Genomic DNA, 141,373 nt, shown 5'->3' on the forward strand with positions numbered 1-141,373 from the left:
TTCTAATATCTTTCAATCACAAAATTCACAACACCATGTTTCAATATTATTATGGTGGAAGTCCTAGTCAAAATAAAGGATGACTCTTAACATAGCACGGTGGAATATCAAGCATGTTGAAAACATCTCAGTGCTTACTTTGGTCACTTCTCTTCCAGAGTGGCTTGATAAAAATCTGCCATAGTATGGAGTGCAAAACATGCATATGCCCAATGCTTAATTCCATCTCACATGTAGAAAGCATTCCCATGATTTTTGGGCACCACTTATATGGTCTTTTCATTTGCCATTATTCTACTTCTTGTGGTTATCATTTAGCCATTTCAAAATTGGCTTTATGATACAACCCATACAAGATGGTAAGTTCTTCCAACATATGTCTCTTTTGGAGGTGCATAATGCAACTATACTCCACTAGATGAACTCTTCCGGAGTCATCGATCAATCAGATCTACAAGACCTGAGATTATTGTTATTACTAGAGCTTTAAAAACCATGAACACGATCACATTATGTTGTTGACACAACGTTTTCATAAATGAAATGTGTCAGGATTTAGAACTTCAGGTTCTTGTACAATCTCATGTTGAAAAACAACTTACTCGAAACTTTAGGTTCGAGGGTGACACATACTAGAACTTTTTCATTCTTGATCCACTCAAAACTTCAGGTTCGAGTCTACACAATTAGAACCTTCAGGTTCTAAGAGTGGAGTGAACTTCAGGTTCACATGTAATTATAAGAAGAGAGACTGTACGCCCATTTTCATGTAATGCCAAGTTGAGGAACTTCTAGTCCTGTTATAATCGGGAAACATTAAGTTTCCATCATATATTTACTCGTAACTTCTGGTTCGAGTTTTACTAATTAGAACTGCATGTTCTAAAATATGGTATTTACATGTGACCATCTTGTAGTAGCATCAATCATGACTATAACTTATAAATGAGAGATTTTATATGGTCATGTAGTGAATATGATCATTGAGGAACTTCAGGTCCTCATGTAATTAAGGATCAAGGAACTGCAGGTCTCACTACAGGTTCTGATCTCTTTTAATTACAAAAATTCACGATCACAAATTTGGGGTATACTCATACTTATTCGTCATAAACCAACGGTTAAATATCTGCTTACTTTTAAATTGGTGTCAAAATAATCCCCTCAAACCTTCAGGTTTGAGGTTGACCCATATTAAAACTTTATGATAAATTGTTTATATATTCACTCAAGACTTATGGCTCGAGTCTGCACAATTAGAACTTCAAGTTCTAAGGTTGAATGCTTTAAGCAGGCATAAAAGAAGAATATATCAATCGACATATGAAAATTTACTTGAAATTTCTAGTTCGAGTTGACATAAAGTCAGATAAACTATGACTGAATTATATGTGTAATCGAAGCTTTAGGTTCGAATATTTTTCTATGAACTGCAAGTTCTAAAATTTCATAATTTGAACTTCGGGTTCAAATAAATTTGGTGCTCGAAACTTCAGGCTCGAGGTGACTAAAGTGGATCTTCAAGTTCACTTTGAACTAATTTATATTTTATACTCAAAGCTTCGAGTTTGAGCTTTACTGTTAGAGCTTCAGGTTCTATTATGAAATTTTGAACTTCTGGTGCAAAAATATTACATTCGAAATTCATATGTTCGAGACATAGGGCTGCTAGCGCATATAAATAACAAAAAAAATATGTACTTTAATGAAGATATACAATAAAATAGAAATATTGCGGTGAAGAAGAAATAAATAAATATTTTAACGATGGAAACTTATGGTTCCATAAATGAATAATACACAGAACTTCTGGTCTGGTTAACTTTACAAAATACGATAATTTTGTATCTCATCTCACAAACGACAATACGAGAACCAAGTTCTCTGATATAAATGCTAGTCAGAAGCTTCTGGCTTCGAATGATTGTCCAACTTTGAACTGCAGGTTCTAAAGGTGGTTTGAATTCCAAATTCAAAAATAGTCATAAGGAGAAAAGAACCCTAACATCAAAAGATAATTGGAGGAACTTCAGGCCCTCTTATAATTAGGGATTAAGAAACATTTGACTTCATATACTTGATTGCATAGTTTTGAGGATCTTCTGGCCCTCGTAATTGTATAAACTCTAAAAACTGCATATCGCAATTTTTAATTATAACAATGAAGAACATACCTTTATCTTGAAAATTCACGCGTTTAGCCGACCAAAATTAAAATAAGACTATAAAATTGGCTTTTGATATATTGGGTATAATCAATATAGATGAGTGTAACATGCAGGATACTAGAGACAGAAAACAAATTTCTTTGTTAAACTGATAACGATTTTAATCTGGCAAAAACCAATATATCAAACCTAAAAAAAAAACATCACAAGGTATAAAACATGGTACAATGGTCCAGGTACAAAGAAAGAAGAATATCATACATTTGGAATCATTTGGAATTGTGGAGGAATTATCACGACTTATAATAGCCCTTTGACCCTTTCATCTCTATCAGTAGATCATTGTGGTCATTGAAAGCTTCAAGATAAGCTTGAGAGAAAACCAGAGAAAAGAGAATAAATGGAAACTAGGCTTGTATATTATGAAGTTAGTAGTTATAGAGAGGTTAGGTTTTGTATTTATAGTAAGCTAGCTGACCAACTTAATTAGCACGCTTACCATGCTAATTGACAAATCTATCTAACTAATCCATGTAACCATCAGCTATATGGCACGTGTCAGAATAACACACGTGAGGGAAAATACACTTGAAGAGCGTGAAGTAACAGAATTGATAAACCGATATATATGTTAACACCCCTCCTCAGCTTGATGGGAGGGACCGAGCATCAAGCTGGAACACAGATAGTTGTGTTGTGGAGAGCAGAGGCCCTTGGTAAAGAGATCAGCAAGCTGGTCATGAGAGCAAACGAACCGAAGGTGGATGGAGCCATCACGAACCTTGTCCCATGTAAAATGGACGTCAACTTCAATATGTTTGAGCTTGGAGTTATGGACAGGGTTTTTGGCAAGCGCCAAAGCGGAGATGTTGTCACAGTGAAGCGTTGGAGGAGAGGCACAAGGGAGATGCAAGTCAGCAAGGAGAAGTTTGAGCCACTGCAACTCAGATGTGGTGTCCGCCATGCTACGATACTCGGCCTCAGTGGAAGACCAGGAAACAGCGGTTTGCTTCTTGTTGCACCATGAAACTAGAGAGCCATTGAGTAAGATAACAAAGCCAGTGGTGGATTTGCGATCGTTAGGATCCCTAGCCCAATTGGCATCACTATAGGCTTAGAGGGAGAAATTGTGATCAGAAAAGACATGAAGGGAGAGATTGGTAAGAGAGGAACCCCCCCTGAAGGTGATGCCATAATCGGAGGTGCCTTTGACATATTTGAGGATACGTAGAGCAGCCTGAAAATGATGATCAGTTGGGCAATGTAGAAATTGGCAAACAGAGTTCACACTATAGGCAATGTCTGGCCTGGTGAAGGTAAGATACTGCAAACATCCGACAAGACTCCAGAATTGAGCTGCGTCACTGGGAGAGAGAGACGTGCCACTATCCCTTAGAAGTTTGAGACCAGATTGGCATAGAGTAATGTGGGAATGACAAGTATCCAAACCGGCCTTGTGAATAAGATCTGTCGCATACTTGTGTTGGGATACAAAAAGACCATGGGATAGATATTTGATTTCCAATCCCAGAAAATAATGAAGTGGACCTAAGTCCTTCATGTCGAACTCATGCTGTAACGACGTTTTAATTTCAGCCAAGAGATGCTCACAATTGCCAATAAGGATGATGTCGTCAACGTAGAGGAGTTGATAAGCTTTGGAAGAACCAGATACAAGGGTAAAGAGTGATGGATCTGCATGTGAAGATTTAAAACCAAGAGAGGGTAGAAAAGAGGTAAACCGTTCATTCCATGCCCGAGGGGCCTGCTTGAGACCATAGAGAGATTTGTGGAGTTTACAAAGATGAGTGGGAAGCTGTGAGTCTTCAAATCCAGGGGGCTGGGCCATATACACCTCTTCATGAAGTATACCATGCAAGAATGCATTCTTGACATCAAGTTGATGTAACTTCCAACCATAAAAGGCCGCAATACTCAAAATCAAACGAACAGTAGTGTGGCGAACCACAGGTGAGTAAGTTTCGTCATAATCAATACCATATTTCTTAGTTGAAACAGCGAGCAACAAGCCGAGCTTTATGACGAGCAATAGAACCATCTGCATTTTTCTTCAGTTTAAAAATCCACTTACAGGATACTAGATTCTTATCGGGAGGAAGGGGAACCAATGTCCATGTATTTTGATTAAGTAAGGCATCATATTCTTCTTGCATGGCGGACTTCCAGGCTGGGATTTTGAGAGCAGTTTTGTGAGAATGGGGTTCAGAGAGTGTAGGGTTCGAACAAGCAGAAGAGAGAGAAGATAAAAAGGCCTTTTTCTTAATAAGCCCTCGTTTGCTTTTGGTAAGCATGTGATGGTTATTCATAGTAGAATCAGTCAACCCCTCCACAGGATGTAGAACATTGGAACTAGATATTTGACTAGTAGGTCGGATGAGAGCACATGCTAATTCAATAGAGAAACCAATTCCAGGTTGGGAACGGATGTTAACAGAGCCGTCAGTTTCATCAAAGTGTATAACCGTGTGTGTATCTGATGCACTAGATGGAGAGTTAATTGCGGGAGTGGACATGAGAGCAGGAGGTGCATGTGCAGGAATAGTAGAGGAAGAGTGCATTGTGGAAGCAGTCATGACATCAATAGCTGCATGTGTAGGCAAAGTAGCATTAGTACATATAGTAGAGGAGGTAGGAGGCTGACCTGACACAGGAACAGTAGGAACATGGGTAGTAAAGTGGAGAACAGGTGCTGGGATAGTAGACTGAGTGAGGGACTGAGTAAATGAAGAGCAGGGTTGTACACTAGGTTGTTGCAGCGGTGGCCCATGAGATAGCCGAGAGCCAGCATAAGGAAAAGACGTTTCATCGAAAAAGACATGTCTTGATATAATACACTTTCTTGTGATCCAATTGTAGCAAATGTAACCCTTGTACCCTGTTGCAAAACCAATGAACACACATTTTGTGGTTTTGGGTTGGAGCTTGTCAGTCCTATAGGGTGTCATGAGAGGATAGCACGCACATCCAAATACCAACAATTCAACTGAGGGAATCCTATTGTACAACTTTTCAAATGGAGAAAGCATCCCTAGGACAGTGGTAGGCATCCTGTTAATAAGATATGTAACAAGAGCACATGCGTGATACCAGAAAGGAGAAGGAAGAGAGGCAGTTTGCAAGAGAGTTACAGTTGTTTCCCGAATATGCCTATTCTTTCTTTCTGATATACCATTCTGCTCGGGTGTATAAGGACATGAGACTTGATGAAGTATCCCATTGGCATTCAGAAAGGCTTTAAACACTGAGCTAGTGTATTCACCTCCGCCATCACTGTGCAATGTTTTAATGGTTTTGGAGAATTTAGTTTGAACAAAGGCACAGAGAGACTTAAAATGAGGGAATACTTCAGTTTTATTTTTCATTGGAAACATCCAAGTATATCTAGTACAATCATTGATGAAAATTACAAAATACTTAAAGCCATCTAAGGACAAATGAGGAGCAGGGCCTCAAACATCTGAATGTACTAAATCAAAAGGTGCTTCACTTCTGGTTTGAGACGCTGGAAACGGTAGCTTGTGAAGTTTACCAAGGAAGCAGGCTTCATAGAGTGTATGGTCACCAGTAGAATCATCAGAAAGCTTACACTTATTCAACATACTTTTGACTATGTCACTAGTAGGGTGGCCTAACCTTTGATGCCAGAGAAAATGTTTAATATTTTTTATTGTTTTCCTAACATATGCAGCCTTGGAAGAAGAACTAGGAACAGTAGAAGATGATATAGAACTCAGCTTGAGAGGCAGATCAAATGGTATGGGGTACAGCCCTTGGTTACTCAGTCCCTGATAAAGAATTTTTCCCAGCACCTTGTCCTGTATCACACACATAAACTTATCAAACCAAACTGAACAGTTGTTCTGTTTGCACAGTTGATAGATGGATAATAAATGGGCAGCCAATTCAGGTATAATAAGAACATTATCCAGCTTGAGTAAACCAAGAATAGTATTACCAATATGAGTAATATTTAGTTGTTCAAGTATTACCAATATGAGTAATATTGAGTTGTTTACCATTACCAACTTGAATTGTATCAGAGGCATTGTAAGGTGCAACATTCTTAAGCAATTGAACTTCACTAGTCATGTGATTGGTAGCCCGGAGTCAGCAAGCCAGAATTGAGGTGTGGTTGAAGAGGATGCAAACATGGCAGATGGATGAAGTGGAGGTGGTTGTTATTGGTGACTTGGAAATCCAATAATATGATAGCACCTATCAACAGTATGATTCTTCTTCTTGCAATACTGACATTCCACACCTGCAACGGAGTTGGTAACAAATGGAGGCTGCACAAAAGGTTGATACTGAGACAAATCCGACAAGTCCTGGCACTATGACCAGGTTTGCCACATAGTTGACAAGAAAAGGTGTTTCCAGACTGTGAAGCAAAGGTAGAAGCATCTGTAAAACCAGTCGGATTGTAGTTGCCACCTGCAAAGCCCCTACTAGCGGTAGGAAAACCTCGGCCAGACCCACCAAGTCTCCCCTCCCTCTACCAGCAAAGAAACCGGTCATGCCAAGATTGGGATCAAGTATAGGGAATGGAGTGAAGGGGGAGTATCCATAGGGCACAGTTGGAATGGGAACATAAGAGGGCTGTGACACCGAGGAAAGAGTAATGCTAGTAGTATGTGAAGGAAAAGGACTAAATCCAGAAGGAACGAGAGGGGACACAGTGGGTGTGGAGACAGGAGCAGATGGGACCGGAGGAGTGGTGGGTGTAGAAGACTGTGAGAAGGAAGGAGAACCCTGTGCAACCTTTGCAGTGAGAGAGACAGTCTGAGTCTCATTCTCAATGTCAACCTCAGCAGCCTTGAGTAAAGTTTTTAGCTCCCCCATAGAGCAACTAACAAATTGAGCCCGGATGACAGTTTTAATGGCAGCAAATTCAGACGGTAAGCCTCACAAGATAGTAACCACAATATCTTCATCATCAAGAAAGACTCCAACAGTTTCAAGGGCATCTCTAGCCGCCTTGATCTTGTCCAGATAAGCCTCAATATTGTCAGACCCTTTCTTAAGACCTTGAAGAGTAGACTTAAGCTGCAAAATGTTCTGCCTATTTAGGGCAGCAAACTTGAGACGAAGATTGGACCACATCTCATAAGCAGATCGACTACCCACAACACAAGACATAGAAATTGGACTCAAAGTTTGGCCTAGCATATTAACGATGCTCTGATCCTGTGTTTTCCACGCAACATACTCATTGGTCACAGACTTAGTACCATAAGATGCAATAGCATACTGTGGTGGACATGGTGCGGATCCATCAACGAAACCAAAGAGGTTCTGACCTCTCAAGAACGATTCAAGATGAAAAAGCCATGTAGGATAATTCGATTCATCTAACAAAATGTTAGGGAGAAACACAGTGGTTTGAGTAATAGCCATAGGGAAATAATGTGTGATATCAACTAGCAAATCACAGAGAGTAGATGAAATGCCCAAAAACTGGGGTTCCAAGCTCACAAAAGTAGCAATAACTAGATCTGAATAGTATTGATGATATAAACTGAAAGAAGAACTAGAATCACAGCTTCAATTATGAAGAACAGGCTCTAATCCCAAAGATCTAGGGTTTCAACTTTGAACAAGTAACAATAACCAGATCTGAACCACTATGATAAGAAAAAGCAGAAGTCTAACCAAAACCAAAGCTTCGATGATGAAGAACAACCACTAAATCAACAATCGAACGCGGAGATTGAAACGAAACCAGTAGGAAGAACAAACTTAATTAGCTGAAATTGACGAAGGAAGAAACACCGGAACGACGATTGGACGCCGGAACTACGATCGGAAAAGCGACGAGGCTCCACAGTGATCGGCCATGGCTCTTGATACCATGAAAGCTTCAAGATAAGCTTGAGAGAAAACCAGAGAAAAGAGAATAAATGGAAACTAGGCTTGTATATTATGAAGTTAGTAGTTACAGAGAGGTTAGGTTTTGTATTTATAGTAAGCTAGCTGACCAACTTAATTAGCACGCTTACCATGCTAATTGACAAATCTATCTAACTAATCCATGTAACCATCATATATATGGCACGTGTCAGAATAACACACGTGAGGGAAAATACACTTGAAGAGCGTGAAGTAACAGAATTGATAAACCGGTATATATGTTAACAGTCATGATCTAAGATCATGATATGTATGAATCAAACCAATTAAGGAAATCAAATATGGAACGATAAACTTATGGAACCATGTGTGCGGCGGTTTAATTATGAAGTTTTGATGGAAAAAAAATGGATGCAAGCCGTCATGAAAGAATTGAAAGGTGCACACCGATATGAAAATATATTCAATTAGGAATCGATGCAAATGGTATGTGCAATAGAAATTATGCTATCATGTCAAGAACAAGATTGGGAGATCAACTTCCACATCGCACAATGATAGAAAATATTATAGAATCTTTTGAATCTTCAATTGTGCATATCATCGTGGGTTTCGAATAATCAAAACGAAAGAAAATTTAAACTCATAGATCAAAGTTAAGGTCAAGCAATAACATTACACCAAAAACTCTTAGATCATCGTGGAGTTTGTAAAAAAAAATATCTTATAAAGCAATCGTGCTGATAACGTGTTATAAAGTAGGGAGAATAAGAAGAGAGAATAGTTGGGAGGAAGAAAAATTGTGCTCATTCAATCTCATTAGCCTCCTTTATATAGAGGTAGGGTTTACATCAAAGAACATAATTAATGAGTATTTACATGGACATCCACATAGATAATAATATTTACAACAAAATGTAAAATTTCTTTACAACTCCAAACTATAAATATATATATATATATATATATATATATATTATCATCTTATGTGTTCGTTAAGACTACTGAAACTTAATGAGATGTATGGTACTCCACCGAATAGTTCCTTAGAGTTGGGTGAAGATTTACCAAATGAATTTACAATGATAGAATCATCTAAAGCCTTTTGCAATACCCACTGAATAATACATTTTTGTTTAGTAGATTTCTACTGAACAGTGTCATAATATTTGATAAAGTATTATAAACAAAGTGCCAAGTTAAGATTTCAGAATCACAAACAATGAAATTTAATGGTTAGTGCTAAATTAAGATGTTAGGTTTAAAAATAAATGATGAGATTGATAATGATTTTTTTTTTTTGAGAGAAATAGTCAACCATTTTATTAATAAAAATAAGAACGATTACAACTTATAGATGTAGAAACTACATCAAAATAAAGGATAACAAAAGCAATACTGGATGCCACAAGGCATCGGAAATAAAACCTAACAAGGATATTAAGGGATGCAATAAAGCATTTGATGAAGCACCAGGAAGACCCCAGGCTCTGTAAAACAGTACCAATAGTATGGTCAACCATACTTCCACGTAAAGAAATACGTTGAACAGAGGGTAACCTTCTATCAAGGTAACTGGCAGTAATGTGACCGTCCTTGCCTACTCCACGTAAAATAATACGTCGAATAGAGAGCAATCTTCTACCTAAGTAGCTGATAATCCAAATCCAAAATGTAGTTGAAGATGGAGTCCATGAAAAGTCCCCTGAATCCCAGATGCGAATCCAAATAGAAAATAAAGCCCTAGCAAAAACCTATCTTGAGCAGTCCAAACAAAAAATGGCCCAGGTCCACAATTGGGCACCCAAAAACTATCTGGGCACCCAGCCGTCCCATGACCTTGACCCCAGCCAGAGCTCTGCCTTCCCTCACCGGAAATAACAATCCCGGTTCCGTCCACTCCACTCCAAATGCCACCACCCACGCCACCAGTCATATAGCCCCATCCGAGATCAAACCAACCTCGGAGCCCCACGTCGGCACCTGACTACATCACTACCGTCCCAAACCTGCGCTGGACTGTCGCATCGCCATCACCTACGGACTGCTGTGCCACCGTCGCTCGAATCTCCTGCCGCGAATTCCCACATATCATATCTGGGAAGTAGAAACCAAGACCTACAGACTGCTGCCCTGCCATCGATCGAAGCTCCTGCCGCGAACTCCCACAGATCCGATCTAGGAAGTAGAAACCAAGAGGAAAGCTCGACCCCCACCACCGCTCCAACAACTGCATCAACTTCAGTCACGCCCGAATTGGACGAAGTCGCCCTACTCTCGGTGCCATTCCGATCCAGGACGATAGTGCAACATCTTCTTCTCCGATCCCCATTGGACAGAGAAGCCACGATCAGAAAGAATCGAAACAACCGGGGTTGCCACAGGCCACGGTGCTAACCACGACTTGATACAAGGCACGAGATGAGTCATGCGCGATAGATTCAACACCGAAAACGGTGCCAGAATAGTACTCCATCGATGATGAAGAAAAGTACAGAGAGGCCAGAGGCGGCGCTCTCCCAACCCTAGCAGAGCAAGCCCACTGGGAATTTTCATATTTTCTGATAATGAAAAACTTGATATGAGTGTAAATGTTTCATAGAATGTAATAAGTAAGATATAAAGTAGTTATTAATAAAATATTTTCCATAATTGTAATTTTATAGTACGTTGTATTGATCTTTAAATAAATGAAGCAAATGTAAGGTGAACATAGTATTTGATAGGGTGGGAATAGTAGCATCTTTTTATTTTTCATTTTTTTATTTTTTATGTGAGAATGTGGAGTATTGTTGAAATTAGGAATAAACATTTGGAAACAGTGTTTATAGTACCTGGATCATATTACATGATATCATCTTAGTTATTAGTAGACCTATAAATGGACCGGACTTCGAGCGGATCAATCTTAATATGAATTCGTCAAGTAATAAGAAATGTCAAGCCGACCGATTCAATAATTAGGAGGATCGTTGATAGGTGAATCCAAATCTGTATTTGGCGAATTAACGAATACTATATCCGCTAATACGATCCGTTTATAATAATGAATATTTTAAATTTTGAGTAGTATTATTATGTTTTTATCATGATACTTCATATTTATAAAATAGTAATAAAGTGCATTGCCAAAAGTTAAATTTCATAACCAAAATATTTTTAGAATGATAAACTTAGATAATCAAAATATTAAATTTTCAAAGCAATATTTCATTGAAATTTTTGGGTAAGAGAACAAAAAGAACATAGACATCAATAAGCTTCAAGTTCATATTCCGAATATGTTATTATCCAATCAAGAAAAAGAAAGTATAATTAAGACATGCTTGCCAAAACTTAGTTTTCTCTGAAAACCTAGGGTAGAGGTCGGCGGTGTAAGACCTCATTGAACTAGACATCAGCATTTTCACTTAAGCTAACATTGTGAGGAGTCTTAGAGTTCAGTTTGTAACATTAGAGTATTAAATAAAACTTGTAATCAAAAATAGTTTTATTAATGCAATCTGTTTTGAATTTGAATTCAAATAGTATGGTTATTTAGAATAATCTATCAGATAAAGACAAGGAAGTTATAAGACCGTTCCTTGATGGAAGGAACTGCCTTAACTACTTTTCTGATATAAAGTGGATCGGATCCGCCTTCATTGATCCCTGCTAGAGCACCTACCTCAATCAAATTATCCCATTAACTATATGAGATCAAGGGTGAATCTAGGAGAAGAACATAGATTGAGGCAATCGATTTTGTCAGTTTCATACACCCCTTTTAATCTGGTTTCAGACTCAATCACATTATTTCACTGCAATATATATATATATATATATATATATATATATATCAAGCAATATGAATTGAAATCAAAGATAAAGGGATTGTAGAGATACTAACTAGATCCATTTATATGTATATGTGTGTGTGTGTGTGTGTGTGTGTATCACAGCAAGCAATATGAATTGAAATCAAAGATAAAGGGATTGTAGAGATACTAACTAGATCCATTTATATATATATATATATATATATGTATATATATATATATGTATATATATATATATGTATATATATATATATGTGTGTGTGTGTGTGTGTGTACTCGCTGTGTTATAAGATTGCAACGTCATATGCATCCTAACTTAGGATCAAAATAACATATCAATCCTATATTTGTCATAGTTAATCTTCTGTTCATGTAAAACTACATATATTATGATAGATAAACTATTGCAATCCTAAATTAGGATGCGACTACTACAACACTCCTAATATGTAAATTACAGTATATGTGTTTACATGTGCTTATTCTGAGATAGTTTATAGTACTCATTTTGTGTAAACTCTAACAGGCGGCTAGGGTTTCGTCGATTTGAGGTAAACGACATAAAAGAATGAAGGTTCTTGCAGATCGGAGGTGTGATGGCAGAGGCTATGGAGGATCGACAGGCGGCAGCACTTGTGTTGACAGATGAAGCGGTGGTTAAGTACTTTAGGGAAGCTGGAGCAGCGGCTGTTGATGTGTCGGGTTATTATTTGGTTGACCGCATGATGGCGTCTGGGGCGGAGGATGATGCTGGATTGCCCAAGGCGATGGAGGCGGTGTGGGACTTGCGTGATCGTCTTTCGATCACTAAGGTTGATGATGACAGGTTCCAAGTCCGTTTTGCAGTGAAGGAGGAAGGACAGAGAGTCCTACACGGCGGCCCGTGGCACTTCAAGAGCCGAATGCTTAAGTTGGAGGAGTATGAAAGGCTTGGTGCGCTACAGATGGTTCCATTGAATTCCTTGAGGTGTGGGTTACTGTGTAGTGTCTGCCACCATGTCTGAGGACTGAAGAATCATTGATGCTGATTGGATCGTCAATGGGACGATTTTTGCAGGCAAACAAGTTTGCTGTGCAACGGGGATCACCAGAACAATTTTTCCAAGTCCTCCTAAACGTCCGCCGGTGGCTGTGGGTGCAGCGGACCTTTAGCTTTACAGAAATGGCCAAGGCGGAGGTGGAATTGCACTATGAAAAGGTGAAATGGTGGTGCAAGAAGTGTGGACTTTTCGATCATGGTGGTCATATGTGTGATCAGTTTCTGCTTAAGAAATCTGGTGTTGGGGTGATGGCAAGAATCCCGGGGATGGTGATGGAGGGTCCAGTAGCTCAGGGGGAGGTCAGGAAGGAGCTGGGGAAGGTGGTTCTGCCAGAGACCCCTAGAGGTAGTTCTGGTGCTGCTGCGACACTAACACCACCAGTGATAGGGCTGACATCAGCTGACGGTATGAAAAACTTAATTGATATTGTTGGCCCAGTCTTTGGAGATGTTGAAGGGTATACCAAGCTGGAATGCTCCTTCTCCCATTTAATTTGGAGTTCCACTGGATCTGCTGGTGGCACCTATGGCTATACAAGTGGCACAGGTCAGTGGGGCCAAGCGTTCACCATCTGTTGTGCAAGCTCGTCTAGGTAAGCAGGCAAAACTGCTTAATGATTCTTCTGCCTTAATGTGCTTGGATGTCAAGAGGGGTTTGGGTTGCCTAATGATAATGGGATAGTGAAAATATCCCCTTTGAAGACTAAGAGGGGTATGCCTAAAGGGTCCCAGAATAAGTTGGGACCAAAAGTTCGCAGTAAGAGAGTGTCCCGGAAGATGATCACCATTAATGCTAAGCCTACTGATGAACATGTGGAGAATGAGTTGCCTGTGATGGAAGAAGAAACTCCTTTGAGAGATGAGGTGGAGTCTGAGGAGGTAAGTGTGAGTCCTCTCCTATTGGAGATGGCTCCGGTTCTGGCTCAAGAATGAGTTTTGTCGCCAAAAATATCCAAGATGTCTTGGCCTTTTGATTCTCTAGGATGTTCTAGGATAGATTTTGGCAGGGCTTCATGATCTTTAAAAATGTTGAATTAGTTAGGTAATGACTCTTTTGACAGCCTCACAGAGGTTGGTCATTATGTGTAGTTTCACTGATCAATGCAATGAGTTGATAATTCTCTCAAAAAAAAAAAAATCATATTCCCATACCATTCTGATATTCACATTACCGTTAATTATCTCATATCTCCAATATTGAAAGCTTAATTAAGAAGACTAGCTATGTCATTTAGGTTTTTGTAAAAGTTTTGTTATAATACATGTAAATTTATTATTTTATATTTAAAACTAATAAGTATTCTTAATATTTTATATTAAATTTTAGAATAATATTTACTGGTACAAATATAATATTTAATTACTATAAAGTCCGACTGGATCATTAACGGATCAGATCAACTTAAATCCATCTTTGATCCGTTAATAAACAGATTAAAGGATCCGGACCATTAACGGATTAACAAATTAAATTCTCAATCCAAACTTGTTCAATAACGGATCAAAAGCCAATCCATTTACAAGTCTAGTTATTAGTGAGATTTTTTAATTAGTAATTTATAATACTAAATAGTACTAGTACAAAAATGTCTCTTTATTTTGGAAGTAAAAAAGAAAAATTAAAAAATTAAAATTACAATTTACTACTAGATACTAATACAACATTGTTTCTTTATTTTGAAGGTAAAAAAGAAAAATGAAAAAGTTAAAATTACAGTTCATGTTCCAACTCAGTGTACTCACTAACTTTATATAAAAAAGACATTCTCGAGGATCGCGATCTCTACTTAAAATGGTGTATAGCACACAATTTTTTATTAAAAATTTGTATTTTCTTATTTCCTCACTAAACTAATTTTTATCCTCAAATAATGATTTGAAAAACTACTCGAATTGATGGAACTCAGAAGTTTTGATAAATTTTTTTTTTTCAATTTTCAAATAAAAAAAAAGATAAAAAATTAATTTGATATTTGGATGTTTTGAAATATTTCCTACAGCGAATATGCTCCACAATACGTACATGCGCATGCATAATTCATTTCCTAATTTGCTTGCCATAGATCGCAACACTGAAGGTTGTCATCGATAAGGTTGGTACTAATCTGCGAGTACGACTAAGACTATCAACGAAGAACGATTGAACTGCTTCGAGGAGATCTCAATTGAACGAAGAGAAGTTGATGCAGGTGGCATTCTAATCATGCAATTAGGAATACTGGTTTTGTTTTTGGCAAGAACTTTACATATATAGAACAAAGAAACAGAAGCAACGAGAAAACCCCTGCAACCTAGGTACCTTACCAAAAAGGATTAGGGAGGGTACTTATTTGCTTCTCTATCCTCCCCAGCAATTAAACTGGCTTACTTTAAGTGAAACTACAGAAATAAGCATACCTTAAATATTCAATATGATTAAACCCCATCTAATTCATAATATGCGTAGTAACTACCTCATAGAGAAACCTTCTAGAAGGGGTTAAACAAGTTGTGGCAACCAATAATTAATCAGCATGCATGAATAAAGTCTGAAAGGAAATCCATATTCAGTGAAAGAACTTCTCCTTGCAAAAATATAGCCAACCGAATGATCAAGCAGCAGAATCAATAAAAGGGCACATATAAAAGCAATAACACCGTCAACAGAAATATCCCAACAACGCATGCAATAGTCTAGCTAGCACATTTCCGATATGCTAATAACAATGCTAGCTGCCATGATGGAAAGATTACAATCCCTCTAGAACCACAAATAAGAAGTTAAATTCCTATGCAAGCAAGTGTAAATCCAGAGGCAATCAAGGAAAATGACAGTCACCACGCCATGAGCTAGTGGAATTTCTAAATGACTAGTGCAAATGGAGTAGTACATACACTCGGTCAATTAATCGTCGCGTTACAATGCTTCATTTGTTCGTTTGATTCAGTTGTTCACCGAAGCTGATGCCTTGGCCGCTGCAACCAACGCCTCCTCACCAACCATGAGTCTCAGTTGTCGAATCAGCTCATGTCGGCCCATGTTGTTTCCCTTATACTTCCAAAACAACTCGACAGCAATGGTCATTTGTAGAGGAGTGACAAAACTTGCGAGCCGGTCCAACACAGCAAACAAATTAATGGGTAGTTCTTGTGGTCTAGGCCCCCTTGAAGAAGCACCAACAAAACCACCACTCGCCTGAGTAGCATATGTTGCATAATCCCATAAGCAAGAAGGAGCCCTAAAGCTTATAACAAAATCAGCACAAATGCGAGAGTTGGCTGAACCGGCAGGCACATAAAGCGTCCTAGCATCGGTAAAACTGTCACAACCGGTATCGAAATCGGGACCAACATGGTTCGAGCCATCAGGGACGAATTGCACCCTCCCCATTATGACGCGGCACACCAGTACGTGCCTTAGCTCAGCTTCATCAACTTCACAGAACAATGCAGCATCCAAAGAATGCGCAGCAGGAACCAATTGAACACAACCATGGGCGCCACCATTAGCATTGGCAGCACTAAACCCATGAACCAAAATCTGAGCAATCTCGTCCCTAGAGCCGCCGTACAGCGCAGTCTTGAGATGGGCATTTTGGACAATTCCACCATATTTATGAACCGTCTCCGCCAAGAAACCCCGAAAAGCCTGGAACCGGGCCCGATGGGTCAGATTAGAAGCCGGATACTTGTGCACGGCCACCACTGTGGTTTCTCCGGCGGCCAAGGCCATACCGGAAAGGAAGTTCCTCTTGACTATTATTAGATCCGCACTGGCTCCCCTTACTCTCAACATCGTTCCGTCCTGGGTGAAAACCCTAAACGGGTCTGGATCAGAGGAACCGGATCCGGAAGGACCCGACCCGGATTCGTTAGCGTTCTTGTCAGCCTTGGGATCAGCTTCGGCGGCACCGGCACCGGAAACGGAATCTTGATGCTTCTCGACCTCCGTTATATCCACATTGGAACCGGAAGCTTCATTTTCAACAATCTGGGTCTGGTCCATAATGTGATTCACAGAAGCGAGAGAGGGAGAGAAAGTGACAGAGAGAGAGAGGAGAAGAAGAAGTAGCTAGAAAAAATGTAATGGTCAAGAATCGAATGCAAAGAAGATAGAGAGAGGAATCGAAGTCTGAAAATCTGTTAGAGAAAGCAATGCAAAGAGGAAGAACTGTTCTTGCTGGCTAAACATTCTCTTTCTTGCTGGACTAGAATCGATTTCAAAGAAGAGAGAGAGAGAGAGAGAGGAAGAAGTGTTCTTGCTGGGTACACCGTACACATTCTCTTTTCCTCAAGAAATGGATTTGATCTTCAAAATGTTATGAGATGAGACCTAGGTGATCGAGTTTTAAGACTCGGACGCAGCAACTAAAATTGTTACGGGTATTATAGGAATTCCCACCAAATAGCGCTTAACAAGCTTTTTCTTGCACAATTTTCAACTTATCCACGTATGAACATGAACCGACGTCGTTTAGGGATTTGGATCGAGAAATTGGACTTGAAGACTGTACGTTGGGGATGTAAGGTTTAAGGGGGTAAACGCGTGGTTTGTGGAGGGCTTTAGATGAGATTATGGAATTGTTCATCTAGTAAGTTGATTCATTACTCAGTTGCGCTCGACTGTTATCCGTGAAAATCAAATGGTGAAAAATAGTATCGCAGTTTGCTTTCTTATTTTACTACATCGAAGGAAAACAACATTGCACAAGGTTGTGGTTTGAATCAAAGTTATGAGGGGAAGAAGATGACCCCTTTCCTTTCTACTTAAAAAAAATTCAGACGATAAAGACTAGGCCTGGGCATTTTAGCCCGAAAATCAGGACCTTCAGGTCCGGCCGGGCTTTGAGGAAAAAAATACAGAAAAAATAAAGCCCCAACCATTTGCATTTGAACGGGCCGGTCCCGGGCCCTAATATTCATAAACCCCAAAGCTCGAACAAATATAACCCCACGTCCCCCTTAAGTATACTGCCTTGAGCCCTTGACTAAGACTTCAGTCAACATTCAAACTCATCACAACCTTCTTCTGCAAATGACTCTGACCCTTTCCCAACATTCAAACTCGCAGCCTTCTTCTGCAAATTGACCCGACCCATTTGAAAAGCCAGCCTCCAGCCATTCTTCAGTTCTTCTTTAGCTCAAACCACACAAACAAATCAACCAAATCTCAAATCTTAGACCCTGACCCAATTTACCTCCTATCACAGCGAATCACACGAACCCAGAACCGGAGAGAGAGCTCGGAGCCAGACCAGAATCGAAAAGGCAGAGAGGGCTTTGTGGGACCTAGAGGTTTTGGTTATTCGTCAGGTGAGAGAGCTTGGAGCCGGAGCAGAATCGAGAGGGCGGTGAGGGCTTTGTGGTTATCCATCAGGGTTTCAAAAACCCAAGCCTTCTTCGATCACTTTGGGTATTTGGCAATGGAACTTGAAGCATTGTTATCTATGCTTGCTTGCTTTCTTTGGGTGCAATTTCCGGTTTATTACAGTGCTTGTTGTCCTCTCACTTTTTTTTTTTTGGCAAATTCTTGGGATCAAATAAAACATTGTTGGGCCATTGCAGGAACCACATTGCTTTACTTTGCTTTAAACATTGCTTGTTGTGCTTGCTTGCTGTTTATAAATGTGATCTGTGCAGCCTTTGATTCTTTGCATCAGCTTGTGGCCATATCAAATATGGATTATTCTCTTTAGTTCTTCATTTCAACTATGGATTTGAACACGTACATGCTATGGTTTGATAACACTTGATGCATGAGTTTTTACTCCTCTTAAGAAACCTTATCGTCTTACTTTCAATTCATGTAAACAATGTTCAAATTCGAAGCCTAGCCTGCAGCGTTGTATTGTTCTTATAACTTCAAGTAACCTGTGACTGCCATATATAAGCATAGCCACTGACTTTGGATTGGATTGGACTATCAATGTGGTCGATGGGACAAAACCAGTGGTATTAGCTTGCTAGTTTCTCTGTTGTATTGAAGTTTGGATGTTATTCTCTTCATTTTGTAGCTTAATTTGTGATTTGTATGATTTTATATTCTTCTTCTAAACCTAGAAAATCATAAACATGATGAAACTGTGGAGAAAATCTGAAAATGAAGGTAAGCAAAATTGGACTTCTGGGCTCGAAAACCCAAACTAAAGACAGTAATTAAAAGATTATTTTAATTTAACTGAATTAATGTTATTTACATCTTTTATTCTATAAAAAGTATACTAAAAGGGGAGTAACCCAAGTATTACGAATAATAGAAGTCAAAAAAGAGAACCCTAGACTAGGGCTTCATGCAAAACATCAGCGGTGTCCGATCATGTCCGGCGCTGGTTTAGGCCAGGTGAGATTTGTCTGGGTTTTTGTTCTCAGTGTGTGGAGCACAGTTGCGGCAACAACATTTATTTTGATTTGGGCTTTTGAAGGCGTGATAGAGCTAGCAGGTAGCAAATAGGCAGAAGCACTCGACTTTTGGTGTTTTCGGTAGTCTTGATCTTACCAGTGATCGACATTTACTGCAGCCAGTTTGGAAGTCAATGGGGTCTATCTAAATGAAGGCAATTGGTCGCTGAGATAGGCTGGGTATGAGATTAGATGAGGGATGGATTTGATGAACTAGGTATGGGATTTAGGGTTCATCGGGTTTAGGCTGAGAAAGGGGTGCATATTGAAGGAAGGTGGGATCTTTATTTATTTTTTTGTGATGTTTGATTCTGAAATGAGGCTTGGGGCTTAGGATAGGATTGAGAAATTAGATTTTCGATGAAGACATGAAGGGGATTGAAGGCTGGGTTCGACGAAGGATATTGAAATCTGAAAATTTAGGAATTAGGGTTCTAACTTCTAAGGTTTTTCGAAACTAGAGTAGAAGGGATTGAGGGAAAAAGTGGGAAAAAATGAAAGGTATGGGGATAAAACTGAAAGAGCATATAGGTATAAAATTGAATGGGCTTTTCGGGCTTTGAGGTTTATGGATTCTAGGGCCCGGAACCGGCCCATTAAAACTCAAATGGTCTGGGCCTTATTTTTTTTGTGTTTCTTTTTCCTCAAAGCCCTGCCCGGACCCAACTGTCCGGATCAGTCCAATCCGAGCTTTCGGGCTAAAATGCTCAGGCCTAGTTAAAGGCCTAGCATGGAACTCTCATGTTTAGCATTTGAGTTCCAACTCCCCCCAGTTTGTGGCTAGCATGTTTGAGGGATTTTCTGGTTTGTGTACTTGCGGCAGGAGATTAGTCTGGTTTTGTTGGGATACCATCATGCACCTCAATCTAAAGATTATTTTCATAGAAAGTTAATTAAGAAACCAACAATTCATCATAGAGAGCTTCTATTTATATCTCCAAAATTGGCATTTGGACCTCTTTCTTTTTTCAAGTGATAATTGACTTTGTCAACTCATATCAAATTACCAATAAAGACACAAAAGAGAAAGAAAAAATAATTAAAAAAGTTTTTTCCCTTTTAGAGGTATGAAATCAACAAATGGCCATCCTTATGCCATTTTTTACCTTTTGTTTTTGTTATGGTCTTCATCCTTACCAAGCAGCGGAGAAATCAACAGACCAGTTTCTTACCTTGCAATTCCTCATGTCAATTTCGGATATGCAATATTCTCTAACCAAAACACCAACAGACCACTTTCTCTTAAAATCATACGCATCCATTGGAGCGTACTGTTCGGGCAAATATATGAAACGAGAGAATCTTAGGAAGTTGAAGAAATGAACTGCTCTTGGTCTCTAAAGATGCATATGCCTACAAAATACAACAATAAGCAAGGGAGGAGGAAGGGGGAGAGAGCTATCAATTGAATTATTATTATTATTATTATTTTTCAGCTTAGTTATATCAAGAGTAAAATAATATTGTGAAATGTTAAAAAATTGATGGAGGTCAAACTACTGATTTTGGAGGTATGTGAATAGAACACTCTAAAAGAAAGTTTTTATTGATATTATTGGATGATGGATATTATGGGAAAATTAAGGAGGTATCTACGTAAGTAAGTTTGAGGTCTATTAAGTGGGGAGGTCTAAATACTAATTCTGGAGGTATGAATAGAAGCTCTCTTCATCATAATAATCTTTTGTTGTAAAAAACATAGCTCGATACAAATGAGTAACTACACAATTTTCGATTTAACTTATTTTTTGCTGACATAATCTTCAATTGGTAATGGTGAATTAAGAACCTAATAATACACAATCACCTTCAATAAGTTGTATCCTAGTATCAAACTCAATAATCCAGTTATCCAGATCAGCTGAAGCTGACTTCAGTTACAGTTACTTGGTGAAAAGTGCCACTTCCATATAAACCAATAAAACTAGGTCTCACAAAAATTCTAAATTCTTCCAATTAACAACCATGGTTAGAAGTAGAAGAAACAAAATTGAAGGGTTATTTGATGAACAAGGGAAATTATGCTCGGATGCTGAGACTATGAGAAACATTGCTGCAAAATACTTTGAAGACCTATTTGCTTATCATAGAAGTGATGACTCCAGATTTGTTATTCCTTATTTATTCCCTCAGCTTTCTAGAAGTGAGACCAGCAGGATGCAGACAGATGTTACTAATGTTGAAGTTAAAACTGCCATGTTTGGTATTGGAAGCCTCAAGGCACCGGAGCTGATGGTTACCCTTCAATTTTTCACCAAAAACACTGGGGTCTCTGTGCAAATGAAGTGTGTAGTTTTATTCAGTCGATCTTCTCATCAGGTATGATTCCTCAAGGTCTAAACCATACATTTATTACTCTTGTTCCCAAAGTTGCTAGTCCTCGAGATATGGCTTTATTTAGACCCATAAGTCTGTGTAATACATTATATAAAGTTGTCTCAAAAATTTTGGTGTCCAGAATATGACCCATGCTAAAAAAGCTCATCAGTCCTAACCAGGTTAGTTTCGTGCCTGGAAGGCATATTGCTGACAATATTGTAATAGCTCAAGAAGTGCTGCATAAATTCAAGAACTCGAAAGGTAGGAAGGGCTTCTTTGCATGGAAAATTGACTTATCCAAGGCCTATGATAGATTGAACTGGAATTTTATTGAGCATGTTTTATATGAGGCTAACTTTCCAGATAGTATGGTGAAAATCATTATGGAATTTGTTACATCCACAAGCTTCCAAGTTTGCGTAAATGAAGAACTGTCGACTACCTTTAGAGCAGGAAGAGGTCTACGACAAGGTGATCCGTTATACCCTTATTTGTTTGTCCTTTGTATGGAAAAGCTTTCACACCTAATTAATTCTGCCATTGAAGTTGGGGAATGGAAACCTGTTAGAGCCTCTAGTTCTGGACCCCATATATCACATCTCTTCTTTGCAGATGGTCTAATTCTCTTTGCTGAAGCTAATACTCATCAAGCAAGTATTCCGAAACAGTGCTTAGAAGTATTATGCGTTCTATCTGGACAAACAATTAATTTTGACAAGTCCCTGATTTTTTGTTCTCCTAATGTTGGCAATGATTTGGCTGGCGATATCAGTAGACTTTGTGGTTCAGTCTTAACAAAGAATATGGGGAAGTATTTAGGCATGCCCCTGATACATTCAAGAATTACTACACACACTTATGCTAGCATTGTTGATAAAGTGCAGGGAAGGCTAGCTGGGTGGAAATGTAATACTCTGAGCATTGTGGGAAGACTTACGCTGATTTAATATGTCACCTCATCCATAGCTATCTATGCCATGCAAACTGCCAAGTTGAAATCGTGATTTTTTATGGGGTGATTGCAATGGAAAGAAAAAAGTGCATCTAATTCGATGGGATATGATCTGCAAACCCAAGGAGTTTGGTGGATTAGGCATTAAATCTACTACTCACATGAACCAAGCAATGTTAGCTAAGGCTATAGTTGGAGGCTTATTCAAGGTGAAAATGGTTTATGGAGTAGAGTATTGCAGAAAAAGTATTTGAAGCATGGAAACCTTTTGACAAATGGGTACAAGAAACCTCATCGATGTTCTAGCACATGGAGAAGCATACTTTTTGGAGCTGAACTTGTTAAAAAAGGAGTTAGATGGAGAATTGGTCATGGTAATTCTATTAAGTTTTGGACTGATCGTTGGTTGAAGAATGGTCCCCTGATTAACCTCGCTAGAACTACTGAGAACATTGATTTTAATATCTCTGTTAGGGATAGTTGGACCAATGGAGGATGGAATATTAACTTCCTGGAACAATTTTTTGAAGATATTATCAATAAAATTTTGAGTATGCCTGTGGGTTTTGCTGGTGGTGATGATAAGATTATCTGGAGTGGAACATCTAACGGCCATTTTTCAATAAAATCTGCTTACTTATCCCTCTTTGATGAGGAGAACGCTGACTTTTGTTGGAAGTTCTTGTGGAGATTGTGTATGCCCCCTAAGCTAAAAATTTTCTTCTGGTTGATTGTTCAGGGTAAGCTCCTCACTAATGCTGAAAGGATGAAAAGAAGGTTTACAAGAGATGAGTTCTGCCCTATTTGTCATGTCCATACTGAATCTCTACTTCATATGCTATGAGATTGTCCTAGAGTTACTAAAATTTGGCAGAAGCTTAACTGTTCTAATAGTATCAAGAGGGCTATGCAGCTTGATTGGGTAGACTGGTTAGCTGCCAATGGTCACTGCTCTATGAAGTGTTATGGGGGTATGAACTGGAATGTTCTCTTTACTTTTACATGTTGGCATATCTGGAAATGGAGGAACACAAATGTCTTTGAAGAAGGATTCCAGTTTCCTATTAATCCAACTAAAATAATCATTGAAAGTGCTACTGATTGGTTTCTTTCCCAAGAGAAGAAGAACGTAGTGAATGAACAAGCTTCTGTGGCTCTGAAATGGCTGAAACCTGCTAATGGATGGGTCAAACTGAATGTGGATGGTGCTAGATCCAATCTTCATGGAAATATTGGAGCTGGAGGGGTTATTAGAGATCAGTTTGGAAATTGGATAAATGGTTTTGAGGCTCATTTTGGGCATGGTGAAGTTTTGGAAGCTGAGACATGGGGTATGCTTCTTGGATTAAAACTGGCGGCTGATATTGGCATGGACAAAGTGGTTGTGGAATGTGATTCTAAAGTCTTGGTTAACTTGGCGAATAATGGGGTGGATGAGCTGCACCCTTTGAAGACTGTGATTGATTATTGTCTTCACCTTCAGGTTGGTTTTTCAGAGTGTATTATCAGCCATGTGTTTCGGGAAGTTAATACGGTTGCTGATGCACTATCAAGATGCAATTTATATGCTGAGATCGGTGCCATCTACTTTGAGCAACCTCCTCCACAGATCACTAGTTTGTTGTTAGATGATTTGTGTGGAGTCCTTAGATACAGGAAAGTTGTAACAGACATTGGCTGAGGTTGGGTTGTGTTTTTTTTTTTTTTGGTTTCTTTTTGGGTCCTTTGAACCCCACTTATCCAAGAAAAATAAAAAATAAAACTAGGTCTCAATATTGAAGCTTTTGTTGTTTTCTCAGCACTTGGCGGCAACTTAAACTAATGGCTACCTGTTTTGTCTTCAACCTTTTAACTTCTCCAAAACCCCCTACTCCACTCCCTCCTAAACCCACTTAAACCCCAACAACACGAACCCGATACCCGAACCCAAATCCAAACCCCTTAACCAAAGCTCATCATCACCGGCCCTTCCAAGCTCTCCGGCCATGTACCCATCAGTGGCTCCAAGAACTCAGCCTTGCCCATTCTCGCAGCTACCCTTTGCTGCGCAGGCACTTCAGTCATTCACAATGTGCCCAATTTGTCAGATACTCGCACAATGACTTCTGTCTTAGCCTCTCTGGGTGCTAAAGTTTTTTATCAGCGAAATCATGGTTGACACTGTGGGATTACATCTGTTGAGCCTAATTCGGAAGATCCGAGGTGGGTTTTTCGTTCTTGGGCCGTTGGTAGCCCGGTTCGGTGAGGCTGTGGTTGCATTACCCGGTGGCTGTGACAATGGGGCTAGACCGGTGGACCTTTACATTCGGGGTCTTCAAGCTCTTGGTGCTGTTGTGGAGATGAAGTAAGTTTCTTTCTCTTTGCTTTAGCCGATTTCGGAAATGTACTTGGCTTTGATGCATCTACTAGTTCCATAGAAATGCTCACAGAATTTTGAATAAGATTTGCATGAGATTAAGCATATATAGTGGAGATTGTAGCAGAGATTGTATGGTCACTTTATGATGAATTAGTTGACTTGAATTTGATTGTGTTGCAAAAATTTGTGCTACTGTTAGGAGTGGTACTAGATGGACTATTTTGAAGAATTGGGGTAAGAGTAGTAATGTAGTATGATATGCAAGGCGACACTGGTGTGTGATTTTCTAACTACATTGTGTAGAAGTATAGCACATTTAGAACTGACTTACTCAATACTGTTATGGATGGTTATGCTGTTGTTCAAGCTATTTCCATTTTAGGTATTTTTCATTGTCAGATCCAGCAGTACCTTGCTTATAATATGATGAGTCAGTAAAGGAAACAAACTGGAGGGGTGATTTCTTTTTCTATTTTTCTTTCTTTTTATCTCCCAAGTCCCATGTAAGGAATGAAACCATGTGTTACTGTGGTAGATAGGTCACAAATTTCATCTCTTGAAAGTGTTTCCCTCGAAGCAAAGCATATTTTCTTTATTAGTCAGCAGATTGGGACATAATGTGTTATGAATCTTATGATGATTACATACCCTCTCATGATTTTTCTTTCTGATAACCATCCTACGGAGCATATCTTTTTCTGTTAACCATCTCAAAAAGCATATCTCACTGTGAACCATTTCAATTTCATATAGTGACTGTCCACCATCTTCAATAATTTTCAACTTTTTGTCAGGAACTGCTTTTGTAGTGCTCGGAGTTCACTGTTCTAAATGTTCTTATTAGTGTTTAGATACTGGATGATGCAACAACTAGATGCTTTGATATTCATTATACCATTGATCAAAACATTTGGAGTTAAAAGCTCTCTCTCTCTTTTTTTTTGTTTCTCCAAAGCTCATTACATTTAAGTCGTGAATCGATATGGCTATTAGACTCCTTTTTTTCCTGTGCAGGAGTAAAATTTCTCCTTCACAGGAGTTCAGGAGGTCCATGGGGAGTTGCTGCACTAAATTTAACATAATTTATGTATTCTCCCTTCTGTGTTTTTAATTGATAAAGTGCCTTCTTTTAACCACCAAGGTTTTAATTTCATATATCTTTGATGTCTTACACCGTTACACTATACTTGCTACGTATTACATGGCCCATGGGGTGCTACTAGTGCATTCTTAAAAGAGAGACCACTTGCTAAATGTTCATGTGAATTAAACTCTCTGGTTTATGTGGCGTGTGAGATGATTAATTATAGTTACACTTGTATATAGTTTTTGTCTAGAAAAGAGACTAAGATGCCATCTAAGGTTGAAGGTATAACGTAAGCACATTTATGTTGTTAAATTACCGCAAACCAGTTACAAGTACAAAATTAAATTGCTAATCTCAGCTATGGTAGCTTTGGCAAATTTTTATGTTAGTGACTGTTATTCTACATGACTTGCCTGTTTCCTTAGTCAGTAACACTTGTTTTTATGATTAACCCATAGTAAAGTTTAGCCAATTGCATTGGTATTCAACTAGTTACATGGTCTATCATCTATGAATGGTGAGATGAGTTGATCAAGTAAATTTCTGTGATACATAGGGATGGCAAAGTTCAGGCATATGCATTAAATGGAAGAGGATTGGTCGGGGGAAGTTTCCAACTTGATTACCCTAGCGTTGGGGCAACAGAAACCCTTCTGATGGCTGCATGTATGGCTGATGGAACAACTATACTGTCCAGTGTTGCCAGAGTATGATTAGTGAATCTCTCTGAAGTTTTGATTTCTGATTGTGATGATAATGGAAAATGTTCAAGTGTTTTTGTTTGCTGTCTAATGGATTTTATTAAGTGACCTGTTTTCGGACTTTTTGCTAACATTAACCACAGGAACCAGTGGTTGATCTTGCTAGATTTCTGACTAAAAGTGGGGCCTGTGTGGAAGGAGCAGGAAGCAACAAAGCTTGTCATCAAGGGAAAATCTCATTTTCATGGTTGTAAATGTACTATTGCACCTGATCGTATTGAAGCAGGCACGTTTTTGCTTGCTGCAGCTATTGCTCGCTCATTCATTTCAATTTCACCTATCATTCCTTCCCAAGTTTCCTGTCTGATGCAAAAACTCTTGGCCACTGGTTGCAAAATAAGGCAATGCTCTCATGATACCTTGGAAGTATGTTAAATTGTTTTATAAATAGCTTTGGTCCCATTTTGTTTGCTCTGCTTATCTGCCTCTTGTGGTAATTTAATTTCATGCTGTGGTATATTTCTTTATTACTTCAGTTTCAGCAGTGTCTCAATGTGGTGAGAATTTGCGAGGTTTTGAGGTTAAGACAGGGCCAATTCCCGGGTTTCCTACAGATCTCCAACCGCAAACAATGGCCCTGCTAACCACGTGCAATAGTTTAAGTCCTGTAGAAGAGTCTGTATTTGAAAAGCGCATGGCAAATGGTATGTGGTATATACTATGTGCATTCGCATTTGTATTATATATGCAGATTCTCAATTAATGAAGGTGTGGATCATTGAGGGTTCATGATCTTATTAGCCACATAGTATGCACGTGTCCATGCATGTTTGTGTCTGTGTACATGCATACATACATAATAAACACACATAATGGGGCATTAAGGTGTGTACATCTATGTTGTCGAGTCTTGTTCTAAACCCTTACACTGTCTCCAGTTTTTCTTTTATAATTGGTTTTTGATAGTTTTAAAAAAGAGTACAAGGAGGAAATACTTAATTCTTATCCCCTGTATTCTTTTATAGACATTCCTTCTTTGTTTTTCTGTCTGGAAAGATGATAATATTTGTTACAAATGACGCTACTTGCATTGACCTATTGACCTATTGTCATACATGTTCCCTGCTTTATACTAGTAAACGAACTGCGGAAGCTTGGAGCAAAAATTCAAGTCTGTGCAAGCTCTGCTCTGGTTTTCGGGAAAGATAATAGAAGGTATGCAAAATCCTTTAAAATATTTCTCTTAATTTTATTTATTTTCTTACTGTTTTCTCTTCTTTTTCAATTGCAAACTAAATGGCGCTAATGGTTTCTATTCTGCTGGCAGTGGTTTGTCTGGTTCCTGCCTTGCTGCAACTGACCTCAGAGGTGGGATATCATTGGTATTAGCTGCATTGGCTGCAGAAGGTACTACTGAGATCAGCAGTGTTGCTCATATTGACCGTGGTTATGAGAATGTAGATACACAACTTCATATGCTGGGAGCCGATATCAAAAGATTAACGGCCCCTGCTTCTTCCTAGTGGAACAAGTACATAATTCTTCCCATTATAATTTCTTATCTTTCTGGACAATTGGACCCATTGTGACTGACGAGGATTTTGACAAAACTACTCTTTCGCTTGCTAAATATCGTGTTTCAAAGCCAGGCTAAGAATGGGTTGTGCGACAGGTGACAGGGCTATACATACACATCAGAGTGAAGAAGATTCTAAGATGGTTATAGTAGTGTCACAGGTTAAAGGTCCTTAGGTTCTTTATAGCTGTACAGTGGAAACCCCCAAACCTACATCATTCAAGGCTTCATCACCCTTCTCCATATAAGCCCATTCACAAATTCGATCTCAAGTTCAGCTATTGACAAAGCTGTATTTTTGGGAGATAGAGGTGCCTGCACATCCTTGATCTATTTTCTTTGTTGCTTTTCAAACATTTCATCAACTTTGTTTCTCTTCTCGTGTTCATGCTCTTATAATTTTTTTTCAGTTTCGGCCTAATGTTTGTTGAATTATTCTCCTGTCCAGGAGGAATTTGGTTAGGCTTTAGAGTGAAATTGCTCTCCTACAAATTCTTCTGGCTGACTTCAACCTCCCATAGAAGACTCTTCATTTGAGGATTTGGTGATGGCAAATCCCATACAGTAAATGGCCAGCTATTTGAATATAGAAATGGTTCAATATTGCTAGATCATTATTGGAATTGATGTTTTTGTTAGATCCAACTTGTTGATATCAATATTGTTGATTGATTTGACTTTAAGACTTAAAGTGAACAACTATAAGTTATAACTATTGCTACTTACAGTGTAACGTCATGGACCTAAATTTTACCGTTTACTAGTCATTTGGAAGGGAAACGACAATTTCTTTCACTTTTTACTTGTTTAGATACTTTTAGTGGCCCTAAAAGTTGACTTTTCGTTCGGGTCAAAATTTGAGGAAACTTCCTTCATGAAAATTGTAGAGGACGTTAAACTGAGCGCGTGCATATGTGGTACGTAAATATTGGAGTTCGTATGTGAAAGTTATAAGCGAAAGATTAAAGTTACTGTTTACGGTTACTGTTCATGGTAAGTTTCTATAAATAGCCGAGTTACTGTGGTAATTTTCCATTTTTGGAAACCTACCCGGCTCTTTCTCTCTCCTCTCCCCCGACCCTTTCTTCCCTTCTGTCCGGTTTCTTCTTCCTCCGATATCTCCCTTCTCCGGCCGACCCACGACGGAATCTGGGCACCGGCAAGCTCGTCTCCTCCTCCTTGTCATGCCTGTGGTGGTGTTTTGCGGCGGCTCGACCGGAGGAGCTCGGAATTGAGCCGCGAAGATTACGGTAGCCGAACGGAGGTTTCATCGATTTCCGGCGATTCCGGCCATATCCGGCCACCAAACTGGCGTCGAAGGATCGGTTTTTGCCAAGGATCATTTCGCCCCTATCCTCAAGTCAAGATTTTCAGTGTGGAGGTCGAATCGAAGAGTTCAAATCCTAGGGTTTTTGGGATTTTCTGGAAAAATTTCACCGGCCGGTTTCAACTGTTTAAAGGTAAAATTGGGATGTGTTGTAGTTGAGAAAATTGATCAGTGTGTTGAGTAGGTGCTACTATCAAAATATGGTGGCCATCAGAGGTAGTGGCCGCCGGCGCGTGGGGTCCACGCTCTGCCACTGTTGGCGGTGCGTGGAGGCGTGTGTGGGCAGTGTTTTAATTTCAGTTTTTAGCCCTTTAAATTGTATAAATGTTGTGGAGCTTGTATGTGAAGTTTGGTGAATTTTGGAAGAGTTTGGATATGTTTGTGAATTCCCGAAGTTTGGAAGTTTTGGTTGTCGAATTGTGGGAATCCGATCTTCGGGTTTCCTTTGTTCCGATATGGAATACTTTAATCGACGGAGATAGATTAATGGTGAAGTTTGGATTGAATCCGGAAAGAAATGGAGATGTGGGATTTCGTAGGGTTTTGGGATTCAGTATAGAATCGTACTTGTTTATCGAATTATTGTTTACGAAATATAATTGTGTACAGGACGAGGTACCGACCCATCGCTTGACGAGGATCCTTACGCTTGGGTACCACGTTAGCCGCATACTGTGAGTGGACTTTTATTCTTCAAAGAATAATGCATGCATTTAATTAATTGGTTCCGAGGTTATAATTTGATTATCGTATTACCTTCCGAGCATATGGTTATTTTTTCAGAAATGGTTTTGGTTATTTGATTATTTGAAGATTTTATGGCGTGTGGGGTCACGTCATTGGATTATGCTTATCTTCTCTTATTTATTTATTTCCGATGTGATTTCCGGATTTATACTATTTATATTATATTTATATTCGGCGATTTGAGATTTTTATGAGATTTTCGAAATGAGATTTCGATGGAGTTAGTCTTTATATTTATTTATCTCCTATTTATTTTTGAACTTGAGATTATCTTGGCGTGTGGGACACGTCGTTGGAAATTCATTTACGAGAGTTGGGGAAGTTTTATGGATTTATGTGGTTTTCGGATTTTCTTTTGCCATACTTTGGGTGACTTATCATTGCTAGCTTTGATCTTCCGCCTTTCTGGCGAGGTGATGGGATCACCGAAGCCCTCCGCCTTTGTGGAGCTGGTTACTGTCTCTGTGACAGTAATTCTGAAGCCCAGTATCCTATCGCTACACATAGTGGCGTAAGGGTATATTACGGGAGTAATGGGAGTACTTTAGCCTGGGAGGCTATCACCCGAGCCTGGGAGGCTCACTCGTATGACTATCGTCTTCCCCTACTCATTATACTATTTTCGACTAGCGGGGCTAGTCCGATTTATTTTAGCCAGCGGGGCTGGTTTTATTTCCTTGAGTATCAGAGTTTTAACCTTTTCTTTTAATCGTTTGTGACTAGCGGGGCTAGTCGGTTTTTATGAGCGGAACTCCTCTTGTTTTATTTTCGTTAATCATTGCATGCATCGGGAACTTTTTAAAGAAATAAATGTGGGAAAGTATAAAATCCCTTTTGTTTGAAATTGTTTATTTTTGTCCACTCACGCTAACGTTCTTTTATGTACTTTCCCCTGGGCCCTTCGGTTTCAAATGCCCAGTTTGCAGTGTAGCTGTTCGGCTTTAGGAGTTGAGTAGCACCACCGCTGTCATCTATCCCTCGTAGGTTACTTGCTAACCTACTATGTGTATCGTTGTTCTTTTGGTTCTAGACTGCTCTGATAACCTTGAGATTGTTTTTTGTATTAATATTGTAACCTATGACTTGGTTGTAATTTGAGTTAATTGGATAATTTGATACTCTAAATTGTGGAGTTGTGCGGTTTTGGGAGCAGGGTGGCTCCAGGAGTTTTGGGAGGGTTGTTTAGAAGTGAAATTGAAATTCTACAGGTTTTGGGTTGCCCATTTTTAAGGGAGGTTATGCCGAAATTTTTGGTAAACCTTCTTTAAAGGTGGGTCCAGCGGGGCCACTTCGGATTCCAGGGTGGAATCCGGGGCGGACCCTATCATACAGAGAGATAAGTAATCTCGATCAGATAACAAATGACATTAATTGTTATGGTTAACCATAAGATGAAACTTTTTAAACTTAGGGCTGGAAGACGGAGTCTAGCTGGGGCGGTGAGGCCCTCAAACTCATATTATTAGTTGAAGAAGAAGATACAACAAGGGGGGGCGTAAAGCCAAAATCCCGTCAACAATTACATATATTAATTCTGGTAGAGATCGACCGCAAAAGAGAAAAAAATATGAACTAAAATGCTAAGTACTCAAAATCTGAACAAGAAAATCATTCCATTCACCCTCTTCCATGGTATATGGCTGGTCATCCTTCACTAGCTCCCCTATAAAAGAGTCGGGCCAGTTTGCACCAACCATAACATCACTCAAGTGGCCTCCATACAGATCGACTTCCCCTGGTGTCAAGATACCCTCTTCAGCTGGCATTTGCTGCAACTGATTTTTATCTTGGTCACTCATTATTTCATTAGCTGAAAATAATGTTGGTATCTGACATTGTTGGCCCAAATTTTCTTCGCTTGGTTGAGGTTCAGCTGGCAGCAAGAATTGTTGTTGATCATATCATTTTTCTAGATGAGGGAAATCCAATAATGATGGTGCTGGCACATTATCATCCTTGACATAATCTTCGAGCATCTCCTGATTCTCTTCTTCTTGCCTTAATTTTCTCTTCTTCTTTTCCGGTAGTATGTCGTTCTTCCTGAGTAAACAAAGAGAGTATGCATTCTTATTTACTTGTTTCTGCTTGTGCAGGAGTTGCGACTCAGCAAGTTCAAACTCGTACATGATCCAGCGACCATGATGCACAGAGCTCGTATTCTTGTAGGTGTAGGTTTTCTTGAAACCAAGAAGAGTAGTTGTTGGCTGCTGATTCTAATCAAGAAGATAAATCTCCTTGGCTGCGTCCAGGCCTTTCCATGTACCACTCCCAACTTTTCTCCTTATACGCGAGGCTTTTGCACTCACCTTCTTCTTTTTGGTAAAGAAGTAGAGATCTTTGTTCCTTCTCAAGTCGTTTGCCCTTCTTGCTTCATATCTTTCCCATATATTCCAAGGTTCTTGCTCACCATAAAGATCCAACTCGCAAATAAGGGCTTCTTTTCCGGGTACCTCCTCTCCATTCACCTTGGGTTTAAGGTAGTACATGAGAAGTTCATCTTCCATGGGGCAAAACCTTTGGCCCGGAAGAAGCATATAGCCACCCTCCATTAATGGAAGTTGGTTGTTTCGATCTGCTGGGTCTTTTAATTTTAAAGAACCTGAGACTGAAAATTCAACTTGAGAAAACCTAAGGAGATCGAGAGTGTAAGATCGAATAACTGGGACTCGCTGCTAAAAAAGATTGGTGCCCTAATTAGCGTGAAGACTGCGGATGAAATTTAGAAACTAAGGACTTGTGGAAACCACTATGAATCAGGGTGAATTTATAGAAACTCAAAACTTGATCGACAAGAACCGACTTTGCAGGGGTTTATACGTATGTGGACCAATCAGATTCCAATAAATGGCTTCTTTTTTTTTAAATGGAGAGAGGATAGAGGAAAGGGAGTGGCAATGTCGTCTGGAAAAGGGATCCTCCAAACGATGCCGTTTAGAAATAGTAAATAATATTTATTTGTAAATTAGAGGGGTTTATTGATTATATATGAGGGGTTTATTGATTATTTTTTAAACCGACCTTGGGTTTAAGGTAGTACATGAGGGGTTTATTGATTATTTTTTCTTTCTTATTGATTTTTTTGAATTATTGTAAATAATTTTTATTTGTAAATTTTATTGATATATATATATATATATATATGTTGTGATCAATGAATTTTTATTGATCTTCACCTACAGTGGCGGATCCAGGATCCGAGACTTGTCTAGGCTAATTAGAAGTACACTAATATTTTTTTTTATTTTTTTTTATTGAGGTTTGGAACCCACATGAAAACAAAATTACCAAAAGCAAATCCTAAACATGATCGCAGGTCTAAAATTTGAACTGATGCACTGGAATATAGAGCAAAGCATGTTAAAACCACACACATCCTAAACAAGATCGCAGGTTTAAAATTTGAACTAATGCGCTAGAATACTTCATAGGAACACACTAAAGGAGTTAACTTGCTGGTGTTTTACACAGTTTATATAAAGATTAAGGTACCTCAAATAGTGCGAGAGTGAAGAGAGAGAGAGAGAGAGAGAGAGAGAGAGAGAGAGAGAGAGAGAGAGAGAGGAAAGGGAGTGGCAATGTTGTAGTTTAATAATTAGGTTTAGGGCAAAATGGTCATTTGATGTGAAATTTTGTAGGTGAGATTAAAAATCTATTGCTAGGGTAAATGGAATAACTTTGTCTCATTTTGGTGCCTTTTTTTTTTTTTTGGGATATATGGGGGCCAAAAGGCCTAACAAAAGCAAAGAACAAATTACATCTAAGAATTTATAATCCTAATTCTAGGACTTTCACACAAGTCATCAAGCAAGCTAGAAATAACTTGTGGAGGGGGTTGCTCCATGAATTGAGCTCCAATCTCTGCATCCAAACCAGTTTTGGAGAGAATGTCGGCAACCTGATTTAATTCATGATAGACATGCTTAAGATCATAGTTGTGCAATTGTCTTTGGAGAGCCTGGCAACAATCAATAATAGTTTTTAAGGGGTGCTAATCATCCACACCTTGCTGAACTAGGGAAACTAACACATGAGAATCACTTTCCACTAGAAGATGACGACAATGATGGGAGAGAGCCATTTGTGGTCCCAAAAGTAATCCCCAAGCTTCCTTTTGAAGGACAGAACCGCAACCAAGGTTAGCATAAAACCCAGAAATCCAAGCACCAGTGAAATCTCTCAAGACACCACCAGCACCAATTTTCCCATTAAGATTTCTAGCACCATCAACATTTAATTTAAAGTAATGCTCAAGAGGTTTCTTCCACAACAAACTAACACAAGTTTTACTGGACTGTTGAGGCTTGAAAGTATTAGCAGATTTCCATTCCCTGGCAGAATCAATAACAACTTGGGTGACTTTTGTGAATGACAGTGTAATACTTGAGTGACCAAAATGATATATTTGAAACTTGAGTGACCAAGTGTCGAATGAGTCATAGTTGAGTGACCATTTGTGAAATTCTCCCTTATTAAATTTCAATTGTAATTTTATTCTTTCTGCTTACAAAAAGTGATTTTACAAATCCTCCTTGGAACACTGACCTAAGGCGTTGACTTGCTTAAGAATTTAAAAAAAAAAAAAAAAAAAAAAAGTGAAAGTTTATAAATTCGACATGCAAAAGTACTTCTTTACCGATCAATCAATCGTTGAACTGTGAAATGTATCTAAATAGTAGGAAAAAACCTAGTTTGAGCCGTCAACTCTCTCTCTAAAAACCTAGGGTTAGGGTTTCAGTTCAGTGCTTCTCCTTGTCAATAAGATGTCTTCTGTTGATGCAATGGCTGCTAGACTAGCCTCCTCTCTTGCTATCACTGAAGGCAAGAGGCCGATTGATTTGCGACCTACGCAGGGTAAGGGTTTGCGACAGGCAAACATATTCTTGGTGGGCAAGCTCCTCACTGCTCGGGATTTCAAGGTCAAGTCTTTCATGGGGATGTTTTGCAACGCCAGGAGGGTTAATGGGTCGTTGCAGGTGGAGGAAGCTAAAGGGAAGAGGGTGTTATTCACACTGTCGGATCCGTCTGATCGAGTTCGGATATGGTGGGGTGCCCCATGGGGGTATAATCACGCGCCGGTGGCTCTAGCTTTGTATGATGGTATCATGCCGGTGGAGAAAGTGCCCCTAGCCATGGCATCATATTGGATAACTCTTCAGGGAATACCACCAGCGTTTCGGTATGAACGTGTCATGACCATGATCAGCTACACGCTGGGGGATTTTCAAGAAATTGAAAAGAATGCTAAGAAGACTGGGAAACTCCAGATTAGGGTTGAGATACCTTTGAATAAACCATTGCCTTTCAAGCGGTGGTACTTGGTGGAAGATGCAGTCGAGTTTCGCTGTCAATTCCGTTATGACAAGCTTTTCGGAAGATGCTCTGTATGTGGATTAGTCACACATGTGGGTTTGCCATGCTCCGGACCGGCGCTGGATGAAGACGATGATGAAGCCGAGAGAATTGTTTTGGGGTCCCAGAACACGGTGTCAGAGATGAACGGTGGGGGCTCGCCGGGAGTTTGGACGGGGTCAACATAGGGGCATGCTAGTGGTAGTGGGCTCACTATTAGTGTAAGAGCTAGGGTTACCACCGTGTCCACCGTTGGTATTGCGGACTCCAGATCCTGGTCCGAGTGGGGAACCATGTTTGAATGCTTTTTTTCCAAAGCAGAAGCGACATGTTGTGGTGCGTGAACTTCAGGGGACAGCGGAAACTCCAGAACGCATCACTGGCAAGTGTCGAGACAGAGAAGACAGCCTGACTATCTCCCCTAAGAAACTGAAATTGAGTTTGGAGGTAGGTAAGAGAAATCTCATTCTTGATTCTGAAAATCTTGGCCTGGACCTTATACAGGAGGAGACTCATTCTGGGAGTATGAAGCGGAAGCGAGGACGACCTTCTGGCAGTAGAAATAAGTCGTCGTCTAGTGGCAAGCAGCAGACCTCAAAGCATAGTGAGGGTAAGGAGAAGAATAAGTCTCCAACGATGAAGCAGTCTGTGGGGAAACACTCCAACCCGAAAGGGAAGGAGTTGGCTCTTTTTTAGTTTCTGTTACTTGGGGTAAAGCTTGTGTGAGAGTGTATGGACTTCTATGAGTCTTCTATGACGTTTCTAGTTTCTTACTTGTACCACAATTGCGTGATTGGCAAGGAAGGGCTAGTTGAATGATTTCATTTCCGTAGAGGGCAAGGTTTATACATTCTTAGATAGGCTTGCTTAAAAGCGAGCATTCCAGAGATTTTAATGATCTACTCTAGCTTAGATAGTTTAGTTCGGATTTTCTTGCCGAGTTTTGCTTTTGTAAGTTATGGTAGACTCTAGCCTATTGGCTGTTGATCTAATGAATTCAACTTCTATTTCACAAAAAAAAAAAAAAATAAATAAATAAATAGATAAATAAAATCGTTGAACTGTGAAACGTTGTTCAAATTCAATGATATTTTAGGACATGTATCGTGACACACATATTCTTTTAGTGTTGACATTTCTCAATTTCCACATAGCTAGAACTGCTAACACCAAAAGCCTTACCCAGATTCAAACTTGACCTTTGAAGCCGAGCCGGTCTGTTTCTTTCCTCTCACGTCACAGCCCTTTTGTGGGTCTAGTGTGGAAGAAGACTGAAGGTTGGGAGGAAGGAATGTAAGCCCGTAAGAGACATGTGCCCAAAAGAGTAAAAATGGCCTTGATTTATCTTCTCCCATCTCTCTGTTTGTCACCTGTAGCATCTCTCTGTTTGTCACCTGTAGGCTCTCACTAGCTAAGAAACTCGGTGAACAATTTCTTACTTATCCTTATCCTTCAAAAAGGAAGTCTCTCTGACTCTGCAAGTTCCTAATGTTGATCTGAGTGAGACTGACAAATTTGGCGATCAACTGTCGTCAGCTAAATCCTTTTGCCAACAAATTTTTGTCGGCAAAGCCTCCTAAACAAAACTTTGCCGACCAAGTTGGCAAAGCGGCATCCGAGGGTATATGTCCAGTCTCTCCCAGGACTACTTGCTATTTGTGTGCAAGTACTTCTTCAGGTCTCACTCGATGCAGAAATAAATATATAAACAAACCACATATAGTCCAAGCAAATTTTATACAGAGGTGATGTACATGCATGTCCATTTGCAAGCATAATTAGCTATAATGAGCCACGCTCATGGTACCACCAGGGGTACCAACGCCCACCATATGGGTGACTGGCGTAAAGACAGTTAGCCGGGTTACCGCCTGAGTCCCGGATCAACCCCAAAGCACCGCCGACGCGCCGCCACGCGCCGTGTCAAGATGGCATCAGAAGCTACTGAAACTGGGAACTGAAGCACCATCAGTCCCACATCGAAAACAAGGAGAAGATCATCCTCTTCCTCACCTATAAAAGGTCCTTTCCTCTCTCCTCATTTATTACGCATTCAATACTTACCTACTGTTACTTTGTCAACATAAATACATTGACTAACTTAGGCATCGGAGAGTTGAAGACCGCCCGGCGCGGTCTCCCTCTGACGCCCATTGTATTTTATTTGACAGGTAACGGGAACCACTCACAACAAAGGTATCGATCCGCCTGCCGGATCAGCGGTAACTAGGGTCCAGCTACCGCTAGACTTTTAGACATCAACATTGGCGCCGTCTGTGGGAATCCTTGAACAGAAGGTCATCCCATCACAGTTACCATGACTAACGGTAGCGGGGGAAATATCGGGGAGCAGGCAGACCAGTCCGCCGTTCCCCAACCCGCCCGCCCAGCGGTAAGCATCAACCGCGCACTATTCAACACCCCGGTCAACCCAGGCGGTGAAACAAATCCAAGCAGCAGCCGTCCCCCAGGTCAGGACCTCACCGCCTTGTATGAACTGGCGCTGGCGGACCTCCACAAAGCAAACAGAGAGCGCGAGCAGGAACGCAAGGAGAAGGCGGAGGCCCAAAACCAAGTGGCCACGCTGATGACACGTTTCGACGAGCTAAGGCGAACGCTGGACGCAAACGCCAACCCTGCACGAAGTGAGCAGTCACACAGCACCAGACACAGCCGGCCTACCGCTGGTATAGGACCCATCGTGCAAATGCAGGTACCGCTAAGCCCACCTGAGCTGGCAGGAATGGGACCACCCCCTATCCCACACCTGCCGGAGCAGGAGGCGGAGTCATCGCTGCGCACCCACCACTCGAGGACTAGAACAAGGACTGAGGGTAATCTACCCATTCCCGGGCGGGGGTTCGCTCCGCGGAACGCCCGAGCGGGCCCCGCTGGCGACGCAACCACCCAAATTTTGGAGAGGATGCAGCAGTTAGAACGGAGATTAATCCTGGCGGAGGCAGGCACCCCGGCGCCAGCCCCAAACCCACTCTTCGCGTCCAGGCCAGGCCCATTCACCGCCACAATTTTGCAAGCCGTCAGACCAGCGTTTGCAAAGACCCCAAAAATGTCACATTATAGCGGTAAGACCGATCCCTTCGTCCACATGGACACGTTCAAGAAGGTCACCAACAACAAGGGATTTGATGACGCCACCCTGTGCCACTTGTTCAGCGAAACGCTGGATAGTGAGGCAATGAGTTGGTTTTTCGAGTGTCCGCCAGGGTCCATCGACTCATTCCACGCATTATCTCATGCTTTCCTCTCTCGATTCATCTTGTTGTCCGCCGGTCATCACAACACGAGCCAGTTGTTTGGCGTCAGACAGGGAGGGGACGAATCATTGAAGGCATTCGTCACAAGATGGCGAGCGGCAGCATCTCAGTGCCGCGATCTCGATAAAACAATGGCTTCGGCGGCTTTCAAGCAGGGACTCCTCAAGGGACCATTCCTATATCACCTCAACTACAATCATCCAAATGCGGCGTATGATCACCTTATGAGTGAGGCGGTCATTCATGCCCAGGCAGAGTTTATCACATATGGAGAAACCCCACCGCCACCAGCAACACCAACAAAGTCATCTCAACCCTCCTCCAGCCATCAAGAGACCGCCAGCAAAGCCCCCACTGCACCGCCAGCTGACAAGAAGAGGGAATGGCAGCAGGGCGGTTACCAAAGCAAGAGGCAGAAAGACAACCACTACAAGGGCAACCGCCAATCCCAGGGGGACAATCGCAACAAGCAGACGGAATCCTCTCAGCGGTATGCAGTGTTCACCGTCCTCACAGCCTCGTACGAGGAGATTTACAATCAGTGCAAGGATCAGATACCACCGCCACCCTCGCCGAGATTCCCCAAAAAGGGTAAGCCAAGAAACACCGGCATGTGGTGCAAGTACCACGAGGACAGCGGTCACAATACCAACAGTTGCAACGCTCTCAAAACAACCATTGAGACCCTATACCGGGACGGCAAGATGGATCAATTCAAGGTGCGCCAACCGCCACCTGTGATTGCCAACATTGAGCCACTGGGCCGCATCAACACCATCGACGGCGGGGCTCCAATCACCAACATGTCTCACAGGGCAAGAAAGCGTTACGCACGCGCCAATCACCCAAAGGAAGTCTGTAACATCCGCTACGAGAGATCCACCAAACTCCCAAAGTCTGGTTGGGAGCCCATCACCTTCTCAGAGGAGGAGGAGCGAGGAGTGCATCTACCCCATGACGACCCATTCCTGATCGATGCCATTCTCGACAGATGGTCAGTAGGAAGAATCTTGGTGGATAGCGGATCTGCTGTCAATGTCATATTCAGCGGTTGTTACAACAACCTTAAGCGGAACAAGAAACTACTACAAGACCATGAGCCGTTGCTTAGCTTCTCCGGCGATATCACTCAGCCGCTGGGCTCTGACTACATGCGGTTAACCATCGGCTCCAGTCCATGTATGGCGGAGGTACATACCGAATTTATAATTGTGGACTGTTTCAGTTCGTATAACGCCATCATAGGACGGCCGGCACTCAACAAGCTCAAATGCATCATCGCCGGATACATGCTTCTCATGAAGTTCCCCACACCCAACGGCACAGGCTGTGTCAGGGGAAGTCAGCAACTGGCACGAGAATGCTACTCTACCACCATTGCGCGGTCAACCCGCCGCCACGAAATCCTAACGGTAGGAAATCAGGCACCGCCACCAGATATCTTCGAGGATCCTAGGGATGAGGAGGAGAAATACGTAAGGAAGGAACCGGTCAATCCTGAAACATCGTTGAAGGTCATCAGCATCTCTGACGAGCACCCAGAGCGGACAGTCCGCATAGGAGCTCAGCTAGACCCAGAAGTAGCCGCAGAACTCACTCAATTCCTGCGGGACAACGCCGCCGTTTTCGCATGGTCATATGCGGACATGCCAGGTATCTCTCCCGAAATCATCACACACAAACTAACCATTAAGCCATCCTTCCATCCCATCAAGCAGAGGCGAAGGGCCTTCGACGAGGAGAAATACCGCGCCATAGGAGAAGAGGTCGCCAAACTCCAGGGCATTGGATTCATCCGCCAGGTAATCTATCCCCAATGGATCTCCAACCTGGTCATGGTCAAGAAGCCTAGCGGCAAGTGGCGGATGTGTGTCGACTTCAAAAATCTCAACAAGGCGTGCCCAAAGGACAGTTTCCCTCTCCCACGCATTGATCAGCTGGTTGACGCAACCGCCGGGCATGAACTCCTCAGCATGATGGACGCTTTCTCCGGCTACAATCAGATCAAGATGCATCCCAGCGATCAGGAGTGTACCACCTTCACCACCGACAAGGGCCTCTACTGCTACAATGTTATGCCTTTCGGTCTGAAGAACGCCGGAGCAACTTATCAGCGGCTGATGAATGCTATGTTCGCTGAACATTTGGGCAAGATAATCGAGGTCTACGTGGACGACATGTTGGTCAAGAGTGTAAAGGCCAGCGGACACGTGGCAAACCTCAAGATCATAGTTACCATCCTCCTGGCCTACGGCATGCGCCTCAACCCAGAAAAATGCTTCTTTGGCGTCACCGCCAGCAAATTTCTGGGTTATATCGTCAGTGAACGAGGCATCGAGGCTAACCCGGACAAGGTGCAGGCCATACTCGACCTGGCAGACCCTGAGTATAAGGTACACGTCCAATGCCTCCAAGGCAAGTTAACCGCCCTCTCTCGATTCATCTCCAGGCTCACTGACAGGTGTGCCCCATTCTTCAAACTCCTCAAAACAACTCACAAGAAAGTCATCAACTGGAACCCAGAATGTCAGGCGGCGTTTCGGGGCTTGAAGGATTATCTGGCGGCAGTCCCACTACTCTCTATCCCTGTGCAAGGAGAGACACTGTTCATATACCTAGCGGTATCGGTATCAGCGGTGAGTTGCGCCATTGTCCGGCGGGAGGGACAGGACGAGCTCCCAGTTTTCTACGCCGGCAGGGGCATGAACGGGGCAGAAACAAGGTATCCACCCTTAGAGCAGCTAGCTCTTGCACTCATCGTTGCCGCCAGGCGCCTCCGCCAGTATTTTCAAGCGCACACAATCCACGTGCTGACCAATCAACCACTGAGACAGGTAATGCAGAACCCTGAACATTCAGGGCGCCTCAGCAAGTGGGCCATCGAGCTCAGTGAATTTGACATAGACTACAAGCCAAGAACCGCCATGAAGGGTCAGGCGGTAGCGGACTTCATCGCCGAGCTCACTGAGCGCCAGCCCAGTCCCAGCACGGAGAATGAGCCCGGGACGGAAATGATCACCGCTAAGGAGCCAGCTCCCCTACAATCAGATTGGAACCTGCATGTGGACGCTCCGCCAGCGCCAAGGCCAGCGGCGCAGGAGTCATCCTCACAGGCCCTGGGGGGCTGAATGTGGAATACGCACTAAAATTCAACTTCAAAGCCTCCAACAACATGGCGGAATACGAAGCACTCATTGCCGGCCTACTCCTCGCCATCGATTCAGGGGCTGACAGCATCAACATCTTTAGTGATTCCCAGTTGGTCGTTAATCAGGTCAATGACAGCTTCCAGGCCAAGGACCAACAGTTAGCGGCATACTTGGGGTACGTTAAGACACTCCTCAAAAAATTCAAATTTCATAACATCACACAAATCCCCAGGGAAAAGAACGCCAAGGCTGATTCACTGGCAAGGCTAGCAACCGCCCAGCCACATCAGAGTCCAGCGGACACAAGAGTGGAATGTCTTGACAAGCCAAGTATCACAAAAACCCTGGCGGAGATCTTCAACATTGAGGTCAATACCAGCTGGATGGACGAAGTCATTGAGTACAAGCGCAACGGCACATTGCCGGACGACAAAGTTAAGGCGCGACAACTCCAGCGGAGGGCAACCCGCTACAACATCCAGAACGGCAAGCTGTACCGCCAGGGATTCACCCATCCCAACCTCCGCTGCCTAACCCCAGAGGAGGGAAAGGTCGTTCTGGCAGCAATTCATAGCGGAGAATGCGGAAACCATTCAGGCGCCAGATCCTTAGCCAATCGCACAATGCGACAAGGCTATTTTTGGCCTACTCTCGGCGACGATGCCCGCCAGGTAGCAAGATCATGCCACAAGTGCCAACAATTTGCTGACATCCCGCATGCACCGGCGGAACCACTATCGGTCATCGTCGCCCCATGGATCCACTCAACTTGGGGCCTGGATCTGATGGGAAAATTTCAAACCGCCAAGGGCCAGTTCAAGTACATTATAGTGGCTATCGACTACGACAGCAAGTGGATAGAGGCGGAACCACTAACAGCAATAACTACCGCCAAGGTAATTCACTTCCTCTGGAAGAACATCTACTGCCGTTACGGTGTCCCACACACGATAATCACCGACAATGGCACACAATTCAACAACAAGGAGCTCATCTCTTTCACCGCCAACTTGGGTACTAAGATGAGTTTTGCATCTGTCGCCCACCCCCAGACCAACGGTCAGGTCGAAGCAGCAAACAAGATAATCAAAAGGCTGCTGAAGAAAAAACTCGACAAAGCAAAGGGTCTATGGGCGGAGAAACTCCCGGAAGTTCTATGGGCCATCAGAACAACCCCAACTTCCGCAACAGGTGAAACTCCCTTCTGCATGATGTTCGGAACGGAGGCTGTCCTGCCCATTGAGGTCTCTCAACCTACCGCCAGAGTCGAGGGCTACAGCCCAGAGACCAACACTGACGGCATCAACCTGGACAAGGACCTCCTGGAGGAAAAGCGACACAGGGCCCACCTATGCAACCTGCAAAACAAGCAGCGGGTATCGCGTTTCTACAACGCCAGAGTCAAGGCCCGAAACCTCCAACTGGGGGACTGGGTAATGAAGGAAGTCATTCCACCGCCAACAAAGCTTCGCCCAACTTGGGAAGGTCCATACAAAATTGTGGAAGTCGTTAGCCCAGGCACCTTCTACTTAATGGACAAGGACGGCGTCACAACGACCCACCCTTGGAATATCGAACACCTTCGGTATTATTACAAATAGTCATGCCGCTACCCAAGAGCATCTTGACTTAGCTAAATTTTTGTTCAATATTTAGCTAAGGGAGGCTACCCAACGGGTACTACCCCTCTTTTGTAAACGCTGATCAGTCGGCTATCAATGAAACGAGGAATTATTCAAACCATTGTTACCAAGTCTAGCACTGAGGGCAACTGGCAACGCCAGGAATCGTCAGCGGACCACGTCCGCTACGTGGTGCACTTGGACCAATTTTAATTCCTTTAATGTTTCATTGCTTGGCAAAAGAAAAATCTCTACGTCAAAACTCTAGCGGTACAAACACATCATGACAAACGTCAAACTCTGAAATTTCATTTCAGGGCTGGGACTCCCCACCCAAAATAGTTCATTATTACAGTAAAAAAAAAAAAAACCTATGGAAGTCTCAGCTGGCTTCAGCGGTTGTCTTCGGCTTCTCCGGTTTCAACTGGCGGCGGCACGACCGATCGGCTCGCCTGATCGGACCCTCGAGCTGTCGGGCTGGGAGTCTCCATTGTACCATCCGCCCGGGTGTGTGCCTCCAGAAATCCGGCACGTGACACCTCCGACGGGGTCTGCTGGGGAGTCTGCCGGGACCTTTCCGGCGGATGGGAGCCACTTTCCCCGCTGCCCGAATGGGTACCTGCCGCAGTGGGAGGCACGACTTCTGTCTCCGGCGGGACACCCTCGACCACCGGCACGTCGGGCTGTGACGCCTTTACAAAGTCAATGGCGCCCTTCCGCGTCAACATGTCTATATTTGCCCGGGCCCCAGACTTCGCCGCTTCGGTCAATGTCTTTTTATACTCCGCCGACATCTTGAACGCTTCAACGGCGGCGGCTGCAGAAGAACTCTGTTCATTTTTCAGGCGGTTGACCTCCCCGTCCAGCCGCTGCATCTCACCCAGTCTGGCGGCAGACTCCCGCTGCACAATAATGAGCTTCTTATCTTTAGCGGCTATCCGCTCCTGCAGCAATGCGATCTCCTGCTCCAACTGGGAGACGCGTTCATTCCTCTCCAGGTCCCGCCTTATGGCCGCATTAAGCTTGCCGCGGGCGTCCGCATAGTCACACTCCGCCTTGGCCAGCCCCTGCTCGGCCTCCGCCAATCTCTCCTTGGCCTCCGCCAGCTCCCTCTGGAGACCTCCGATCTCCCCCCTGAGCTCTTCCTCAATCCGGGGCTGCTTAGACGCCGCCTCGAACATATCATGTAACCCCGCAGATATTTGACCAAACGCCGAGCTGAAGGGCGATTGGTCAATTGTCGTCGGGCGCGATATGCCCGCCAGACCCCCGAACCCCAGCCGCTCGCACAAATGGAAAAGGAACGCCCGCTCCCCTTCTGTCATGAATGGCGCATACTCGGCAAAGGAGTCCAGATCACTGACGGCTGCTGCCTCCCCCTCCGCCACTGCACCCTTCGACGCAGCTTGTCGAGCCTTCTTTTGTTGGCGGACTCCGATCACCACCTCTTCTTCCTCTTCCTCGACGGGGGAGTCAGGCTGCCGGCGTTTTTTCTCCAACGCCCGTTGTGTCCCAGCAGCGGTCCTCGTCACCCGCACCGGCGGCTCACCCCGGGACTCGGTGGCAGTCCCCGTCGGCTGCACCGTCTTCTTTTGAGGACCGCGCCGGGTGGTAGGCATCCGCTCCCGCGGCCTTGTACCAACATTCCCCCTCTCCCCGCCACCCACTTGGGTGTCCGCCTGCACTACCGGCAGGCCATCCTCACCCAGATGGGAGTGGTGCGGCATCGGCAGCTCCACCGCAACCTCAGACTGGCTCAGCACCAGCGTCTCCGGGTTCACCACCGTCTGCTGGGCCGCCAGCCCCTCGGCATACATAGCCTCCAGAAAATTTTCTATCTCGGCACGATCCATTGCTTTTTCGAAAGCGTCGCGACTAGATTTGTTACCGGGCGGGGTTTCTGAAAAGAAAAACACAAACACCCGTCAGTCCGGATCAAAAAAAAAAAAAAAAAAAAAAAAAAAAATGATGAGGTGTGGCGGGGTGGCTCTCACCAATAGAGCGAGTTAGCCCCAGGTCGACCAGCAATTCCCAACCGGTCAGAAGACGGAAGTCAAGCAAATTGCGGTTCCGCCAGCAGCCGCGGATCCTCGCCACGCGACACTCCTCTTCGCGCGTCAGAATATACCTTAGTCCCGCTGCACAAACACAATAATCATTAGCAAAAACCGCAGGTTTGCAAAAGTTTGAAACCGCCAGTTAGTTTTAGCGGAAACCAGTTGCCAACCTCGGATGGGCTGGAATTCCGACTTAGTCTTAAACGTCGGCCCCTCCACATTCGACCTAGTATGGTACTCCCAGCCATCTGTGGCGACGCAGAAGGTCCCCCGCCAGTAGGACATTGAGTCCCTTAGATTCTCAATCAACTTGGGCGCTCCCTGGCGGCGGCTTAGGTTCACGCACCCTCTGCAACCTCGGCGCTTCACATACACTAGCTCGTAGAAGTGAAGCACTTCCGCCACGGTAGGCCCCTCGCACCCCGACAAGCGCCACAGGGAGTTCATCGCCAACAGCAACCGCCACATGTTGGGACAGATCTGCCCAAAGGCAAGACCAAACTCGCACACAAGAATTTGGAGATTGGGCACTAGCGGGAATGTCACTCCTTGGCGGAATATGGCCTCGTGCACGGCAGCACATCCCGCTGGGAGCATCGAGGCCTTCTCATCCGCTGTCGGGGGGCGCAGCTTCACCGAGCCCGGCAACCGGAACGTCCGCTTCATCCGGTTTACAGCGGCGGCATCCATCCGCCCACCTGCCTCGTCGACGGCGGTGCCATCTGAGAGGTACCACGCCGACTCGACATTTTGGCCCGGCGCTTCCCCTTCGCCAGCGGAGCCGCTAGCAGCACTATTGCTCGCCAAGCGCTCGTCGCGCCTAGCGTCCAGAGAGCGTGCTAGACGCCAGATAATCCTTCTGCCGCCAGATAATCCTTCAAGCGTCCATCAAGCAATGGATCGTGCCGGTGGTCGAGGGGCTAACTAGGGTCCAACTCACCCGCCCTAGAGCTCTCTGGACGCGAGCCACGATCCATAGCTATTTCCCAGGGGATGGTCCGAAGTGGCTCAACTTCAAGCGGTTCTGGCAGTGAGGTTCCTGCATGGGCAGACGGACGCAACGAGTCAATAAAGGTCATATCCGCCACGCTGAACGACACGTCAGACCCGGAATCCTCACTGCTCGAAATATCTATGACGTTGGCCATCCCAAACCCTAAAACCCACATCAGTTAGCACAAATACAGATCTAACCTACTCTCACATCAGATATAGCCAAAGATGCCAAGAACAACTACCCACAAAAATACCAAAACAAAAACAACCGCACGCTCAACCCAGATTAGACCGTCTAGCAAAACCCAAAACCCCAACTTTCTGTCAAACACCGTAACCTCCCTCAAATCTCTCCCTACACCCTCCGAAAACAGCACAGAGGCAATATCATACCATTAACAGAAATACCAAAACCCAGAAACCACCATTGCAGATTCAATGAAACAGGAAGAGGATCCGAAATACCAACCTCACGTCGAAGACCTTGGAGTGCAGTTCGTCTTCACTAACAGATTTCGTCCTCTCCAGTCCGACTACTCCACGCAAACCCGGGGATCTCCTTCGCAATTCGCAGGCGAACAAGGCTCGAAGCAGGCAACTCAGATTTGAAGATTTTCCAGAAATGTCGAAACTCGCTCAGTTCCCCCCTTTTTATGTCAACATCAAATAATCCTGAGCCGTCCGCTACAAAACTACATCACGTACCAACCGTACACGTGTCCCACGTCTTCATTAACTCCCTGGATTAACCGAGGCGTCGCCTCGGTTACGAGATCCATCATTACTCGCATTAATGACGAGAAGACGGCTAGGCTTAGGAGGCAAGCCTCCAGACGCTAACCCTCTCAGAGTTAGCCACGTGTCCACCGTCATCATTCTTTGGCTTCCAAGGGAAGTCACCACCTGACAAGCAAACCCCCCAACCATGGCAAGTCTCCGCTGAGCGGAAACCCCGCCAGCGGATCCTCACTTGTCATCTCCCTAGTGACGGAGTCTCCGCTGAGCGGAAACCCCGCCAGCGGATCCTCACTTGTCATCTCCCTAGTGACGGAGTCTCCGCTGAGCGAAACCCCGCCAGCGGATCCTCACTTGTCATCTCCCAAGTGACGGAGTCTCCGCTGAGCGAAACCCCGCCAGCGGATCCTCACTTACATCTCCCAAGTGACGGAGTCTCCGCTGAGCGAAACCCCGCCAGCGGATCCTCACTTGTCATCTTCCAAGTGACGGAGTCTCCGCTGAGCGAAACCCCGCCAGCGGATCCTCACTTGCATCTCCCAAGTGACGGAGTCTCCGCTGAGCGAAACCCCGCCAGCGGATCCTCACTTGTCATCTTCCAAGTGACGGAGTCTCCGCTGAGCGAAACCCCGCCAGCGGATCCTCACTTGCATCTCCCAAGTGACGGAGTCTCCGCTGAGCGAAACCCCGCCAGCGGATCCTCACTTGTCATCTTCCAAGTGACGGAGTCTCCGCTGAGCGAAACCCCGCCAGCGGATCCTCACTTGCATCTCCCAAGTGACGGAGTCTCCGCTGAGCGAAACCCCGCCAGCGGATCCTCACTTGTCATCTTCCAAGTGACGGAGTCTCCGCTGAGCGAAACCCCGCCGGCGGAGCTTCTCTCCTCATTTGGTAAACGGGGCGTCCTCCGCTACACAGCGCACCGCTGGCTGACCCCATTTCTCATCTGACAAGCTGCGTACTTTATTCAGCGCAGCACCGCTCAATAAAATACCAAGCACGTCTACTTGACGCTGCTTCCTGCTACATCTAGCGGGGGGACTTCCGCCAGCGGCGGATCCCGAGGCCACGCCTCTCTGACAACGCCGCCACGCGGAGTTACGGTCAGAATGTCCCTACGGGACACGGGGACTAGTCAACAGTCTACGACAGCCCTGATCAGGTACGTTGACCCCCGTCACCTGGGTGCTAAGATTGGGCTCGCAACCCAACACCCTCTGCTCCGTGCAGCGCTGCTCCGTGCAGCTCCCCCTCAACAAACAATAACAACGACCATCCGGAGGTCCATCTTAGCCGGGGAGTGGGGGACTCCCTGGGGGCCTAGCAGGGGCCCACCCGAAAGGGCACAAAGCGTTTGCTCAGTAAATCCATGGTTGACAACGCACTGACGCTAATTATGCTTCTGCAAAGTCTAGCGGGAGAAACGCTTCAAACCGCCGATCAACTCCCCAACCAAGATTGCCCTCCTTGACTGGGGATTTGGGGGACTTGTACATGCATGTCCATTTGCAAGCATAATTAGCTATAATGAGCCACGCTCATGGTACCACCAGGGGTACCAACGCCCACCATATGGGTGACTGGCGTAAAGACAGTTAGCCGGGTTACCGCCTGAGTCCCGGATCAACCCCAAAGCACCGCCGACGCGCCGCCACGCGCCGTGTCAAGATGGCATCAGAAGCTACTGAAACTGGGAACTGAAGCACCATCAGTCCCACATCGAAAACAAGGAGAAGATCATCCTCTTCCTCACCTATAAAAGGTCCTCTCCTCTCTCCTCATTTATTACGCATTCAATACTTACCTACTGTTACTTTGTCAACATAAATACATTGACTAACTTAGGCATCGGAGAGTTGAAGACCGCCCGGCGCGGTCTCCCTCTGACGCCCATTGTATTTTATTTGACAGGTAACGGGAACCACTCACAACAAAGGTATCGATCCGCCTGCCGGATCAGCGGTAACTAGGGTCCAGCTACCGCTAGACTTTTAGACATCAACAGGTGAAATGACTACAAACATGGAAGCCGCAAATGAACAATACTCATATTTATTCACAGGTGAAATGACTACCAAAGTTGACGCCGCAAATGAACAACACTGATATTCCCACTTGACAGTAGTAGCATTACAACTCCAAGCATGTCAAGCAACATGCTGCCTGTGCTTAATGCTTATTATTACAAGATCAGGGGATATAAGTGCACAAAGGAAAGATTGTCTTCACAATTCGATAATGCGGAAATGATGAACCATTCTGTGTCTACACCATAACTATGTCTCAACCAAATCTAAAAGGGCTGCTGCTGAACAAAAGCGTTACAATTAGCACGTACCATCACACATGTTGCTGGCTGCTTCTGTAAGATTTGACTGCTGCAACCAACAACTCATTACCAACTATGAGTTTCGCTCTTTGAAGCAGCTGAGGTCTGGTTATCTTCTTGGCCTTCAAATCATTGAGGCTTTTGGTAAGCAAGGCCATCTTTTGAGGAGATAGGGACCTTTCGAACACGGGCATCAGAGCAGGGAAATATATTGAAGAATTTGGCACCTTCAAAAGATCTCTAATATCACTAGCAGTGTTACTCCTCTGCTGAGTACTTGGTGTCACCAATTTGAGAGCTGAAGCCAACACCTTGTCATCAACTATGAGCTTAAATTTTCGATCCAACTCATCTCCACTAATCTTCTTTGCCCTGAAATCCATGATCAATCTACCAAGTATTTTCATCTGTGAAGGAGGCAAGAACCTTGCCAGCGCAGCCATCACAAGAGGTCCGCGGTGTAAACCAGAACTTGTCTGAGCAGGTTTCATCAATTTCATGGCTGAAGCCATAACCTTTTTATCAACTATGGGTCTCACTTGTCGACTCACCTCAGCCAGGCTAATCTTCTTTGCCAAGAAATCGTCGCGCGATTTGGCAACTATAGCCATTTCCGAAGCAGGTAACAACAACGGCAGCACTTTCATCAAATGTGGCAAATTAACAGTTCCAGGAGCAGGAAAAGCACCAGAATTCCCCTGTCTAGGTGTCACCAATCTCATCGCAGAAGCCAGAACCTTCCCATCAACTTCTCGCTTCAACTTCCCATGCAGCTCAGCTAAAGTAATCTTCTTGTCCCAGTAATCATCACGCAATTGGCACAGCACAGCCATTTTCGAAGGAGGCAAGAACCTAGCGAGCACAGGCAACAGATCAAGGAAGCTAATAGTCTTCTGAGGAGGAGCTGCATACTTCTCTAAGCAACCAGGAGCCTTGAAGCTGACAACATAAGCAGGACAGATATGCGAGTTCATCAAATTACTCCACACAATATACTTCCTAGGGGTCACCAGACTATCCACACCAGAATCAAACTCACTCGAACGGGGCCGAATTTGATCCGACCCATTAGGCATCAACTCACTCTTCCCCAGTATAACCCGGCACATCAGCACATGCCTCATCCCATCTTCATCAACACCAGAACCCACCGCAGCATCCAAAGCGAATTTCACCGGAACCAATTGTATTCTACCACCAACCTTTTCATTCTTAGCACTAAATCCATGAACCAAAATCTCAGCAATCTCATCCTTCGATCCGCCGTACCAACCATACTTGATATTCGGATTCCCGCCGCATTTCCGAGCCACCGCCTCCGTGAAAACCCGAAACGAATCGAACCTCGCCCGCCGTGTCAGACCAGAACTCGAATTCTTATGCACAGCCACCACTCTGGTTTCTCCGCCGGCGGGTCCCATACCGGAGACGAAGCTCTTCGTAATAGTCTCACGCTCCAGGCCCTCCACTCGAACAGTAATTTCGTTTTCAGTGAAAGCCCCAAACGGATCGGAAACCGGCGACTCAGATTCGCAATCGGACTGGGAATCCTGATCGATTTCGATTTCTTCAGAAGAAGAGGAATTCGATTCGGAGCGGACGGTATCGCAATCGGAACAGGAATCTTGAGTTTCGGTGTTCTGGAGAGTCATCGGGACCTCATCGGCGTCGATCTGGATGTGGTCCATGTGTAATCGACGAGGATCGATTATGGGAAACACTGGAGGATTTGGGAATCGACGAGAATCGATTTTCAAACAGAGAGGGAAAAAAAGATTGGAGATTTGGGTAATCGACGAGAATCGATTTTTAAACAGAGAGGGAAAAAAAAAAGATTGGGAGATCTGGGTAAATCGACGAGAATCGATTTTTAAACAGAGAGGGAAAAAAAGATTAGGAGATTTGGATAAGAGCCGTTGTGGGACGCGGTTTTTATAGGAAGCGCAGGCGGTGGAGCGAAGGAACAGAAAGCGTGTTGACTGTTGATGGAGGCGGTGGGTTTTTTTTTCCTAGAGGGATTCGGATTGTGAGTTGGTGGTTGAATTACGAAACGGCCCCGGGATGTGTCAGTTGTTGGAAAGTTGGAGGGGTATTGTAGGGATTTTAAAATTCGCTGAGGGTCCCACATTTTGTTTTTTTTTGTTATCCCTACTTGGACAAGGAAGAAAAGCAGGGCAAGATTGGGATTTACGCTATGGTGGGTGTGTTTTTTTTCCTAGAGGGATTCGGATTGTGAGTTGGTGGTGGAATTACGAAACGGCCCCGGGATGTGTCCGTTGTTGGAAAGTTGGAGGGGTATTGTAGGGATTTTAAAATTCGCTGAGGGTCCCACATTTTGTTTTTGTTTTCCCTACTTGGACAAGGAAGAAAAGCAGGGCAAGATTGGGATTTACGCTGTGTTATAGTCCTTGAATAAAACTTTTTCTTTTCTACCTTTTCAAGTTGCAACTAGGTTTCCTTTTTGCTTTTGTTTTTTTTGTAGTCCTTGAAGAAAACCTTTTCTTTTGCACCTTTTCAAGTTGCAACTAGGTTTCCTTTTTTTCTGTTTTTTTTCTTTTTCTTTTTTATTATTTTTGTAAATATGGTTTTCCTTCCCTTATTTCGACAGTTCAACAAATCGGAGGAAACCCTTGAACGAAAACTCATGCCAAAGTGTTTTTGTTCAGTCATGTCAAATTGTGTAAAGATTTCAACGAGTATTGAATTTTATATTGTGTTAAGCAGTTGTAATCAACCGTCAGTTTCAACAAGCATGTTTGAATAGCTGGGCTGCTTAAGAAGAGTGTTTTACTACCAACTCTTTTGTACTTCCATGTGGGCTCCTATTTTGGTTTCTCTCAATTGCAAAACTATACTGTTTGAATTTAGATTTAGGACATGAGTGTTAGATTTAGTGACTTCTTTAAGCATAATACAATTGAATACGGGCTTACGCGACCAAAGATGTTCCTACGAGTAGATGGATGTTAATTTGTAGAGCTTGTCTTCTGGATTCTAACAAGCTGACATTGATTCGTTGGGACTGAAAGAATTGCCTCCATATACCATGTGTGTGTCTGTTTTAGCAGAAAGATACTGAGTTGTTCATTAAGGACAATTTTCTCTCAAATACTTGAATTTCCAATACGATTCTTATGAGAGATCAGAATTTAGTCTCAATTTCGAAGCATGAAGAAAGATCTCTAAAAAGTTATGATATTAAAATTGTTTAGTGATCATTCGAAAGAACCATATACATTATAAGCACCCGATGGCATAATCTTATACAAAAGCACCATTTACATTATAAGCAACCCAATAGTATCCATTGAATTCTCTTATGTAGAGTGGAGCACATTAGTGGAGATATCCAATCGCACCAGCTTGTTAAATAAAAGTAACATAAACAGAATGAACAAAATTATCTCACTCACACGCCAGTTTCGTGCCAAAGCTAGTAAGGCAGATAGCAAAAGCCTGAAAAGCTGACAAGGGGTGCCTAAAATCCATGGTAAATGTATCATCACCCACTTTGCCAAACTGGAGAACCGTTTCGTCATCTCCTTTCGGATCCAATGCTACAACCAACTGAAAGTTCTTCACTGATGCTACTGTGACCCGACCATGGAAATTCAAACACCAGCACTGTAACTGATCATGCCATCTTGGAGCTTTATTCCTCAAGACTGTGTTATGACCACTGCCATAATCTGGTTTCTTCATCTCAGAGTTTCCACTTCCACCTGAGGCTGGGCAATTTAGTGGGCAAATCATCCTCCTTGGACCTCTAGATTTTAGAAGGTTGAATCTGTAAGACACCTGTCCAACTTCAAAGTTGCCTGCTGGAACTTGGGGACTTATTTGCTTGCTTGCAAAACGGCGGCTGGACCTTCTGCTTGCAGGCTTTGCACCACTATGTGGTGGCTGACTATCATAAATTGTAAAATTCGTACCCAGAAAATCCGAGCTGCAAAAGTCAAATAAAATTGCAGATAAGAAAATAATTGAAAACTCACACCATTCTTGTAATGCAATGGATTTTTTTTTTTTTCGGTCTGTGTAATGCAATGGATCTTAACACAACAGTAATTGGCTGTAGGGACAAAAAAAACTTTCAGGAATTAGTTTTCAATGTGAAGTAAAATGGTATTTCACAAACTAGCTCTCTGAATAAAACAAACAAGAATCGTTCTTTGTGAAGCTACCTCGGCACAGAACTCAAACCTATAACTTGTAACCAAAAAACATATGGTCGTCCTCAACATATGAAGATAAGCTGAATCAAAAGACACTTTCATGTTTTATCATCAAATAAAAACTAGATCTGATATGCAGCGCACAAACAACTTTATCAAACCAGAGAAACTACATTGCATGGAACCTCCACCTTAACTCTCTTCACTAGAATCCCTTACCTTAATTTTCCCACATAGGCATTGCTTCCTTGAGAGATGTCTTCAGCATCAAGTGATATTATGTACTCAGTGTGTGACCCACGCCTGTATCTCCGTGCTGCTAACAGAAACTTTCCCTTATCCGTGAATGCTGCGAATAGGAGAAAAAGAAAAAAAAAATCAACAATTAGGATCCGAGCTGTCAACAATTAGAACCCTTGTGTATGGTCCCTAATGTCTACATAACAAAACTAGTACCATAGCAATAACTTCAAAAACATAGTAAAAAGATAGTTCAACATTGCAGACGATTTACCAAACTATGTATCTTTAAGCATCCACTGATTTCCCTTCAAAAATTTCGCTTCTCCAGTCAAATGACAATATTTGACATATTCTTCTTTCTAACCACCCAAGCGACCGAAAATCAAAAGAGAGAAGATACTTTAATATCCCTGTCGTTGGAAGCGTACTTAAAAAGAAGGGTAGAATGGAGATCCCCAAGTCCAAACCAAAATTAGTTGCTACATGCAATGAATGAGAAACTGAAACCTATTCATCACACCACAGATCAATTAAATGTAAAATTTGTGTTCCAATCCACTATGATTTTCTACTATACCTACAAACTTCAGCTGCAATAATATGATAATAGTCCAAGTTACAATTACTAGCAATGACAGAACTTCTGCAGTCAACCATCACTTCCATATATGGCAATACTCAGTGCCAAGGCAAAGGGTCTGAGACTGCTAGGGAGCATAAAACCTGTGGAGCAACACATCACCATCCAGGGATTTTCCTACTCAGCAAAGTATGTTTGCTAAACCACTCTTTTCCATTATATCAACAATCGCAGCATAGCCAGAGAGGCACAAATCCAAGGCCTTGGCACCGAATATGCTTCTTGATGGAAATGGATTCAATCTTGTGTGGGAGAAAGAAACAGAGAGGTTGAAGCCGCTTGCATATAATTCCAACCAAGACACACACTACCACCTCTACAGGTAGGAGAAGGAATTCATTACATCTAAAGGGATGAAAATTTTCAACATCTACGACGCAATCATCACATATCACTGTTCACTCAGTCAGTACATGACAGAGTGCTTGGAAAGTTGTAATTTAGGCATTATGCTAAGAAGGTAAAAGTTCTTAATAATTGTCTGAATGCATTTGATTGATTCCATAAAGCTGTCTTGCAGGGCACACAAAGACACCAGCATACATCTCCACTCAAGTCATTTATTCACCAGGAGCAATTAACCGTGGAGGGTACTTGCTAGCACTTTAGGGATATCTAAAGATAAGAGAGATGCCAATTGAGTCCAAAACTATTTAAGACCAAGAAACTAAATAGTGCCTTTATGACAATTATGGAATTTCCCAGATCCTGCGAGTCAAGTCAACTGAGAATTCAAACACCAGTAACAAGTCTTTCTTTCCATCCTCTTATAAAAGTCAACTTAAAAGGTCTGACAAAGAAAAAGTCCCCCTTTTGACTTTTGTTTCTGTGACCAATATTAAAACAGCTTCTGAAGACTACGAGAAGTCATTACTGTAAAAAAAAAAAAACAGGAAAAAATAAATACTCACATGGGGTAAGAGCAAGATAAAGGTAAAACGTTGAGGTCTTCTTGTTTCGTTTTATTAGACATTGATGCGGGAAATCAGATGGTCCTGGCTGCAAGACTCACAACACAGTTCAACGATCAATTCATTACTAACCAATAAATTGAATGAATCAGTGAACGCAAAAAACCAGCAATCAGAAGCAACTTAATTTTTGGAACCTCGCTCTTCATACTTTTCTTCCGTAGAAGTAAGTTGATCATGCTTCATTCATTTTATACAGCAATAATAACAATAACCCAGCATCCAACAGCAATTAGATTTAATTTACAACACCGGAGAAGGTAATTTGTGTATGGGGAATTCCATATAATAACTGCTAGCCAAGACAAAAGATTCAAACAACTGAATGATATGTTTAACAACTTCCTAGATTTTTATGGCAAGCACATGTATTGCTTTAAAATTCCACAGTTCATTTACCAGAGCCAGATATGATCTCCAAATCACCAAATTAGCAAAACAGCAGCAAAATGGGTGAAACGGTTGAGCTGATCTCACAAAATAACATTATAGAGTATTTTATACTTTTCAGAAATACACATACTTCAAAAGTTAGTCCGCTAACACACTCTGATTACAGATCAACTCCATTTTGAGCTCTCGACATACTTCAAGTTTCAAAATTTTGAAACATTTTCCCTATTCCCGGAATCCCTGATCATATAATTACCCTACCATGACAAATTGATAAAGTATCATAACAGAAAAAAAGTACCACAAATTACAAATCTGGCAACAAAAATAACAAATTCTTCATACAAGCACAATAGATCTCCTAAAACTAATCCAAATCCTTGTGTAACCTAAAATTGTAAACAGTAGATCAACAAATCCTAAAGTGATGAATTCACCTGCTTAAGGCAAGAAGGGAAGGTAATTCTGCCATTGGCGGAAGGCGTTCTCACGATCTCCTTGGTAATATCCCTCCACCGCTTGCAGACACAGGCGCAGGCGACGACGTTTTGGCGGTGAGGCCACTTGTCCTCGCTGTCCTCCACTCGCTGTATGATCTCGCCCAGGAGCTCCGGCAGCAAAGTCGACCACGACGACGCCGTCGACTCCACACTATCCGAGACCCGGTCCAACTCGGCCGAGTCGTGCACGACTCGCCGGTCGCCGCCGCCGCCGCGGGCCTGGCTGCCGTTGAATTCTCGGAAGGATTTGGAGAATTTCCGAGAGAGAAAAGATTTCCTCAGAGACATGGCTTTTGGATTTTGGGGCTCCGATTTTTGGGATTTTAGGGTTTCGACGATCTCATTGCTTGTGCTTTTGTATTGGAGAGAGAGAGAGGTGTGAGGTTGATGATGAAAATATTTGAGAAAATCACATAAATAATTAGTGATAAAGGGACCGCGCTGTGACGGGTGATGGTCCAGATACGGAATGGTTACTTGACGCGTGGACGTATTGAAAGGTTGGTGTGTTGGACCGGCGTGTGAGGTTAGTGAATCTATGAAGCTGCTTTGGTATTTCCTTTAGTACGACTCAGTCTTCGAATTCGAAGATCTTGGGAGGAAGGAAGGACTGTAACGAAGTAACGGCCTGGTATTTACAGTGTCTACTTTTTACCTCTACTGAGCCCAGACTTTACTACGAGTTAACTTTTTTGTTTTTGTTTTTATACTTGAAGAAAAGAAAAAATTTGTTTTAGCAGACGAGGTAGATCTACAACTATGCTACCCAAGATATAAATTGATTGATACTTACATATTGTAAAGTTCACTTGGAATAAGTACAAGAATGGAGCAATTATTCTTATGCATTTACTACAGAATATAGGTATTGGATTAAGTGTTGGTTCCAAGACTCAATTCCTGTAGAACTCGGAATTTAGGATGGATTCTACTAGAAGAAAAAACGACAATTCCTGTATCTCGGAATTTAGGATGGATTCCACTAGAAGGAATAACGACTTGATTATTTTTGAATTTTTAAAAACTGAGTAACTCAATAAAAATTCGAGTTGTATCGAGGCGATTGACAATTTTCGGTTGGTTTGGGTGAACTCCTCAATCATAATACAAGTTCTGAAACCTGTTTGACCCAAAAAAAAAAACAAAAACAAAAATTTGAAAATCTAGGTAACCAAAGAGGACTTATTAGTGATGTTAAAAATGGCAAAATCAATCGGAAAAAGTCTTTCATGTTGACAAATTGGTACACAATAGTTTTGGTCTCACGTATGCAAAAGCCGGTATTTAGGTACAACTATTTGGTCTCTCTCACTCGTGCAGTTTAGACGACATATACCAAAGCTAATAAAGCAATTTCCAAAATGTTTATAGACAACGTAGACCGATACCAAGCTGAAATAGATAAATACGCCTCTTAACATTAAGTGATATACTCCGTACTATCTGAAAATGACGCGCAAACTAATCAATAAATCTATACGAATGAATTTTCATTCTTTAGAAGTGACCCATATTAGGTATCTCTATTTTCCACTTCATTATTATTTCATGTGTCCCTAAACCTAAACCCTATCAATTTCCTTTCATAATTTTATCAGGCTGGTAATTAACTGAGACAATAAATAGCAAAAGAATGCCTATACACCATTTAAAACCTCTTTCATTAAGACCCATATAAAGCCTCTACAATCACATAAGCGATTTATGCTGTCATAAGTCGTCGCCATCTAAAGGAAAACAGAAGTGTCAATGATAGCAGAGTTGTTATGACCTTGGAGTTATCTCGCGCTTGTCCTGCAAAGTTCCGTTGAAGCCGTGTCATAGCACTCAGATATAACATTGAAGCAAAATACACAAACATGGAATAGAAACCTGAAACTTGCATGACTTGGCTAAGAATTGATTAATTAGGTGAATTGGAACTCACCACAAATTGAGGGAACATTGATGATATTTGAACATTGAAGGTATGTGAATCTGACCACTGTTACAGGGGTTCTAAATTCTCCAAAAAGACATTTAAATCATCATTGGGACCATCCACATTTTTCTCAGGTTCAGCCTTCAATGATTTGATTATAATCATGTGTTATGACACTCGAATGTAAATAATAATTTATGATTTCACCTAACTTTGTTGAGGAGTCAACAACTGAGTTAAAACATACCTGCAACTCACATGCCATTGGTGTTCCATCACCTAAGGCTACCTCAAGTTCCACCTTTGACCCTATTTCACCAGTATATCCACTGATAGTATCCAATGTTTCTTTGGAAACAACTGAATCATGCTTGTAATCATCACCATTTTCCGGAACTTCAACCTGTAAAGGTTCAAAGACCAATAATAGAATTCAGGAATTACTACAAACTATGTAAATAAAATCTGATAACAGAATCATCTCACCACTTTATCCACTCCATCTTCTTTGTTTGCTTCGACTTCTGATATTCCCTTGTTGAGGGCTTCTGTGTTTTCTGTTGTACCATCATCTTTCAACAAGTTCTGAAACAATACAACCTGAATTATATGAAGCTTCTGTATTGTTATATCTCTGATCCTCGTGTGCGATTAAAAAAAAAAAAAAAAAGTTCTGGTGAAAGTATCTAACCTGACAAATCATTTTATTTTCACTGTTAATCTGATGATCATCGAATACCTCTTTTACACCCAATTCAGCATTGGCATCATTTTCGGCTGCCACATTGTCTTTAACAACACAAAAAACACCCTCACAAGAACCAGCACGTACCTCAGGCTCACCCTGCAATATTACAACTCAACCCAATGAACCCATGAAACGAAAAAGAAGAAAAATAATAACGAAAGAGGGGACTTGAGATTTATAAACTTGAAGAATCTAAAACTGTATATGGCATTAGTAAATTCTTCTTCACAACAATCATCTCACCAATGCATCCTTTGCTTCTTCTCCAATTGCTTCCTTTATTAATACTGTCTTTCCCTCATCAAGGCTTTCTCTGCTTTTCTCTGTACCATCATCTTTCAAAGAGCTCTGAAACAGGACAACCAGCACTAAATTATAAAAAAAATTGATCGGCTGAAGTTTGATATATAACCCAAGTGTTGCACTCTTTTATGGGTTTAGTTCTCTTTCTTATGCCCTTGCCTTTTAGGGCTTTAACCAAACTTTGAGGTCTGGGCACTATCAATGGTTATATTCTTAAAATGAAATAAAGGCTTCGAAGTCTTTACAATTCATGTACAATTCAAAGGCGTTGCTTACAGATTTTCCCTTTCCACAATGCAAAACATCTGAAAGACTGAAACTTGTGTACAGTTTAAAAACAAAAGCCTAGTTACAGTGATGACTAACCTGACAGATGATTGGTTCTTTACCATTGCACTGATGATCATCAAATGCCTCCTTTTCACTAGATTCAGCAGGAGCATCAGTTTCAGCTGCCACATTGTCTTTCAGTGCACTATCCAACTGGTCAACATTTAACTCAGGCTCACTCTGCAATATGCACAACTCGACCCAATTAATATAAACCTCAGCAACTACAAACCAAGAGGGAATTAAAATCTTTAAATGTAATGAACTTATTTCGGACCCAACATGCCCCCTAAGAAGAAACATAAAAGAAAAGATATGGCGTAACAGTTATGATTTTAGAACAATCATCTCACCCGCGTATTCATTGCCTCTTCTTTCTCTTCTTTGATTTCTGATATCCCCTTATTAAGGGTTTCTTTGCATTGATTTGCATCATCATCTTTCAAAGATTTCTGCAACAGCACGACCAATATCAACTTATAGTAAAACAAGGCCGGAGCTCACTTATAGTTCAAGACCCCAAATACTAACTCAAAGTGATAGACATAAATAACCTGACAAATAATTAGGTCTCCATTAGATGCTTCCTTTTCACCTGACTCTGCATTACCATCCCTTTCATCTCCCACATTGTCTTTAACAGCACCCGAAACAGCCTCACTAGCACCAGCATTTACCTCAATCTCACCCTGCACCATCACAGCACAACCAAATTCAATAAAACCGCAACAATGACTGCATTCAAATATCAAACATTACCCGAAAAACAGTCTCTAATCACCCGTTCATCGCCCGGTTTCGCCAAATAAAAACTGAGCCTTTCGCCTTTGAGCACAACAATGGGCAGCCGGTCAAAATCCCACCCTAAAACCCTACACACAACCTGAGCAAAAGCCCTATGAGCTCTCTTCTTCTTCGTCTTGCTTATCGAAACCGCGTGGTGAACAAGCCCGACACAACCCTTGATCTTTTTCGTCTTCCCCAACCCACCACACACCAAGCAATGGAACTCACCACTATCCCAATTCCCCTCGTAATAACTCCTCAACCCACTCTCCTCCACAAACAAATTCAACAAAAACTTGTACTCCTCATTCTCCTCATCTCCAACCTTGCAATCCTCTTCTTCCTCCTCACTCTCGGACCCACTACCCGACCCGGCATTGCCCTTAAAGAATCCGCCGCAGGCCTCCAAGGCCCGGTTGTGTAACCGAAGTGCGTGGTGCCTCAACTGCTCTTCCGCCGACGCCGGAGCCAAATTGAGCTTGGCTGAAGTCACTGGCCACCCAGATGATGGCCACTCAGAGGTTGAGTCATCGTTCGAGGCCGGACCCGGGCATTCCCAACGCGGGTCGGGTTGCGAGGGCTTCTTGTTGCTGCTGGGCAATTCAATTTCGGTTCTTGCCTTCCTCTTGGTGGTGGGGCCTTCTTGGGCGGCGATCGGGTACGGCAATTGGGGTTTTCTGCCAATTGGGGTGGCTCGGATTGTGGAATTGGGAATGGGAATGGGGTTTCGGCGATTAGGGGGACCTTGGTGCCAGAGAGAGTGGAGGTAAATGACTTCGTCTCTGAGTCTTTGTTCATAATAGGGATCCATTGCTGCAATTTGAACAAGAAGAAGAAGACGAAGTAGTTGGAAAGAAAGAGTGGAGGGGTCGATAGATTCGTATCACATAGGATTTATGGGATGCTGCCACGTTTTGCTAAACCCCTCAAGGTTAGAAGTGCTTTTTACTGCATTGGTAAATAGTAATGTGATTTTCAGTTGATGATAGGATAAAAGTGATTTTTATTATTAGTTTCGGACCTCCTTATTTTAATGTGAGATAAGAGTTGAGCCAAGCATCATATTAAAAAAAAAAAAAAAAATTAACTTGATAAGAAATCGATATGATAATTAGAACTCACTCATCTAATAAGAAACACAAACCAGAAAAGACCTATGAAAACTTCATACCAACCTTGATTCAAGTTTGTTGTTTATTTTCTTTTCAAAACGTAATTCTAGAACTATAGACTTTTCAGTTTTCAGTTATGTTGTCGATAAATCAAATAGTCGTGTTATACTTGGTTCTCAACATTAAATGAATACTTTTCTCATGGTCCTTTTTTCTTTTTCTTTTTTGATTGAATAGTAATCTTTCTTTAGACATGTACAACCAAAGAATGTAGACTTGCAAAAATTCTTGTGTGGTATCACTATCATCCAACAAGAATATGAAAAGAAATACCACTTCTCCAAACTACATTCCAAATTTCCAATCAACAAGAGATGATGAAGCTTGATTCATTACTAAAATCTAATGAACAAGGGATTTTGAGTTCAATTTTCTCTGGTTTGCTTTGCCTCCTTGCCAATTTAGATTGGCTTTCGAATTCCGGTGATTAGGAGTGTAGGACATGAGATTGATCTTATTATTTAAAGTGTCTCATAGTTAATGAAAATAAAAGAGAGGAGACACCCTTCAACAACCCCATTTTACTCATTATCCTCGGAGTTTCTAAAACATGTGTGAAATTCCTTGACACACAACAAAGATAACTATCCTACGGGCAAAAGCTTCAAAATATCGTAGGATCACAAATTGCCTTGCTAGCAGTGCTTAATTCATTGCAATAGAGATGAAGGTACAAGATACCAACAGCGAGATTAGAAGATCCGAAATGTTCAACCACATTTGACCCAAAAAAAAAAATGTTCAACCACGTGATATACAACGCACAAGGACTTGAACGGTTGAACCCATTAATGGGATATACTTGACCCCTTCAGACCAATAATAATAATAATAATACTTGAACCCATTAATGAAAAATTCAATATAAGCTCTAAGTAACAAGAGGCGTTTAATATCACAAGTGTGACTGTATATTTTAAATTTTCAAAAGTGACCTATCTAGCATAATGTATATGACACCAATGTGAGATGACCTAGACCTGAAGTTTTTATTTTTGGGCTCTTAACCATTTACTTAATTTTGGGCCCAACAAATACTTACTTACTCCACTAAAAGATTTATGTGCCCATTTACCCAATTTAAATGTAAAAAGACAAGATTGTCCTTTAAATAATTAAAAAGTCATTGGAGACTTCGCCAGAATCCCGTCATCAACCTCGGAAATCCGGTGACTTCCTCCGGAATCTTATCACTGGTCGCTAGAGGTTTCCAAAGAGGATGCTGGAGACTTTTATTACCCCCAATAAATTTTTATAAAGTTTATTGGGGCAATAAAATATTTATTGGGTATTATTGGGGGGCAATAAAAAGTTTATTGGGGGACAATAAAACAGGACGCGGGACTTCGATCACCGATCCGGAGGTTGCATAAAGTTGGCAAAGAGGTCATCGGAGACTTTTATTATCCCCTAATAAATTTTTATTGGGGGGCAATAAAAAATTTATTAAGGGACAACAAAGTTTATTGGGGGGCAATGAAAAGTTTATTGGGTATTATTGGGGGGTAATAAAAAGTTTATTGTGGGGCACTAAAACTAGACATCGGTCGCCAGATTTCGGCCTCTGGTGACCGGATTCATGCAACCGATGATGGGAATTAGATGGGCGGTCACCGGATTCTAGCGGTTAGCAACCGGAGTCCCGTTAAGTCTCTCTCTCTAAGTGACAAAGGGAGAAAGGACAAAATTATCTCAAAAATTAATAAAAAATAACTTAATTGGGTATTAAGGCAAAACAATATGTAATTTGTTGGTTAAGTGAGCAATCTTATAAGATGTTTGGGTAAATGATGTTAGTGTAACTCAAATTTAGGTAAATGGACATTTTTCCTTTATTTTATTTTTATTATTTGTCAAACAAAAAATTTCATTAATTTAAAAGGCAATTACAAAGAGGCCTAAAAGAACGCCCAATAGCCTATTACAAACAACACACAACATAGGCCAAAAAAAAAAAAAAAGGTAACAGTGTAGCCCAAGAATGAGCTATGCCACGGCCACGACCAGCGACCACACCGTCGTGAAAGACAGAGCCTCCATTCCATAATGAAGCAAACAACGGTAATAGCTTTCCATTGCAATGGATCGAGCAAGACCTATGCCAAATTCGATAAAACCAGCCTTCAAACCTCCAGAAATCACCGTAATCATCACATGCAACAAGAATCTATTCTGACGAAAGAACCAGAGACACAGCAACAGAATGAAATGAGTTTGGAAGGTGAGATCCTGGGTAGGACCGAAAAGACAGGCACCCGAAGGTACACAGTCCCTTGTTGCATCACCTCGTGCGATAGTGAAAAAACCAAAGCTCTGAAGAGCCAATGAACCAAACAAAGCAAAACAATGGGAGATGAAGAGGATGGAAACAAATGAATCTAAGAAAATTGAAATCGAAAACAAAGAGACTTAAGCAAGGTCAGAACGGAGATGAACTTTGAGCAAAACCGCCGAATATGGCAGGCATGGAAAAAACCAAAAGGGAATACAGAACTAGCAAAAACAGAAGAGAAATCTAGATCGATGATCCCCCTCTCAAGCCACAGATCACAATCAAAACAATTGATCGAGATCTGGCGAGAGAGGGGGGAGAAGTAGGTGGAAGAACTCGTCGGTTTGCTTTTTTCACAGAGAGAGAAAGAGAGATAGAGAGGGGGGATTTCCTTTCGATCTAGCTAGACCTAGAGTTAAACAAACAAACCCACTCTAAGAGGGAGTCATCATACCTTCGCTTTCTTTAACTCCCTTTCCCCTACTTCATTTTCATCTTCATCTTCATCTTCATATTCATCTTCATCTTCCTCTTCATCTTCATCTTCATCTTCCTCTTCATCTTCCTCTTCATCTTCATCTTCCTCTTCATCTACTTCACGAACCTAAATTGGGAAAACCAAGAAATCAACACCGGTATCTCCTTTAACAAATCATTAGTAATCAAATAAGAACACAGTATTTTTACCTTTCGTTTTTGAGAACTTCTCTTACCATTTGAATTCTGCAAGAATCAATTTCATATCCATCAATAGGCAAAGAAAGGTACGGTAAAATTCATTCTTCCCTTAAAACATGAAGTGCAGACAAGAATTTAAAAAAAAATGTACCTCTTTAGATTTCTCAAATTCATTTACCAAATTCTTCAAAGATTCCTGATCACTACTCTGAATACGCAAACAAGTTAAACAACAATCAATATATAGGGAAATGCATCCATTTTCTTTGGTAATCCAAAAACAGAACCTTTATCTTTCCAATTACTCCAAAAGAGAAAAACAAATTGCAATACCTCCAGAGACTGAAATCCTTTGATCTTGTCAACCGAAGCAACCGGGTCGGACACAAAACTGAAGCAACCCAAGTGGTGCCACTTGGTATAACCACGCGCGTCTTTGGTGCCCAGCCTCAGAGCTTTCTTCTCGATAGGTTTCGAGCACTTCTTGCACGAGGACTTGCTGGACTTGGCGTACTCGGCTTCGACATGGGACGAAGAAGAATCCTTCAGACCAAAAGAAAAAAAAATACTTGAACCCATTAATGGCAAGTTCAATATGAGCTCTAAGTAACTACAGATGCAATAATATTTCTGCAAGAGGCGTTTAATATCTCAAGTGTGACTGTAAATTCCAATTTCCAATTGTATCCCATCTAGCATCATGTAAATGACACCAGTAAGAAACGATCCCGACCTAGAGTTAAACAAACATACCCAAAAAGCGAGTCATCATACCTTTGATTTCTTCAACTTCCTTTCCCCTTCATTTTCATCTTCAGCTTCATGATCTACTTCACGAACCTATTTTGGGAAAAGCAAGAAATCACCACAAGTATCTCCAATAATCTAGCAATCACATAAGAGCATAGTATACTTACCTTTCGATTTTTAGAACTTTTCTTTCCATTTGAATCCTGCAATCATCAATCTCATAGCCATCAATAAGCAAAGAAAGGAACTACTCTGAAGTGCACAAAAGAAATTAAAAAAATGTACCTCCTCTTTAGATTTCTCAAATTCATCCTTCAAAGCTTCCTGATCACTACTCTGAATACACAAATAAGTAAAACAACAATCAATACATAGGGAAATGAAGTTGAATCTTCGCACTTCTAAACTTCACCACATCCAGTTTATTGCTTAATCCAAATACACAGCCTTTATATTTCCAGTTACCGGGAAAGAAAAAAAAAAACCCAAATTGCAGTACCTTGAGAGAATGAAACCCTTTAATCTTGTCAACCGAAGCAACCGGGTCGGACCCAAAACTGAAGCAACACAAGTGGTGCCACTTGGTATAACCACGCGCGTCTTTGGTGCCCAGCCTCAGAGCTTTCTTCTCGATCGGTTCCGAGCACTTCTTGCACGAGGACTTGCCGGACTTGGCGTACTCGGCTTCGACATTGGCGGCCACTTGAGTCGAAGAAGAAGAAGACGACATGTGGGAGCGAATACAGGCAAAACGTTTGGGAGAGAGACTCGAAAGATAAAATGATCATTCTCAGCTGAAGTGCGCTATCTATCAATAAAGTAGGGAAATGCACTTTGTCAATAAAGTAGGAGCGGGCAGAGTGAAAGCATTCCAAGCTTTAGACAAAGGTGAAAGGTGGTATAGAGATATTTATGGTATGTCGACGTACACATTCAGACGTTTGGCCCCCTGCCGACCTAGGGGTTTTGGTGAGGCGGGGATGATTAGGAAAGACAAACGGTTGCGTGGGAACTAGAGATGGTTAAGATACGTAGCATTTGAGAGGAAAGAGGGGCGTAGGGTTATATGGGTTTAAGGACTTCCCGCCATTTTTAGTGGAGGCTATCCTAGCCCTCAACTGCTTGCCTTTTGCTCTAACAGTCCTGTAATTGACTTTTTTTTTTCCTTTGTTTTTTGGGAATAGATTTTTTTTTCTTCAAATAACTAGAATTACATAATTGGTGGTGGACATGAACTCTTCACTCTCTTCCCTAGAAACCGAACTAGTTACGGGTCCGTAATTTTAAAACCCTCAAAGCTTAGAAATGCTTTTTACTGCATTGATAAATAGTAAAATGTAATTTTCAGTTGAGGATAGAATTTTTATACTATGATTATTATTATTATTTTTGGGTGCTTCTTTCTACATGATTTTACTTGGCGGACCTTCCTATTTTAATGTGAGATAAGAGTCTGAGTCAAGCATCATATTAACTTGATAAGATAAGATCAATGAAAATTTCTTACAGTATTCTGAATCAAGTCCATTGTTTATTTTCTTTTCAAAATGTCATTCTAGAACTCCGGACTTTTCACTTATGTTGTCGATAGATCAAATAGTCTTGTTATACTTGGTTCTCAATATTTTTTTTTTTTTTGATCGGGTAGTTAGTTGTTAGTAACTCACACACCCATGCAGTGGTATCCCAGCCCCAGGACACCTGCACCCACATTGCGGCGAAAGCCAGACTAATAGATCCACTACACCGCAGACGCACGAACCCAAAGGGTCCCTCAAATCTGCTGGCCACGGGATAGAGCTGAGATTCGAACGCTGGACCTAGGGGTTTCAGACTAAGCCGTTTGACCAACACACCACACCATGTGGTTTTGGTTCTCAATATTAAACGACTACTTTTCTCATAATCTTTTTTTCTTGTTTTTTTTTTTTTTTTGAGTGCTTCTATTTATACCTCTACATTTGGTATATGGACCTCTCTAAATTTTTTTGCCCCATTTTGTCCTTGCAAAGAACAGAAGATAAAAAATAAAAAATAAAAAAAAAGGAAAAAACCTGGAACCAAGCCCGTAGTGTTCCTTCTTCTTCCTCGCTCTTTCTCTTTTTGGTTGATGGGTTATTTTGCTAGTTAATTTTGGTGGGTGTGGAGATTTCAAGGATAGGATTTTGGTCTTAGGTCTGGGAATATAGGATTTCAAGTTCTACGGTACGCGTAAAGGTTGATTTGTAACCTTGCTTCATTTAACTTGTGTTTTGATTTGATATGTCTATCGTCCTCTATGGCACGTTTACTTACTTGGAATGGAAATAATTATGAATCGGAGACAACTGGAATGAGAAAAGAAAGGAATCGGTATTGATTCCGGAGGAGTTGATTCCTAAACCCATCTCCCCCCTTCGGAATCAAATTCTTGAGTATTCAGGAATCAATTCCTTATAAAGAGGTGGGACCTACACCCATTCCGATTTCTTCATGTGTTAGTAAACGCAAGAATACTTTTACCCGGAATCATTCAAATTCCTTTATGTGTTAGTAAACACAGGAATAAATTTACCCGTAATCATTCCCTCCCATTCCAAGTAAAGAGGGTGTATTCAATCTAGATTTTAAATGATTTTGTCTGACTTTTTATAATCTGTGGATTCTCATAGATTCTGCAGAATCCATGGATTGTTTTAATTCCATATGGATTTGAACAGAGTTTAATGTATTGTATTAGTAAGATTTGTTTGGATTTTAATAAGTTCATGGATTATCCTAATAACAATAATAGAAAAAAGACCCATGAAGTTTGTTTGCTTGGACATAACCAGGAAGTTTATGCATAGCTGATAATTCATTATCCAACTAACTGTATGCATGTGTTTGATTATAGCATGCAACAAATATTGACATTTCAGGGAAGATCGAATTCATCAGAAAGAGAATAACAATATACGATACATTGATCAGAAGAAAACATAAGACAACTTCTGTCATATATTTGTAGTTCAACTTCAAGCTTCTGAATGACATAGACAATTAACTTTTCAACTGTTACATAGTAGTCTAAGACTATCTGGCATGACATTAATGTCCTCTTGTAAACAAACAGAAATGAGATTAACGCCCAGAATAAGAAAAAAGAAAGAACAAAACAACAATCTTGCCAGCAAAACTTAAAAGAAATGATCTTTCAGCACCTCCCTCAGCTAAAACTTACGTAATATTGACAAGTAAACGGTACCAGAGTCAATTCTATAGGATCCTTCCGAAGACGCGATGGCCTAAGCAGTTAGGGATGACAGTAGCAAAATCTTCTGGAGTCAACTTATCCCTTCCCTTTCAGAGCAGCCAAAACTTTTGCAACCCTTTTAGTCATTGTCTCCTCTCAGTCTGTCGACATTCAACTTTGAACAAACTTGGGAGATTTCCAGCATGAGATCCTAGCCAATCTCTAGTCTGTACAGATGAAAAGACCACTTCTAGCTGAGGTAATTTGTTCCTGAAGCTTATCTTGCTTAGCTTCGTAAGAAACCTGAAAATCTTTTGGGTTTTTGTCAAACCGAGCTCTCTCCTCGACAATCATCACTACCAGTTCTGCATCCCTCACAGTCCCAACTTGAGTATGCATACCAAAATGGTCAAGCAACTATGGCCTGAGCTCCCTTTCTTCTGGATATATTGCCAGAGCCAATCATATATTGCCAGAGCCAATCAAACGGTGAAGGACCTAACAATTGTGCATTTCCCAGTACCCCTATCACCCTTGATCATGACACCCCCAATCTTGAGGTTAATCACATTTAGCAGAAGACATAGTTTCATCTGATCACACACCGGCCTCTAGCTTTCCTTTGCAACAGGCGTTTGTGCCTAAATATGTGACCAGTGTGACAAGAATTAACAATAGATAAACTCAAAAACCTAATCTTTATATAGCATTTCTATAACTAATTCTTGAAACTTTCATCAAAAACAATGTTTTCCAATGTGAACGAATACAACCCATCAAAATAAATAGAATTTTCATCTCAAATCAGACTAAGTAAACCTAATTACAATTACATAAAAGAAAATTCACACCTATTCAGAAGGTTGACTTCAGTGGCAATATTGGCAACATGGAATTGAGACCTGCTCTTTCTTAACCCTCCATAAAACTAATTCGTCCCACAAAATTGCCTGCAATTCAAGAATCAAAATCCATAAAAGAACTGAAACCCACATATTTTATCTCCTTTAGAAACACAAAGAAGCACAGAGATGAACTAAAATTAGAGGGAAATCGTACCTTCGCTCAAGATTTGATTATCGTGTCAGGCAAATGTGAGTACCCAAAAGACCAATTCCCAGTTTCAATCAATTGGAGACATGAGAAAAATGAAGACTCCCCAAACAAAATGGCTGTAGTTCGTCGTCAATTCGTATTCTACTGTTGGACATCTTTTCATCTTCAGAATGAGAGAGAAAAACAAGTATGTCAAAATCTCACGTCCAGAGTATGGATTTCTGATAGGGTTTGGTATTTATACCAAACACCCTACAATCCTCCACAATCCATCATTTAATAAAATCCATCAAAATCATTGGGTTTTTGAATACCATCAGATTTAAATGGACTTTTTAAAATCTTAATTGAATACCCATAGATTTTTGAAATCCAAAACAATCTAATAGACTCCTAATTGAATACACCCCCCTAAGTAAACATGCCCCTAGTTTATTAGCATGGTAGTATGTTGTTTAATTGAGGAGTGAAATTTGCACTCTTCAAATTGAAAACCACACTCCCTTTCATTTTTATAATATATTTATAATCAATGGAAATTCCAATATTCTAGAAATACCCTTGTTGATCTCTTTTTCTCTCTTCTGGTTTGAGTTTCTCCACTGTCAATCAATTTCTTCTCTTCCAAAGAAAGCTAATTTCTTCTTTCGATTAGAAGTGAAAAATTTCTCAACCCAACATACCTAGGATGCTAATCAGACCAACTAAATCAATCACCTACAGCACAGTCTCATGGGCACCTTTGAGATGGATATGAGAAAATCGAAATTCATGATGAAAGTGGAGATTGAATTAGAAAAAAGAATGGATTCTATTTTTTTTTTCTTTTGTTGAGTAAAGGTTTCTTTGATGGAAGAAAGGCTATCAAGTTTGTTGGTGGTGTTCGTCAATTTGGAAGTGGCGGATTTGGGTTCGAATCGGGTGAGTTACTGGAGGTAGTGAATCAAATGGTGGTTTGAACAATCAATACCAGATGTTAATCATAAAAAAAAAAAAACAATCAATACCAGATTTAAATCAACCTATTCTCTATGAGAGAGAGAGAGAGGGTACATCTGCAATCTACATAATGGACAGAATAATACCAAACTCCTCTAAGATTCCAAATAGAAAGTTCATCGTTGCCAACTGGGTTTGATGGAATTAAAGGAATGAAGAAGGAATCAAGAGCAATGAGACAATCATATGTGTGTCTGTGTGGTGCATACTCATCCAAGGCGCCGCACCGCCCTCCTTATCCAACCGCCAGACTCCGTCATCGGCGCCGGCAACGGCGGCATGGCCATCGCCCAGACCATCCTCACCCAAGACCTCATCGAAGAGCTTGTCCTTATCGACACCATCCCCGACAAGCTCCGCGACACTCAGAGAGAGAGAGAGAGAGAGAGACGAGGGCAATTTTGAGAACAGAAAACACATCATCAATTAAAATTATTATAAAAGTAGGGGGGGTGTGGTTTGCAATTTAGGGAGTGCAAATTTCACTCCCCCTTAAATAATTGCAATACTATACATCATTCAAGTCTGCAAATCTTGGAAACACTTGCCATTGTTAATTAACTACTACCTTCCCAAGTTCCCATCAATCACAATAGAGACAGAATGAGAGAGAAGAAACAAAGAGATAGAGAAAAAGTAAGGAGATCGAAACAATGAGAGACAGAGAGAGAGAGAGAGAGAGAGAGAGAGGGAGAAGAAGATAGAGTTGTGTAAGTTGTGGTGCTTTTTATATTTCAGTTTTATACAAGGGCAAAATGGAATATAAATTTATACAAAAATTTAGAGAGGTCTATGTACCAAATGTGGAGGTATGAATAGAATCACTTTTTTTTTTTTTCTCTCTCTCTCTCATGGAATAGTAATCTTTCTTTAAACACCAGCAACCGAAACGCTACACTCGGTAAATTCTTGTGGTATCACTATCATCCAACAAGAAGAGGAAAAAAACCACTTCTCAACATCCCAAATTTCCAATCAACAAGGGATAATGTAGCTTGATTCATTAATGCAATCTAATCAGCAAGGGATCTTGGGTTCAATTTTCACCGGTTTGCTTTGCCTGCTTGCCAATTCAGATTAGCTTTTGAATTCCGTTGATTAGGAGTGTACTGTGTAGGGCATGAAATTGATCTTACTATTAACAGTGTCTCATATTTGATGAAGAGAAGAAGGAAAACCCTTCAACAGCCCGATTTTATTCATTTTACTCGGAGACTCGGAGTTATGTATTCAAAAACATATGTGAAATTCCTAGACACACTGCAAAGATAACTGCTAACCTCCTGGCAAGAACTTGAAAATATCCTACTATCACAAATTGCTTTGCAAGCAGTGCTTAATTCATTGCAACAGAGATGAAGGTACGAGGTAACGACATTAATCTTAGGAGATCCGAAAAAGTTCAACTACTTGACAACTACAATGCACTAGGACTGAAGTCACCGGGTGCTTCTGTGCTAGTTGATGGCTTAATAGCCAATACACAATTTCCTTTACAAAGGGGGCTGAGAGTCAACATGATTTCTATATCAAAATCACCTGCTAGAAAAGAACTATGTTGAATACCAACGTGACACTGAATTTCCTAGTAGGATTTGATGACCGTAAAGTTCCTCAAGCTTCAAAGAAATCCTCTGGGACATAAAACTTTAAACCATTGGCCTGCAAAAGAAAAAACTGTAAGCATAGAAGCTTCTTAAATTTATAAGCGGGGGAGAATAATAAAGTAATTCCCAAGCAGCACATAAGATGAGAACGCACTTGAAGCATTTTTCAATTAAATTCTGACAGGTGATCAGTTAGTCCAAAACTCTGACAACAGAACTGTGGCAAAATTCAAGAAATTGGCAATTTATAAGGTCCAAAAGGGTAGTAAAACTGCACGGCTTAGCACAACTTTTAAATTTGGCTTAGCCTTGATAGATTGGCATAAGGAATGCTACTATGCTCAAAGGATAATGGATCAAAGGAAATAGATATTAAGTATGCAACAATGAATACAATTGGAGCATAAAATATAATATATAACACTTTAATTTGTACCTCTGCAAACTTAAGATCAGCATCACTGTGATCATTGCTTCTTCCAGCAGCATCACCAACATAAAAAGATCTACATTACAAACAGAAAGAGCTTTTATTTATAATGATGTCTGCTCCATTAAATAACAAATGCAATAGAGAAAAAAGAAAAAAGAAGAAGAAGACAAACAAACTAAACTAAGGTAGCATTTCTAATGAATCTATGTGAAAAGTAGTGATGTGTAATCCCAGGAAAAAAAGAAAAAAAAAATAGGAGTTCAATAACTGATTCATATCAATGGAAATGCCAGAGTTGAAGTGTTGTTCCAACATATGCCACAACCCCGGTTTGGGTTTGCGAAAGGGGTCTTCTCCTTGACTCGTCCCACAAGCTATGAAAACCTGGATACAGATAACTGAAATTCATCTCCTTGCATATATAACTCTAAGGAAAAAAAATGCAGTGCATATCTTCTAAATAATGGTCTCATCACAAGGTACTCTTTTACTAAGTTATATATAATGTCTGAAATATAGCTGAAACCTGAAGCGCTCAAATCTTATATTCATGCCAGAAACTAATGTTATCATTTTTAAAGAAATGCTACTAAATTACTATTCATTGTTGCAGGGTAAGAAATCAACAAATGATTAAGGATAAATGGCATTCCTAAGTAAAATAGATTTATTCTTTCATCAGAAAGGAACATAATAAGTTACCTGAATTGGGACCTTCACTTCCTTAATAAAGTCGTTGAGACGTCCAATTTTTGAGTCCACAGCTACTTGTCTCTTATTTTTCCAGCGCTCAATGTTGGCTTCATTCGTGAAGATTACCTGATGATGGAAAAGAGTCAGTGTCATCAAACTTCCAAACAATTAAAAACCATGCAACTAAACATATAAGAATGTCACAATGCCCAAAATCACAAGACTCCTGTATAAAACTTCAATAGCTAAAATGGGCAACAAACATTACACACCAGCTTGTAGCCATCCTCATACAAGCTCCGTAGTTTATCAGGTATTGAAGGATACATTAGGGACCAAGCATCAGCACCGACTCTGACATTAGAGCAACATATTGGTTGTCAATCGAAGAGTTTGATCACAGTTCTGTGAAAAATAAGAAATCTCTTCCTTTGTACAAATGGAAGTTGCTTCATAGCTCATATACTGCTGGAACCTATTGAAAAGAGATATAACTGAACGACTTTGACCAATGGCCTTAACAGTAGAAGTTGTAGAACAATTTTTCTTGAAATTATAAGTTATCAAGCTTGCTGAAGCCAATTAACATTTAGTATAATTCTTAAATGGCCCATGACATATATGAACAGTGAGTTCAGCTACATTCTCAAAAGTCTCTTAGCCTATAAATTATATTCCATAATTTGTCATAAAGACATGGTTGGATTATAAAATATAGTCCCATGTCTGCATAGTATGGACCTACAGACTAGATTCTTTACTGTACATCAAAAGGCATCAATAATACATAAGATAAATGTTAAAAATGCTTTCTGCATGATTGATTATTGACTTTCAAAAATTTAAAGTATATGTACACATTTCATCACATTCTACTAAACATAATATTCAGAGATAAGTTTATTCCACCAACGGAATGAGAAGTAGAATAACCCACAAAAGAAACTAAAGTGCACGAAACATCATATTGGTCATACCTCCTAACATCAGTATTTGCAAGACATCCATCAAAATCAAAAGCAGCAATTTTACTTGACTCATGCAGACCATCATCCTGTAGGCAGAATGAACATTAAATAACATTAAACTGTTGATGCTCAAAGATATCATATTATGTCAGGCCACTAAAGTACTATTGCATTTGTATAAATGAGACTTAAAGATCATAAAATCTGTGACCAATAATTAAATACACACAGAATCATATGTCTGCTATGTAGAGCGAGAAAAGCGATAAAACAAAAACATACATACAAAAGGACGCATAATACTTGGTAAATGAAGTAAGCCACTATAATATTCTTAAATATACAAACACACACAAATGAATGAAGTTGAGCTTTCTACCTATCTGAATTATCAAAGTAGATCCAATAAGTTTTCCTTTATGAATAAAAATGAAATATCTTACCCTTTCAAGAAATATGATAGTCTGAAATGCCTTCCATTTAGGTGGAAGAGTTGCTTCCTGAATCAGTCAATATTTCCAACATAAGAAAAACAAAGGTAAAGGGTACAGCTACAGAAGCAAAGAAAGATTTCTTTAATACCACAAAATTCACAGATGTACATTGAAGGTATATTCACAATATACTTGGGCCAAAACCAAATACATGGAAGGATATTCTGCAGTGTGAAAGAAAACAGAGGAAATGGATCAGACCTTGTACTTGTCCTTCACATCAGACACTGAAAAGGATATTTCCAGGTTAGATACCTGCAAATAAAAAACAGAATGATCAAGTTGATGATAAGAACTAAAAGAATTCATACTACAAAGCAGACATGAGAAATGAATTCCTGAGCCCTATAAGTCACACTTGCACCTAGATGTTGATCTGGAAGTTAATAACCCTTCAAGGCTACAAGTAATTAATAGGAGTCCGTGTGATACATTTGTTCATTTAAGAAAGAAAGAATAATGAGGATACAACTCCATATTATAAATATATGTCACTGCTCTTTATTCAAAAAAAAAAAAAAGAATTGTCACTGCAGGTATGTACTTGGGAAAAGAATGGAAAGACAGCAACAGAGGATATAAGGAATTACCACCTAAAAAGAATTTAAAAAACAAAACAAAAAATGAACATAAAGCTTAAAATGGACATAGGAAGAACCATCCTTTCCTATGTTTGCAGGCAATTCCCTTATATCTTGGCATGAAATATACTTGAACCCTTCAGACAAAAAAAAAAGTACTTGAATCCATTAATGGCAACTTCAATATGAGCTCTAAGTAACTACAGATGCAATAATATTCTGCAAGAGGTGTTTAATATCGCAAGTGTGACTGCATATTCCAATTTCCAATTGTAGCCCATCTAGCATCATGTACATGTCACCAGTAAGAGACCATCCAGACCTAGAGTTGAACAAACAAACCTACTCTAAAAGGAAGTTATCATACCTTCGCTTTCTTCAAATCCCTTTCCCCTACTTCATTTTCATCTTCATCTACTTCACAAACCTATTGGGAAAACCAAGAAATCAACACAGGTATCTCCATTAATCTAGCAATCAAATAAAAGCACAGTATTTTTACCTTTTGTTTTAGAGAACCTTTCTTTCCATTTGAATCCTGCAAGAATCAATTATATATCCATCAATAAGCAAAGAAAGGTACGGTAAAATTCATTCTTCCTTTAAAACATGAAGAGCAGACAAAAAAAAACCTCCTCATTGGATTTCTCAAATTCATCCACCAAATTCTTCAAAGCTTCCTGATCACTGCTCTGAGTACACACACAAGTTAAACAACAATCAATATATAGGGAAATGCATCCATTTTCTCTGTTAATCCAAAAACCGAACCTTTATCTTTCCAATTACCAAAAAAATCAAAACCCACATTGCAATACCTTCAGAGACTGAAACCCTTTAATCTTGTCAACCGAAGCAACCAACTCGGACCCAAAACTGAAGCAACCCAGGTGGTGCCACTTGATCGCGTCAAACCCACGCGCGTCTCTGGTGACCAAGCCCAGCCTCAGAGCTTTGGCCTCGATCTTTTTCGAGCACTTCTTGCAAGAGGACCTGTTGGACTTGGCGTACTCGGCGGTGACATGGGTCGAAGAAGAAGAAGAAGACATTGGGGGTTTTTGGGAGCGAATACAGGCGAAACGTTTCGGTGTTTGGAAGAAACGTTTCGGAGAATGACTCGGAATTAGGGGTTTTGGGAAGGCGGGGATGATTAGGCAAGAGATGATCGATTTACAGACAATTGCGATGGGTAGCATTTGAGAGAAAAGAGGAGTAGGGTTTTTGGGGTTTAAGGACTTCCCGCCATTTTCAGATGAGGCTACTAGCCTCAACTGCTTCTGCTATGAAGAGGCCTGTAAATTGTAAATGTCAGATAACCAGACGTGCTGTGAAAATCAATTTTTTGATTTTTAGAATATCTAATTTAACATAATTCTAACTCAATTCTTAGCGTCCTCACCACATAATGTCTTTCATGAATAACATACGTGAAGATAATAAGAATAAAACTAGTAAAGGAAAGGATTAAATTTTGCTTATTACCTTGTAATTTTAAGGGTCCATTAGTTCAGTCCCTATACTTCTAATTTAATCAGAAAAGTCATTGTACTCTCCAATTTCATCAAATCGATCTAATCCGTCACTATTCCATCAATTTACTCTTTTAAAATGCTGATGTGGGACCTTCTCACAAGGAAAATTCCCAAACTACCCATCGCTAGGCAGTCCGCCGATTAGGGCTGTCAATAGGTTGAGTTCGTGTCGGGTCAAGGTATTTGTCGTGTCGCAATGTACAAATCCAAACTCAACCCATTTAATGATCCTGTCAAAAATTTAAACCCAAACCCAACCTATTTATTAAACAGGTTACTTATTTCCAACTCGCTTAACCCATTTAACAAATAGATGGCGTCGTGTTAGACAAAATAACTCATTTAAGGGTCAACAATGCGACCCATTTAATAAAAATAATTCATAAATTGATTAAATTTACTAAAAACTCCACAAGACTAAGAATATAAATAATTATATATATTCATAAATAATTAAATCCAATAATTATAAAGCAAAATATTTCAAATTGTTTAATCCTATGATCAAATACTCCCAACGTCCAAAATTTCAAGAAGTATAACATAATTGGGTTATACAGGTTCATTTCGTGTTGATGGGTTAACCCGTAGCTGACCCATTTATTAAATGGGTCATGGCAGGTTGACCCACGGCTGACCCGCTTTTTAATCGTGATGGTTCAACCTGTTTTATTTCGTGCAGATTTCGAGTCGTGTCGGAATTGACAGCCCTACCACCGATGCGTTAGTGTTGTGAATGCAGATGGGTAGTGTGATGCCCCAGAAATTCGTTATTTTCCGAGGATTTTCCAGAATCTAAATGATGGTTATTGGACGGTTTCGTGGCTCGTGGATGGAGCTGAAGTGTTTCGGACGAATTTCTATTCAGAAAGTATGACTTTAGGGGGGGCTCAAGGTTGACTTTTTATACGTTGGGATTCTCCGAAAACTTCCTTCATGAAAGTTGTAGAGCGCGTCGATATGAGTTCGTGGACATGTGGAACGCAAGAATCGGAGTTCGTATGTGAAAGTTGTGAGCATTTGAAGTTTTGAGAAAGTTCTATAAATAGTAGTTTCCATTTTCGGAAACTTACTATTTTCATTTCTTTCACTTTTCTTTTCCGGAAATCAAAAGCTATGTTCTCTCTCTTCTTTGCGCGTGACCCGACCCGAACCCAGAGACCCGACCCGGCTTTTCCGGCGAACTGCGGCGGTCTTCGGCTACGAAACTTTCCAGATAGGATCGTCTCCTCCGTCTGGTCGTCCCTCTGGTGTCCTCTAGTGCCGATTCTCCTCCACGACGGCGCTGCAAGGCGGCGCAGTTGAGTGTTTTCGGACCCGATCGGTTCTCCGATCTCAGAGGTCGGCGGGGCTTCAAGTTGAGCTTGGGGAGCTCAAAGCAGCCTCCTTGATCGATCCTTGGTGGTTGTTTGGACCGATTCACGTAAAACTTGGTTCAACTCAGATTTGATTACTATTCACGGCTTGTGTGGTAGTTTTCGACCCTTTATGCTTGTTTTCTGACTTCGAGCTAGTTATGAAAGTTCACAAGCATGCTTAGATGAAGAACTTTGGTGTTGGGAGTTTTGTCAAATTCTGACTTTGGGCCGGCGGCGGCGCCACTACTGTGGTGGTGTTTTTCGGCAGTTCCCGGCCACCTCAAGGATAGTTTATGTTCCTGAGTTCAATCTACTCGTCGATACGAGCATTTCGATATATAATACATAATTTTTGGAGATCGTATGAATATATTGTGATTTTTATGATTTCGGACCGTTTGATGCTTCGATCTGTGAGGATCCGAGCGTCCGATCCACTTGTGGTTTGGACATATCGATCGTAGAAGTATTCTGGAGATATTGGGTGGTCTCGGATGTGGTTTCACCTCGATTGGCGTCACTTTGGGGATTTTAGTTCAAAACAGGGGTTTCAGACTTAAATCATTTGTGAATCGTTACTGATTTGAGGTCATTGGTGATTAGGTGCTTCTAAAGGTGAATTGGACGAGTTGTTGGTGACAGTGTTAGTTCGGTTCTGTATAAAAGACGCAGTGGGATTCTAAGGTGAGTAATCTCACAAGGTTCAAGGTTCAAGGTTCATTAATGAACGGATTTCCTTTATCGTTTTGAGAGTTATTGATTTAACTGCAAACTATAGTTGGTATGGCATTCCTGAGCGGATGACTACGTAATTATATATTTATGTGAAATATATGTGTTTTGGTGGATTTGTGGAAACAATGTGCATGATTGATGCATTTTATTGTTTTGGGTTGTGGCTTTTCGAAAAACAATTGGTGGGAAATGGTATTTTTATTGTTTTGAAAAGTGTTTGAGGATTTAAGAGTCACAGATTGTGATTTCTCCTTTTGGTTTGATTTAACGTTTTGATCCGACAACCGGTGGTCTGAGGATGTGAGAGTCACAGGTTGTGATTTCTCCTTTTGGTTTGATTTACGTTTTGATCCGACGACCGGTGGTCTGAGGATGTGAGAGTCACAGGTTGTGATTTCTCCTTTTAGGTTGATTTAACGTTTTGATCTGACGACCGGTGGTCTGAGGATTTGAGAGTCACAGGTTGTGATTTCTCCTTTTGATTTGATTTGACGTTTTGATCTGAGGGTCAGTTTGGCCTAAGGATCCGGGGTTGCAGGTTGCATCCTCAGGCAGTGTTATATCGTAAGGTTGAACCTTGGCCGGGTGACTGGTTACGATTCAGTTAGAGCTCTAGTCTGTCTGCCATAGTACTTCATGGATCTAAGTAGGTTACTTACGACTCCTAGGTACGTATTTTGTCCAAGTTGGACCAAAGAATCATATTCTATTTGTTAGGTTAACGATAGGTATGATTGATGTGTGTTGATATATTGTCCAGGTTAGACCGATTTGTGTTTTGTCCAGGTTGGACCGATTTGATGTGTTTTGTCCAGGTTGGACCGATTTGTGTTTTGTCCAGGTTGGACCGATTTGATGTGTTTTGTTCAGGTTGGACTTTGTGTTTTGTCCAGGTTGGACCAATTTGTGTTTTGTCCAGGTTGGACCAATTTGTGTTTTGTCCAAGTTGGACCGAATTGATGTTTTGTTGTGAGTTGACTTTTATTATCCAGGTTGGATCGATTTATCATATTTGAATTGTTAGGTTAACGATTTATATGATTTTGTCACAGTGTGACTTTCGTTGTCTTCTTTTGAGAAAAGAGTATTGTTTTGGGTAGCATGGTATGTTTTCTTGATTTTCGTGTTGAAAGGTTTTCCTTGTTTTGGTGTGAGTTGTGTGGTGTTTGTTTTGAGTTACTCATACGGGCTTGCAAAAGCTTATCGGGTTTGTTGTGTGACAACCCAGTACACTGACTACTCAGGCCCTTGAGTTACTAAAATGTATTGGTATTACACAGGCTCTTGTTCTTCCCAAAACTGACTACTCAGATTCGACGTTTCTCACATCAAAACCCAACAACCAAGAATTTTCTTCCTCTTCCCGTCCCCATGTTCTCTATCTCTCAATCTCTTTATTACTCGTCTAATCGGTGCCAAAACGACAAAAGGTGAGTCAGTGACAAAACAGTGATAGAGACCTGACATTAGAGGAAAAATCGTCCATCACTTAGATCCAGCGCTTGCGCATTAAAATATTCCAATTCTGTCACATAAGAGCTGAGGCCCATGATCATAATAAACAACGACTTGACTTTGTCATTGTAAAATTTGATTAAAGTCCAAAAGCTAGACTCTATATTGATTGTAGTCCGCGTCAATTTTTCTTGGTAATTGCTGTCAAATGACTGAGCTGCCACCTTAGATTTATTATTATTATTATTATTTTTTATCTTGCTGACTGAACTCTCATTAAGTTTTCTTTTTTACATGACTAATAAGCCCTTATTGAATGTCTTTGCACACAAAATGCAAGAATTATAGGATTGAAATTAGCAATCTGATTAGTAACTTGGGAGAGGATCCTCTCCTAATCTCCTAATCTGCCTAACCTACCTAAGCTTTTAACTAGGTAGTGACACGTGGATATAACGAATCCAACGGTCCACATGCTTTCTTTTTCTATCTTTCTTGTCTCTCTATTCGTCTCTTCCTTCACGCCTCTCTTTCTTCCCCCTCGATCTGTTCTTCTTATTTTGGGTTTTGTTTGATTTCGGTGATTTCTTGAATATGTAGAGTAGGGAATTTGACCACATTGATTTCTAATATGGGTCTTGCAGATACTGGCAGTCAAAAAATAGAGAACCAACAGAGTTTATCAACCTGAATATAAAAGAGTCTATCGACCTGAATATAAAAGAGACAGAGTTCTTGCAGCAATAGAAGTGAAAACAACTCTGCAGAAATCAAGTTAGATATTTCAAGAACTTCTCCATTTATTAATAGCCCTCTATCATCTCATCAAACCCAATAATTATAAGCAGATCCCTCTTTCCTACATCTACTACTACAACGATAAGGCCTTCTGCAACTTTTTCATCAAAACCCATCATCAAGTCCAATGCTCTCAGAGGATTGACCAGATGGGCAAAGAAAAAAGCTTAAGCAACATGTTCTGTGGCATTGATGATCAGTCTGGGTTTTGGCCATGGTTTGAACAACAACAATTCAATTGATGATTAGCATTCAACCCCAATTCTGTGCCAACCAATTCCATCCCATCAATCGAATCCTAACTAATCTCAGAAAGAATTTTTTAACCACGAAAACGGCAGAACCATAAAGATAAGTCGAACTTAATAAAGAGCGACAAAAAAAAAATTGAACCAAAGTGGAACTGGAGTTGAAGTAAAATGAAGAAAGGCCTTTGGTTCAGAAGAGAGACGCGGAGGTTGAAGATTAGAAGAGAGAGAAAAATACCTTCATCGGTGGAGGAGAAAGGATGTTGTCCACATTGATTTTTGAGTGTCAATCACTACGTGGCACTATTCTATTGTTTTTACACGTGTCACTACCTAGTCAAAAGCTTAGGTAGGTTAGGTAGATTAGCAGGAGAGGATCCTCTCCTTAGTAACTTAATATCATATTTGATGTATATCTTTCTTAAATTATTCTTATTGATTCGACATAAAATTATGGAATTGATATGACATTGAATACCATATTTAATTTAAATCATTTCTAAAATTATTCTAATTTAAAACATGTCTTTTATAAGTTAGGATTCTTTCTAAAGCAATTTTTTGATAATGTTTTTCTTCTTCAACACCAAAGCTTCTATGGTTATGGCTCTTGTATGTAATGTCAGGTTTTTTATGAACGTGGTTCTCCTTCTTTAACATTAAGCTTTTTATGGTCAAGATATTTTCTTGTTGGCCCTATACGATTGTGATCCTTTTGGTGCTCGATTTTTCCTTTCTTCCATCCATGGATGGTACGTAGCTATTCTTCTTCTTCTTCTTTTTCAATTTTTTTTTTGTACAATTCCTTCTTAACTTACCTTTAACCTAGAAACGAACGTGTGTGTGTGTGTGTGTGTGTGTGTGTATTGTAGGTTGACAAAGCACTATTGTAACCTTATTCTAAGGTAACCATTACGCAATTTTGTGGTAGATATATTAAGAGCTCAAAAATCCAGTATTTCAGTATACCTCATATATATGTAGTTTTTCTCACCATATGCATCTCGATTATTTATACCTATAATAGAAGAAAACTAATTTGTAAATTTATATCTCTTACTTTGATACATATCTCAATTATAGTAATCGAAGAACATTAATCCATAAACATATATCTCTTACTTAGGTTTATCTCTTACTTATGGTATACCTACGTACAATAGAAGGAAGTTAACAAGTATATCTTTTACTTTGTATATATCTCGATTATTTATACCTACAATAGAAAACTATTCCATAAATTTATATCTCTTACTTAGGTACATGTCTCGATTATAGTAATCAAAGAACATTAATCCATAAACGTATATCATCTCTTACTTTTGTAGATAATAGAAGAAATCCTTAAATTTATACCTCTTATATAGGTTATACGTATCTTTTAGCTAGAATGTATGAACTTTTTTTTGTACCTTCCAGTTAGGTTGATTTCCCATCTCTATTTGCTAATTTTATAATACAAATTATATTTCGAATTATTGCAGGTTCATTATGGGTTCAAAATTCAAATTGAAAAGAAAATACATAAATAAATAAATAAATGCTTAAAACCAATTAATTTGTTTCTATATTTAACTTAAGAGGCAAAATGGCATGAAAATATAATGACAAAAGTCAATGGACCTAGATTGATAATAAAATTACCTATGGACTGCATGCATTATGACGAAATAAAATTGGACTTATATTCAAAAGGGTTTTTATCATAGGTGGGGTCCGAACTTTCACGGACCGGACAGAATGGTACCTGGACTTTCAAAGTGATCAAGTAGGTACCTGGACTTCTGAAACCACATCACTAAGGTGTTTTCGTCTATATTCCGTTATTCATCCGTTAAGTACAGAGGCAAATCAGATGTTTCACTCAAATTGACCACTAAAATTAAAATTGCAATTAGTTTTTATCATTATGCTTGGTTTTTCCATAATACTTTGTTGTATAATTACTTTTTTTTTGTTTCTTAATTTTACTTTGTTAAAATTAATTGCAATTCTGGGCTAATTTTTGAAAAACAATAAAAATATGATGTTGGAATGATGAATATTGTTATTATTTATCAAGAGACAATAAAAATTTGAGGGAAAGTTTCACATGGATAGTGTTGGGGGAAGAGTTTGGACGAAAAGTAAGAAAGGAAAGAAATGTGTTTGTCCATGTTAGATCAGCTTATGATAGTCATTTTAGTGGCCAATTTGAGTGAAATGTCTGATTTACCCCTGCACTTAACGGAGGAATAACGAAATATAGACGGAAGCACCTCAGAGATGTGGTTTTAGAAGTCCATGTACATATTTGATTACTTTGAAAATCTAAGTACCATTCTGTCGGTTCGAGAAAATTCAGACCCTACTTATGATAAAGACCCTATTCAAAAACCTCTTTCCTGAAGACTTTGTTTCTAGTTTAATATTCCAACTCATGAAAGAAGCTCTGCTCTTTGTCTATAAAGCAGTTTAAGTTTTTGTTATGTGAAACCCAAAAACCTACATACAAAATATACTAAACAGAACTTTTCATGGGAACGGGAATTGGATCATCCTGGTGCGACTTCTTTTCTATGCAACATTTTATATTCTTGTTGCTCATTAATGCTGCATGCTGTTTTTCTTTTGTACAGACGCAGACACTTTGCCACGATGACGAGCGCTCTGCCTTGTTGCAATTCAAAGCCAGTTTCACTATAGATAAGTTTGCTTCCCGAGATCCCTCTGCTTATCCGAAAGTTGCATCTTGGGGTAGACTAGAAGGAGATCCTCAAAGGAGTAACTGTTGTTCATGGGATGGTGTTGAATGCAATGATGACTCTGGCCATGTTATTGGCCTTGATCTTGCTAGCAGCTGTCTTAATGGTTCCATCAACTCGAACAGCAGTCTGTTCAAACTTGTTCACTTGCAGATGCTTGACCTTTCAGATAATCGATTTTTCTCTCATATTCCATCAAGGCTAGGCGATCTTGCTAGCCTAACATATCTGAACCTTTCATGGTCTTCATTTTTTGGATATATTCCATCAGAAATTTCATATCTATCCAAGCTGTCTACTCTTGATCTGACTTCCCATCATATGTTGGCTTTCAAAAAGGCCAATTTCAGAAGTCTAATTCAAAATTTAACAAACATAAAACAACTTCATCTTTCTAGGGTAGACATAGTCTCGTCTGTGCCTGATATATTGGTCAATGCTTCTTCTCTCACATCTCTTCGTCTTGTAGGATGTGATCTGTACGGGGAATTCCCAGCAGGCATTTTCCACCTACCAAACTTGCAAGTACTTGATTTGGGCCTTAACCATAATCTAACCGGTTATTTTCCCGATGACCTTAACAGAAGCAGTCCCTTGAAGATATTGGTGTTGGACTTTACCAATTTCTCGGGTCATCTACCTGCTACAATTGGAGACCTTCGTGCCTTAAATTTATTGAGTATAGCATTCTGTAACTTTTATCCCCATGTTCCATCTTCACTTTCCAACCTTACCCAGCTCAATTATCTTTGTCTTTCTTCTTTCTTCTATAATAGTAAAGAATATTTTGATGCTCCAAGAAACAACACTTTCCGTGGCCAAGTTTTTGATTCCTGGTCTTGGCTTGGAAAGCTGACGAAACTTAACCACTTGTCCCTCGTTGATACCAACCTAAGAGGAGATTTGCCGTGTTTTTTGGCTAATCTGACACAGCTTTCAGACTTATACTTGGGCTACAATCAAATAACTGGTCAAATCCCATCTTGCCTTCTGCAGTTGACCCAATTAACTTCTTTAGACGTACGATTAAACAATCTGCAAGGATCAATTCCCAGGTCACTATTCCAGCTTAAAAGTCTTGAATATATTTTCCTCGACTCAAATAACTTGAGTGGGTATGTTGAATTCGATGAGTTTTCCAAGCTTGAAGAGTTGAGGGGACTTCGTTTGTCGCTCAACAAGTTAGCTGTACAGATCAAAACTGGATTTACTGCTGTTCCTCCAAAGCTTCAATATCTAGGATTGGGTTCATGCAACTTAACAGAGTTCCCGAAATTTTTGAAATACACTAGTGAACTGCTGGATCTAGATCTATCTGACAACAATCTTCAAGGCCAAATACCAAAATGGATGTGGAATTCAGCTGGTGCAAATTTGCTTTATCTTAACCTCTCTCACAACCACTTAACTGGATTTGAAGAAAATCCAGTCATTATTCCATGGCCTTTGTTATTCTCTTTAGAGCTCGACTCTAACATGTTACGAGGATCATTGCCAATTCCAGCGCGGTCAATGCAAATCTATTCTGTTTCAAACAATGAATATGCAGGAGAAATCCCAGCTACATTCTGCAACACAATTATGGAGACCCTGTTTATTCTTGATTTGTCTAACAACAACCTGGATGGCAAGATTCCCCAGTGTTTTGAGAATCTCAGTGCTCTTCAGATATTGAAAATGCAGAACAATTCTTTTCACGGGGATATTCCTCAAATATGTGCAAACAGAAGTACGGAGTTAGCAGCGATTGACTTGAGTTATAATCAGCTACAAGGGAAGCTACCAAGATCAATTGCTAGTTGTTCTCAGTTGGTGTTTCTTAATTTGGGAAATAATCATATCACTGATACCTTCCCATCTTGGTTAGGAGTACTTCAACTATTAAAAGTTCTCATTTTGCGGTCTAATGCATTTCATGGCATAATTGGAAAGCCTGCAAGTAGCCATGAGTTCCCTGAGCTGTCCATTGTTGATTTATCTAGCAATGATTTTTCAAGTCTGTTGCCCTCCGACCACTTGGATAACTGGAATGCCATGAAATCTGTTGATGCAAACGAGCAAATATACGTCCAATCCTTTTTTCGTTTCGGGATGTATCCAGACACGTTCCACTATGATTACCCGATTATAGTTTTTAGCAAAGGTGTTGAATTGAAGTATTTCAAGACCCCTTATCTTCTGAGGCTCATAGATCTCTCAAGTAATAGATTTGAAGGAGAGATTCCAGGTATCATTGGGAATCTAAGAGGGCTTTGTTTGCTCAATCTTTCCAACAACACTCTCACTGGCCCCATCCCTTCGTCTTTGGGGAACTTGACTGCTCTTGAATCGTTGGATCTCTCCCAAAATCAGCTCTCAGGAAAGATCCCCAGTGATCTAGCACGACTGACATTCCTTGCATACTTTGATGTATCCCACAATCGTCTTTATGGTCATATCCCACATACATTCCAAGAAGATAAGTACCAAGGAAACTCAGGTTTGTGTGGAAAACCTTTGTCAAAGAAATGTGAAGATTCTGAGAGCACAACACCACAAACAACCTTTGAACAAGACAAAGACTCTGGGTTTCAAATTGAGCTAGATTGGTTTGTGGTTCTTCCAGGAGTTGTTGCTGGTCTAATAGTTGGAGTGGTTGGGGGAAACTTTTGGACAGACAAGAAGCATGACTGGTTTGTAGAGACATTCAGCAGGAGGAGGCAGCCAAGAAGCACAAGGCGGAGGAGGAGACCCAGAACTTAGTCCTTATTTAATCCATGTATCTAATGGCCCAGTTTATGAACATTAGCTTCATGTACGTGCCTAGTGTTAAGAGCAGTATTGGGGTTAATATCATGTTGTTCTTATGCACTATGTTATGTGTTCTGGTGTATTTGTTTGTTAGGTTTGTATATTTTGAGCAGACTGACACAGTCTGAAATTCTGGTGTAATAACTAAATATTAAGCTTCACAATGTCTTGAGTACCTTTTGTTCTATATATAATTATATATCCAATCAAAGCCTTGAGACATGAGCTGCCTAGCTGCTATCTCGACCTAGACATAAACCAGATATAATAAGAGGTCTTTCAGTTAACATTGCCTTTAATACTTGTACTGCTCATCAAGCTCCCTATAGTTGCAGGCTTATTGCTTCTTTTCCATTAGAACTGAGCACGATTGAAAACTGAAAAAATGTGAATTTATTCACACTTTCCTACTGTATTGTACCATATAGAATGAGAACTGGGTTGGTTCTGTAAGGTCGGGTTATCATTGCTCCACTCTGTCCCAGAAGGAAAATAAGAGAGCTTCGATCTCATTCTGTTCATCACAAGACTTGGAAACTGCTCTGGAGCATTGAAACTAGTCCAAAAGTCAAAAAAAATTTTGGCTCGATCCCCACTCTTTGGATCTCTTCAAAAGGAAAGTAATTGCAAACCCCACCCGTAGCTTGTGTGGTGTCCTGAGACTATATTGTGCATTGTGTTCTTCTTTGTCCGTGGACAGAGTGTTTCGTTTGGCAGCGGTCTTGGTTATATTCAATCGAAAAAAGACATTACATACAACTCTTGACAGATGACTTTTGAAGAAGGTGCGAGGAATTTAACTGATGATGAGAGTAACTTTTTTCACCTTTATTGTCCAGACTTCGTGGGAAATCTGGAAAAGGAGAAATGGTGCAGACGGGTGTGAGTAATGAGTACTCAATGCTTGGTACACTGTGCTTTCTAATTCAGATAATTCTATACCAAACAAGGAGCAATGGCTCCCAGTTGTTGTAATGTTGTATGTCTTCCTTCAGTGTTCTGGCTTTTCAAAGAACATCAGTCAAAGGAAAAAAAAAACACTCCTATACAATTACTTCATGCTCGAAAACCTGAAAAATGAAACTGGGCATTGTGCACTCCACAAAGTTGATACTGCGACAGAAAACTACATTGCAAAATAGTTCTCACATTACTAATCTTCACAATTAAGCTCCCTTTTACATGAACAAAACTAACTGAGATTGATTCAATCAGATTACAGGATCTCCGTAGTTACTGACTAGCCGATACGGTCATACAAGCAAGGGGCAAATTCATGATAGATAACTCATAGGCAGCCAGACAGATGATCAATTCTTTGAAGCCTTGTGAGGAAAATCACCATCAAGAATTGCATGTCTAGTCAAAACAATTTCCTTCACAAGGTTTCTGTAAGTAAATAGGTTAACTGCTGCTCGCAAGAACAACTGTGGAGGAATTCTACTCTTCTTAATCCTTTTCCTCCATGGACCATACCCAGCAAGCTTCCATTCTTCTTCACTTATTTTCGGTCGTTTTCCCCTCATGACAGTTTCGTCACCATCTTCTACTGAGTTTCCACCTTCATTTCCTTCCATTTCCCTCAATTGTTTCTTGTAAAACTTATCAGTTATCTCTACACTGCGTTTTGCTAGCTTTTCCATTCCTTCAGCACTAGTCGCAGCCTTTTTAAACTCATCCTCCCAATACTTCTCATCCTCTTCTTCACTCAAATTCTCGTCCTTGACACCCAAGACATCATCTTCACCCTCTTCCATATCTATAACAACATCACTTTCCTCATCATCACTCCCATCGTCATTCTCATCCTCACCCTCACCCTCACCCTCATTGTCACCCTCATCATCAACCTCAACCCAATCCGTGAACTCCTTCTCTGCCGCATTGATAGGGAGGTCAGCATCATCACTATCCGGAGCATCACAACCCAACTCCCACTCCTCCAACTTAGCTTTCCACTCCTTCGTATATGGATGCAACAGCTTAACCGGATGATTCTTCAGCAAAAACCCCAAACACCTAGACTTCTCCTGATCACTCAACTTCTCATAAGCCTTAACCACATCATCCACATACGCCTTCTGATTCACCTTCGCAATCTTACACAACCCCGCATAATATGTACACATTTCAGCACTCCCATCCTCTCTCTCCAACTGAAACAAGTAATCCTGCTCTGTTTTCGGATCCAGAAACGGCACCAACACATGAAAAAAGTCATCCTGAGGCTCAAACCGGCACTGATACACCGGCCTCTTCACATACAAAATGTCCGGCCTCATCCATGCTGCACATTTAGTTATCAATGACCTAGTCAAATTCCCAAGCCTACCCATCAAGCTCCACTTGTCCAACCTCTGCTTCTTCTCAGCTTCCACCACCAGCTCACTAACCAAAGTCCACTGCTCCCACGGCAAATCCGAAAGCCGCCATTTCGGGTGCCTCACAAACACCCAGAAGTACCTATGCCCTATCTTCTTATCCAATTGAGTCAATCTCTTCCCAAAATCTTGACCCATTTCAAATTGCTCAATCTTCTCCCACTCTTCCTCATCCCTAACTTCACTAATTATACTCACCCTTTCGTCGGTGAACCGGCCCCGAACCGGGTCGCCGACGACGACCCCTTTCCACGAGTAGGGTCCGAACTCGCCGTACTTGTACCAATCGTCCGGGTGGCGCAAATTCGGGTCGTCTTTCTCCATGAACCGGACCATACGGTCGTACCCGAGCCCAATTTGCTGGAGCTCGTCCTGTGTGAAGTTGTCCGGGTAGTTGCGGCTCGGGTTCTTGAGCCGGTAGAACATCGACTCGGCGAGCTTCTTGGTTTTCCGGCGAGCATTTCTCTTCGCCTCCTTGCGATACTCGGAGTTTGCATCGATTCGGCCGTCTCCGCCGGAGCCTCCCGGACCTCCTCCAGCCTTCTTCTTGCTCCGGCCGGCGAACGCGCGCAGGTCCCGCGGAATTTGGCGGGAAAATGTGAAACTGGGGACGGCAATTTGGGGAATTTTGGACAAAGCTCTGATGCCGAAGCGTTTTGGAGCGCTGGAGGGCTTGAGGGTTAGGGTTTGGCGGAGAGGGTTCGGAAATGGAGTGAGAAGAAAGAGGGAAGGGTTTAGGGTTTTACAGAGCGAAGGGTCTTGACTCAGCATTTTCGATTTCTTCGATTTTGAGAACCCGGTTCGGTTCAAGTTTTAGCGATGCTACAACATCCAAAACGCAGCGTTTTATTTTATTTTATTTTTTATTTTATCAAAATCCAGTGCGGCTACGCTCAAACTGAGATTAATGAAATTACTGAGTGCATTGGGGGAACATAAGCCACGTTTGGTAGAGTAAATAAGATTGGATTAGGATTTCAAAATGGATTAGACTAGATTAGTTTGGGATTGATTCTTGAGGTGCTTTTGGGGTTGCTTCTGCTTTTGGGTCAAGAATATAGTGTTTGGTAAAATCTACAATAGCTGCTTTGGGACATAAGCGCTTCTCCTCACAGCTGAATTTGAGAAGCTACAATTTGTAGCTTTTGAAAAACGGCTTTGGGAAAACACGGAGCATCAACAGTAAACAGTTTAATGAAATTTATCTAACTGCCAATTCTGTCCTCCTCCTTTTCAGAAAATTACATTGAAACAGATGGGGCTTTTCTCTATCGCGAGGCAGACGTCTCATTCTGCGTCTCCTCCTCCTCCTCCTCCTCCTCCTTCTCCTTCTTCTTCTTCGGTGTTTGGACTCTCAGATCGCCTTCTTCCTCAACTCGTCGCGACCTCCTTCAATTCGTGGATTGTCGCCGCCTTCCTCTACGCCTTCTTCTTCAGCTTGTCGTGGATTGTCGCCGCCTTCCTCTGCGCCATCTTCTTCAGGTCGTCGTGGATCCTCGCCGGGCCTTCCCCTGCGCCTTCTTCTTCAGCTCGTCGCTGGTGATCTCCTTCAATTCGTGGATTCTCGTCACTGAAAGGTTCAGCTTGCTCTCTTTACCTTACTCTTTCAGATTCAATTTTTTTTTTTGATTCGTACTCATGGCATTTTTTTTTCTTTCTGGAATCAAATCTATGGTGTATTCATTGACTTGGGTTTGGTTCAAAACATTTAGGGATCAGATATCAAAGGTTGGCCTTCTTTTGATTCAAAAGAAAAACAGCTTGTCTTAGTGGAAATCTCTTGGATTAATTAGGCTATGGAATTCTGAACAGGATGTGGTCACAAATCACAATAATGAGTTTTGTAGATTGCTTTTTAAGGTTGATTTTACACGATTGATCATCATAGGAGACAAACCCTTTATTCTTTGCTGAAATCACTTATATTAGGTTGTTTATTTTCTTATTCGAAATTGAGGTAGATAGATATTCTTTATGCTTAAACCACATCCTGCAAACTGTGTGAGGGAGATACTGTGGATGGCTTTAGGAAAATTAGTTAGCATTGGTTTTGTTGGCTGTTTTGTTCTTTTTGTTTTTCCTTTTGTTTTCAGCTTTAGAAATTAATTACCTAATAAAAAGAGATCCGAGTCTGACTCGGATCTGGTTTGTTCAAAGCTATTTGTTGCAGTTTCTTTTTATATAATGATGAAACAATCCCACACAGACACGGAGACACCGTAGTGGAACTGTGGTAAAGTGATCAATAATTAATCTTTCATCATCATCCCATCCTGGCTATATCACCAACTAAAAGCATAAAGGAATTTCAGTCAGCTTTTTTCATAGAGCACAAACTAACAGCATGGCAAGAATATTTTGTATGCATACCAACCAATAATGCTTACGTACTACATACAGTTGCTAGCTTAATATGAATTTTCAGTTCAATGCTTTTACTAATTTGTGAGAGAGATTTAATAGAGAGAGAATAGCTGTAGCTGCAAACCAGCCGTGATTTCTTGGTCACAATAAACATCACTATTTGTTCTGCCATCCATTCTTGTTAGCTAGTAAGGGTTTCAAAAAACATCACTACTTGTTCTGCCATCCATTCTTGTTAGCCGGTAAGGGTTTCAAAAACATCACTACTTGTTCTTTTTCTTTGTGTCTTGTCTTTCTGTTTCAATTCTCATATTCCATTTACATATTAAGAGAAGACCAAGACTATTACAGTTATAAATTCTCTGTCTCTGATTTTTTTTGCCTATATATCTAGCTCACGTGTAGACATTTATAATCAAAACTTTGTACTGAATTGACCTTCATTTGAGTGATGAGGACCTGGGATTTTATGCTTTTATTGAATTTTTCGGTGATTGAGATTTTGGCTGTTTGATGATTTTGGGATTTGATGGTTGTTTCAGGTCAGTTTGAGTGCATTTGAGTTCTTGTTTTTGGAGCTTGTGCAGTACAATCAGACATAGGTTGACAACATTGTCGAGCTAGAATGAAGGTGATTCACATTCTTGGTATTTTGGTTCATTTGTTACGTGCTCATGTACATTCAGATTTTGTTATATTAAGGGTTCTATTAGATTGAAGAATGTAGTGGCCATGTGAAAGCTCGGGAAATTTATTCACTAGTATCATACATGAAAAGTACTTGTTATTGTTTGAAATTTGGAACTGATTTTCTCTTGCCTGATGACGGCTTGCATATGTCAAGAGCATACCTGATATTAACACTGAAATAAATGCAATAGTTTCAAACACTCTGTAGTACAACTTCTTTGCCAAAATTTTAACATTGATGATGTCCTTTTCCAGCTATACAGAGAATCTATTTCCTATGAGTTTATAGGTTTCCAAAATGACCAAGTGGATTGTTTTTCTCTTAGGAGTTGGGACAAGTAGGTAGAAAAAACATTTTTACATAATGAAATAGGAAGGTCCTGTTACTCACATATATGTAATTCGTGTGAATGCAGGTATGACATCAATGAAAGCATAAATGAGATGGAGAAGCAAACTTTGGTGACAGGTTTAGTATTTCACCCTCATAGGGATCGTAAGATTGGATTAGGAATCAAAGATATAAAGGTGTGTTATTTGCAAAATTGGATTTGCTGTTCCAAGTATTCTGACTTCATATCTTATTCTTTTAATTAATAGTAGGGAGTTTATCTCTTGGAAAATGGTTAATGGTTCTCCTTGGGTACATTTATATATTAATTGATGTAGGTTATGCTCTTGGGGCTCAGGTCTGGAGCTTTTTGGTGCATGCAAATTAGGTAGCTGACTCACTTGAGAAAGGCACTGAACAGAATAAGGACGGGTACATGATTAGTGAGAAGGAACTAATGCAAGGTACTACAAATGGAAGCAAGGTTGGGTTGATGTTAAGGCCACGACTGGATCAGGATCTCATAATGCAGCCTCCTTCACGTGTCATCACTATGTTGCGGGATGATTTGTGTTAAACTTGAAGTTTTAGGAGCATGTACCTAGTTTCTGATTTGTTTCCTTGTTTTGCTGGGCGTGTTGGCCCCTATTGTATATAAAAATGTTACTCTAGTTGGATTATAAAGTAATGTTCTGAACTACTTTATGTATTGTTAAAAACTTATGAGAATGCATATTCTTACCTTATGAGAATGCATATTCTTTTCCTATTCAAGCTTCATAAGTTTAATATAACCAAACAGAGGGCTTCATCTAATTCTTAAAATCTGGCAACAAAAGGTTCGTGAAATAAAAGGCTTCTAATCATTTTCCTTTCTTTCTCCAGGGTTCTCCCAAAGCATAGACTGTAAATAAAGAAAAAGTACTTTTAGGAAAATAGAGACACAGCTCTAATTAGCACCTGCTGCTGGGAATAAACCTCTAATAGCTGCAAGCAGTCCAATATCTAGAGGAACAAACTGAAACATGAAACAACATAACAATAGGTGCACATGACAGAACTGATCTGCAAACTCAGAAGCAAATTACTATACTGTTCCAGACCCAACTTCAACATCAATTCTGAGAACCAAAAAGCAAACACTTGCAAATCTTCTCTGCATCTCCAAAAAGTGCATCCAAAAAGTAAATGTCAGCATGTCTCCTCTGTATCTCCAAAATAACTACAGCAAAGAAAAGTGAAGATAGTTGTTGCTACTATGGCTCTTCATAATTACATAAGAAGATATGCTCAACGAGATATTGATTTTGATGAAAGTGGAAATTACTCAAGTGAAGAGCTGGAGGATAATGAACATGATGGAGATGGTCCAGGAAGACAAGAAATGGAGGTGTTAAGAAATTAATGCAATTGCACAAAGTCTAATGAATGCATCTACTTAGCATTTAGTTGCAAATTTCAAGTGACTTTAATATATTTTGTGTAATGGTTCACATTGAACTATGGTCAGAAAATTAATCCAAATATTCTAGATGAGATTTTATGTAATAGTAAAACATAATATGCATATTGAAGGGTTTAAAGTAAATATTTTATTATGTCCAACCAAGGGTACAAGAATAATACATGAGAATAAAATTTATTTGGTATGGTTACATAATCAAAAAACAAAATTATGTATTTTAGTAGCATATCTTAGCATGTATGACCATTTTGGTAATTATACCCAGTCAAAGCACTTTTGCCTTGCAATTTACCAAACACCTAGAAATTGCTTTTGGACCTCACAGCACTTTTAAAAACAGTTTACCAAACACCTCAGCTGCTTCTCCTCACAGCAAGTTCGGAAGTGCTTCCTCTCACAGCAAGTTCGGAAGTGCTTCCTCTCACAGCACAGCAATCCCAAACTAAGCCTAGATTGGATAGGAGATGCTAACTCCAAACCAATCTTGCGTTTGTGTACTCAAAAACGGATAATTAAAAGATTAAAAAAAATATAAAAATACAGAGCCATGTCATCTTCATCTTCTACCTCTGCAAGCTTCGCTCTCAACTTAGCCATGGCTGCCTTAGTCAGTTCCTCCCTCATGATCGTTTCTGCCTTCTACATCCACAAACGCACCGTCAGCCCAGTCATCAACTGCCTCATTGAGATTCGCTGCAAGCTGCCGTCTCGCTTCGCCACAGAAGAGGACGCCGACGAAAGAAGAATACACCGAAAAAGACGATAAAGAGCAGTAACAAGGGTTTAGGTTCAGATCGCGAGACCGTTATTGATCGGAAAACGTCGCCATCCAGGTCCATGGACGAGAAATCGATTTCCTCTTACAGAATCTCATTCTCGCTGCCCAATCCAAATAACAGAAGAGGCGGTTTCATCGAGGAGACCAAGTTTGATCCGCTCTCTTATTATCAAGCTCCTACTTTTTCTTCTTCAGCAGACAGGCTCAATTTGTTTTCTCGGTGAGGTCGAAGAAAAAAGGCGTTCTGCTTTTTTGATCATATCCAGATGGATAAGATTCATCTTACCTTCTCAGCAAGATTTAATATGAAGATCTAACATAATTAAAATTTTCTGGTTACTTAATATCCGGACGTCCAAACACAACTCCTCATTAGATAGGAGATAATTAATCTTGTCCAAGTATCATCTCCAGGCAAACAAATGCGGCCGTGGTGCTTAAATCTCAAATTATAATCAGCCTCAAGAGAACATACCGAGCAATGCCAAGAGCTTCGACTACAACTATGTGTTGAACAATAATGTTCACATAGTCAATTATTGATCAAGAATATCTTGTTGAACTATCTTTAGACGTAAATTCAACAATAAATATAATTTATATTCAACGATAATTAAACTTAATTTTCATGGTCAGTTAGTTAGTCAATGATCAAGTGAATACTATTTAAACATGTACTAACTAGAAAAGAGTGCAAGAACATTCAAAACGCAGCGTTTTGTTTAAAAAAGTTGAAACGTTGCCGTTTCGAAGAAGGCTTTTTTAGTTATATGTCTTTGCTTTCTTCTTCTTAATCTTCATCTCCGATCCGATCAAAAATGGCGAGGCGGGTTCACACGACGGAGGTGGGCTGCATAGCGTGCGAGGAGCTCGGCGAGCTCGGCGCCGGAAAGGAGGGGTGGCTCGTGGACACTCCGAACCTCCTCTGCGCCATCGACACTCACTGCATCGCGCTCGCGAACCGGTCCGTGATTGTGGTACTCGGGTGGGCCGAGCCCGACGGGAGCCGGGTCAAAATCCGACCCGAATTGTCGCCGATTGAGGCCGAGTTCGTGACGGCGATTGAGTGGCTGGTGTTTGATGAGATGCGGGTCGTTGTGGCCGGGACTTCTGCTGGCTATCTCCTCTTTTACTCTTTGGCTGGACATTTGATCCATAAACAGGTAAAAAGTAAATAGCTTTTCACCATTATGGATTATTTACTATTGGAAAGAGTTTAGCTTTGGTATAAATGTTATTGAATTTCACTATGCATTGAAGAGTTTTGATTAGATTTTTACATGATGGGTGAATCTAAAGTTATTAGATTTGGCATTGGTGATTATATCTGGGATTAGTTGCTGAACTTGAATTATGTTATTGTTTCAAATCTGAAGCAACTGGTGATTGATTTTGTTTGCTTACAGATGGTATATCCAGCTAGGATCATACGGTTGAGGGTCCGAGGAACGAAGAGAGATTTGAGCCACGATACATCCTCGGAGGAGGTTTGTGTTGTTATGCCAGGCATTCTCGCCCGTTTTGATGGTTCGGATATTCAGGTATGAGTAGCATCTTTTTATCTTGCTACAAATGAGAGTTTTAGCTGCAATGCCATCTTTTGAGCACAAATTGTGTTATTCTTGCTCTTTGGTTTTGCATTTGTGAGCTTAATATAGCGGGAGGATGAGTAGTTCTGGTTTTCTGTTGTGGCATAAAGAAATAAATAAGACAGCATATGATGGTTACTGTCGGAGTCTCAGGTGTCATTTGGTTTTCAGATTTGCTTCTAGCCTTAAGAGGCTTAATTTGTATGGTTTCTAATAGTATGCTTAATGTGCTTGGAATGTAGAATAAGCTGCAGCAGTGGTTTCAAGAAACACAGTCTCATTTTTGGGATCGAAATCGGAGGTCTGATGATTTGGGAAATTCTTATGGAAAATTACCTTACCAATTATGGAGTGTCAGTAAGTATGGTAGTTGTGCTGATGCAGCAATCACTGGCATAATGCCTCCGCCACTGATGGAAATCCAGGTATTCACTTCTCCAGTAGTCTTCCTTATGGAATAAGGTTCTCTTGAGTTGACCAGCAGGAATATATTTACAGAAATACAGCTCTACATACTTGCAAGTTTTCCTTATTGCCATGTTTGTCTAATATTCTTGGAGTTTTGCTGACAGTAATGGTTATGGTGCCTTTTCTATTATTCACGGAAACTTTCTGAATAGTTATTCTGGATTTGAATTCAGCTGCTTTTATTGTTGGGCAGTCAAGTGAACATTATTTCTGTGGAATCACTGTTGGAGAGGATGCGGTAATTTCAGCCTTCAGGTTAGTTTTATCGAATGATTTCCCAGTTGATGTAATTACTTCTCATGTTTTTCTATGTTATTACTCTTGGTAGATTTATTTACTATATTTTGGTTCGTCATGTAAAGACTTTCGGAAGATAAAAATAGATCTTTCGTGGGAGCTATCTTGTCTAAAGTTGTGCCTGCAACATTTTCAACAATAGCCTCATTCTCAAAACTGATATGGCGAAGTGAACAGACTTCACCTAAGAAATTAGATGAGACACCTCAACCATTTGCTCGAGGTGAGAATAATCAACTTCTGTTATTAACTTGAAGTTCAATAATTTTGTTGTCCGAGTATATTTAATAAATTTCATTTACCGAATATAGGAATGAAGGAAGAAACAGATTGTTGAATCACATGCTGATTGATATTTTGTTGTTTCTTTATCTTATCTCAATACTTTGTCCGGACATTGATGGGATTGCATTTATGTCCGTTATTTCTGTGGATATAGTTTCGTATTCGTATCATAGGAAACTAGATATGATAGTATGATGAAACTATGCCTATAAAAGAATAGTGCAATCGAGCCAGACAAAAAAAAAAAAAAACAAAAACAAAAACAAATAATAATAAAGCAAGTGATTAGGAAAGGATTACACACTTTTGACTTATGTGTAAGTTTTCAAACATCTGGAAAACAGAAACCATTTGACTATTTGAGCTTTCTAAACTCACCGTCCCATTAAAGTGAAATAAGATTCATTTATATGACATCTCTAGAAACAATATTTTGTTCAAGGTTTGTAAGGAAGCAAAGAGTGAAAAGATGAAAGCTACTTAAAAACAATTAAAAGATTGTTCATGTCAGAGTAACAGTAACAGTAAGAGGAAGGTGGTTGAACTTGTTGTGTTGTTTCAACCAGGCCCCTCTACAGCCTACAGTTGGTATCACAACAGCTACCCCATTTTGACGCATATCTGGGAAGCATATGTATTTTAAGAGATGTTAATGTAATTAATTCCCTGCTGTTATAAACAGAGTTTGTGGGAAACTTAGGTTTAAAGTAAGATGTTATGCTGATCTGTTCAGAGATTATGAAACAACTGGTTAATACTCTTTGATTTGAGTGAATTTCCTGAAAACTGTGGGTGCTTCACCTTATCTATTCTGTCCAAGCATTTTGAATCCTTCTCACCAATCATTTTTCAACTTCATGTAAAATCCTGTTGGTTCTAATGATGTGCATTTTGATTTGTGACAGCTTCTCCATTGACATGTTTGAAGGACTTCCCAAGAAAGGGTGAGAAGCTTACCTTATCACCTAGTGGCACATTGGCTGCAATTACAGATTCACTTGGTCGCATATTGCTTTTAGACACTCAAGCACTTGTCATAGTGCGACTGTGGAAGGTTTTCATCTTGAATCCTTAGATTGAAATCTTTTTTTTTGTTTCTTTTCTTCTCTTCTCATTTTGATATAATTGGGTTCCCTGATGGTGGTATAATTCAATCTGCAGGGATATCGGGATGCTAGTTGCCTATTCACGGAGATGCTGGTCAATAAAAACACTGCAGCTTCTAGTTCCCGTTATTATGAACCTACCAAGAGTGATTACTGCCTGTGTTTGGTCATTCATGCCCCTAGAAAAGGAATTATTGAGGTACATTGTTTTACCATTTTCCTGTTCAAAAGTAATTCCTCTTCCCAACATTCCAGTAGTCCAAGATCCCTTTTGTCTCTTAGTTGCATCTCTTCTAGTTTTTTCTACAACAATCAGATTGCAAATTATTTTCTCCACATTCCAAAAACAACTCAAGGTATGTGGTGAAAACTTGATAGCAAGGCATCTGGTTTGCAATGTTAGAATCAGAACTGGGAGCACTAGTGTACAACTGCCTACAATGTTTATACTTAATTTTAATCTGTGGAATAGAAATGTGTTGATCACATAATATATGAATAAGAGATATCACATGCTATTCAAGACTTGGTGAGTGAAAGTAGGATCCAGGAAGCATATTCAAACTGATATACATGGTTTCCAAATTGTCCTTAGAAGTTAAAGGACTGGCACTAGGCATCATTCTTTTGTTTAAAATTTGAGGAAAAGCAATTAAAGTGAATTCAAAAGTGAATGGCTCATTCAATAAGCTACTACTTGACATAAACCGGAAGGCATTTGGTTCGTGACGTTAAAATCAAAGCTGATGGTACTCATGAGAATGAATGATCACTGATTGCTTCTACGGAATTTCTTGTATAAAACTTGTGATAAACAAGAGTAATGGAGAGCTTGGAAGCACCGTATATGCTAGTGATAATCAAATGCCTGCTTTTATATCTACTTGTAAGTTGCTACACAAGAAAAAGTCATTTTAAATATTTAAGAATGCTTTCAACTTGGCATTACTCATTCTAGTTTATGACTTAGATGATCGGGATGAGTTTTGAAATATACGTGAAATGCTGGATGACACCTTGATGGAGAACTATCATTAGTTGCAATGAGATAAACAAAGTTCAGATTAGAGTAAGATTAAGCAACTGTGTTTAACTTCGAACTGATGGGATCTGCTTTCTTCTGTTGTGTTTATCTTGTAGATTTGGCAGATGAGAACTGGACCAAGGCTTCGAAGTTTTGTGTGTGCCAAAGGTAGCAAGATACTGCAACCTACTTACAGATTTGGATCGTCAGTAGCCTCTCCTTATGTTCCTCTGGAGGTTTTCTTGTTGAACGGCGACTCTGGTCAGATATCAGTTTTAAATCGAACTCTTTAATTAAGTGTAAATTAAGAATATTTGTAAATCTTGTTACTTAATGAAATGTTCATATTTCTGATGCAACGCAATTCACTGCCATTGATACCTCATTTTGTTCAATCAATGATTATAGACTGGAAAACCCCGAGGATTCTTTTCTTTTTTGACATATGCATTAATTGAAAGGAGAAGAAACTTCAACATGAAGACGACGGAAAAACAGGTAGATACAGGGAAAGAAAAGAGTAGTTTGCTTTTGAGGAAGAAGTAGATTGACTACTAAATCTAACCAAAAGCCTTTGCAAAATTGATTCAGGTACTTCGTACTGGAATTGCTAAAAGGCAACAAAAAGCAATTGCAGGAGGATGAAATCCATTCATCATGAACTTGCTAGTTTTGAAAAGTATTTCCCAATTTATTCATTGACAAATTTGATATCCATATGGACCATATCAAAACCCAGATACTATAACAGTGAACAGTTATTCATTTTAATCATTGCCACAGGGCACAGGCCCACAGGTGACAGAGGTTTTCGCAATAAATAGCTACATTTAATTTGAATATATTTATCCAGAAAAACTACAATTAATAATTTAACATTAGGTTCCATCCCAGCTCAGCATTGTTTTTCACCCCATAAAAACTGAATAAAACAGAATAGAGCATCCCTCAAATACTCATTGATACAAAGTAGACCCCCAACAACAACTCAACCATTACCATGGCTTCTCTGTTGCATCTCCTCTTCTTCCTCTTCCTTCAACCTCTCTTCTCCATTGCCAATGTCCACAAACTCAACCAACTCAGATCAGAGCTCATCTCCCAACCAACACCTCTAAATGACACCCCACCAACCCTTTACTTTGAAGTAACCAAACCCATTAAACTACCCAAAACCAAGCCTTGTTCCCAGCTCATTCTCCAGCATGACTTTGCCTACACTTATAGAAAAGCCCCAGTCTTTGCTAACTACCACCCTCCCTCAAATTGCCCATCTCAGAATTTCTCCAAGATTGTTCTTGAATGGAAAGCTACAAGCAAAGGAAGGCAATTTGACCGCATTTTTGGGGTTTGGCTCTCTGGGGTTGAGCTTCTCAGGAGCTGCACCGCAGAGCCGAGGCCTAATGGGATTGTTTGGAGTGTTGAGAAGGACATCACCAGGTACTTTTCATTACTCCAGAAGAATCAGACACTTGCTGTTTATCTTGGCAATTTGATTGATAAAACCTATACTGGGGTTTACCATGTCAATGTTAGTATTCATTTTTATCCTGCTGAAGAGAACTTGATTGATCATGACCAAAAGTTGGCATCTTGGGCGGATTTGATTCTGCCCATTTCTAGAAATTTGCCTTTGAAGGATGGGTTGTGGTTTGAAATTGAGAATTCAACTGATACCAAGTTGAAGGAATTTGAGATTCCTCGAAATGCTTATAGGGCTGTGTTGGAAGTGTATGTTTCCTTTCATGAGAATGATGAATCCTGGTATGCAAATCCTACTAATGAGTACATTGCTGCAAACAACCTTAGCGTGCCCGGAAATGGACCCTTTAGGGAGGTTGTGGTCAGTATAGATGGTCATGTTGTTGGTGCTGTGTGGCCTTTTACAGTGATATTCACAGGAGGGGTCAATCCTCTCCTGTGGCGACCCATTACTGCAATTGGCTCATACGATCTTCCTTCTTATGACATCGAAATCACACCGTTTTTAGGGAACATATTGGATGGGAAGAGCCACAAGATTGGCTTTAATGTTACAAATGCCTTGAATGTTTGGTACATAGATGCAAATTTGCATATTTGGTTGGACAAACAGAGCAGAAGAACTGAGGGACAGCTTGTGAAGCACACAAGCTTGCCCCTTGTTATTTCACTGGTGTCAGATTTCAAGGGTTTAAATGGCACATTTATCACAAGGGTGAGCAGGTCTGTCTCATCAACTGGGTGGGTGAAGTCATCGAATGGGAATATTACAACCCAGTCAATTCAAAAATTTTACTACAGTAATACAATGGTCATGGGGAATAATGGTGATGTGCAGATAGTGAACCAGAACATCCATTTCAATGACACTGTTCATATCATGTCGCCTTCCTCCATCGTTCACTCACTCTCATCACACAAAACATTTCCCCTTTACTTGTACACTGACTACTTGGAACAAAAAAATAATACATATTTATTGGTGACAAATGTCAGTCTGGGAGTTATTGAGAAGAAAACTGCAAGTGCTGGTTCTCGATTCATGAAGAGCTCTCTCAGAAATTTGCAGAATGCAGAGGGTCATATGGTTGTAAAAGATAATTTGGTAGTCAGTGGAGTCGGGAATACACAGCAAATGTACAGATATCATGGTGGAAAATTCTGTTACTTTAGGAATATAAGCAGCTCAAACTACACCATACTTTATGATAAGGTTGAGAATACATGCAACAACAAACCAAAGTCTAACTGGGATTTTGGTTTGAGAAGACTGTGGCCTTTTGGTGCTGGATTTATTTGAAAACAATGAGGAAGTTTAGCTTATTCATCTTGATGCATCTTGTTGTGCTACATAAAAGTACTCCTTTGCTAAGATTTTGAAGAGGGTGCCTCCATCTGTATGTCGGTACCTCAGATTCAAATGTGAGTATATTGTATTCCATTTGATTTTATGGATATTGTTCCCTAGAAAATTAAAAGTCAGTCTAGTTTTGTTTTACGTGGAACTGAATAATTTATGAAAAGTGGTTCAGGTGAATCTCGACTAATATCAATAATAATGCAAGTTTATGCAAGAAATTACAAACCATTGATTGTAGGAGCTAGCTACTTTGTGCAGAATCAAATTGCTTGACTGTAATCTGATCCTGGTATAGAAATCTAATACCATCTAATACCTATTGGTTATCCTTTATCTTTGAGTTCAACTATTAAACCTTAAACAAGATAGGACACAGGAGAATCATTAGACTTATAATATATACATGTAATGCCAGGACATGCAAAGGATTAATTTTCTAATCATCAATGCTAAATGTTTCATATTTGGGTTTCCCAGATCAACAATTTTCGTTCTGTGTTCAATCGAAAAAAATATCTTTACTTCTCTATAATATTGCAATTTTGTGATTGGGATTATCAAATATGCCAGCCTATTTCTTCTGAGTTATATCATGTTTATCATTCATTACATTGCATAAGTATCATTGTGCTTTGAAGGATTGATTCATTTGAACATGGTTGTAAATAACTCTTTTAAATTCACATTGTTTTCAGTTTGCTGGCTGCTTTTGCTTAAAGGTTTATCTCCAATAAAGATCGACAGACACCCTACAACTATCTGTAATCTATTCAAATGTTTAAGAATGCTTTAAGTTTTTTGTTACAATATTGGCATATCACTCGCTCTAGTGTATAACTGATGATTTCATTGATGTGGAAGAGTGTTTGAGTAGACTAAAATCAATGATGGATGGCACCTAGATGGAGAATTATCATCATCATCTAGTAAAGAGGGAATAAAGTTCAAATTAAAGTAAGATTGAGAAATTGTTTAGCTTTTAACCAATGAGATCTTTGTTTTGCTTTTGTTTTTACTTTTTACCTTCACAAATTAGACAGATGATCGATTTGTTAGGCGATTTTAAAGTTTTACGTGCGCCAAATCTCCATTGTCTTTTGCACATGGCAAACCCAACAACTACTACTTTTGACAAATTCGGTTACTCCAACCTATATATCAATTCTGATACGAGTGACATGAATGGCAAAAGACCATTCTCACAATATGTCAAATTTGTCAGTCTTGTATTCACTATCTTTTCTCTTTTTATTATTGGCTCTCTTTTTTTCTCATTTCTTCTCATCTTCTTCGTTCCCCAAATCCAGACCAAAGCAAAATCAAGAACATCTAGACCTAAAATCAGATTCACTACTCACTCTTCTTCTCCCTCTATTCTTCTTCACAGTGGACAGAGACAATTGGACCATTACCAAACGCCTTTATAAGATTTGGTTCAGGTACTTAATACTGGGTGACTCTAAAGAGGAACTAGGAGCAATTTCAGGATGCAAATGAAAATCTATATATCAAGCACTTACTAGTTTTGGAAACTATTTCCAATACCAAGACCATTACAGTCAATCATTATAATCAGTACCACATGTGACTAGTAGTAGCAATGAGTAGCTATCCAAACTAGAATTTTTTTCCACAAAGAAAAGTAAGATTTACCCAGAAAAAATTTACAATGAAGTCACTTTCCTTCAAAGGTAATGAATACAAGAATTTAGGATCACCCCAGCTCAGCATTGTTTACCACTCCAAACAACTCAATAATAAAACAGGACAAGGTATCCCCAAGGCCCCAATGTAGGAGCTGATATAACAAAGTAACCCACCAAAGCAATCACAAGTTCACAACTCTAACTACTAGTCATGGCTACTCTATTGCCTCTCCTCTTCCTCCTCCTCCTCCAACCTCTCTTCTCCATTGCCAATGTCCACAAACTCAACCAACTCAGATCAGAGCTCATCTCCCAATCCACTTCTCTCAATGCCACCTCACCCACCCTTTACTTTGAAGTAACCCAACCCATTCCAGTACCCCCAACCAAGCCTTGTTCTGAGCTCATTCTCCAACATGACTTTGCCTACACTTATGGCAAACCACCAGTCTTTGCTAACTACTCCCCTCCCTCAAATTGCCCATCTCAGAACTTCTCCAAGATTGTTCTTGAATGGAACGCTACAAGCAAAGGAAGACAATATGACCGAATTTTTGGGGTTTGGCTTTCTGGGGTTGAGCTTCTTAGGAGCTGCACAGCCGAGCCAAGGACCAATGGGATTGTCTGGAGTGTTGAGAAGGACATCACCAGGTACTATTCTTTGCTCCAAAAGAACCAGACACTCGCTGTTTATCTTGGCAATTTGGTTGATTCAACATATACTGGAGTTTACCATGTGAACATAAGTTTTCATTTTTATCCTGCTGAGGCGAGTTTGCATAGTTATGATCAAAATGTGGGGGATTTGGCATCTGGGCACCATTCTTGGGCCGATTTGATTCTGCCCATCTCAAGAAATCTGCCTTTGACTGATGGGTTGTGGTTTGAAGTTGAGAATTCAACTGATACCGAGTCGAAGGAATTTGAGATTCCTCGAAATGCTTATAGGGCTGTGTTGGAGGTTTATGTTTCATTTCATGAGAATGATGAGTTTTGGTATTCCAATCCTACTAATGAGTACATTGCTGCCAACAACCTTACTGGCACGCCCGGAAATGGGCCTTTTAGGGAGGTTGTGGTGAGCTTAGATGGTGTGCTTGTTGGTGCTGTATGGCCTTTTACTGTGGTTTACACTGGAGGGGTCAATCCTCTTCTGTGGAGACCCATTACCGGCATTGGCTCATTCGATCTACCTTCTTATGATATCGAAATCACACCGTTTTTAGGGAACATTTTGGATGGGAAGAGCCACAAGATTGGGTTTAATGTTACCAATGCCTTGAATGTATGGTACATCGATGCAAATTTGCATATTTGGTTGGACAAACAGAGCACAAGAACTCAAGCACAGCTTGTGAAGCATGCTAGCTTGCCCCTTATTGTTTCAGTGGTGTCGGATTTTGTGGGTTTAAATGGCACATTTGTGACAAGGGTTAGCAGGTCAGTCTCATCAACTGGGTGGGTGAAGTCCTCTAATGGGAATATCACAACCCAGTCAATTCAAGATTTTTCCTACCTTAATACAATGGTCATGGGGCATGATGGCAATTTGCAGACAGTGGACCAGACCATAAATTTCAATGATACCGTTCTTGTTAAGCTGCCGTCTTCCTATGTTCATTCACTGAAATCAAACAAAACATTTCTCCTTTCCTTGTACACTGACTTGTTGGAACAAGAAGATGGAACTTATTTATATGTGACAAACGTTGATTTGGGATTCATTGAGAAGAAATCTGCAAGCGGTGGTTCAAGACTCTTGGAGAGCTCTCTCAGTAATTTGCAGAATGCAGAGGGTAATATGGTTGTAAAAAACAATTTGGTAGTTAGCGGAGTGGGGAATACACAGGAACTGTACAGATATCATGGTGGCAAATTCTGTTACTTCAGAAATGTCAGTAGCTCAAACTACACCATACTTTATGATGAAGTGGAGAATACATGCCACAACAAAGCCAAGTCTAATTTTGATTTTGTTTTGAGAAGACTGGGGCCTTTTGGTACTGGATTTATTTGAAGCTTAGCTCAGCTTTATTCTTCATGTTGGATCTTCTTGTGCTAACATGAAAGGACTCAGTTGGTAACTCTGAAGAGGATTCCTGTATGGTACCTCAAATAAAAATGTAAGTATTCTGACTATTCTCTGTTCGGTTTAATTTTGTGGGTATCTGAATGAAAAGTGATTCCGGTTTGTTTTGCAAGTGGTGAATTATACCCTTTATATCAGAACTAAGATAATCAAATTGGTTTCACCAGGCATTGAATGATTTAGAATAAGTGGATCAAGGGAACTTGTACTATCTCAATGTAATCCATTTTTTTGCAGGAAAATACCACTGATTATAGGATCTTACTATTCTGGTTGTTTGGCATGGGTTCGCTTTACTTTTGATCTGAACTCTGTATAGAAATCTATTACTTAATGGCAATCCTGTATCGTTGAGTTAAACTATTAAACCTTATAATTCGACTTGCAATACACATTTGAGGCCAAGCCGAGCAAAGGACTAATTTGCTGCTTTATCTATATTAAGGTTTCGTATTTCGAATGAAACTAAATTATAGGAAACTCTGAGATATGGTCACAAAGTTGAATCCATAGCTCTCTAGTTGTAGTGGGGCAGTTGCGGCGCATGCCCCAGAGTGCTTCTGCTGACAGTGTAGCATTGATGAACAGCATCACTCTTAGATCCTCTCTGCACCAAATTTCGTAGCTTGGATTAATCTGTGAAGTAGTTGCTGTTGTTGATGATTCTGCTTCATCGTCGTTCTGGACTCGAACGAATTTCTCAGGGCACTCGAGTGAACCATCCAAGTAGCCGAGGAGATTGTAAGCCTCGAGTATGGTGACGATTACGTACCTCCAAGCGAAGAAGTTTTCATTTTCCAATTTGGAGGGTACGAGATTGTGTACACTCGAAAGCAAATCAGGCAATTCGGAGCTTGATGATGATGAGGAATTAGGAGCAGCCATGGTTACTATTAGTACGTACCTGATGGAACTTGCAGGACCTTAATTAGTTGGACATGCAGGAATCATAGAATGAATATATGAACTTGCAGGACCTCAACTTGATTTGATCCAAGTTGGTTTCCTTCTCGGATTATTACTTCGAGTTATGTCTATCCTCGTAGTCCAAACTCAAAACTTAAGAGTTGGGTTGGTCTGAAAGTTTAATGATTTTTTCACTCTAGGACTTCGTTAATGTCTCTGGAGTGAGAGGCGTCAAGATCACATTACAAAATTGACAACAACATTTATTTAGGGGGGTGTATTGTATATAGAATTAGTAGAACTTTTAAAGAAATCTATGGAATTTAAAAGTCTGGGTGTATTCAATATAGACTTTTAACAGTCCATGAAAGTCTTGAAGTATTCAATTAAGATTTTTAAAGACTTCATGAATTCCACCAAAATCTAGGGGTATTCAATGAGGACTTTTAAAAATGAATAAAAGTATAGAGATATTCAAAATATCATTCATACTTATGGAATTAGAAAATCATGGATAATCATGGACTTTGTAGTGTTAACTATACATACCAAACTCCAATAATTTTCCAGCCTCCAGACCAAAGATTTCAAAAAGTCTATCAAAGTTTCCTCTTCAAAAAAAAAAAAAAAAAAAAAGGTCTATCAAAGTTCTTATCTCTACGCACGAAGAAGTTTGTCCTTCATCATCTCTCTTTCTTAATTTTTTGTCTTTTCTCTAATCTTTTATGATATCAACCTTTTTTGAAACCCAACATGTTCATTGTAGTTGTTGAATGTGATTTTTATTTTTATTTTTATTTTTTTCAATTGTGATACTTCGAACCCTAATAGAAATAAAAATGATTTATGAAACCCTAAAACTCAAATATTGTGGTCTAACCCTAGCTAAGACCTTGAACCATACTAAATTTTATCTTATTAATTAATTATTCTCATGAATTTGAATTTATATTATGGTTCAAAAAAATGTTGAACAATTGAATTTCAATTGATTGATTGTAGATCAAGACATTGACCAATATTGCTACAATATATATTAATCGGCGAAATAAAATTGATGAGAATAATTAACCATAAACATCAAGTGATCTATATACATATGTTGTTGGGAGATTAGGAATGAGAACAAACTCCTAGACAGACTAATAATCATTTATTTGAGTCAATTTCTATTAGAAGATACTGAAGCATTGAAGAGACAACAAGTTATTATTTTGTTTTGTGTTTGGGCTACATTTGTTTTATTTTTTTTGTTTTGTTTTTGTTTTTGTTTTTTTTTTTTGTACATCTTAGGAAATCTGTAGAAGTCATTCATAATAAAGTATATAAATTTTCATGAATCAATAAAAGTCTGTTGCTAAAATCAATGGTTTTAAGAAATCCATAACAGTCTATCAACTTTTTAAAGAGTCTGTGGACTTTTCAAAAAGTCTGTCATTTAAAAAAAGTCTGCACAAATCCAAATACAATACACCCTCCTTACTCTTTGATTCTGACCCCATTCGTTCTTGATGCCAAATTGCCAATGATTTGAATTAGTGACCTCTACTGTTAGTTCACGGGCCACCAAAATTTTACGTCAATCTATCATCAAACATGTTACTCTATGACAATATATTGCAGCCATGATGACCGTATTCTGTGGGGTAGTTTTTTTTGTTTTTTTATTTTTAAGGAGAAAACTGAGAATTACAAATAAAAGCCTCTAGAGCAACTAAAATTGAACTGCCGAGAGGGTAGCTACAGGAAGATGATTAAGCCAAACTTTTGGAACTGAGGAGCTATGGTTTGTGGAGGTAATAGCATTCGCAAGGAAATTAACTTCACGAAACACATGGAAAAAGGAATTTTTTGTGGGTAGTTAACCTAATGTCGTTTTCTGTATTTAATGATATTTAACTGCAGAAATAAAAAATAGAGAAATGGTGGAATGAGACGATTCTGTTCAAGTAAATCCAGAATATGTGTCTGGCAATATGTGTCTGGCTCAAACTCTAGGTTATTTGACCTAGTTGTAATTGAGTTTTATATTAGAGATATTCTCAGAGATATTCATAGATATCCGATTAATTGTACGATTATCTTTCCTTGTACAACTTATAGATATTTTATGTTTTGTAATCCTCGGGTTTTGAATTAGAGATATTCTCAAAGATATTAATAGATATCCGATTAATTGTACGATTATCTTTCCTTATACAACTTATAGATATTCTATGTTTTGTAATCCTCTATATAAAGAGGCCCCTATTATCAATGAAAGTACAACTCAATTCTCTCCCAATTTCAGTTTTCCTTAAACACGTTATCAGCACGAAACCCAAACCCTGAAATTCCAAAACTAAAAACCAAAAACCCGGAAAAACCTCAACATTGCCACCACTGCTCCTACCCTATGTGGCCACGCAACAGCCTCCTGCGACCTCCCTGCTACCCAACGACTGCCCAGTGCCTCCACTGCATCCCATCAGTTAGCTGGTTAGTCTTTGCCAGCGAAACGAAAAAAAAAAACAGAAAACCAGGAGGAGGAAGAAGAAGACGCGTAGAAGAAAGAAGAAAAAGAAGGAGAAAGAGAGAGTGGGCCCAGAAGAAGAAAAGAAAGAAAGAAAAAGAAAAAAAATAGGCCCATACCGCCCATGTGCCCATAAGAAGGAAAGAAAGAGAAGAAGAAGAAGAAAAGAAAGAAAGACAAAGGAGGCGGCCCCGCAGAGAAAAAAAAAGGGAAAAAGGAAGGGTCGGAGACCCAAGTCAGAAGAAAAGAAAAGAAAGAAAGATAAAAAAAGGGCCCCGCGGCCCACACTTTGGTCAAAGGCAGAAAAAAAAAAAAAAAGAAAAAAAAAAAGGAAATAGGAAGCGCAACCCAAATAATTCCGGCCAACCATCGCCAAGCTCCAGCAACCAAATTCCGGCAAAAATTTCCGACCACCTCCGACAACCAAATTCCGGCGACTTTTTCCGGCAATTTTCTACACTTTTCAAGGTAGGTTTTAAAGGTTCTATTAGTTCTCGTTTTTGAAGTTTTTTTTTAATTATTTTTCTCAAGGACTTGCAACCTCCGTTCTACTACCCCCCGCCCCCAATTTCTTCATCATAGGGGAGACCTAATTAAGCAGAACTGTGGGGGTTGGTGCTCACTCCAAGCTTGTTGAGATCTCCAAACTTAGAGTTTGTAGAGAATTTATGATCGACCAGTTACGTCATTGTTTCGATCTAATTCAATACCTCTTGGAATTGAATTTCTTGGAAGCGATTACGTTTAGAAATTTTATATGTTTTCGTGGTAGCCTTTTTCGCTCCGAAACTAACCTTTTTCTCGTTCTCTTTCAGGATGAGTAACCTGAACAAATTGGACTTTGCTCCATTCATAACAACTGGCTCTGGATATCACTGGCGGGTTCGTGATGTCCACCAGCATCTCAAGGTCGATGGAATCCTGGATACGGTTCTCGAGCTTAGACAGGACGTGCTAACTACTAACTGTTGAGCAAGCTCAAGCTTTGGAAGCAAATAGAGCAGCCTTAGAGGCAAATAAGGCGAAAGTCATTATTCCAATGACTCGTCATATGGATGATTCGCTCAAGTACGAGTGTATGAATGAAGAATATCCCAAAAGGCTGTAGGTCTCACTCGAAGAAAGATTTTGCAACTTCTGTGACTTCCTGCTTCCTGACCTAGAAGTGAGATGACATAGCCTCCACTTTTGTGATTTCAAGTCAGTTCTTGACTACACCTCTGAAGCACTTCGCATTAAATCCTTAAAGAAATTCTGTGGTAAAGAGATCATAGATGCGATGTTAATTAAGAAGACTCTCTCTACCTTCCCCGTCTCTGCATTGATGGTTGCTAAGAACTATCGAATTGATGTTACTGCAGGACAGATCACAAGGTTTCATGAGCTCATTGGAGCTATCAATGTCGTTGAAAAGCATGGCAACATCCTTGTGAAGAACTATAATTTGAGATCCGTGGAAACAGAGCATATTCCGGAATCCAATTATAGTAGCGCCTCTAAAAGAGGGCACCAAGAGCGAAATCCTAATCTTAGAGATACTTCTGGACATTCTGGTCCATATAATAGCTCTACTTGGGAAGGTAGCCGCTAAAATATGCAAACACGGAACCGAAGAGGTCAACGTGGAAAGAGAGAGAGAGAGGCAACGCCTCTGGCCATGTTGGTGGTGCCAACATTAAAAGCCATCTAAATGACGCTTTCAAAGCACCTCAATCAATGGAGTCTAAGCAAAGAGATGTATGTTCTTGATGTGAAGTATCCGGTCATTGGGCACACATTTGTAAAGCTCGTGAAGAAATTGTCACCGCCTACAAAGCATAGAGTGAAGCAAGAAAAGCTCACTATGTGGAACAAGAAGATCAAGAAGATGATCTAGAGTGAAGGGTTGAAGACTACAAATCTAGCTGAGATCAATAGATCGCCAATTCTGCTTAAGTCTTTATTTTTCCAAGAGATGTAATAGGCAACTGTCATATACATTGTAGTAAATGCCATTGGTTTAGTTTTTCTTCACATAGGCTCATCCAAAATGAGTATGATGTCTAGGAAGGGTTTGAGATAAGTGGTACTTAAGCGAGACAGATAACATACAGTTGAAAGATAGGCCGGGGAGTTACCGCTTGTCACGCCCCTGATTTTATACACAATAAATCGATATATAACCCCATAATTATATATGCGTGAAATGTTCAGCCATCAATACAAAATACTTAGAAACTTATTCCCTTTTAACCCAAGTACATATTGATGCCCTGAACCCACAAATTCTATATTGACTCGCCCCACAGAGTCACACAACGCACAAGTTTACGAATTAAATTGACAACAACAAAATAAAACATAAATGCTCCTCAGAGCTCACTACAAACGGAAGTCTCTATAATGGTAAGGTCACAAAATTGACTTATTACCGTTAAGCTACAAGCACGCTACCTCAGCATCAGCCACGATCAACCTGACCTGCAGAAATAACCCCTACACCGTTGGAATGGTGTACCGGGTTGCCACACAACAAACCCGGTAAGCTTTTGCAAGCCCGTATGAGTAACTCAAAACCACAAAGCAAAACACATTTCTCAAGTCACCCTAACCTAAACAACGATAAGCATACATCTCACACCTACAGCCATCTGCTTCACTCTTCCATCTCATGCTTACATAGGTCAACTCGTGACTAAACTACATGCTCAGATTCTCAACCTAGCATCTCATTACACAAATTCCCCATCAAACAAAACCTCCTTAGATAATGTTTGAAAAATCCCTTGACGCACAACGGTGAGTCACAAGGATCACACTCATTTCCTTCCCACCGAAAACCTTGTCATCAACATGACATCAAGGTGAAAACAATGAATCACCTTCCTATCCTCACACAGAGCACAATTGTCACCACTATGGTTTTTAAGATAAATCAAACCATCAATCAATCAAATCAAGAAGAAAACAAGGCAATCACAATTCAAAACAAGCAAAACAAGTCATGGTAACCCCTGCATATAATTTAGTTCAGGAGGTCACACTAAGTCAAGCAATTCAAATCATAGTAATCCTACACTCAGATGTCTGTAGGTAACCCCGACCATCACAGCAGTCCTCTCGATCTTTGTTAACTTAATAACAATTCAACTCCGCTACCGAGCTGTCATCACACTGATCATCACACAGATTTCATCGATCATCACACAGATTGCCATCATCCTACTGATCATCACACAGATATCGCTGATCATCCAACAAATCTTCACACAGATATCGCCAGTCATCCTACTGATCATCACACAGATAGCGATTGTCTAACTAATCATCACACAGATATCGCCGGTCGTCACATAGATAGCGATCATCTAACTAATCATCACACAGATATCGCTAGTCATCACACAGATAGCGATCCTCCCACATATTCATCACACAGATATCGCCGGTCATCACATAGATAGCGATCATCACATAGATTCATTGCTAGTCATCACACAGATAGCAATCATCGCACATATTCATCACACAGATATCGTCGGTCATCACATAGATAGCGATCATCACATAGATTCATTGCTAGTCATCACACAGATAGCAATCATCACACAAACATCCCTACACAAGCTACACAGATATTTCTACACAAGCTTTACATGACAATCATCACAAAGATTCATCATACTAATGTCATCGATTCATCACATAGATATTCCTACACAAGCCACGTAGATATTTCTACACAAGCTTTACATGACAATCATCACAAAGATTCATCATACTAATGTCATCGATTCATCACATAGATATTCCTACACAAGCCACGTAGATATTTCTACACAAGCTTTACATGACAATCATCACAAAGATTCATCACGAAGCCACTAATACATGAATATATATGTATATATATACATCCCATAATATATATATACACACACATAGTCATCCATTCACACAGAAAAGCCACTAATACCAACTATAGTCACAGTTAATCTCATAACTCTAAGACAATATGGTAAACCCGTTCGTGAATGAACATCGTGAGATTACTCACCTCGAAACTCCTGCTGTGTCTTCAATACAGAACAAAGCAGCCAATCCACAAAACGATCGTCCAAGAATACTTCGTCAAGTACCTAATCACAATCGGTTTTCACTTAGTAACAATTCACAAATGATTTAAGTCTGAAACCCCTGTTTTGAACTAAAATCCCCAAAGTGAAGCCAATTGAGGCGAAACCACATCCGAGACCACCCAATGTCTCCGGAATACTTCTACGATCGCTATGCCAAAACCACAAGTCGATCGGAAGCTCGAATCCTCACGGATCGAAACATCGAACGGTCCGAAACCGTAAAAACCCTAACATGCTCATACGATCTCCAAAAATTACAAACAATATATCGAAATGCTCGTATCGACGAGTAGATCGAACTCAGGAACAGAAACTATCCCTGAGGTGGCCGGAAACCGCCGGAAAACACCACCACAGTGGCGGCACCGCCGCTGGACCAAAGTTGGAATTTGACAAAACTCTCAACACCAAAGTTCTTCATCTCAACCCCAATTTCAACTTTCATAACTACAACAAAGTCCAAATATGAACCAATGGATCGAATTTTACCTTAGAACAAAACAGCTCGATTGAAACCCCCTAGAATTTCAATTCCAAAATTCAACCTCCACGAGTTGAATCGATGCAAGCCACCTTGTGGGAAGCATCAACGTCCTCCAAGCTCCAAAAGCCCACAAGAATCACCGGCAAAGGTGGCCGGAATCTCCGACTCCGATCAAGGCGATTTCATCCCCGAAGCAGCCACTTCCAGTCGATGTAACTCCCTCCACGGCTCGAATCTCTCTTCAATCCTTCCACAGACCTCAAGAGGGGATTGAGACGAGCAAAACCCATTCTTGAATCGAAGCAAACGGTGGCCGGAGGAGCGAGAACGAATCCGGCGAAGTGGAGGCCGCACGGGCTAGGGAGAGGGCTGGGTTTCCGTTTTTGGAAATTTGGCCTTCTTTGCAATTTCCGGAAAATTTCGTCATTTTATACCAAAATGGAAAGTTTTTCCGAAGCTCATAACTTCTTCATACGAACTCCGATTCTCGCGTTCCGCATGTCCATGAACTCGTATCGACGCGCTCTACAACTTTCGTGAAGGAAGTTTTCGGAGAATCTCAACGTATCAAAAGTCAACCTTGAAACCCCCCTAATTCCACACTTTACGAATAAAAATTCGTCCGAAACACTTCCGTTCCGTCCACGAGCCACGAAACCGTCCGATACGCATAATTTAAATTCCGGAAAATCCTCAGAAAATAAATACGAATTTCTAGGGCATCACACCGCTGAAGCATAAGTGAGATACCGCTGGAGTGTAGATGAGATATTATTGAAGCATAGAGAAGAGATTGCCAATGCCTGGATAATATACTGCTAAAGCACATATAAGATATCGCTGAAACGTGGCGAGCATTGAGTGTATGTCATTAAGCATTAAGAGCATGTAATTACAACATTGCGAGTGTATCATTGAAATATGGCGAGTGTGACATTTATCATATAGGAGGATATATCACGTTGAAGCATGACGATTGTGTGTCATTGAGGTATGACGAGTACATTGCTGAAACATGGCGAAGGGAATCGTTGGGGCATAACGAGTATGCACTAAGCGAGTGTATCGCTAAAGCATGGCGAGTACATCGTTGAAGCGTGGAGAATATAACGTTGAGGCATAGATAAGATACCGCTGAAGCTCGTTGAGGCATAGATAAGATACCGCTGAAGCATAGGGGAGATAACACTAAAACATAGTGAAGATATTGCTGATGTGTAGAGAATATATTGTTGAAGCATAGATGAGATACTATTGAAGCGTAGGGAAGATATCGCTGAGACCTGGATAATATGTTGCTGAAGTATAGATGAGATGCTGAAGCATGGATAATATATTGCAAAAGTGTGGCAAGTACAGATCGCTGAAGCATAGATAACAAGTTAAAGCATAGATAAGGTACTGCTAGCTAGAGCATGGTGAGTGTACGCCACTGGAGCATGGCCAGTGTTACGCCATTTCGGTGTGACGAGTAGAGTGTGCAAGTTCTCCAGTATCGAGAACATTTATCATGGCGAGTGTATGCTATTCAAGTATGGCGAGTGTATGCCATTCAGGCATGACGAGTGTGTGACATTCAGGCATGGCGAGTATGGTGTACAAGTCCCCCAGTATCGAGAATGTTTACCATGGCGAGTATGGTGTGCAAGTCCCCCCAATATCGGGGACATTTATTGTGGCGAGAGCGAGGACTATTCTCGCTAGTGGGATTTCATGCAGATATGAACAATAGAGGTGCTAAGCATGTAGCAGTATATGGAGCAAGTATCGCATGTATGTATGTAGCAATATAATCGTGGAGATGCGAATAATACTTTGCATTTTGTAAACAAGCTTAATAATCATGTAGGCATTTAAAGCATAACATTAACATTAAGGCATAGTATGTGAATATGCCACTAAGATGATCACATTTTGTAGGCATATGCTTAGATTGTAGTAATCAATGAAGCATGTGAAGCATAACATTAGTTCGAATTAAAAGAGTATAGATGAGAACTTATCTGGAGCCGTTTGCAAGTGGTGAAGATATTATAAAGAGATTGGAGTTGTCCATATATAAGACTCCATGTGATCGATAAATAGTCATCGACAGCTTGCTTGAACTTGCTCATATAAGAAGATGCATGATTGAGTAAGTATACTTCCTCAAAAATAGGTCAGCGATTAGCAGTTTATATATGCATGATAATTGAAATTTGATTTGTCTGCATATTTTGGCATGCCAAGAGCATGGCAATGCACAAACCATGGCATGGATAACTCTTTGAACCTCCAGAAGAAGGATATGTATATATTCAATCCTGACAAGGGAGCATAATAAAGAAACCAGCTTGGCTTTTGATGAGCATGAGGACATGGCAGCAACTGACAATTATGGAGGATTGTGTATAACTCAATTTGGAGTTGAGGAAGATAATTGTAGCATGCCAATATCAGCAATGTTCCCACATAATTCAAGATTGTGTGCAAGACTTGTCATGTCAAATGATCGTATTGCGACTTGGTGAGCTAAGAGAATAAATATGCATATCCCAGTCTCAAATATATATCCATCAGTGTTGAGAGTTAATAGGTACGGTGCTGCCATCATTGGATAAATGTCCGGAGACAAATGCGTGTCATTTGTATTATAGTATGGCATGGTCAATATGCAGGTGAATCCGTGAATGTCTGGAGACAATGGCATTGATCAAATAACTCTTTCCATGTCTCAAAGAGTATTGTAATCAGTAGTTTTGACAAAACCGCATGCTTTAACATGAGGAAAGAAAGAGAACATAATGTATTGGCTAGCAGAATTGGTTTGTACGATAGTAAGGCACATGCGATCATGCATAATCTTATTAGACAGAGCTAGAGCGGTAGATGCTTGCTAGTGATGTGTTGGCAAGTGATGCTTGCTGTCGTATGATCCAAGCGAATGAATATATACTTGCATATTGGTGTAAATCAGTAATGCTTGACATGCATACTTCTCTCTGTGTGTGTGTATATATGTGTGTGTGTGTGTCATGTGCGACAGCCCCTCTTTTTTTTTTTTTTTTTTTGGAATCCCTTGAAGGGAGAGATGTTCATGAGAATTGTATTACCAGACATGAAAACATTGCCTTCAGCTTTGCCGCTGTAGCTGAGCATTGAAATCGTAGCAAGAGTTGGGTGAAGTTGTTACCGAGAGAAACTGGGTGTCAGCTCGGTTCCTTGGGTGTAGAGATCATTTCAAAAAAAAAATGTATATATCACCGGGACACCAAGAGAGATTGAAAGAGTGCTTGTTAGTGAGTATGGTGTCGATGTGCGTCACCAAGATTGATGTCAAAGTATCAGTGAGGGTCACCGAGAGAGGTGCTTTGCCGCGATACCGAGATGAGATTGAGGTCGCGATATCGAGAGAGGTGAGGTATCGGTGAAGATCACCGAGAGAGGTACCGGCATGGGCAAGCAATGGCGGAGGGAGGAATATATATGTATGGGGGCCAAAAAATTTAACAAAACACCAAAAAACCATTGATGAACCAAAATACATCCCTTGTAGAACATGAATACATGATACTGATGATAGAATATCACGTCATCAATTCACATTGTTCTCAATAAGTCTATAGGAAATACACAAGAACAGAGCCACAGAGGAGAAGAAAAACAGTAAAAGAGAAACAAACAAATTAATCAATTTGAGTGTTGGCTTTCGTAGTTGAGTTTGATCAACAAAGAGATATTGATATCTAGGATTTGAGAAATGAAGTCATCACAGCAACTAGGAAGCCAGCAATATCAGTTTATTGACTTTGAGTGCAGAGTGCTGGCTTTGGTAGTTGAGTTTGAATATATATGGTGAATGGGGTTGCACAAGAAGCTTCATGCTCCCTTTTTTTCTTGTTTTTTCCATTGGTTTGTGGGAGTTGTGTGTTGTGGGCCTACTGATATGTTTAGACGATTTGGACTATCATATTTGTGGACTTTGAATTATGCCATTGTGGGAACACCGAACACAATATATATACATATATCATATATGTTGTTTATATCTGGCCACTTGATGGGGCCAAATTGTATCCTTATGAGCCATGTGTTATAATCTCAATGGGGGCAGTGGCCCCCACTCATCCTGAACTGCCTCCGCCAATGTGGGCAAGTACTGGTATGTGAAATTGGTACCGGGAGATGCAATTGCTATCGGGATGCGAAGCTATTGCTAGGGGATTGAGCTATCACTGGGAGGAGCTCAGATTAGATTCTGTCATGGTTGTTTGTTGCATCTGCATCTCTCTCCTTAATGAACGCAGAGCGGTGAAGCTCATGGATATGGAAAGCTGATAGAGGAGAGAGGAATCCCAGGTAACCAATCTGGGTGTAGAGAGAATAGCACAAATCGTTTTCATCATGGATGAGAGGAAGTTGCCCTTGTATTGTAGTGACGACCGGAGTGGAAAGCAAGGGTCGTGGGTGCCCAGAAAAAATTTCTGGGTGCTTACGGAGGTGGCGCGTGGGCTACTTTCGGGCATCACCGCTAACAGAGAGGCTATCGGTGGATTGTCGGAGGATGCTGAGCACGATAGTGGTGGAGGTGAGGCAGAGTTGTGCTTAAATACCCACTGGTGGAGGAGATAGAGAAATCTAGATCTAGTTTCTCTCTCCTCATGAACTCTGTAAGTTGAAAGGACCCAGCATGTAAATTGAAAGAACTCAGCAACTTGATGACATGATTTTCCGAAACCCAGGACCTTCTGGTGTTAGGTTGAGTGAATGTGAAGCAGATGAGTTGTGTAGTGGTGTAAGAGGTCAGCCATGGAAGAGGGAGAAAATCCCACATCTACTCTCTCTCATCCAATTTTTGTGAAACAGAAACACAGAAGTTGAAAAAGCTTGATTTTCATGTGAGGGAGATGAAAATCGAGAAGGATGTGTGAAGGAGATGAACTCCTGATGAGTGAGCAGAGCGATTCAAGAGTAGAGAGAAAATTAGTGATCAGAAAAAAATTTCCAGCAAAGTGATGAAATTGCTTGTGGTGAGCTATGTGTGTTTTTTGAAGGTTCAAACCTTCCTTCTAGTGCCAAATGTTTTTGTGGTAGAAACGGGGTTGTCGTTCCACCTCTGAGATCCGTACCTGCTAGCCATGAACAGAGGTTAAACGGAAGACCGGGCTAGTCGGCCTTTGACCCTCTGATGCCTAAGTCAGATACATGTAAGAATGTAGACTAGGTAGGAGTAAATGGAGAGTGGTGGCTTACCTTTAATGAGTGGAGAGACATGTATTTATAATGTGAGGATGAGCTTGTCACCTATTTGTTTCCAATATGGGACTAGGTGTGGCCTACCTGATACCACAAGTGTATGGTATCGGCATCATTTATGGGCATTAGTGGCTTTGTTTCATGTGACTAGTGAGCCTTGTGCTTCAGATATTTGTACCTAGGCGGTATATATACCAACACTTTGCTCCACCGATATCTCTCTACTCACCTGGTCATATTTATTTTGGAGTTTCCGAAAGAAATCAAATGACTACCTTTGTTTTGCATTAGATAGCATTTGGATTAGATTCTCCTAATGGTTAAGAGACAATGATGTACTCCGTTGACTTATGAATAAAATTTCGAGTTATTTTCATTATGACTCCATTTTGATTCTGAGCATATTACTTTGTGACTACGATACCTGGGCCATCAGTATTAATTTAAGGACATGGAATAACCCAAGTTCCCCTTGCCAAATGACACCTTGATTACTGTCACATAAACTTTATACGCTTCTAGGGCAAATCGTACCCTATGAATAGCTAACGGATTCCATGTGAAACCGCATGTAGAGAACGGAAATGAGTTCATTTGGAATACCTCTAATGATTGCGAACAAATGCGCATCTTAGAGAAGTTTATGTCTATCTAATGTACGTATGTCTATTGTTTGACTTGAGTGTATAACATCATTGAACAAAATGCTATATTGTCTAGGTCTGAAAAACGTGATTGACCCAATTCTAGATCATGTTCTGGAATCGTATAATTTTCAAGTGACTACATGTTGTGTCCAGTAGTATTCAGATGTAATATAGGTGATTATTCAGAACCAGGTCACAAAACCACCAAAGCAATCACAACTCCAACTACTACTTATGGCTACTCTATTGCCTCTCCTCTTCTTCCTCCTCCAACCCCTCTTCTCCATTGCCAATGTCCACAAACTCAACCAACTCAGATCAGAGCTCATCTCCCAATCCCCTTCTCTCAATGACACCCCACCCAGCCTTGACTTTGAAGTAACCAAACCCATTCCAGTACCCAAAACCAAGCCTTGTTCTGAGCGCATTCTCCAACATGATTTTGCCTACACTTATGGAAAACCACCAGTCTTTGCTAACTACACTCCTCCCTCAAATTGCCCGTCTCAGAAGTTCTCCAAGATTGTTCTTGAATGGAAAGCTACAAGCAAAGGAAGACAATTTGATCGCATTTTTGGGGTTTGGCTTTCTGGTGTTGAGCTTCTCAGGAGCTGCACAGCTGAGCCGAGGACCAATGGGATTGTCTGGAGTGTTCAGAAGGACATCAGCAGGTACTATTCATTGCTCCAAAAGAAACAGACAGTTGCTGTTTATCTTGGCAGTTTGATTGATTCAACATACACTGGAGTTTACCATGTGAATATAAGTTTTCATTTTTATCCTGCTGAGGAGAGTTTGCATATTTATGATCAAAATGTGGGTGATTTGGCATCTGGATATCATTCTTGGGCGGATTTGATTCTGCCCATTTCGAGAAATCTGCCTTTGACTGATGGGTTGTGGTTTGAAGTTGAGAATTCAACTGATACTGAGTTGAAGGAATTCGAGATTCCTCGAAATGCTTATAGGGCTGTGTTGGAGGTTTATGTTTCATTTCATGAGAATGATGAGTTTTGGTATTCCAATCCTACTAATGAGTACATTGCTGCCAACAACCTTACTGGCACGCCCGGAAATGGGCCTTTTAGGGAGGTTGTGGTGAGCTTAGACGGTGTGCTTGTTGGTGCTGTATGGCCTTTTACTGTGGTTTACACTGGAGGGGTCAATCCTCTTCTGTGGAGACCCATTACCGGCATTGGTTCATTTGATCTACCTTCTTATGATATCGAAATCACACCGTTTTTAGGGAACATTTTGGATGGGAAGAGCCACAAGATTGGGTTTAATGTTACCAATGCCTTGAATGTATGGTACATCGATGCAAATTTGCATATTTGGTTGGACAAACAGGGCACAAGAACTCAAGCACAGCTTGTGAAGCATACTAGCTTGCCCCTTATTGTTTCAGTGGTGTCGGATTTTGTGGGTTTAAATGGCACATTTGTGACAAGGATTAGCAGGTCAGTCTCATCAACTGGGTGGGTGAAGTCCTCTAATGGGAATATCACAACCCGGTCAATTCAAGATTTTTCCTACCTTAATAAAATGGTCATGGGGAATGATGGCAATTTGCAGACAGTGGACCAGACCATAAATTTCAATGATACCGTTCTTGTTAAGACGCCGTCTTCCTATGTTCATTCACTGAAATCAAACAAAACATTTCTCCTTTCCTTGTACGCTGACTTGTTGGAACAAGAAAATGAAACTTCTTTGTATGTGACGAACGTCAATTTGGGATTTATCGAGAAGAAAACTGCCATTGGTGGTTCAAGAGTCTTGGAGAGCTCTCTCAGAAATTTGCAGAATGCAGAGGGTAATAGGGTTGTAAGAAACAATTTGGTAGTTAGCAGAGTGGGGAATACACAGCAAGTGTACAGATATCGTGGTGGCAGATTCTGTTACTTTAGAAATGTAAGCAGCTCAAACTCAACCATACTTTATGATGAAGTGGAGGATACATGCCACAAAAAAGCCAAGTAATTTTGATTGTGGCTTGAGAAGACTGTGGCCTCTCGGTACTGGATTTATTTGAACCTCAGCTTACCTTTATTTTTCATGTTGGATCTTCTTGTGATACATAAAAGGAGACAGTTGATAAGTCTGAAGAGGATTCCTGTATGTGGGTACCTCAAATAAAATGCAACTATTCTCTGTTCGGTTTTATTTTGTGGATATGCGTCTAGGATAAGCTGTCTAATGAAAAGTGATTCTGGTTTGCTTTGCCAGTAGTGAGTTATATCCTTTATATATACCAGAACTAAGATAATCAAATTGGTTTCACCAGGCATTGAATGATTTCTAAGAAGTGGATCCAGCGATATCTCTATTTAATCCATTTTTGTGCAGCCAATTACCATTGATATAGGATATAGCTATTCTGATTATTCGTGCACAACTGCATTGCTTGACTGTTATTCTGAACCCTATAGAAATATAATACTTCATGGCAATCCTGTATCATTGAGTTAAACTATCAAACCTTAAACCATAGAGGGAATAATTCGACTTGTAATACACATTGCATGCCAAGCCGAGCAATGGACTAATTTGCTGATTATCTATATTAAGGTTTCGTATTTTGCCTTTCTGGATCATCTATCTTTATCTTCTGCGATCTAGCAGACTGTGTGATACTTTGTAGCAATTTGTATTCATTGAAGTTCTCGACGTCTGTCACCTATCTCTTTCATACATTATACAAGTATCATATTGATTGGTTCATTTGAACATGGTTTTAAGTGATTCTTTGTTTTAAATCCTGATCTTGCATCGCTGTTGGCCCTTATTGATTTCATGGTTGTCGGCGTCCCATCATGATCTGCCATGTTATAAAAATTATTTTCGAGTGTGTATGGAGAGCTAAACACTCGCTGCTGGCCCTTCAAGCTTTGAGATAATATTGCATGATCCGAGAAACTCTCATCTCTTGCATGAAAGTTGAGGCTACCGATCATTTTTATCATCTAGATTAGTTCTTTGCTAGGATAGGCGAGTTCTTTTAATTGAAGCTAGCTGTCCACTTGAGCTACTTTGAACTTTGAACTGAGAAATCAAACAGATTTGCCCAGGAGGGTATTGATTATCAACAAATGAGTCAACACTAATCCAACTCTTTATAATTTTGTTGTAGCCTGGCTTAATGTTGGTGGAGGGAAAGGCCGTGGTACTTGTTCAAGTTCACGTTATAAAATTGGCAACATAATTTTGGGTCCTTGACCAAAAGCCCCAAAATGAGCTACAGTTATCCCACTTACTCCAGCAACAGATTTTTATTTCCATTAATCCAATTTAGAGAGAAATGACAACTTTACCCTTCACCTAATTAAAAAACTACATGATGCCACTCTGTCCTTTCTCCTCTCTCTCCACACTGCCAGCAAGGCAGCAACCCCTCCCTCTCCTCTTTCTCTCTCTCTCCCCCCTAATCTCCACCTCCAGTTTCTCTCTCTCTGCGATTGTCACGCCGGAGAGGCAGTCCAATCCTAAAGACTACGAAGAAGCTCTGACCGGAGCTCCAACCACTCCTACGTTTTCGTCGTCATTTGATTGATAGCCGATCTCGAGCCTTAGCAGCCTCACCGTCGTCGCTGCTATCGTTCCAGCCTCGGAGGATTTTTGAGTAGTTTCCCAGCGCCACCATGGTCGCCACCGGAAAAGGCCTATGTTTCGGTGATTACATTCGCCGGTGTTATCTTATTTTTCCGGCGAACTTTTCTAGCACGAGATAATACATGAAATCCTTGTCAAGTAGCTCATCATGGTCTGGGGAAATCCGTTACCATCATCTCCGGCGAAGATGTTGTTTCAAAGGGATTGGGCAGCAGGGAAGGTTTGAAGGAAGTCACTTAAGTTGGGTTTGTTAATAATTTAATATAGCTTTGCATTGTTGGTTTTTGAGGTTAATATTCTTCTTTGGATTGTTATAGTCTTCGAAAGCTCGTGGTCTGATGAGGGATAGGACTCAGGTTGATGATGAAGTGTGGTGGTTTAAAGCTACTAGAAAGAAAGAGAGAAACTATATATGAGAGTACCAGAGGAAGAGTAGTACTAGGTAGTAGGTACTACAATTTGGGAGTTAGGAATCGGCTTTCTCGGTTCAGTGCCCAAATCAATTTCTTTTATTTATTTATTTATTTATTGGGTAAAATGGAGGCAGAAGGTCAAGAAGGAATGAAAACAGGAGAAAAAAAAGTTTTATTGAGGGGCAATACATGTCTATTGTGGGGCAATAGAGGTCTATTAAATGTCTATTGAGGGGCAATAGACGTTTTGAATTGATGTAATTTTTTTTTTCCTTAATCAAAGTTTTATTTGTCTAATTTGAGGAAAATTAGTTCTCATTCTAGCGACCGAAAGTTCTATTGAGAGGCAATAGAGGTCTATTAGGGGGCAATAGAGGCCTATTGCTCTCTATTAGGGGGCAGTATACTATTGGGGGGCAATAGAGATTTATTGCCCTCTCTATTGGGGGGCAATAGAAGTTTATTAGGGGGTCTATTGCCCTTCTATCGGGGGGCAATAGAGGTTTTCAGAAAATTCGGGTGGACGGCGGTTGGTGACCGGTGATTGGAATCCGGCAACTGGTGACGGGGCTCCGGTGAAGTCTCTATGGTCTCTCTCTCTCTCTCTCTCTAAGTAATAAAGTAATAAAGGGGTGAGGGTAAAATGGTATTAAATTTAAAAAAAAAAAATCTTAATGGGGTATTAGGGAAGACCTCCTTAGAGTGTTTTGGGTAAGAAGGAATTAAAAAAACTTAATGGGGTAAGTGGGAAAAAAATATCTAAAAATGGGGTAAATTGACAAAAACCATTTATGTCCCGATATTATCCATCCTTGATGCTATTATGCTAGTGATTTGAACCTGTGATCTCCACTGACAAGTCACGGTTCACTAGCCACCAAAATTTTATGTCAATCTCTCATTGAACATGTCACTTTATGGCAATGTATCGCAACTACGATGACTATAGTCTGCCGGGTAGTTAACCTAATACAGTTGTCTATATCTAATGAACTTTAATTGTGAAAAAAAAAAAAGAAAAAAAAAAGGAGAGGAGGTTTTTGACCATTTAATTTTTTTTCTCACTTATTCATAAAAGACTCTAATAAGGTCTTTCCTAATACCCAATTAAGATTTTTTTTTAAAGACTATTTTGCCCCTCACTCCTTTGTTACATAGAGAGAGAGAGAGAGAGACAGTGAAAGGAAGAGAAGCCATAGGAAACTTCGTCAGAATATGGCCACTGACTATCGTACTTCTCTGAAAACCTAACCGAATGTTCTCAAAGATGTCGTCGGAGATCTCATAGGTCATCGAAGAGGTTTATTGCCTCCTCAATAAACCTTTATTGCCCCCAATAAACCTGTATTGGGGGGCAATAAAAGTTTATGAAACCTTGCCGGAGAGGATAATTCCGCACCCCCCCCCCCTTCCCACGAAACAAAACTTTAGGTTGCCGAAATAAGAACTAATCTCCCTAAAATTAGACAAACAAAACTTTGATTGAGGAAAAAAAACGAAGAGATTACATCAATTTAAAACATTTATTGGCCCCCAATAAATATTTTATTAGAAGACAATAATTTTTTTCCTTTTTCTTTCCTTCTAGGACTTCTACTCCTCCTCTGGCGAGGTCGAACCAACCGGTTCATACTGAACTGGCTCTACTCAATCTTAATCAAAACTTGATTTTGAACATGAATACATGTAGAGCTCGATGAGGCGATGTTGTTTGATACTTTACTCGTGCCGAATAAAGGTCGGAATTGCCGGAAAACCAAGAAACTTGCTAGAATATTCTCCCCTTCGATTCTTTCTCTAGGAATCTTCTCTCAAGAAACTAAGAGTCTAAGTCCACAGACACGAATGGGACATTGAGATGAAGCCACCCGTACCAATGAGACGCCTCGATTTGGCCAGAATCCAAAAAAATTGCCAGCGAACCCCATAAGCTTTTGGGGCTCTTCCCGCCACCATAGCCAATCGTTTGGATCGGAGATGACGGGTCTCCTCTTCCTGCTACCAAGACCAGTCTAAAGCGAGGTCCAAGCAACCAGCGACGGGGTCAAGCTAGAGAGAGAGAGGAGACAGACTGGCAGTGGCTATAATTCATTAAATGGGTTGAGGGCAAAAGGTCATTTGCTGTTAAATTGTGTAGATGAGAACAAAAATCTGTTATTGGGATAGTGAGATAATTTTTACTCATTTTTGTGCTTTAGATCAAGGACCCAAAAAAAAAAAATGAAATTGGGGTGATTCAATTTATTATTATTTTTTATTTTATTTTATTTATCAAATAAACAACTCAATTTACAAGTCGAAACTGACTTGATCCGAACCGAGTCAACCCAAGTTCAGTTTCAGTTCCAGTTCGAATAAGGCAGTGCCAAATCGGAATCTAAATAGTGTTTTTAAAATTAAAAAAAAAAAAAAAATTGATAGAGGCGAGAAGGCTCAAAATACGAATCCCTCCACAGTCTATGGTTGTCTGTTTGCTTCTCTCTGGCAAAATTATCATAATATCCCAAATGGGTTTATCTGCTCCAGCCAGGCCAGCTCTCTTTCTCTCTTCATTTCTTCATCATCAACTCCAATTCTCACTCTTCAATTCTCTTTGAAACTGATATTGGGTGCCTTGCAGTGTGTGCAGCTCTCTGGGATGGAAGTCTTCCAGCTTGTGCCTACAGCTAGGGGCCCCTACTCATCTCACTGCATTTTCGGTTTCTTCTACAACAAAATGTCCCCAAAAGAAAGCTTCTCTAACTTGCTCTTCTTCCTCTTCCTCGTCTGGTATGACTTTTCCCATAAAGAATTGTTCTTTCTTTCTTTCAAGTTTAATTTTTTTTTGGTTTTCTGGGCACAATTTGTGTCAAATTGAAATGGGTGAATCTACATTTTTACTGCCTTGCATTTTCGTTTCGTCTTATGGCCCGCTACGTTTGTGAGATTAGTTTTGATTCTATTGTGAGTCAATGAGTAATTCCCGCTATCCAGATTGTAATATGTGCTTGTAATGTAATACATGAGTGTTGTTTTCTCAGTTCAAATCTAATTAGTTTTATCCCTATCATGAGCTTGAACATAATCAACTAAGGATCTGCATATTAGTGTGCTAATTGTTGGAATTGACAGAAGAGGGGGTGCCTTCTCGTTAAGCGTCTTTGGGTCATTTCCCTCTTTTCTTTCTTGTTGGCAGATTGGGCTGGTAGATTGGTGGTAGTGAACTCTAGGCTCTTGTGTACTGAATTTTTGACATGGAAGATGACAATGCGTTATGACTTTTGCAAAATAATTTTCACTGTTGAAGTGTCCTGTTTAATTAGTGTTAGCAACTTACTCTTTGCTAGTTCTTTTTTGTTTTTTAAAAGATCTTGCAACTTTTGAATTTTCATATCAAATATCCTCCCGCCTCCAGATCCACTCTTGGTTAAGGCTGCAAGAGGAGATCCTGTAAGTCGACCTCCAGCATGGATGATGCGCCAAGCAGGAAGGTATATGGCTGTTTACAGAAAGCTTGCTGAGAAATACCCATCGTTCAGAGAGAGGTCAGAGACAACTGATCTCATCGTGGAAATTTCTTTGCAGCCTTGGGAAGCTTTCCGCCCTGATGGAGTGATTATATTCTCAGACATACTTACACCTCTACCTGCATTTGGTGTCCCATTTGACATAGAAGATGTTAGAGGTCCCGTGATACAGTCACCAATTACTTCTGAAGAGGGCTTGAAGACTTTGCATCCAATTGACTTGGAGAAACTTCACTTTGTGGGAGAATCTTTAAAGATATTACGGCGGGAGGTAGTCACTTTACAGTCATATGCTTGAAACAGACGAGCAACTCCACTAGTTTGAGATCCACTTTTACTTGCTGATTTGTTTTGTATCAGTATGTGTATACTTTCTCTTCTCAGTTGTGTTTTTCCATTCAGGTTGGTGCAAATGCTGCTGTTTTGGGTTTTGTAGGGGCGCCTTGGACAATCGCTACGTATATAGTAGAAGGGGGTTCAACTTCCACATATACAACCATAAAGAGCATGTGCCATACAGCACCGCATGTATTGAGGGCTCTGCTTTCTCATTTAACACAGGCAATAGCAGACTATATTGTTTTCCAAGTAGACGCAGGGGCTCATTGCATACAAATATTTGATTCATGGGGTGGGCAATTACCACCAGCCATGTGGGAAAGCTGGTCAAAGCCTTATATTGAAGAGGTGAGTGGGAAGACACATGCCTAAGGGCATACGGTTTCTAAGTGTCACATATATGTTTCATTGAAAGAATATGTTCTGCCACATGTATGTTACAAAATACAACATACCCGCATATGTTATAAGGCTATACTGTGTTGTGCGCGCGCACATGCATGTTCATATGTATATTTTTTTGGCTGTGGAATTGATACCATGTATCTGGGAAAAGCAGCTGTTTCTCTGTAGACTCGTCATCATGTTTTCCAGACTTTGATTGTCCATCATATTGTTTTACAGTTTGCTTTACCTCACTGTTTACTTATCAGTAGTAACTTCAACGGAAAGTTTGGCTGGTCTAAAGCAATGAATCTTTGGGCTTAATCAATATAATGAATCTTTTTCTTTTCTTTTTTTGTCAAATCAATATAATTGAATCTTACATAATAAATTATGTGACTAAGGACAAGATTTCATGTTTCTTTTTAAAAAATTTCTTTCCTAGATTTTAACACATCTAGTTGTACATGGGGTACGTTTATACTTTATACTTGTTTGGACTCGATGAATATGAAGTATCAGTTGCTATGCCATTGCAATCTCTTCTGTTTCCTTTTCATTTCTTTTCTGTTTTTATATATTATTTTTATTTATTTTCTTTATTTTTATTTTTCTATGTTAAGAATCTCTTCGTTTTCATTTTGTTCATGGTAAGTGTTTTGAATTGCAGATTGTGAGTTCTGTGCGAAAAAGATGCCCAGAAACACCACTTGTTCTCTACATTAATGGGAATGGTGGCCTCCTTGAGCGGATGAAAGGAACTGGTGTCGATGTGATTGGGCTTGACTGGACGGTGGACATGGCAGATGGTAGAAAACGATTGGGTAGTGGAATCAGTGTACAGGGAAATGTGGACCCTGCTTACTTATTTTCTCCTCTTCCGACATTGACTGAAGAAATTCAAAGGTTGGTTATGGAAAGATTTCTGAACTCTGATCTTCCTTACTATGAACTCCAATTGTTTTGGATCATTAATAGGGAATCACCTAATTTAGATTATTGGATTTCTCTGACTACTTACTCTGGAACCAAAAGTTGAAAAGGTAATTGGCCTTTAAGAGGCTGAAAGGGCAGAAGCAATCCCTATAGCCTTTAAAATTCAAAATTTCCTATGCATCCTACAATCAATTCTACTCCGCTCTGCTGTTAACAGGATCTATAACAAATCATTGCTTAGCTTCTGCCAGTTTCTGCTTATATCAAACATCTGCTGGCTCAGATTTTCAGTAGTTATAAAAGTTTTCCTCGACAGATTGCAGTATAGGTTTACTTGATTCTATATGGATAGAAAAATTAAATTTTGTGGCCTTTATTATTGTCATTTGTTATCTGTTCAATTCTTAAACTGACATGTCATATACAGGGTGGTGAGGTCTGCAGGGCCAAGAGGACACATCCTCAATCTAGGGCATGGTGTTCTTCAACGGACGCCCGAAGAAGCTGTTAAACATTTCTTTGAAGTGGCAAGAAGCTTGAACTATGATACGTTTCTTCAAAAACAACCGCAAAAGGAATTGGTAGCTTAGCGATACAATTTTGTTTTGCAAACTGGCTTTCAGTAGTTGGGAGTCCACCTTCATATTCTCATAGCATCATGCTTGTCTCTTTATAGGTGCATTCATAGGAGAGCTCTATTGTTCTGAGCACGCTTGAGGGTTGAGCTTTTTGTGTCATTTTCGACTACTTTTGTAATAACGATAATGCTCCAATTAATAAATTTCTTCTTGTTGTACCACAAACTCCTTGCATTGATTAGTTCGTACGGTTTCCACCGGAGGGATAGGTGATTATCTAATTCTTGTGTTAAGATCGCATTTACAATAATGGGATTCAAGTTTGAAGTGATAGTGAGATATCACACTTCAATAATGTTTTCAATCTGCAAAAAGGAAACTCGGTGATGTGTATGTTGTGGTCCAATTTTAACCTGCTTTTAAGTGGTAGGCTTTGTTGGAGGTTGCGATCTGCAACGATTTTCCACTCTCTTTGTCTCGCTTTGTTTACGTGTTTCATAATCTGATGGTAAGCTCTGGCGTCACTCTACGTAGGTATTGTGACTCTTATGAAGTTTTATATTGGGCAACTACGGTTCAGAACCAAGCATGCATGCAAATACAAACACGCTCGAGTAACCAAACAATAGCTACCGTGGTCAAAAAAAAAAACACACGCATGCGGAAATGATCCCTCATGAATGTTGTTAGACTGTCAATTTAGAAAACAATACAAGCTTGAATGCGTTTACTATGTAGATCAATTGAATACCTAGGGACATTTTTCTTCCAAAAACTTGGTCTGGTATATGATATATCAAGCCTGATTTTGTTTCGTTCAGAATCAAGCATGCATGCACCAAAACAAAATGAAATCAGATAACTACAACCTATATGAATAGTCCATCAGTTTTCACAAAATGGTCTACTAACATGAATCCATTCATCTTTAGGACTACTTCTAACAATTTCACCAAAAGGGAAAGGACTACTTCTAACAAAATATGACATTTACTCGCAAATTACCTAGAGTTTCCTGTAGTACGTTGAAGCCATTTTGTCCATCAGTTGTAATTTTAATCTGGTCATTCTCATCCATCTGATCAATTTCAATATCTTGAGTTGGCAAAGACTGATAGGTTCAGCAGCAAATAACAGAAAGAAAAAAAAAAGTTATTTCAAATTTTCCTCTTTCCATAAACAAGCTTTTGAGGACTTATTACCCCTTCCGATCCCAACCAACAACCTTAGCGGCTTAGCCTAAGTACTCTAACCTTCGATGATTCAGAAGCTCAAGATATAAGAGAAAAGATAAGAGAGTCAAGGTTCATTAGCATCTGTTTAAGCCTAAGATATTGGACAATCTGATCGTTTACTATACAAGTGCAGATCTCATTTATAATCGATTGGTTATCCGGATAAGAGACTGATACTCGCTAAGACCAAAGAAATGCTCTGAATCCATTATCCAATCGTCAGGTCTATCTCTATGTACAGAGCCACCACTCAACAACAACTCTGGGTTAAGCATTGAGTAGGTTGAATTCTGGATCTAATATATTTGCAACTTAATTGCAGTAGATTTTGACCTTGGAAGCAAGCAAATATCGTAGATGCTATTAATGAATAGATGTATTGAAGGCACACATGTTTATAGGTCGTATCTAACCAAGCTCAGAATTCCAATTTTGGCTTTCGATTGTTTTCCTCCATTTTCTCGAGGGTGACTTTTACTTTAGAGTAAAGCAATCAGCAATCAAAGCTGAGACAAACTATGGTACTGTGATGTTTATCATACACTCATTTTACATCTATTTGAACAAAAATTACAATCATTTGAATTAAAATTACAACATTGAGTACAAGTTACCATATTCATTTACACTATTTACATATAATTAAACAAAAATTACAATATTGACAACAAATTTGTTCAAAAACTTGTAATAAGTTTGTAGGTGGTGTAATTACTATTATTAGAACTAAGATTACACAAAATATGACTCAATATTACAACTCTGACAGCAAACTTGTTGTCACATTTATAAATGTGTATGAGATACGGGTATGTATTATAGAATTTTCCATCAAAGCTTATGTTGACTACACTTGGGCCGGGAAAGCCAACTGGTAAAGACCAGCATAGAGTATATCAATCATACACGCATTGGGAAACCAGGAAACGAAAAGGAGTAAAACCATATATATTTCTAGCTTTATACATAGACATATGATGATCAAAGGAATTTATGTATTGGCGGCCCGGCCGTTTGACAAAAAATCTATTTATTTAAAGTAGAGCATGTCAAAGAAATTTAAATGTAAACAAATGTTATGACATAAAAGAAATTCAACCAAACTTGCAGATAGTTAAAGCTAGCTAGCAGATATGCACCAGCCAGTGATGCCATATAGGTAAATGTAGGATTTGGTTTGGGGGCTGCTTAATTAGTAAAGTAGTGAAGGCGGCGGGCAATCTGTAACTGGATGTCAACAGAGAATTTGGAGTTGGAGGAGGAGGAGGAGGAGGAGGAGACACTATTAATGTCGATCATATTCAAATGTTCTAAGAAAAAGACTCCGTCTGTTCCTCTGATTATATCTTATTCCCTCCTATTACTGATATACATAAAAACTTCTTCATCTGAAACAGACCTTGGGTAGAAGAAATTGTACAAAACAAGGAAGACTTTTTGATTTCCCAGATGGCCGGACTAGTTCAAACTGGGTTGTGGTGGTGTCACTGAGATCATCTCTTTGAAATTCACAAGGCAATTATTTTTGCAGCTGCAGAGGTTAATTTGTTGATAGGTTGCAAAGAACCACAGTTGCGAAGCTCATGATTTTGGTTTTCTTTGGGGAGGAAACCTCGAACTTAGGGTTCCGGTCCCGGGTCTCAAACGAACAATTTCTCTGTTGGGAATATTGCTTCTCGTGCCGCCGGCGAAAAGAATTAGGAGCGGGTACGGTGCGGTAGAGATTAAGCTTGGACCTCTTATAACCATGCAACAGATGAAATTATTCTGGGGAAAAATAATTTCATCTGTTTTTCCCCGGATGAAATTATTGTGTTGTTGACTTGTTGCACAAATCATATTTTAAATAATCAAACATCTAGCAGCTGGCATTACTGCTACAAGTACATTTAGATATCAAATTTTAGTATAGCTTGCACATTATACTTCTAATTTAACTTTAAATTCAATAATAATAGATCAAAATAATTACACACTGTGTCAAATTTTTTTGAAAAATCATAAAAGAAATTTGCGAAATTCATTTAGATACTCTTTAGCAAATTATGCTTTATCAATAGTGAGTTCATGGTGTGAAAAGAATTTGAATAAAAATAGGGGTTGACATATATTTTAGACATGTTTAGATGTGTCATGAGGGCACTTTCTGAAATGCAATTGTAATTTGAAATTCATCGGTGTCATAAGCTTAATATGCACAGAGTATAACTTCTAGAATATTAAACTAATTTTTTTTATTATAGATTTTCTTGATTTTTTACTTTGAAACATCGTAAAGAAAAATCAATTAATTAAAATTTTGATATTCCACAACTCATTCTAAAAATCAGAAACGGGGCTTTATATGGTTTGGAGGTGTCATGGGCGAGCCCGTGGAATGCAATGGCATGCCGAAGTATGTTAAATCTTGTTAACACTATTTTTTTTTAATTCTCTTGTACTATAAGCTCACTATTCCTAGAGATTGATTTTTAGAACGAACACCGAAACCTCAAACAATTTTTATAAGTTTTTTTTTTTTTTTTTTACTTTGAAAAATTGTAAAAATTTAGATTGTGATTTTTGAGTTCCATTAGTTTGAAAAGTGTTTAACTGTTATCATTTATGGGTAGAAAAATTTTGATAAGAAAATAAGAACAACCGATTTTGCCAAACGTTGTGTGCTATAATCCACAATTTTGAATAGGAATCATTATCTTAGAGATTTTTTTTTAAATCCCTTTCAGAATTTGTGGCGTGTTTAGTTTCCACAGGGTTGGTGCATGAATTGTAATTTTTTTTATTTAAATTTAGTGCCCCAAATTATATTTAATTTATAACTAATGCCCCTTTTTGGGTAATTTATTCCCCAAGTTTTAGTGCCTTAAATTATAGTTACTTTACCCTTCAAAAAAAAATTGTAGTTACTTTATAGTTTTTTAAAATTTTATTTTATAATTCTATATTTAATATAAATTACTAATTAAAACCTTAAGATAACGCCCGGTACCATTTGGTCTAGTAACATAGTAGAGTGGGAGGTCATGAGTTTGACTCACGAAAAACTAGAGCATTTGAATTATTTATCTGATAAAAAAAAAAAAAAAACCTTAGCATAACTATAATACGTTATCCCGATCGGCAATCTGGAAAAGTTACAATCCTTTCATATTTAAACTCTATATAATTCTACACAAACTCTATATAATTCATGTAGAATCCTTAGAGCTGTCAATTCCGACACGACCCGATAACACGACTCGAAACCAGCATGAAATAAAGCGGGTTGAACCCGCATGATTAAAAAGCGGGTCGGCCGCGGGTCAACCCGCCATGATCCATTTAATAAATGGGTTGGCCACGGGTCAACCCGCCAACACGAAGTGAACCCGTATAACCCAATTATGCTGTACTTCTTCTTGAAATTTTAGACGTTGGGAGTATTTGATCATAGGATTAAATAATTTGAAATATTTTGCTTTATAATTATTGGATTTAATTATTTATGAAATATATATAATTATTTATATTCTTTGTCTTGTGGAGTTTTTAGTGAATTTAATCAATTTATGAATTTTTTTAGTTAAATGAGTCGTATTGTTAACCTTTAAATGAGTCATTTTGTCTAACACTACACGACATATTTATTAAATGGGTTAAGCGGGTTGGAAACGGGTAACCCGTTTAATAAATAGGTTGGATTTGGATTTAAAATTTTGACACGATTATTGAATGGGTTGGGTTTGTCTCTTGCAACGCGACAAATACCTTGACCCGACACGAACCCAACCCGACACGACCCATTGACAGCCCTAAGAATCCTATTTGCTAATAGGTAGTTACAGATTTGCATTAATTGTTTGTTTCTCATGTGAAAATCTATCTAACTCACAAGAGGAGCCCGAAAATAATTTCCAAATCTTTTTCAAAGACTAGAAATAGTTGTTGAAGACATGATCGACGCATGAACAACTATCACATATCTAACAATGGTTGATCAAATACTATATAACGGATCATCTTAAGGGGATTATGAAATTAAGTTTGGTCGAGATACAATATCCTCCATAAAGATCATGTTTAGAAGAAAACATTTTCGATTAGCAGTATAAGATAAGAAGAAAATTCAACAGTGTCGAGCAATTAACCTTAGAAGAATAGACTTGAGTTCATCACTACTGTCTACTGATTCGACCAATATGCTTCAATCGAGGAAAGACGACTATAATAGTAGAAACACGAAGACTATAGTTGAAGATCAAACAATTGAAAGTTCAACGGTTCAAACACAAAATTCTAATATTATGTTAGACAACCATTAGCACTCAAAATTTTAGGATTCTAATTTAAGAATTTGTCACAATATATGCATGTGTAGTGGCCGGCCAACAGATGATACTTGAAACTGTACAGAACTGTTTCAAAAAACTCATGTGCAATTTGAGGAAGCTAATCAAATAGCATTTAATCATGGATTGGAGAAGTGAAGTATGAAGATTGACAAGGGTAAACACGATCTTGTGGATATATCAGTTAATGAAAACATGAAAACATTCTGAAAATGAAGTTTGGTGTGATGAGATGATTCCAATATGGAGGAAACGTATATACTAATACACTATATGAGATGTAATAAAACGAGAGCCTTCATATCTGCGGATCGAGAAAACATATTTGTTTACGAGTTTATGGAATGAAAATGAAACTGGTCAGATTCTTACTGTCATTCATCAGTACATGAGTAGTTTAATATATGAAGTATATAGAGATTTAATAAGCTGATAAGAGGAACTCTAAGCTTGGAATATATACCATGCATGGATTCTTTTCTCACTCATCTTCGATACTCTTTTTCTTCAAATGAGGATCGATGCTCTTGAGTCAATATGTTCGATCAGTCTCACAAATCTATATATGTTTCTTCAATATTATGCCTACGATCAAGGACTCACGTATGACCACCTGCTGTCGAGTTTTACAAGAAATCTGCTTATAGATCAATTTGGTATTGGACAAATGGAGAAACGAAGAGACAAATAAGGCCAGGGTGTGAAGAACGAATCAATCTATTTATATAAACCGATATATTCTTATAGAATCTCACAACAATCAATAATGACTTCTTCTACCAGCTAGTATATATTAATGCAGAATCAGGAACAGTTGAACTATTGAAGCACAATATATAGTACTCTTGCATCAATCGAGAGAGTTGATGATATATGTTCATGGTAAATATAAACTTAAACATATATATGACATTAATTTGCTGACTAAATAACCTACAAGAAAGTTGTAAAGGGAACTTACTTACTCATCTCCAGTGCAGCTTCATCTTTACTGACACTTCACGTCTTAATTCTCATTGAAATTAATAATAAACAAGTGCTAATTTAAAGAAAATAAACAAGGATTGACTTGATCAAAGGTAGCATATGCATTTTCACATCTGCGGATCAAGAAAGGTAGCATATGCATGGAGTTGAGTATTGCATAATATATCCAGAACAGTAGAGCTCCAAGGCTTGATGGTGCATTTGGGTTTAGGCGCCTGAAATTGACAATCAGAATACGGTAGTTAAATTTAAGTAAATAGATTCAGAGGAAGAGAAATACGTAGCCTCACCAACATCTTCCAAAACAGCAATCAAACAAGGACTGAAATTGAAAGCTGTCGAGATCATGCATGATCGACGTCTCGAATTAAGGGTCACTAAGATTATACTAATAAACAACCATTAATTACAACTCTAAAGTTTAAGCTGTCAAGTTAATAATATATTAAGGTTTTGCATCCACCAAATCAATGCATTGTAACAGAATGTGTCGGGGAAAATAGTCTGCATTTGAGAAGCAAAGAGATGCATATAAAGAGAGACACATTGGTGTAGCATCACCATCAGCAAAATGCAAACCAACAAGAATTGAAGTTATGGAACTGAGTTTTCAAACCCAATATCTCCTACAACCAAATAAAGCTCTGATAATGTGTCGGAAAATATACTTGAAAGCCTAACTTGTTTAAATTATGAGACTTTTATAAAGTAAGATTTTTTTTTTTTGGGACAATTATCATAGAGTGATTATTTATGCACAACTTGAGTTTCTCTATAAGCATTAAGCTAATTAACATGCAGTGGGCATTGTCAGTGTAAATTATTTGAACAAATATTAGGCGGAAACATAAACACTCACAAAGAAAGTGAGTTAATGGGACATAATTGGATGCGTTGATGATAAAATGTAATCCAACGAAGCGGTGGTGTAATGCTTATCCCAAATTCACTGAGCAACTTAGGCTAAAGGTTACCACCAGCGTTAATCTGATTAAGACTAAAGACAAACTGATTAAGCTGTACAAAGGCCAATTATTTGTATATATCTTGAAAGAAAAGGACATCGATCCCATCACGGTGAATATAAAGAAAGGAACAAGAAAGTACTGTAAATTATTAAAATGTCAGATCAAGACAAAGCTTCAGAGAAGATTTAGTGTTTAATGGTACTGTAGATGAGATCTTAGTGATGGTTAATGTCAAAAACACCAAGCATTTCGTCTACCCTACGTTACATAAATTATGACACTGATATTATATAATGTGTAACTTGTGTATATGTATATATCATGACTCATGAGTGCATGAATATTATTAACAGTGATATATAATTATGTATAATGTTGTTATGTCGATCCATTCATGGCGGGCAGAAAATCGTGCAGAATCCCAAAAGGGCTATGAATACAAAAAAGCAAACATCATATGTTTCTAATGAGAATATTAAACTTCAAAATTAAGCCACAAAATACCCCATGATTTAATTTTCATGAGACAGAGAGAGAGAGAGAGAGAGAGAGAGAGAGAGAGATCCATTTGTACCTTAGTATGTTTATGAAAGAATCTACTTATTTTTCTTTATATATTGAGACAATTAACTTAAAGCAAAGTTAAGTAGTACTGTTATGATGTCTTTTTCTCATAAAAGCTAGCTAACAATAGGTACTAGCAAAATTAGGGTTTAAAATTCTTGGCGTAGGGTTCGAAGTAAATGATCTGAAGATGAATATACTACGAAATTAATCATCCACTTACCCTACACTATTTATATTTTTTTGCCTGATTTTTTTTTTTTTTCATTCCCAAAACGGTAATGGACTGAAAAATTAAGTGAAAACAGAAACTCAGCATCTAGTTACTTGAAAAACATATAATTTTCTCATACCCAGATCAAGAAGTTACTGTTTATAGCAAGAAACTAAAACATGAAATTAATTAATTACCATATATTGTTGAGGTGGATCGATTAAGATCGCTGCTGCATGGTGGTGAAGTTTGGATTACTACTGTTATCATGGTTGGCCTTGATCAGATTCCTCTTCTTCTTCTTCTTCTTGTACGGAATCCCTCTTGCCTTGGCCTGAGAGTCTCTCACTTCACGCAGATACACTCTTATAGCTCCACTTGCAAATGGGTTAGTTTCAGGCAACCCACCATTCTCTTCATATGCAGCTCTGAGCCGTCCGATCAGTGCATCTAGGCTGCCCCAAGCTTGCCTGAGCGGACAGGTGCAAGGTCCGGGAGGTTCGGGCTGCCCGAAGAACACGCACCCTTGTAAGTGCACCTTGGTCTTCCCAAATTGGTCCAAGTACCTGAGGAAATCGAGCACATGGTTGGAGTTGCTCTGCGAAAGAGCGACCGGGGGTCTCTGGTTCCTCAAGTACTGCCCGAATGTGTTCCAATCCCTCCTCTTCTGTGACTCGTACCGGCTCAGCTGAGCCGGCGGCTGCTTCTGCTGTTGTTGATGATCGTCGCCAGCAGCAGAAGCAGAATTATTAGCCGAAGAAGACGATGCTTCTGCTACATCTTTTCCTTTGTTGCTCGACATGATTATTGGGCGAGTGAAGCTGCAAAGGAATTTGGGGGGAGAAGAAAACAAAATTTGAGTGGAAGAGAGAAGAAAAAAAAGAAAAGAAAAGAAAAAAAAATATTTGGAGATCACATCAAGGGGGGGGCTATGGCTAGTGAGGAGACATGGTATGGGACCAATGAAAGTGCTTTAGCTCCTCTTTTTCTTCCTCTCTCAAATTATTTTCTTGCTTTAATGGTACTATTAGATAGTGTTAATAGTAGTTTATTGTTTTTCCATATCTTTATTATTGTGCTTCCATCATCAAAGCAATCATTATCGACTATATTAGCGTAATTAGTACTATGGTTCATTACCTGTGGACTAGGTAACCCGAGTTAATAGATTGGGATTAGGCGTTTAGCGTTTGCATTTACTCTCGAGAGTCCAGATTACTCATTTCACTTCTAGTCTAGGGTGAGTCTAATAATGTATCCTAGAGGATCAATTATATTATTTTTGTAATAGAATTATGCAATAACTAATGAAGGATTCTATCCGGTACCTCACAGAATGACTAATGACTACTATTATTCACGACATCAAGCATCTACGTGTTATTTGCTTTTGATATATCCATATAATCACCTTAGTATTTTTATTTTGATCATAGGAAAAAAAGAATAAAGAAGGAACACACAATTCTAAAGCGATTATGTGGGATTAAAATGCCACAATTTTTTTTTTTTTGAAAATAAAAATGCCACAAAATGTCTTTGGAAGAAAGATGAAAAATTCTTCTATACACTAACAGTGTAAGTGAACCAACAGATACAGTAAATCTCAACAGTTGATATTTATAGACAACATTCCTTTTAATAATAAAAATATATACTTAATGTTACCTAACCGTCTATTTATGTTGGTGTAAGTGTACGTTGGTGCACCAAATATTTTTTCATAAATATATACATCCTACAAAATTTAAAGAAAAGACAAACATCATCACTCTCAATTGAGAAAACTAAAGATGCATAAGAGAGAATAGCTAGGGTAAAATTAGTTTTGCCATACATCTTGTTTTGTTATGGACTATCTTGTTCAATTGCTTGCCAACACGTTTTGTTATCATTTATTACTGTAATGGATCCAAATTATTTCATTCCAAGGGATTGGTTCCTTTTGAATGCTACACAAACAAAGACCAATAACTCAAATTAAATTGTAAGTCCTACCTAGTCTCCAACATAGTTTGAACAGTTTGATTTTTGACTTTTTGTAGGTGGATGGTGAGATTATATACAGTGTTTAAGATGAGCTGGTTGACCCTCAAAGATTTTCCATTACAGCAAAAGTTATATTAAACAAAATAATGATCATTACCAACTTGGCTTAAGTATTCTAAATGCTCAACAATATATAATTAAATCGCCTACACGTGTGTCATCAAGCTGAGGTTTCGGTGCTTTGTGGAGGAGGTCCTGTCACAAAAAGAAATTTCTTTCTTATAAATAGGAAAACCATCACCACTGCCAATAATGCTTAGTGATGATACTTATAAATAATATCTAAAATGTACTAGTGTTTGTTGTGGTGATGTTTTTGTTGTTTCCCTTATCCTTTTTGCCCTTTATCACATACTAGGATACGGGCCAAATGCAATACCTTAAAGGTCTGTTTCCAAAATTCTAGCAACATGTTAAATTCCCTTTCAATTCTTTGAGTAAGACATAAGCAAGGCCCAATGATCAAACAATTTTGTTTGGTACACTAGAATTAGTCAATAGAAAACCGATTGAAATTGAAAAAAAAAATTTCCTTATAATTTGATTGATAAGAAGAACAGGG

General features: G+C 39.9%; 14 protein-coding genes and 2 long non-coding RNA genes across 24 annotated transcripts; 8 read left to right on the plus strand and 8 right to left on the minus strand.

Moving 5' to 3' along the window:
• Nucleotides 1–15,819: 15,819 nt before the first annotated feature.
• Nucleotides 15,820–16,881, minus strand: LOC112203501 (probable inactive poly [ADP-ribose] polymerase SRO2). The gene has a single exon (XM_024344467.1). It carries the CDS (start codon nt 16,879–16,881, stop codon nt 15,820–15,822), a length of 1,062 nt encoding a protein of 353 aa, XP_024200235.1.
• A 7,555-nt stretch (nt 16,882–24,436) lies between these two features.
• On the plus strand, nt 24,437–28,988 carry LOC112167875 (UDP-N-acetylglucosamine 1-carboxyvinyltransferase). 3 transcript variants are annotated; one of them, XR_005800466.1, is made up of 5 exons: nt 24,437–24,889; nt 26,548–26,698; nt 26,836–27,907; nt 28,020–28,223; nt 28,365–28,988. XR_005800466.1 is itself a non-coding variant. In XM_024304965.2 (5 exons), exons 3-5 carry the CDS (start codon nt 27,324–27,326, stop codon nt 28,213–28,215), a joined length of 348 nt encoding a protein of 115 aa, XP_024160733.1. In that variant the 5' UTR covers nt 24,438–24,889; nt 26,548–26,698; nt 26,836–27,323; the 3' UTR covers nt 28,216–28,334. The 3 variants fall into 3 exon arrangements, 2 of the variants coding, with proteins under 2 accessions (XP_024160733.1, XP_040362935.1); XM_024304965.2 differs by lacking the exon at nt 28,365–28,988 and having other exon boundaries at nt 24,438–24,889; nt 26,836–27,396; nt 27,829–27,907; nt 28,020–28,334; XM_040507001.1 differs by lacking the exon at nt 28,365–28,988 and having other exon boundaries at nt 24,440–24,889; nt 28,020–28,334.
• A 24,049-nt stretch (nt 28,989–53,037) lies between these two features.
• LOC112202413 (tubby-like F-box protein 7) lies at nt 53,038–57,171 on the minus strand. The gene is made up of 4 exons (XM_024343427.2): nt 56,714–57,171; nt 55,824–55,911; nt 54,249–54,378; nt 53,038–53,800 (listed from the first exon to the last, which is right to left on the minus strand). Exons 1-4 carry the CDS (start codon nt 57,062–57,064, stop codon nt 53,260–53,262), a joined length of 1,110 nt encoding a protein of 369 aa, XP_024199195.1. The 5' UTR covers nt 57,065–57,171; the 3' UTR covers nt 53,038–53,259.
• Nucleotides 57,172–58,238: 1,067 nt separating this feature from the next.
• On the minus strand, nt 58,239–61,749 carry LOC112202412. Of its 4 annotated transcripts, none has more exons than XM_024343425.2 (10): nt 60,860–61,749; nt 60,633–60,767; nt 60,432–60,530; nt 60,115–60,258; nt 59,689–59,793; nt 59,389–59,541; nt 59,187–59,282; nt 58,945–59,100; nt 58,704–58,838; nt 58,239–58,570 (listed from the first exon to the last, which is right to left on the minus strand). In XM_024343425.2, the coding sequence occupies exons 1-9, from the start codon at nt 61,673–61,675 to the stop codon at nt 58,764–58,766; spliced, it is 1,779 nt and encodes a 592-aa protein (XP_024199193.1). In that variant the 5' UTR covers nt 61,676–61,749; the 3' UTR covers nt 58,239–58,570; nt 58,704–58,763. The 4 variants fall into 4 exon arrangements, with proteins under 4 accessions (XP_024199193.1, XP_024199192.1, XP_024199191.1 ...); XM_024343424.2 differs by having other exon boundaries at nt 59,184–59,282; XM_024343423.2 differs by having other exon boundaries at nt 59,187–59,297.
• Nucleotides 61,750–63,873: 2,124 nt separating this feature from the next.
• Nucleotides 63,874–66,567, minus strand: LOC112166221 (polynucleotide 3'-phosphatase ZDP). 2 transcript variants are annotated; one of them, XM_024303007.2, is made up of 9 exons: nt 66,236–66,567; nt 66,022–66,072; nt 65,904–65,939; nt 65,761–65,826; nt 65,320–65,529; nt 65,138–65,194; nt 64,996–65,031; nt 64,763–64,912; nt 63,874–64,132 (listed from the first exon to the last, which is right to left on the minus strand). In XM_024303007.2, the coding sequence occupies exons 1-9, from the start codon at nt 66,464–66,466 to the stop codon at nt 63,935–63,937; spliced, it is 1,035 nt and encodes a 344-aa protein (XP_024158775.1). In that variant the 5' UTR covers nt 66,467–66,567; the 3' UTR covers nt 63,874–63,934. The 2 variants fall into 2 exon arrangements, with proteins under 2 accessions (XP_024158775.1, XP_040362685.1); XM_040506751.1 differs by having other exon boundaries at nt 63,900–64,208.
• A 2,166-nt stretch (nt 66,568–68,733) lies between these two features.
• Nucleotides 68,734–71,385, minus strand: LOC112201793. The gene is made up of 4 exons (XR_002936921.2): nt 71,092–71,385; nt 70,010–70,169; nt 69,802–69,900; nt 68,734–69,591 (listed from the first exon to the last, which is right to left on the minus strand). It is a non-coding gene; the product is annotated as an uncharacterized LOC112201793 (long non-coding RNA).
• A 914-nt stretch (nt 71,386–72,299) lies between these two features.
• LOC112165420 (polynucleotide 3'-phosphatase ZDP) lies at nt 72,300–77,122 on the minus strand. Of its 2 annotated transcripts, none has more exons than XM_040519594.1 (12): nt 76,600–77,122; nt 76,414–76,473; nt 76,284–76,319; nt 76,149–76,208; nt 75,402–75,455; nt 75,150–75,206; nt 74,716–74,792; nt 74,011–74,092; nt 73,748–73,864; nt 73,324–73,429; nt 73,049–73,118; nt 72,300–72,667 (listed from the first exon to the last, which is right to left on the minus strand). In XM_040519594.1, exons 1-12 carry the CDS (start codon nt 76,975–76,977, stop codon nt 72,655–72,657), a joined length of 1,110 nt encoding a protein of 369 aa, XP_040375528.1. In that variant the 5' UTR covers nt 76,978–77,122; the 3' UTR covers nt 72,300–72,654. The 2 variants fall into 2 exon arrangements, with proteins under 2 accessions (XP_040375528.1, XP_024157677.1); XM_024301909.2 differs by having other exon boundaries at nt 73,314–73,429; nt 76,600–77,119.
• A 7,301-nt stretch (nt 77,123–84,423) lies between these two features.
• On the plus strand, nt 84,424–87,393 carry LOC112203502 (receptor-like protein 7). Its single transcript, XM_024344468.1, has one exon. It carries the CDS (start codon nt 84,424–84,426, stop codon nt 87,391–87,393), a length of 2,970 nt encoding a protein of 989 aa, XP_024200236.1.
• Nucleotides 87,394–88,580: 1,187 nt separating this feature from the next.
• On the minus strand, nt 88,581–90,628 carry LOC112201590. Its single transcript, XM_024342497.2, has one exon. The coding sequence runs from the start codon at nt 90,591–90,593 to the stop codon at nt 88,752–88,754; it is 1,842 nt and encodes a 613-aa protein (XP_024198265.1). The 5' UTR covers nt 90,594–90,628; the 3' UTR covers nt 88,581–88,751.
• A 453-nt stretch (nt 90,629–91,081) lies between these two features.
• Nucleotides 91,082–93,976, plus strand: LOC112168328. Its single transcript, XR_002924187.2, has 4 exons — nt 91,082–91,399; nt 92,729–92,817; nt 93,293–93,404; nt 93,546–93,976. It is a non-coding gene; the product is annotated as an uncharacterized LOC112168328 (long non-coding RNA).
• A 2,276-nt stretch (nt 93,977–96,252) lies between these two features.
• Nucleotides 96,253–100,614, plus strand: LOC112165477 (rab3 GTPase-activating protein non-catalytic subunit). The gene is made up of 8 exons (XM_024301999.2): nt 96,253–96,613; nt 96,857–96,991; nt 97,282–97,464; nt 97,701–97,762; nt 97,870–98,027; nt 98,995–99,143; nt 99,251–99,394; nt 100,336–100,614. The coding sequence occupies exons 1-8, from the start codon at nt 96,269–96,271 to the stop codon at nt 100,510–100,512; spliced, it is 1,353 nt and encodes a 450-aa protein (XP_024157767.1). The 5' UTR covers nt 96,253–96,268; the 3' UTR covers nt 100,513–100,614.
• A 533-nt stretch (nt 100,615–101,147) lies between these two features.
• On the plus strand, nt 101,148–103,988 carry LOC112165476 (peptide-N4-(N-acetyl-beta-glucosaminyl)asparagine amidase A). The gene is made up of 2 exons (XM_040505563.1): nt 101,148–103,123; nt 103,757–103,988. The coding sequence occupies exon 1, from the start codon at nt 101,220–101,222 to the stop codon at nt 102,999–103,001; it is 1,782 nt and encodes a 593-aa protein (XP_040361497.1). The 5' UTR covers nt 101,148–101,219; the 3' UTR covers nt 103,002–103,123; nt 103,757–103,988.
• Nucleotides 103,989–104,830: 842 nt separating this feature from the next.
• On the plus strand, nt 104,831–107,773 carry LOC112167698 (peptide-N4-(N-acetyl-beta-glucosaminyl)asparagine amidase A). Of its 2 annotated transcripts, XR_005799283.1 has the most exons (2): nt 104,831–106,830; nt 107,034–107,773. XR_005799283.1 is itself a non-coding variant. In XM_040505562.1 (1 exon), exon 1 carries the CDS (start codon nt 104,919–104,921, stop codon nt 106,722–106,724), a length of 1,806 nt encoding a protein of 601 aa, XP_040361496.1. In that variant the 5' UTR covers nt 104,831–104,918; the 3' UTR covers nt 106,725–106,978. The 2 variants fall into 2 exon arrangements, 1 of the variants encoding a protein (XP_040361496.1); XM_040505562.1 differs by lacking the exon at nt 107,034–107,773 and having other exon boundaries at nt 104,831–106,978.
• A 13,025-nt stretch (nt 107,774–120,798) lies between these two features.
• Nucleotides 120,799–123,006, plus strand: LOC112166419 (peptide-N4-(N-acetyl-beta-glucosaminyl)asparagine amidase A). Its single transcript, XM_024303257.2, has one exon. The coding sequence runs from the start codon at nt 120,933–120,935 to the stop codon at nt 122,679–122,681; it is 1,749 nt and encodes a 582-aa protein (XP_024159025.1). The 5' UTR covers nt 120,799–120,932; the 3' UTR covers nt 122,682–123,006.
• A 4,078-nt stretch (nt 123,007–127,084) lies between these two features.
• On the plus strand, nt 127,085–130,691 carry LOC112168103 (uroporphyrinogen decarboxylase 1, chloroplastic). Its single transcript, XM_024305225.2, has 7 exons — nt 127,085–127,253; nt 127,344–127,492; nt 128,118–128,500; nt 128,632–128,916; nt 129,623–129,858; nt 130,316–130,469; nt 130,565–130,691. The coding sequence occupies exons 1-7, from the start codon at nt 127,183–127,185 to the stop codon at nt 130,574–130,576; spliced, it is 1,290 nt and encodes a 429-aa protein (XP_024160993.1). The 5' UTR covers nt 127,085–127,182; the 3' UTR covers nt 130,577–130,691.
• Nucleotides 130,692–136,849: 6,158 nt separating this feature from the next.
• On the minus strand, nt 136,850–139,705 carry LOC112201984 (protein LIGHT-DEPENDENT SHORT HYPOCOTYLS 10). Its single transcript, XM_024342907.2, has 2 exons — nt 138,960–139,705; nt 136,850–137,231 (listed from the first exon to the last, which is right to left on the minus strand). The coding sequence occupies exon 1, from the start codon at nt 139,562–139,564 to the stop codon at nt 138,983–138,985; it is 582 nt and encodes a 193-aa protein (XP_024198675.1). The 5' UTR covers nt 139,565–139,705; the 3' UTR covers nt 136,850–137,231; nt 138,960–138,982.
• Nucleotides 139,706–141,373: the final 1,668 nt, after the last annotated feature.

The sequence above is a fragment of the Rosa chinensis genome, chromosome 5 (assembly GCF_002994745.2).
Source record: "Rosa chinensis cultivar Old Blush chromosome 5, RchiOBHm-V2, whole genome shotgun sequence".
In the NCBI taxonomy this organism is placed as follows: Eukaryota; Viridiplantae; Streptophyta; class Magnoliopsida; order Rosales; family Rosaceae; genus Rosa; species Rosa chinensis.

Excerpts from the sequence above, each read along its gene's own strand:
- LOC112203501 (XM_024344467.1), bottom strand. The coding sequence starts at position 16,881 with ATGGACCAGACCCAGATTGTTGAAAATGAAGCTTCCGGTTCCAATGTG.
- LOC112167875 (XM_040507001.1), top strand. The coding sequence starts at position 24,696 with ATGGTTGACACTGTGGGATTACATCTGTTGAGCCTAATTCGGAAGATC. Across the intron at positions 24,890-26,547 it reads GGTGCTGTTGTGGAGATGAA|GGATGGCAAAGTTCAGGCAT; the intron begins GTAAGTTTCTTT and ends TGTGATACATAG. Across the intron at positions 26,699-26,835 it reads TACTGTCCAGTGTTGCCAGA|GAACCAGTGGTTGATCTTGC; the intron begins GTATGATTAGTG and ends CATTAACCACAG.
- LOC112202413 (XM_024343427.2), bottom strand. The coding sequence starts at position 57,064 with ATGTCTCTGAGGAAATCTTTTCTCTCTCGGAAATTCTCCAAATCCTTC. Across the intron at positions 54,379-55,823 it reads TTATCTTGCTCTTACCCCAT|CATTCACGGATAAGGGAAAG; the intron begins GTGAGTATTTAT and ends TCCTATTCGCAG. Across the intron at positions 53,801-54,248 it reads GCCTATGTGGGAAAATTAAG|CTCGGATTTTCTGGGTACGA; the intron begins GTAAGGGATTCT and ends TGACTTTTGCAG.
- LOC112202412 (XM_024343422.2), bottom strand. The coding sequence starts at position 61,675 with ATGGATCCCTATTATGAACAAAGACTCAGAGACGAAGTCATTTACCTC. Across the intron at positions 60,259-60,431 it reads AAGAGGCAATGAATACGCGG|AGTGAGCCTGAGTTAAATGT; the intron begins GTGAGATGATTG and ends TGCATATTGCAG. Across the intron at positions 59,794-60,114 it reads AAGAACCAATCATCTGTCAG|AGCTCTTTGAAAGATGATGG; the intron begins GTTAGTCATCAC and ends GTCCTGTTTCAG.
- LOC112166221 (XM_024303007.2), bottom strand. The coding sequence starts at position 66,466 with ATGTCGTCTTCTTCTTCTTCGACTCAAGTGGCCGCCAATGTCGAAGCC. Across the intron at positions 65,940-66,021 it reads TTGAGAAATCTAAAGAGGAG|GATTCAAATGGAAAGAAAAG; the intron begins GTACATTTTTTT and ends TGATGATTGCAG. Across the intron at positions 65,195-65,319 it reads AAGGATTTCAGTCTCTGGAG|AGTAGTGATCAGGAATCTTT; the intron begins GTATTGCAATTT and ends TTGCGTATTCAG.
- LOC112165420 (XM_024301909.2), bottom strand. The coding sequence starts at position 76,977 with ATGCTACCCATCGCAATTGTCTGTAAATCGATCATCTCTTGCCTAATC. Across the intron at positions 73,865-74,010 it reads ATGAGGATGGCTACAAGCTG|GTAATCTTCACGAATGAAGC; the intron begins GTGTGTAATGTT and ends TTCCATCATCAG. Across the intron at positions 72,668-73,048 it reads CTGATCTTAAGTTTGCAGAG|GCCAATGGTTTAAAGTTTTA; the intron begins GTACAAATTAAA and ends TTTCTTTTGCAG.
- LOC112203502 (XM_024344468.1), top strand. The coding sequence starts at position 84,424 with ATGGGAACGGGAATTGGATCATCCTGGTGCGACTTCTTTTCTATGCAA.
- LOC112201590 (XM_024342497.2), bottom strand. The coding sequence starts at position 90,593 with ATGCTGAGTCAAGACCCTTCGCTCTGTAAAACCCTAAACCCTTCCCTC.
- LOC112165477 (XM_024301999.2), top strand. The coding sequence starts at position 96,269 with ATGGCGAGGCGGGTTCACACGACGGAGGTGGGCTGCATAGCGTGCGAG. Across the intron at positions 97,465-97,700 it reads CGCCACTGATGGAAATCCAG|TCAAGTGAACATTATTTCTG; the intron begins GTATTCACTTCT and ends ATTGTTGGGCAG. Across the intron at positions 99,144-99,250 it reads TCATAGTGCGACTGTGGAAG|GGATATCGGGATGCTAGTTG; the intron begins GTTTTCATCTTG and ends TTCAATCTGCAG.
- LOC112165476 (XM_040505563.1), top strand. The coding sequence starts at position 101,220 with ATGGCTTCTCTGTTGCATCTCCTCTTCTTCCTCTTCCTTCAACCTCTC.
- LOC112167698 (XM_040505562.1), top strand. The coding sequence starts at position 104,919 with ATGGCTACTCTATTGCCTCTCCTCTTCCTCCTCCTCCTCCAACCTCTC.
- LOC112166419 (XM_024303257.2), top strand. The coding sequence starts at position 120,933 with ATGGCTACTCTATTGCCTCTCCTCTTCTTCCTCCTCCAACCCCTCTTC.
- LOC112168103 (XM_024305225.2), top strand. The coding sequence starts at position 127,183 with ATGGTTGTCTGTTTGCTTCTCTCTGGCAAAATTATCATAATATCCCAA. Across the intron at positions 127,254-127,343 it reads GGTTTATCTGCTCCAGCCAG|TGTGTGCAGCTCTCTGGGAT; the intron begins GCCAGCTCTCTT and ends GGTGCCTTGCAG. Across the intron at positions 128,917-129,622 it reads CAAAGCCTTATATTGAAGAG|ATTGTGAGTTCTGTGCGAAA; the intron begins GTGAGTGGGAAG and ends TTTGAATTGCAG.
- LOC112201984 (XM_024342907.2), bottom strand. The coding sequence starts at position 139,564 with ATGTCGAGCAACAAAGGAAAAGATGTAGCAGAAGCATCGTCTTCTTCG.